The following is a 136,028-nucleotide window of genomic DNA, read 5'->3' as shown; positions in this document are numbered from 1 at the left end:
CGGCCACTCCTCCTCGGGGAGCCGGTGGCGCCGGCCCGGGGAACCGGGCCCGCGGTACCAGTCGAGAGGTACGCGGGGCCGGGCAAAGGCATTTTGCAGCCTCCCCTTCCCTTCCCAGCCAGTTGGCCTTGGCCGGCCTACTTCAGATAGAGAGTTTTCTTGGCTCTTGTCCACTCTGTGACTTTAGTCCGTTTCATCATCTGAGAGAGAGGCTGAAGCCAGGGACCAACAAGAACTGTAGAATTCTCTAAGAACAGCCGTCAGCCTGTGTTTCCCCCTCTGTCCTCGCTGAGCCAGGTTGGCGGAATGGGTAGCTTCACCGGTTACAGAGTAGGTGCTCAATAAATGTTGACTGAAGGAAGGGGTCTGCCCTGAGCCCCGAAGCAAGGGGCTCGGACTAGAAGTCTTGCTCTGACTTCTTCAGGTAGGACGGACTCCCTTGGCCTTCGTCCACGGACAGTTTTCCCTGTGGTCCTTGACCTCTGCTCCGTTCCCTCTCGTACCCCAGAGTTCAAGGAGGCCTTCTCCCTCTTCGACAAGGATGGAGACGGCACTATCACCACCAAGGAGTTGGGGACGGTGATGAGGTCCCTGGGACAGAACCCCACCGAAGCCGAGCTGCAGGACATGATCAACGAGGTGGACGCGGATGGTGAGCCCCGTGGCGCGGGCGGACGGCCCCACTCTGGGGCACCTTCCTAGGGGTGACGGATGAGCGGGTGCCGCCTCTGCCGGGGCTCTGGTGTGGCCTCCCAGGGTCCGGGCCAAGAGCACTCCCGACTCCCTTCTCCCCGCTTCCAGGGAATGGGACCATTGACTTCCCGGAGTTCCTGACCATGATGGCCAGAAAGATGAAGGACACAGACAGCGAGGAGGAGATCCGAGAGGCTTTCCGCGTCTTCGACAAGGTAAGCGGTCCTTTGCCGGAGTGGCTCTGGGATCCGGCGGAGAGACGGGTGGCTGGGGCCCCGGGTCACCGCTTCCACGAGGCACGGGTCCCGGTGCCGGCTTGCCGCGTGGCCTCGGGAGGCCCCCCTTCCCCTGCTGAGCGTGGGTGCCTGCCGGTCCCCGCCGTGCTGCCTCTCCCCCTGGGCCCACCCCCCCGTCGGAGCCTCAGGTTCGGAGCCCTTCCCCGTCCCCACACCCAGGACGGCAACGGCTACATCAGCGCTGCCGAGCTCCGTCACGTAATGACGAACCTGGGCGAGAAGCTGACCGACGAGGAGGTGGACGAGATGATCAGAGAGGCCGACATCGACGGGGACGGTCAGGTCAACTATGAAGGTGAGCTGACGCCAGGCGCTTGCTCCGGAGCGGCCGCGAGGCGCGGCTTCGGGAACAAGCCCCAGGCCCCTGGCGCCCGGGAGGGCCGCCGGCCCGGCCGCGCTCACCCGCTGACCCCCCGCTCTCCGTTTCACTCCACAGAGTTTGTACAGATGATGACGGCCAAGTGAAGGCCCCCGGGCAGCTGGTGATGCCCACTCTCGTGATCTCTCTCTTCTCGCGCGCGCGCTCTCTTCAACACTCCCCCGCGTTCCCCGGTTCTAGCAAACACCAGTCGATTGACTGAGAATCTGATAAAGCAACAAAAGATTTGTCCCAAGCTGCATGATTGCTCTTTCTCCCTCCTTGAGCCTCCTCCCTCCCGTGCCCACCGTCCCTTCCTTTCTCCCTCCCCCCTTCCATTCACATCTTCCGAGGCCTGATGCGTTCGTAAGACGAAGCCCCGTTCCCCTGAGGGGAGCCTCTGCCCTCCTCCTCCAGCCCGGGTGGCTCTCCTCCGTTTTGGTTTGTTTCCTTTCGTGCGTCATCTTCTTTTGGGTGCCGGGTGGCTGCCAGCCCCGTCCCGGGACCTGCTAGGGAGGGGACGAGGCCTCACCCGGACAGAAGAGCATGCCTTTTACTGTTGCATGCAACCAGCCCCGTGACTCCGTGTGCACATCCCGGCAGCCTTTTGGGGCAGGGGTGCCGAGAGAGGCGTTCCAGAAGGACTTGGGGGGAGTTGAGGAGTTGTGGTATTGACTGGCTGTGGCCCAGGAGGGGGTCGAGGGGCAAGGGAGTCCCGGAAGCCGGCGTTCTTTTACCAGTCGAGGGGGCCGACTCGCCCAAGGGGACGGACAGAGCGGACCACGCTCAGATCCCACCGGCCGCTGTTCTGAAACCGTCCGATCGACTTCCTGAGGTCGGGCTGGGTGGGGGCCGCTCGGCCGGGCCGCTCTGCAGGTTGTCCACACCGTGTTTCGAAAGCGATCTCCGGCTGTTCTGTAAATACCTGGTGCTAACGTCCCATGCCGCTCCGCCGTGAGGCGCCCGCCCGCCCGCACCGAGGTCCCCTCGCTGGAACGGATGTGGGGATGTTGCTTTGTAATGTACAGGTTATCCTTTGGGTTTGGTTTTCTTTTTTCTTTCTTTTTTTCTTTATGCCCCTTAAAACTAATTCTGTCAAAGACCCTGCCGGGCTAGCCGAAAGGTGGGGAGAGGGAAGGCGAGCCCCACCACGCTCTCGAGAGAACATACCTGCAATAAAACGGTGTTGGCGGCTAGCTGCCCGGAGGACTGGCCAGCCGGCCCCTCCCGCTTCTCCGTGGTGACTTGGTTGGCTCCTTAACATCTGTGCTGTCTCTGTGCCCTCTCTCCCTTCGCCCGCCTGCCTGCCCCCACACTCCCCCAGCGGAGAGCATGATCCGTGACCTTGCTTCTGATTTTCGCCTCTGGGACAAGTAAGTCAATGTGGGCAGTTCGGTCGTCTGGATTCTTCTTTTCCTTTTTCTGTTCAGTTCATCTTGCCCCCCCCACCCCCCACCCACACACACACACACACCCCGCCCCCAGGTCGTTCAAGTGGCTTTTCTTGGGACCTGCCCAGCTTTGAGAATCTCCTCACCCACCCTCTGGCTCCCAGCCTCTGGGGAGGGGAGGGGAGGGACGGGGCTTGGTGGGAGACCCAGCCAAGAGCTGAGGGTTAAGGGCAGGTAGGCGTGAGGCTGTGGACATTTTCGGAGTGTTTTGGTTTAGGTTTTGGTTTGTTTGTTTTGTTTTTTGTTGTTTTTTTTTTTTTTAAAACCGGGCAATATTGTGTTCAGTTCAAGCTGTGAAGAAAAATATATATCAATGTTTTCCAATAAAATACAGTGACTACCTGACTTGGGTCTTCCCCTCTCGCCTCTATTTCTGGGCCTGCTCCCTGCGTGGGCCCTGCAGCCCTGCCCTGGAAGAGCCTTTCCTCCACGCTCGCTCAAGAGCCTCGTCCTTGTCACTGGCTGCCGAGAGGGGACCTCTGAGCTGGAGTTCTGATCCCAGCCAGATTTCACGGGTCCGGGTCGTTGAGGGTGGGATACTGATCCCGCAGCGTGGCCCATCAACTTTGCGCGCTCACCATAGTGATGGGGGTGCACCGACCCCTGTCTCCGGCCGGCGAGGGAGCCCAAGATGAGGCCAGGGAAGGCCTGAGGCCAGTTCGGGCCATGAGAGCATCCCGTCCCGTCGAGCCGAGACCCAGACCCGAAGGATGAGCGCTCACACTGGGAGGGAGGCTGTCCCAGGGAACAGCAAGGAGGCAGACCCAAGCTGGCAACAGCAAGCCGGCTGAGGCCCAGCTGGGGGATTCTCAGGGTGCTCTGGGGAAGAGGTGACATTCACTGGGAGAGGGCACGAGGGCGCGGGACGAGATTTGAAACGAGCCCCAAACGACACAGGGGTACGAAGAAACAAGGGCTGGGGTCCGGTGGTTCCGTAGGGGAGGCGCGGAACCATCCTCTCCGCCAAACATGAGCCCCGCCCCCGACTGCAAATCCCACCTGCTCCCCGTTCCCCGGGGGTGCAGGGGAGGGGGTGCAGGGGATGAACCGTTAACGGACAGGGTCTAACTTCTGACCCGCCCACACTCCACCTCCTCCACCTGGCAGGAGGGAAACAGGGACTGAACCGAGTGGAATTTTAAAACAACTACTTTTCGCTGCCCCATCCCTGGCCTTGGAGGTTAGAGAAGGCCAGCAGCGGGGCCCAACCTCGGGGGCCTTCCTGGCGGCAGAGACATCAGGCCAGGGCTGGGCCTTCCCGCCGTGGGCCAGTCACCGGAGCCCAGCGCCGCGGGTGCGCAAGTCGGGAGCAGCAGGCCGTTCTTCCAGAGCCCCAGCTTCTGGGCCCCCTTTTTCTACCCTCTGGCTGTGGTTTGCCTTCCGGTGCAGCGGAGAAGGTGGAGTGTGATGGATGAGAGCCTGCCCCCCCCCACCCCTACCCCCGAGAGGGCAGCTGCCCTCTTAGCTGCCAGGACACCTGGGGAAAATTCTGGTCTCCCAGTTGAGAGGAAGACAAGTTTTGGTGACCCACGGAACTGGGCTCCAAGCCGTGTGAGCCCTCGCTACAGAGAGTCCGCGGGCTCGCCAAACCTCAAGGTCGGTCCGTCTGTGCCACTTCCTACCTGATAACCTGTGGACCTCAGTTTACCGTTCTGCAAAATGGAAAATAGTAATGATCCCATAAAAGGGAGATCATAAAAACATCCACTTCAGAGCGCCTGGGTGGCTCAGTCGGTTAAGCATCTGACTTCGGCTCAGGTCACGATCTCATGGTTCACGAGTTCGAGACCCGCTTCGAGTGAATCCCACTTCTCTCTCCCTCTTGCTCTCTCTCTCTCTGCCTCCCGCTCAGTTGTGCCCTCTCTCTCTCAAAAAAATAAATAAAACTGGTATTTAAAAAAAAAATAGGGGTGCGGGTGGCTCAGTCAGTTGAGCGTCCACCTTCAGCTCAGGTCATGATCTCACGGTTCAGGAGTTCGAGCCCCGCTTCGAGTGAGTCCACTTCTCTCTCCTTCTCCCTCTGCCCCTCCCCTGCTCATGCTCTCTCTCAAAAGTAAACATTAAACAAATATATTTAAAGGAAAAAAACCCACCGACCTCAGAGGGCTGTGCCAACCACTTTCTAGACACGTCTCATTTAATTGGCGCACGGACGAGATTGAGTCCGAACAAGACTCCGCACCCAGTTGGGGTGCACATGCTCTGCGCCGGGGCACCTGGCCCTAAAATAATGATCAAAATCTGGAGGGCCCCGGGCGGGTAAAGCCTCCCGCACCACACCTCTTGGACGTGGCCGAACCGGGTCCCCAAACCCCAGATCATTCGGATTCCCAAACACCCAATGCTTTTAACCACCGCCTCGCCTCGCACTGCCTGCCCTGCTCTACTGCCTGTCATCGTTTTTCCCCCTTGGGCCCTATGTTTTGAAAGACTTTTACTCCCAGACAGGCTGCGCTATTAAATAATCATGACTTCGCTTTCCCATTCTTTATTAATCAAAGACACGTAGACGGCACTCAGAGCTTCTAATGGACACAAGGCAGGCACTGAGGGAGCTGACTCCAGCCCCGAGTAGAGAGATGTTTGGAATGGGAATCATTTCCAGTTCAGACTCGCAGGTCTGCCAGGCCAGCTCAAACCTGTCCTTTGAAGGTGACTAGCCGAGGTGACCCAGCGGGGGGGGGGGAGGGGGGGGCGCCCACCCAGGGCCCCCTCACTTTCCCCCCTCCCCCCCCCCAGGGGTAGTGGCCACTGGGACCACTAAGTGTCATCCCCAGTGTGACCAGCAGGTGGGGCAATGGCTGTAGAAAGCCCCCGAGAGTTGCCCCTGGTGGAGACCAGTGTGTGTGTGTGTGTGTGTGTGTGTGTGTGTTTGTACGCGCGCACCAGTCCCATCTGTGGGCCAGGCCGAGTGCCTTCCCAGAGGAAGTCCAAAATGACTAAAATGAAGTTATAAATGAACAAAGTCTCCTTCGCTTCCTGACACCCACTCCATGCTAGGCAGGCCCCCTGGCTCTGCTCTCCCAGATGCCTGTGCTGTGCTCTCAGCACATCCCAGCTTGCAAGTTTGTATCTTTTCTGCTTATCGTGAGGCTTAGTTCTGTGACGTCGTCCAACTGGGCAGTGAGTGAGATGGGGCCAAGGTGGCGTCCGGTCACTGCCATATCCCCAGCAGGCACAGAGCAGCCTTGGGCCCCCTCCCCCCACCCAGGGGGCTCCAGGGAATCTGTTGAGTTAATGATGAGCAGGAGGCTGAGGCCAGAGACAGCACCTTGAGCACGACAGAAACATTCCTCTTTCCCGGGCTCACTTTCTGGCAATCCTCAGGTCCCACTCAGCCACCCCCTCCTCCAAGAAGCCCTCCCTGGTGTCCCCGTAGACTGCACCCCACCCCCCATCTCTCAGCCCCGCCCACTCTGGACTATGGGCCCCAGGAGAACAGGGCCAGGGCCGTCTCTGTCACTGCCGTGTCCCCAGCACCACAGTCTCGACCTGCCCAAAAAGTGCCGAGAGTGCTGAGATAGGAGTGAGTGAGTCTTCTGCGAAGAGGAGTGGGGCGCCTGGCTGGCTCGGTTGGTGGAACGTGCAACTCTTGATCTCAGGGTTGTGAGTTCAAACCCCACTTTGGGTGTAGGGATTACTTAAAAACAAAATTTTTAAGAAGGAAAAAAGAGAAGGAATAGTTTAAGCAGGACCTGAAGGGCCAGGGTGCTTTTGAGGGTTGGAAAAGGGGAAACACTGTTCCAGGAAGGGTGAGCTCAATAAACAAAGGGGTGGAGGCCACATAGGTCTTGCGCAGGCTCTCGGGGAAACCTTGGTTGTCTGCTGTGGCTGAGAAGACAGGGAGGGAGCTGTCCCTTGGCCGCCACCAGAGGGAGCCCTCGGAGCTTGGCAAGCAGGGGAATGACCGCTCAGCCGGGGACTGTGGAAGAGAATACACAGGCAGTCAGGGGTCAGGACACCAGCTTCAGGAGAGGAGTTTCCAAATCATCCCGGAGGGGCTGCTGGGAGCTGGGGCGAGGAATGCTTGAAAACCCCTGGCCTGGAAGATGAGGTGATGGGGTCGGCGATTAAACAGTGGGATGCAGAGTGGGGGGACAGACTCTTGAGAAGTCAGGCCTGGTGGTTAAAAACCAGCAGAAAACCAGCCCCAAGGGGCGCCGTCCGACTCTTGATTTTGGCTCAGATCATGATCTCACGGTTGGTGGGATCGAGCCCCACCTTGGGCTCTGCGATGACCGCCAGCTCGGAGCCTGCTTGGGATTCTCTCTCCGTCACTCTCTGCCCCTCCCCCACCTCAAAATGAACATTAAAAAAAAAAAAAGCCATCTGAAAAATGGGGATGACAATAACACCCACCTCAGGCTTGAAAGCTGTGGGTTCAACTGCCCAGCCCTGTGCTGCCATTGAGGGAGCCCTAAGAGGCCAGATAGAACTGACCCACTTTCCTAGACAGCACAGAGAGAGGAGACGGGCGCCCCCTGGGGGTCTTGCCTGGACAGGCAGGCCCCCTTTCCCTTGCCTCCAACCCAAAATGCGCCTCTGCAATCCCTCCACCCCCCCCACCCCCCATCCTTTCTCCACCGCCCTCCAAGGGCCCTTTGGGTGGGTTCTCACTGAGGCTGGGCCAGGTTTGGCGACAAAGGCCAGACCACCTGATGTCTCTTGGCCCCCCGTTTGGTTTTTGTACAAGTCAAGTTTTTGATTATTAAATTCAACCAAGAGGTCACTCTGGCAAGACTGTCATAAAAGTTTCTACACACGCTCGATTTTTTTTTAGCATTTTTTTAGCATCACGTTAGCATTTTGTTTAGCATTTTTTTTTATCGTGGTAAATGCCCATAACATAAAATGTACCATTTTAACGCGTACAATTCAGAGACATTTAGTATATTTTCAGTGTTGTACAACCATCGATGCTACCTAGTTCCAGAACGTTTTGATCACCCCGAAAGGAAGCCCATGGCCATTAAAGACGATCGTCTGGACCTATTTTTTAACTCTCCCAGACACCCCTCTTTCTCCGATAATGTGATTCAAATCATAGTGGCTGGGGAAAAAAAGAAAAAAGAAAAGAAATGGGGAAACAACGGAAGCAAAGTGTTGCTTTTTCTCAACCCACGTTTCAAGCCACAGACAACAATAGCAGCGGCAAGGACGGCAGTAACAGTAACGCGTCTTGGGGTATTTATTCCAGGAAAGCACTGTGCTACGCTGCTTTCCAGGGGGAACGGGGTAATCCTGAGCACAGCCCTGTGAACTGAATACTACGTTATCATCGCCCTTCTGCACAAAAGGAAACCAGGGCCCAGGGAGGCACCGCCACTAGCCAAGCGAGCTGGGTTCCGGAGATAGAAAGATCAACTGCGCCCTTAGACTGTGCTTCCTCCTCGCTGTGTGACCCAAGGCTGGCGATTGTCCTCTCTGGGCCTTGACTCCAGCTTCTGTGGAAAGGCTCCAATAAGATCAGGCTGGAGAGAGGGTGCACCCCCCCCGCCCCCGGCAGAGCAGAGGACTCAATGATGTCAGCTGCTGTTATCTCTATGGGAGGCCCATGCCTCCCTCTCCGGTCCCTCCCCAGGTACATGTTTATGGTTTAACCCTAGAGCAACTACAAAGGGGAACTGGGAGGGGCTGGGGGGAAAAGGCTGTCCCGGCTGTCCCTCTGTTCACCGCCTACCACCCCAAACACCACTTCCTTTCCTGTCAGTCAGCTCCCTCTCAAGCACCCTTGATCTCGGGCCTCTCGGTGGGCAGGCGACGGCCTTGAAGCCAGAAGCCAGAAGGCTGGCGATCACCCCAGCGGAGTCCCGGGGCGGGGCAGAGACTGGTCTAGGGTCTCCAATACCTGCAGAGTCAGTGCCCGCTATTTGTGGAATGAATCAATGACATTTTTGTGAGGGCTCCGAGGACACATGAGCTGAGGTCAGGCTTTGTAAGTAAGCGGGCGGCTGTTTACTCAGGGACAGGCACAGGGACTTGGGTCTGCGTCCCTGTGCCCGGGTGGTCCCTGGGATCCGTAACTCCCGTGCCTTTGTCCTCGGGCCGCCCTCGTCTCCGCCGGCACCCGGGCTCCCGCCCCCGCAGTCCACATCTCGCAGGCCACCAAGCCATGCAGCTTCCCAGGCACGTGTCCAGAGTGTCACCTAGCATATGACAATCTCTCCTTCCTCCGGTTCCCCCCCCCCCCGCCCCCCGCCCCATCTCTTCCACGTCTGATGGGAAATCAGGAGTGAGGGGAGGCAGGGAGCTTGTCCAAGAATCTCTGGTTCTCATGAGGCAGCAGAGAGGGTGGCTTTTGGAGTGGCCTGGGAGAGGGCAGGGATGTCCCCTGGGGTTTGGGGGCGGGCCAGCCAAGCACCCCGAAGGGATGAGGATCAGAGCCAGAACCTGAACCAGAGCAGACCTGACTGCACAGAAGCTTCTGGGAACTTTCCCGCCCTCTAAATATTTAGACAGTGAGATAGATGGGCAAGCGAGGACCAGAGCGGGCCGGCCAGGCCCCCAGTTATTTTGAGAGACCTGTTCTTTTTGTGTTCCAGGACAAACGTCCCCTCTGTCCCTCCCTCTTCTCCCAGAGCCTGCCGTGGCCACCCTGAAGAAGGAGACATAGGGGAATAGCAGCTGATCACCCCCCGCATTCAGGGGGTCGAGATTCCAGCAGACAAGGACCCCGAGACCCATCCCCGCTTGTCCACCAGCGGCCGTGCCGCCCCTGTGTGTCCGGTTCCTGCTTCCGGGACACAGGGCAGGAGATCGCGGCAGCCGGGTCAGCAGAGGGAGCAGGCGGCCGCCGACCCCTCTTTGGATGACGTTCCCGTGGTGCTGGCGGATCGCTGTGCCTGGGGTAAGCGTCCCCCCCGCCCCTCGCCCCAGGCTGACAGGGGCACCCATCTCTCCTCCTTCCCCCCAAGAGCAGTGGGGGCCCTTGAGTCCTTCCTCCCCGAGGCGGGCCGGGAGAGGGGTGTCTGCGAGTCGCCGTGGGCAGGCCTGGGGCAGAGGCAGCACAACCAGGTCCTGAGCCTCTGGAAGACAGCCTTGCGGAAGAGGATGAAGACCCAGGGGTCGAGGATGGGGTTGAAGGCGTTGAACCGGAAGGCCAGGAGGTCCCCCACCTCGCTGCTGTCCGGGGCGATGGCCTGGGTGAAGCCTCGGACCTGGGGACAGGGCGAGGGCATTAAGAAGCACCCGTGAACCCCCCACCCTCCCCCACACCCCCGCCCTCATGCCCCTCCTTCCACTTGGGTCGCTGGCAGGAATGAGGGAGGGGCGCCCTTTAGAAAAGGAAGGAAATAAGATAAGATGTAACCTAAGTGAGAAATGCATCCGGGGCGCGGAGGGAGAGAAAGTCCCAGGAAAGTACCAGCCTAGAGGGACAGAGCTGGGGTTGTGTGGGTGTGTCCCGGGGCCGTGGCCCCTGCGTGTGTGTGTGTGTGTGTGTGTGTGTGTGTGTGTGTGTGTGTCTCCACACCTTCCAGCCTCTGAGTTGTCCGTAACCCCCGCCCCCTAAGGTTGGATGGCCCCCAAATCTAGCCCAGCCGTCGCATTTTACAGAAAGAGAAGCCGAGGCCCAGAATACAGGGCCGGATGACCAGGTGGCCTTGCCACGTTCCAGTTCCCTGGAGAAGCAGGCAAGGGGCTCTGCAGGGAAGGGGCAAGGCTGGGAGAGTGGGGCAGGGGTGGGAAGGGCCGGGGGGGGGGGGGAAGCAGACCCTGGAATCTGGGGTCCAGACCTGGCTCTGTGCGAATGTGGGCAAGACACATGACCCTCCACCGGTAAAAATAGCGACGGGACAGGAACTTTGTTCCGTTCCTTGCTAAGTGCTTGTGGAATGGGTGCAACGGGTCATTTGAAGATTATTCCGGAGAGAATTTGTAAACCGCAGAGCACAGGGTGGACCCAGAGCAAGCGCGCAATGAACCGTGGACCTTGTCATCACCGCGGGGGTAGGGGAAGGTTGGGGCGTGTTTAGAGGGGTGCCGGAGATGTGCAAGGCTGGGAGACCAGGGGTCAGCAGGGGTCCAAGAGGGCAGAAGCACGGGAGGGGAGGTGGGGGAGACTTCTCCGGAAAGCTGGGAGTTGCTTGGCCACGGACAAAGCCTCCGGCCTCGTCGGCTGGGGGGGGGGGGGGTGGTCTCAGCGTCCCCATCCGTGAAACGGGCGCAACCGCCGGAGGACAGAGCCGGGTGCCGCCCTCCCCCTCCCCCTCCCCCTCCCCCTCCAGCTGCGGAGAGGACTCACCGTGAGAGGCAGGGAGCACACGGCCATGATGCCCGTCATGAGAGCCAGCAGAATCAGGTGGTCAACCTCGTCCTCTCCCGCCCGGGGCCCGGGCACCAGCGAGCCCTGGTGGCGCCTCTGCCGGCGATACATGCGGCAGAGGCTCAGGGTGACGGAGCTGTTGCAGAGGACGATGGCGGCCACCAGCAGGGCCACGAGGCTGGCGTAGGCCAGCGAGAAGGCGCAGCCGCCCGGCTCCGTGGCGCGCATCCGGATGAAGCACCAGCTCCCCGGGCAGTACTGCTGATGTTGGCCCAGGCCCAGCAGGGGCAGCGAACAGAAGAAGGTGCAGAAGGCGTAGACGGCAGGCAGGGCCAGGCGGGCGCAGCGCGGCCCGTCCAGCTGGGCGTAGACGTAGGGGTGGCTGAGCGCCAGGCAGCGCTCCACGGCCATGGCGAAGAGGATGAGCGTGGAGGCCAGGCCGAAGAAGGTCATGGCGAAGGCGAAGGTGTCGCAGAGCGTGGGGCGGCCCCGGGCCAGGCCCAGCAGCGAGCTGTTGCGGGCGTAGGTCACGAACACCGCGGGGCTCAGGAAGCAAGTGCCCAGCAGGTCGGTGACGGCCAGTCCGGTGACCAGCACGGTGAAGGCCGAGGGGCGTGACCGTCGCCGCGCCCCCAAGATGCCTAGTGCCAGCCCGTTGCCCACCACGCCCGCCACGAACATCAGGGTGCTGGTGGCTGGCCCCACCGAGTCCCGCACGTAGGTGAGGTTCCTGCACGAATCCGCCATCCCCCCTGCCTCCTGGACTAGAGGGGTCCCCAGGGGACAAGGGGGGGATGAGGGGGAGCCGGGTCTGCCCCCCCCGAGCCCCACTCAGATGCCCACCGCCCTCCCCATGGTCAACCCCAAGGTCCACCGGTCGGTCTGCCTCTCTCCTCTCTCTCCCTGTCTTTCCCCCTTCCCTCTCCCGGTTCTGTCCTCTCCCTTGCCCACCCCTTCTCTGCCTCTGCCTCTCCCTCTCCCTCCCCTCCTCACCGCACCTCTGTCTGCCTTCTCTCTCAGTGCCTCCTCTGTCCCCCGCTCTCCTGTCAGCCGAGGTCTGTGTCTGTCTGTGTTGGTCTGTGTGTGTCAGCTTCTCCCTGCTTCCCTCCTCCTCCCTCCCTCCCTCCCTCCTCGCCTGGCCCCGGCTTTTTCATTTCCTCCCTCTGCCCCGCCTTCCCCTCCCCTGCTTGCTCTAGAGGCACCCCTCCCCAACCTCAGGCTCTGTCCATCTCCCCTGCCCGGTCCAGGTGCCCTCACTGAGCCACCTGCCACTTCCTCGCAGGAGGGTCTCTCTCTGCTCTTCTCCCTTCCCCGGTGGCCCTGCGTGGGGACCACTGAATGTCACACTCGGGGGCACACCGGGACGAGACCTAAGGGGCACAGCTGACCGGTCCGAGAGGCCGTCTGGGGGTGGCCTCTGGGATCCATTCTGGGCTCCGGGCCCCGGGGTTAGGACACTGCCCAGGGATTGAGAAATGACCAGGAAATTCCTCCCCGATGTAGTGTTTTACAGGCATTACTGCGATCTCTGTTCCCCGGACACAATTCGCTCCTTCCAGAAGGCTGGAGAAGGAGGTGGCCGAGCCAGAGGAAAAAATGCCAGTCCCTGGAGCCCATCCCAACTTTCAAGCTCGCCCAGCCAGCTGAGTCTGGGAAGAGGGATTCGAGGGACTTGGGACTTGGTGTCCCCGCCGTCGGGTGTGGGGGGGAGTGGGGGGTTGGGGGGGGACCCAGGGCTTCCAAGAGCACCAAAGGGGAGCGCCCTCCCACCTTCCGGCTTCTTGCTCCAGCAATCCCAGGCCCTTAGGCCAAGCTCTGGTGACCTTGACTTCCAGGAATAATTCTGGCCACAGACGGCAGTCCAAGACTCCAACATCACTGTCACATGGTTCTCTCCCACACCCCAAACACACCCCCGGCCACCGCCACCCTCGGGCCAGTGTGGTCGGCCTGCGTGTCCCAGCTGCCAGCACAGCCTGTAACGGGTCCTGGTTCCCACTGAGTCAACGGCTCCCCATTCAGCCTCCCCGCCCCTAAGGGCCCGAGACCCTGTCGGATACCCCTTAGGGGAGGCCCGTTTGAGTTAGAGGGATGACAAACTCCATTTGCCCTGAGCTCCTGTCCCCATCCCACCACTAACTAACTAACTAACTGTCCTGTCCCCATCCCACCACTAACAGCAGCTTCACGGGCCTGGCGGCCAACCGCGGCCAGTGGCCCATCCCAGAGCCCCCCTTTGTCACAAGGAGAGAGCCTGTGTCCGTGTTGCCTCATGTCCAAGGCCAGGAGGGATTAGCTGCAGACTTCCCCTCTCTGTACCCAGGCCCCTCAGTGACCACAACCCCCGCACCCCTTCTCCCCCTCTCCCTATCGCCCGTGCCCAGCTGGCATCCCGGCTTCCGGCCTCAGCTCCAGCCATAGCAGAGGCTCTGAGAGGGGGGGCGCCCGTGTGTATGGGCCTCAGGCCTCCTAGCTATGTGGTCCCCCCCCCCACCAACCTGCCACCGCCCCATGCTCTGCGGTCCCCAGACAGACCAGAGGGAACTCAGGAAGTTGTATCATATTAATGAAAGATGACGCCTGGCAGGCTTCTGTCCTGTCGGAGCATCAGGGGAGTTGGGGGGGGGGGCGGGGGTAGCTCCGGTTCCTGGAGCCTCCCTCCCACTGGCTTCCTGTCCCCACTGGGGACGTGAAGCGTTCAGGAAGTCCACTCTGCTCCCATGCCCAGTGAGGCCTCACACACCCTGCCCCCCCTCCAGGCCTCAGTTTATCCACCTGTGCCACTGGGGGCCTGTTGTCCCGGGGCCAATGTCAGTGCTGGACACACTTCCACTTACTTTCCGGGAACCCTGACATCCTGCCCAGCTGGGGCCACGCCTGCAGCAAGGGCCACAAAGGGTTCCTCTTCCTGCAGGTGCCTTGGGGTGAAAGGTCACCCCAGCTGTGCTATGAGGGGGCAGGCGGCTTCCACGGGCGGGGGAACCGTGGGAAGGAGCCGCCCCGGGGGGGTGAGTCAGCCTCCTCCCTCTCGCACTGGTCGAACGCGACTCAGGCGTCCCCAGAAGGACCGCGGACAGAGGGGCAGAGGAGAGGACAGCCCAGGGACAGCTGGCGCCGGCCGGCACAGAACCTGGGCAGGGTGGGGCCGGGGGTGGGGTGGGGTGGGCACCGGGGGGCGGGGTGGGCACCCGGGGGCGGGGTGTGCCAGGGACCGTGGTGGACGTGTGACCTTCACGTGAGGGTCTGTGTGGGATTAGTGTCACCCGGGTGAGCCTTGGAAGAGCGCTGTGAGTGTGTGTGTGTGTGTGTGTGCACTCTGGTGTCCCTTTCCTCGAAGGTCCACTCGCCCATCGGTGTCCGCTGACGCGTCTTGTTGCGGGTGTCGGCGCCTGGGTACCGCGGGCCCATGGGCCTCTTCGTGGCTGTGTCTCCCGCGTCGGTTTGCAAGGGAAGGTTTGCTGCCTGGTGTCTTGGGAAGACACGGGTTCTGGAAGCCCCCCCCCCTCCGCCACCCGCCGGCCACTTGCTGTGTGACTCCGGACAACGACTTGGTCTAGCTCAGCCCTGATGTCCTCCTTCCTCGAGTGGCTGCCTCACGCTTGCTGGGGGCGTGGTGTGGACGGTGGGGGCAGAAGCCACCCCACCCGCCTCCAGGCAGCCCTCAGGTAGCTGCTGGCGGTCGTTATTCCTTCCACAGACTCCCACCCGCTTAACTGTGTGCCCAGGGGGAGGGCCCCAGAGGGGCTCCGAGGCACGGCCCCCCTCAGTGTGCGGCAAGGGGAGGGGGGAGGGAGAGGAAGGTCAGAGCTGGAGCCTGGACCGGCAGGCCCTCCCCTGAGTCATCTGCGCCCCCCAGGTCTCCCCCACCCCTGCTTGTTGGCCAAGGCCTCCGGCTGCCTGCCTGGGCCGCATCTGGCCTTGCGGCTGAACTCACGTCCCCCCCTTGCCCTGGGCCCAACCCTCTCTTGGCTCCCAGCCTCCTGACCTTGCCCCGGGAGAAGGGAGAAGGATGGACCCACCCTGTACCCCTCCCCGCCCCACGCACAGACAGGAGTGAGCACAGCCGCGTCAGCTCTGACACCTGCCAAGCCTACCTGTCCTCCTGTGCCCTCGGGCTGCTGCAAGGAGCCGCTGTGTGCCCATCCTGACCTGTCCCTCATCGGCAGGTCCCAACACCTTCAGTCAGAGGCCCTTTTCCTCTGCCCACCGCCCTTTCCTGCACCGCAAATGGGCCCTTGCCTACCCGCCAGACTCTGCCTCTCACCCCTGCTCCAGGGGGCTCTCCCCTGTCGTCCCTGCCCTGCCTTTGCGGGGGGGTGGGGGGTGCACCCCTCACTTCCGTCCTGCAAGCCCCCTCCCGACACCTCCAGTCGCTTCTGGAAGAGCTCATCCATCGGCCCCCACTCCCACCTCAAGCCCCCACTGGCCAGGTGATGTCACCGCCCTGTGCCTGATGCCACGTCTGAAACATGGGGATAAACCGGGTCTTTGGGGGGGGGGGGGAAGGGGTTATCCAACAATTAAGTGAGGTTGGGGCTTCAGAAACAGGACTCCAAGGAAGTGATGGTCACAGTTGTGGCTCGGGGCCACCCCGCCCCCAGACCCCTTCAGCAGAACCAAGCACTGCTCAGGGCCTGTGGGGTACAGAGGGAAGACAGCCTGGCAGGGGCAGCCCTCGGGGTTGGGGGTGAAGAGGGAGGGGACTGCTGACAGCAATCACTTCCCCAGGAGGTCACCTCTCTGCCTCCTGGCCTGGCTCTGACCGCAGAGCTGACCTCACAGCTGGGGCTGGCCGGATAGAGCAGCGGGTCACCAGAAGCCGGTGCTCCCGAGTCATACCCGCTAACAAGATTATCCAGATTTGCACGCACGGATGCTGGTCACCCGGGACCTGCTCTGTCCGGCTCATCCGGCCTCCCCCGCCTCCTCCAGGTAGACCTCCCTTCCTGCCCGCCCTCCCTTCCCCACACGGGGTCAGGAAGTCAGGAGAAGGGATCTCCGCTATACAGCCCCAAGATTTCGAAGCTGAAAGGGTCTAAAAATCCCAACAGTCTAGGCTCAAGAGATCCTCACGCTCGTGAGGTGCAGAGCTCTGGATCCTAGCCGGACAGGGGAAGAGGATTCTGGCCCCCCGGGGTTGAAAGACTCCAGCATGCCGGCCCTCTGAGGTCCTGCAATTGGAGATTCCTTCGCCTTTCAGGTTCTAAGAGGCAAGGAGGCCGGGTCTGAGAAATTCCAGAATCCTCTGGCAACTTCCCTCCCGGCATCCCTCCTCCCCAGCTCATCCTTGGCTCTCTCTGTCCCCAGTCTCCCCCGGGGCTCCCACAGACATGATGCAACCGGGGCTGGAGCCGGCTGAGAGGTGGGAGGCAGGAGGGAGATGTAATTACAGAAGCTTCTGCCTCGATCCAGCAGGAAGCTCAGAGTTGGGGCCCAGGGGACCCCAATCCGATGTGAATAATGGAGCGCTCGCCAGAAGCACGCATGGCCCCCTCTAGGGAGGGGAGGCCCAGTGAGGGGGCTCCATCCAGGTCCAGGGGTCCAGCAATCCCCCCCCCACCCCGGTAGCCCCAAGCTGAGGAGCACAGGTGTTACTCTGGAGAGAAGAGGAAGCATGTGAGGACCCTGGGGCAGGGCGGGGGGGGGGGGTGTCTCTAACTCAGTGGCCCTCCAGCCACCTCACCGGGTCTGCGGTCTGCGTCTCCTCATTTTCGACCTTCAAGACATTTCCCACTCTCTTCACGCCGCGGTAAGAACCCCCTGGGACCAGGAGACGGTAGGACAGGGGCGGAGACTCTGGTGAACCCCGAAGCCCGTGTCCCATCCCCCAGCCTCCGGGTCACCCCGAGGATTCAGGCAGGCCTGAGGTCACCAGAACTTCCGATTTGGGAGAAGCCAGAAATAAGGACTTTTATGTGAAGTACTCCTATTTTTCAATTTGGCAACCAAGTCAAGAACATTTTTAAACGTTATGTAGGCCAAAAGTAGAGAACCAAAAAAAAAAAAAAAAAAAAAAAAAAAAAAAAAAAAAATATATATATATATATATATATATATATATATATATATATAACTGCAGGCTATAAATGTCCTGTGGGCCACCAATGTGTGAAGTGAGAAACACAGGGCAGGAACTGTGACTGAGGCAGCCCTGTGTCCCCAGAACAAAGAAAATAACCACCGAAGGGAGGAACGTCACACCTCAATTTGTCTCCTCTCCCTCCAGCCACGCTTCTCTCTCCTCTGGGTCCCCAAGTGTTATTACCACCATGTCCCAGCTCAGATGTCCCCTCCTCCAGGAAGCCCTCCCCGACGCCCAACCTGAGTCAAGCGCTCCCTCGGAGCTCCCCGACCCCAGCCCTGCCCTGTCTGGGTCATCACTATCTGGGGACAGGTCTGGGTCTCCTATTGGATTCTGAGCCGCAAGAGGGCAAAGCCAAGGGCTGTCTCGGTCCCAACTATGTCCCCGGCTTCACCCAGAACAGGGCTGGTCACAGAGCAGGTAGGTAGGTCCTCAGGGAGGGCTTGGAAGAATGAACGGGACAAATGAATGAACAGAGGTCAGTGCTACGGACAGAGGTAAGCCCGTGGCAGGGGGTGGAGTCACTCAGGGAGAGGGAAAGGAGGGGTGGGCATGGGGGCTCCTGGAGAGGAGAGGGGCCAGCTCAGGGGTTCGGGGGTTCAGCGCTGGAGGCCACAGTCTACCCCTCATTACCTCCCAGCTGTGTAACTTGGAGTGAGGGAACCTCCTTTGGTTCCTGCAAAATGGATACTATGCAAGTAGCCAGCTGCCTTCTGGGGCTGTGGGGATGATTAAATAAATTCAGGGTCGCGGAGGGCCCAGTGCAGGTCAGAGTCCGGGGTGCTCACTTCCTCCGGTACACCCTTCCCATCCACAACGCCCCCCCCCCACGCCACACATCCTCACCCCCAACACACTCCAAACACACTCAGGAGGGCCGTGGAGGGACAGGGTCCCCCGTGATGGCCCCAAGCTCTGTGCGTGCCTCAGTTTCCCCAAAAGCACAGGTACCACCACAGCCGCCACGTTTATTGGATTCACTCTTTGGCGAGGGAGGGGGTAAGCTGTCGCGAAGACTCAGAGCAGGACGCAAAAGAGGCGCTTGTCGCGGAAGGGGTTCTCTGCGGCGGGGACCGGCGTCACCAGCGGGTCGTCTTTGGCGTGCGTCTCGCAGAAGGCCAGGAGCTCGGCCGCCGCCTGCGACACCTGCGGACGCCGGGGCGCGGTCCGTTCTCCGCCCAAGGCCCCGCCCCCGCCCGCCCCTTCCCGGCCCTGGCCCCGCCCCGCCCCTTCCCGGCCCCGCCCCCGGGTCCCGCCCAGTTCCGGAGAGGGTCTTCCCGCGGGCCCCGCCTCCAACAGCGCGGGGTCCGGCCCCCGGCCCCGCAGCTCCCTCCGGCCTCCCCAAGCCCACCCCGCACCTTCACGCGGTCGATGTTCACCTCCAGCTTCAGCTGTTCCACCGTCTTGCGGGCCTCCGCGATCTTGGCCATGTTGTTGGACATGGCTAAGGGCGGGGAAGAGTTTAGACGCCGGGCGGGAGTAGGGGCTGACGGGGTAGGCTAGGACAAGCCGGGGTCCCCAGGTAGGGGTGGCAGCGGCAGTGGGACCCGGCGACAGGGGTGTGGATGGAAGGGCGTACGGATGGGGCGCCCGGAGGTGGAGGGAGGGACAGGAAACCAGAGAAAAGAGGAGGAATGAAGGGACCTACAGATGGGCGACCGAGAGGCAGGCCAAGGGAGGGCCAGAGGGGCCAGAGGAGGGATGGAGGGGTGCAGAGACGGGGTACCTAGATGGAGGGAAGGACAAAGACGGGCGAGGGAAGGCCCGAGGGAAGTCCGGTGATAAGGCTGCCTGACAGGTGGAGGGAGGGACCAAAGAACAGGGCCACAGGTGCTGGGTCGGGATCCAGGTGTCCTCAGCCCCCGGGGACAGAGCATGAGCCAGGAGGGGGGCCCTCCCCAGGCCAATTAGCGGCGGCTCGGGGAGAACAAGGAATTAAGATCGCGGCGGGAAGGGCGCAGAGGGGGCCTCATTAGGGCCTTGGCAGCAGCTGCCCCCTCCGGCCCCCTTGGGGAGCTCCCCCACCCCCGGCCTGGCCACCTCAAAGGCGCCTCTGCTCATTAGCCGCCCGAGAGAGGGCTGGGGGTGGGGTGCGGCGGGCAACTCGGCCATGACTGGGAGAGGGGCAGAGAGGATGGAGAGAGGGACACATGGAGGGGCAGAGGGAGCCACAGGGTGACAGAAAGACCGAGGCACGGAAGAAATAAAGAGACTGGGGCGCGGGAGAGAGAGGTGGAGGGATGAAGCGATGTGGGGGGAGGGGGGGCAAGTAGGGGGGGTCAAAAAAAAAAAGACAGAGTGATCCAGGGGGGGACAGAGGGGATGAAGGGACAGGGCAGGGACAGAGAAGGGGAGGTGGAGGGTCCAGGAGGGGTGGAGAGAGGGGGTGGGAAAGGATAGAGGGAGGGGCACAGGGAAGGACAGAGGAAGGCACAATGATAGAGGGGCAGAGAGAGGCGTGGGGTGGGGGGGGTGGATAAAGGGACAGAGGAGAGAGGGGACAGGGGGACAGAGAGAGGGGGATGGAGGGGCTGGGGAGAGACAGGCTGGTGGAGACGCAGACGTAGGAAGTCATTCATTCACGCATTCATTCATTCCTAGGGGGACAGATGGCGGCTGCGATGGGGCAGAGGGATCCGCCGTGGGGTGAGACCGGAGCCTCCTACCTGTTGCTGCTCAGGGCCGGGATGGCAGGCAGGTGGCAGAGCCTGGGAGACCGAGTCTGGGCCCCCTCCCCCCCTCCCCCACGCTCCCTAGTCCGCCCCGCCCCCTCCCCCCGAGGCGCAGCCCCTGAGGGCCCGCCTCCTCCTTGCTGCCACCACCGCTGTCCCGCTCCCCCCCCCCCCACCGCCTTGGGTCTGTTTCTTTGGGTCCCCTCTCTCTGTCCGTCCCCCTCTCCATCTCTGCCTCTGTCCCTCTCAAACACGCACGCACACGCTCACTCGCAGGGAAAGACAGTCTTCAAGGGTGCCTGCCCCACGCTCTGCACTTGTCCCCATGTCCCCCGGACCTCGGATGCGGGTCCCGCGCGGCCCCTCCAGCACACGTGCTCTCCCACCCCGTCCCGCCGGCCACCTGCGTCGTCCGGTCACAGACCACCCCTCCCAGCACACAGGCTCACCCTCGCCGTCCCTCAGATCGACGTGCACGCTCTGTCCCGCGCGCGGCGGCGGGGGCCACACAGTCTCACGACTGACCCGCGCTCGCTCGTCACAGTCGCGGCCCCTCCCCCTCCCCCCAGCGCCACGCACGGGGGCTCTCCGTCTCTCCTGGTGTGGCCCAGCATCACCGATGCCGCCTCACGCGCCGCAGCCAGACACGCTGTCTCAGATGGGCACACACAGCTCGGCCGCGTCACACGCCATGTCTCAAGACGTCACACACCTTGACACGCAGTTAGAACTTCTCTCTGTCGTGTTCACAGCCGGTGGCAACTTCACCCGCGCTTTCACCGTCACCCAGTATGTTAGGGACACACACGCACAAGGTCTCTCTCGTATTGTCATCTCCGAGTGCCCCGCACAGTGGCGCGCTGCCTCACGCGCTGTCCCAACACCGTGACAGTCTCTCGCTGTCCCACCTGCCGTGTGTCGCACATCGTCAGTTTCTCACAGTTGACCAGCGTGGCGGACACACACGGTCACACTCACATGGTCCCTCTGTCACACCCATTGCCCCGGGGCCCGTCACGCTGCCTTCTCACGCCACCTCTGGGTGTGTCACACTCATTCACCCTGTCACCCTGTGACCCCCACAGCCCTCGTGTCCTCCCCATGTTGCACACTGTGCCTTACAACCTCTCGCTGTCACATCCGGCCTCCTGATGTCACAGTCCCCCAAATGGTGTCGCAGGCACATCCAGCCTCACGGCGTCCCCCACAGCCACCTGCGTGTCACGACCTCTCATGTCACACACTCAGTCGCACACAGCCTCTCTGCGTAACACACGGTTTCACAGACACACTATTTCTGGTTGTCACAAAATGTCACCAGGTCACACAGCCACACACACAACGTCACAAGCTCGCGGTAGTACACGCTCACACAGTCTCTTGGCGTCGCACGCTGTTCCCCGGGGTCACCAGGGGCACCCACAGGGTCTCTGTCTTGCACTGGTCACACCCCTGGGGGCGCCCATACCCAACCCTCGGGCCTCTCGTGACAGCCCCCGATGGCCACACGGGGGAGCCCGCGGCCCGCCGACACCAAAGCCGTAGGCGGAGGTGGAAATTGGGAGGGCAGGGCGTCCCCGCGGGGCCGCGGGGGACGCAGACCTGGGAGGGACGCCGGGACACAGCAGGGTGGCGGGGCTGCAGGCCAGAGGGAGAGAACTGAAGACGCACTGGGACAGGAGAAATTCAAAGAGGAGGGGAGAGAGATGCAGGGGGAGGCCGACAGAGACGGGGACGCAGAGACAAATTTGGAGAGATAGAGACCTAGGGACTAGGTGAGACAGACACAGGCCGAGGATCGCAAAGACAGAGAGACAGAGACATGCAGGATAGAGGAGAGACACACAGAAATGGAGAGGCCGAGACAGGGACCGAGAAACAGCGACACCCGAGAGACACGCACAGAAGCGCACGGAGACACCAACTCGCAGACCAAGCCTCCCGCCGGGGACGGTGGCGGAGGTGGGGCTTGCGGGGCGGGCCCCGGGGGCGTGGCCTAGGGGCGATGCTGGGGGGCGTGGCGAGGGGCGGGGTTCCCCCGAGGGGCGCGTCCGGGGGGGCGGGCCAGGAGGGGCGTGGGCTGGCAGAGGCGCGCCCCAAGGGGCGGGCGTTGGGGGGAGCAGGGGGAGGCCCTGGAGGGAGCTTCTCCTCGCCGTCAGCCCTTCTTCCCTACGCGGTTTTGGCCGACTGGATGGGGACGCGAGCCGAGCGGGGAGGGGACACCGCCCGGGTGCCGGTGATCTGAGGGTATCCGACCCTGACTCCCCGCTTCCCCCCGCCACGCCGCGGAAGCCACAGGGCCAGGTGGGGGAAGGGAACCGGGCTCACATCTGGAAAGCATCAGGCGCGCCGGACGTGCCAGGGCCCCGGGCCCGGCTGCGGAAGGGGGGAGGGGAGCCAGGGCGCCCTCGTCCTCCCCCCTCAGCGGGGTCTGCCGGCGCCGGGGAGGGGCCTGGGCGCGCGCCGAGCCTCTGCGCCTCCCGCAGCTGGTTTCCATCAGCGACTTTGGCCCCGGCCGCCCCCAAGGAGGAAACCCAGCTGAGAGTGGGGGAAGCCAGGGTGACGACCCAATCTCCTATCCTGCTTTCTGACGGCGGCCAGACGCCGGGGGGGTGGGGGGGGGGTGGGGGGGTTGGAGACGGACGGACGCTGCTCGAACCGTACCTAAATGCCCTCCCTTTCTCGCCGGAGCTGCAGCCCCCCGCCGTCTTTCCACCCGACGTGTAACTTCAGTTTTCAGACGTGCAATCCCGCCTTGTGCTGCCCAGGAGTCGCCCCGGCCTCGTGAGAGCCTAGCAGTCAGTGGTGCTATTGTGCCCATTTTCCGGAGGGGGAAACCGAGACCCTGGATTCGGCTTCCGCTTTGACTTTATTCAAGAAATGGGCCGTGAACGCCAGGAGTGGTTCGAGAGTCCCATACCCAATGGCCCACTGTGTATTCCCGGCTGGGTGTCCGCGGGTGTCTCACACTCGGCGCGTCCAACACTGAGCCCCATCCGCCAAACCCCCTCCTACTGCAGGCTCAGCTACGACTGCCATGAACTCCGGCTTGCAGTCACTTCTCGCCTCCTCTGCGGCTGGCACTCCGGTCCAGCCACAGTTCCTCGCTGGCTTCCCTCATCCGGGGCCCCACAGAGCAGCCAGAGGGACCCTGTTTGAAAGGGAGCCCCCAGATAATAGCCCGTGTTGGCGAGGAGGTGGGAAGGAAAACGGCACAGCCAGGGTAGGAGACAGCCTGGCAGTTTTTTAGCAGCTAAAGAGTCACCGTAGGACCCAGCAATTCTAGTCCCCAGGTATCTACATAAAAGAAATGAACACATACCTCCAGACAAACACTTGTACCTGAATGTTTCCCTGCGGCTTTGGTCATAATAGCCCCAAAGTGGAAACAACCCACATGTCCATCCGCCGAGGAGCGGAAAAGCTCAATGTGGTGTGTCCGTCCAGACAATGGACGATCATTCGGCGGGAAAAAGAAATCAAGCCGTGGTACGTGCTCCCATGTGGATGAACTTTGAAAACATCATGCGGAGTGAAAGAGGTCGGCCACAAAAGGTCACTTATTGCATGATTCCCTTTGTAGGAAATGTCCAGAATGGGCCAAAATACAGAGACAGAGAGAGTAGGTGAGTGGTTGTCAGGGCTGGAGATACTGGATGGAAATATTCTTATTGGGATGGAAATATTCTTCAATTGATTGTGGGGAGAGTTGTACAACTCTGTGAACGCACTAAAAGCCACTGAACTCGATTTGGGTGAATGTTATGGTCTGTGAATTGTATCTCAACGTTTTAAAAAATGTTTATTTATTTTGAGAGAGAGAGAGAGAGAAGAACCCCATGCAGGCTCCATGCCATCAGCCCAGAGCCCCACGCGGGGCTCGAACTCAAGAACTGAGAGATCATGACCTGAGCTGAAACCAAGAGTTGGGCCACCCAGGTGCCCCTTGACTTTTTTATTTGTTGAGTAGGATTCACGCCCAGCGTGGAGCCCAGCTGGGGGCTTGAACTCACAACCCTGAGATCAAGACCTGAGTTGAGATCAAGAGTCAGAAGCTTAACCGACTGAGATACCCAGGCACCCAGATATGTGACTTATATCTCAATAGAGCTGTTAACCCTTTCACCTCCCCCCCCCCCAAAAAAAAAACTCCTAAGTCCCTCTTGTGCTCAGAATTCTCCCATGGCTCCCACCTCCCTCGAAGTAAAAACCCAAATCCTCACCATGGCCCATGAGGCCCCACACAATGTGACAGACACTAGGATTCTCTGCCCCCCCCCTCCGGCTACTCCCACCCTTTTGTCCGTCACCCATGCTATTCACATGCCTCACTTCCCCCACCTCCTTCAGATCTCTGTTCAAATGTCCCCTTCTCAATGAGACCATCCTGATGACTCTACTGAAAATCACAAACATCTCTGCTCCCTCACCCCACCCAATTTCCTCGTAGCTCTGCTCAGTTCTCCCCATAATCCTTGTCACCTTTAGCAAATTACAGAATTTATTTGTTATGTCAACGCCCCTGCCCCGCCCCCCAGCTCCCATGCCTGTAAGCAGTTCCTTTTGTAGCCTTCTAGAGAGAATCCATATAAGCTATGTCGGACAGCGCTTAAGAGCCTAGACTCTTAGGCAACCTGAACTTACATTCTGGCTTTGCTACTTATCAGCCTCACGTAGGTTACTTAACATCTCTGTGCTTCGGTTTCCCCATCTGTGAAATGGGCCTATTAGTATCCATATATCGTCTCTCTAATATACCCTCGAGGCTGTGAGGCTTGAGTCACTGAGAATAGAGTCTGGCATGCAATAAATGCTCAATTTCACAGTTAGCTGTTATTTTTTGGTTTTGGTGGGGTTTTTTTTGTTTGTTTTTTGTTTTTTTTTAAGTAGGCTTCACATCCAATGTGGGCCTTGAACACAGGACTCTGAGATTACGAGCCACACGCTCTACAGACTGAGCCAGCCAGGCGCCCCCCTGCTATTTATTTATTATTATTCTTTTTTTAATGAGTTTGTACCAAAATCTTAAGCAAGAAGAAAGGTCATCCAGGTGTACTTCAACCATTTTGACCCCTGTGGCCAGTGTGACCTTGGACAAGTCCCTTTCCCTTTCTGAGTTGCCACTTTTATGGAATGGAGATGAGGCAAATATTCCCAAAGGAAGGCCTGACAAGCAGTGGCTTTTCCTGGCAATTTTTTAAAAATCTTTATTTATTTATTTTGAGAGAGAGAGAGAGAGAGAGAGAGAGAGCACAAGCAGGGGAGGGGTAGAGAGAAAGAGAGACAGAATCCTAAGGAGGCTCCACACCATCAGCGCAGAAGCCGATGCTGGGCTTGAACTCACGAACCGTGAGATCATGACCTGAACCAAGATCAAGAGTGAGACGCTTAACCGACTGCGCCCCCCCAGGCATCCCTTGGCAAACTTTTATTTTATTTAATTATTTATTAAAATTTTTTTCTTTAACGTTTATTCATTTTTTGATAGAGACAGAGTGCGAGTGGGGGAGGGGCAGAGACAGAGGGAGACACAGAATCCAAAGGAGGTTCCAGGCTCTGAACTGACAGCACAGAGCCCGACGCGGGACTCGAACCCACGGACCATGAGATCATGACCTGAGCCAAAGCCAGCCGCTTAACCGACTGCGCCACCCAGGCGCCCCTTGGCGAACTTTTAAAAATGACTTTTATTCATTGGTATGCAAAAAGAAATACTTGTCTATCCATACACACACACTGCCCACCCACCTTCTAGAATGGAAACTCCACAAGGAAGGAAACTTCTTTTTTCTGTTTTGTTCCTTGCTCTTTCCCCAGTGCCTCAGTGGGCAGTGGAGATGCAGGTGAGCACAGCTGGCCTGGTCTCCTGCTCTCTCAGAGTTCAAAGCTACCGAGAGGTGGACCCACCCATCTAGACCCAAAGTCAAAGCAGAACAAATACCATTCTCCACCTGACTGTGGGGTCAGGTGGGGGATGGGTTCTAGCCCTAACTCCCTCCTTCTTGCTGTGTGATCAGGGTAAGTAATGGCCCCTCCCCAAACTTCTAGTTATCCATCCATGAAATGGGTATGATTATTGAACTTATCCAATAGAAATATGGGCAAAGAGTATGAACAGGCAATTCACTGAATTACAAGTGGGCCAATGAATATACCAAAGCATGTGTTGCCTCAAGGGAATGGGAGAGAGACATGCTAATTAAAACAGAACATGGGAGGGGCGCCTGGGTGGCTCAGTCCATTGAACGTCCAACTTTGGCTCAGGTCATGATCTCACAGCTCATGAGTTCAAGCCCCACATCGGGCTCTGTGCTGACAGCTCAGAGCCTGGAGCCTGCTTCAGATTCTGTGTCTCCCTCTCTCTCTCCTTTCCTCCCCCACTCGCACTCTGTCTCTCTCTCTCAAAAAAAAAAAAAAATTAAAAAAAATTAAAAAAAAATCATAAACAAAATGTTAAAAAAAGAAATGAAAATATCAGCTGAGGGCGCTTTTAGTGGGAGGAAGTGTGGCAATGTCAATTAAAAGTTTTTAATTTTTTTTTTAATTCTTGAGAGAGAGAGAGACAGAGCATGAGCGAGAGAGGGACACAGAATCTGAAGCAGGCTGCAGGCTCTGAGCGGTCAGCACAGAGCCCGACCGACAAGGGGCTCGAACTCACAAACCATGAGATCGTGACCTGAGCCGAAGTCGGATGCTCAACCAGCTGAGCCACACAGGCGTCCCTCAATTAAAAGTTTTTAAATGAGTGTACATTAATGACCAAACAATTCTATTTCTAGGAGTGAAGCCAACAGAAATACATACATATATGCACATAGAGGTATGTACAAGGACATTCCTGCAGCAAGGTCCCTAACAGCAAAATAATTGGGAGAGCTGACAATCCCACAGTGGACTCTTATGCAGCTAATAATAATAATACAGTGAGGGGGGCACCTGGCTGCCTCAGTCAGTAGAGCATGCAACTCTTGGAGTTGTAAGTTCAAGCCTTACATCTTGGAGTTGTAAGTTCAAGCCTCACGTGGGGTGTAGAGATTAATTAAAAATAAAATCTTAGAGCGCCTGGGTGGTGCAGTGGGTTAAGCATCCGACTTCTGCTCAGGTCATGATCTCAGGGTTTGTGAGTTCCGGCCCCATTTTGGGTGAGCTCGAGCCCTGCTTCAGGTGACCTTGAGCCCCACTTCGGGCTCCACACTCTCTCTCTTTCCCTCTCTCTCTGCCCCTTGCTCACTCACACACTCTCTCTCAAAAAAAAAAAAAATTAAAAATAATAAAATAAATAAAATCTTTAAAAAACAATCATTATACAACGATAGGGAAGTGTCATCTAAATGGAGATGAAATGGACAATTTCCTAGAAGAATACAACTTAGTAAAACTGACACAGGAAGAAATAGAAAAGTTAAATAGTACTATAACCATCAAAGAAACCGATTTGTTTTTTGTTTTGTGTTTTTGTTTTTGTTTTTTTTTTGAGAGAGAGAGAAAGAGAGAGAGGGAGAGGGAGAGAATCCCAAGCAGGCTCCAGGCTCAGCATGAAGCCCAACGCAGGACTCTACCCAGGACCCTAGGATCATGACCTGAGCCAAAATTAAGAGTTGGACGCTCAACCGACTGAGCCACCCGGGTGCCCTCCCCCAATATCTAACTCTTAATTAAAATCCTTCCCATAAAGAAATCTTTGGACACAGATGACTTAACACCACCAAATGAAAATAGTAATAATAATAATAGAATAAAAGTGATAAATAATGCAAATATATGGTTCAATTTATATATGTATATATGTAAATATACATGGTATATATGTATAATATAGTTATATATTTATATAGTTACTTAAATTCACATATGTATGCAAACACATAAAGGAAAACATTCAAGGATACACATCAAACTGACTATGATGACTTTTGAGAAAAGAAATTTGGGTCGGCCCTTCACTTATATTTTTATGAAACCATGTTTGTGACCAAACACAACTCAATCAAAGGTCAGATTCATTGTGGTAAAACAGCCCCATGGTAGGAAAATCAGGTTGAGACCCACCCTGAGATCTGCCACCTGGCTCTAGACACCCTTGTGTTCAAAGCAAATAATAGTTGCTCACTAAACGTGAGTCCAAAGGAAAGCCGTTTTACCACAGAAGGAGAGTCCACCACGTATGGAACAGTGTGCATTTATTTACAAAGAGGTTAGAGAAACACAGAATCTGGCCCCCCTGTGCACTGGGGAGTCACCATCGTCATAATAAATACAGTAATTTTAAAAAAGAAAAAAAAATACTGGATTGGAACAGCTGAGGGTCATCCTGGGCTCTCCCCACTCCCTCTGGGAGGGGGGAGAAAAGGGGGGGCATGAGATAGAAACCATCTTCCTTCCCCTCTTCTACCTCCTAATCCTCCATAACTGTCCCGGGATAGAGGCGAAAGAGTCCTTCTTTCCAGGTGCTACCACCTCCTAACTGACCCTCAAAACCCCAAAGTCAGTGCTCCTTCCTTTCCCAGGGCACTCTGCAGGCACCACCTGGGTCAGACACAGCGTCTCTGACCGCGGTGCCAAGGGGATAGCTTAAGAATCCAGGGACATGGATGGGGGCACTTTGTGAATGGGGGGGGGGGGGAGACACCATATCTGGGCATGGAAAGGAGGAATAAGAGGGTTCAGTGACAGTGGTGAACGGGAACAAACGGACTAAGTGTCTAAACTAAAATGGGGAAATTCGAACTGAATTACCCCTTCCGCATACCATATTACACCCATAGTACAGATGAGGAAAAGTGAGGCCCAGACAAAGGGAACTTTCTTGCCCAAGGGCTGCAGAGCCAGCAGCTGAACTGGGTCAAACAGGGCTCCTCCCCCATTCCTCCCTATGGTGGAGGGGGAGCCTTTTCAACCAAGACTGCAGTGGATGGGGGCAGTGAGGAAGGGTCTTTGGAAGCAGAGAAAATGGTGGTCTTTGGAAGGGAGGTATGGAAGGGTCAGTGATTGGGAGCGTGGTGGTGCAGAGGCCATGAAGGGGGAGCCCGAGCAAACCCCCAAACTCACACTGTAGTCATGACCTTGAGAGAACCCGAACGGAAACGCAGTATCTTTTTCTTGAGTGCGTGGGAAGCCTTGATCTTCACAAACACTTTGGCGGGGCCCGCGGGTGCCCCTCCACCTGCACCACCCCCTGCCCCAGAGGCTGCGGTGGCTGCCACCAGCTGCTGCGGCCACACCAGGCCACCGCTGCCGTCTGAGTCGCTGGATGCGGAGCTGAAGGCAGGCGACTCCCCCTCGCTGGCGCTCGATTCACTCTCCCCATAGCCGCCGCCGACGCCGACGCCGCCGGTGGGACCCCGGCGTCCAAGGGGCCCCAGGCGCCCCGCAGAGCACTCAGAGTCGCTGCCCGCGCAGCCATAGAGAAGACGGCGCTGCGGAGCCGACGGGGATGGGCCGGGCCCCGGGCCGCGGGCTGTCGGGGCTCGGGGACGGCCGCGGCGTCCGTCCGCAGCGTCGATCTCCGCCGTGGAGCGCCAGCGGCGGCAGGACCCCGCGGCCTGCGCCGCGAGTGTGGGCGCAGGGCCGCGACGGGGCCTCGGCGGCCGGGGCTCTTCCCGTTCGGCCGTGGGATACTTGGGGGGCCCCGGAGGCACCGCGGCCGCGCGGCCCAGCAGGCTGGTCTCAGACTGGGAGCGCGCGGCCTTGCGAGCCCTGGGCGAGCCCCGGCGGCCCGAGGCCTCCGTCACGCGTCCGCGGCGGCCGGCGGCCCGGGGACGCTCCCGGGGTGGGGACTGCTCCACGCTGCGGCCACGGGTCAGCGGTGGCGCTTTGCGGCGCGCCGCGCGGCCGGGGAGGCCGCGGGTGGCGGCCTGCGCGCCCGGGATGTACTGCGCCTTCACCAGGCGACCCTCGGCCGGGCTGTCGGGGGGCGAGGGAGCGGCGGGCGGCGCGGCGGGCTCGGGCGCCGTCTCCGACTCCCACGGCGAGGCCCAGGCGCGCCCCAAAGGCGCCGGGCTGGCGGGACGGCCCCCCGCGCGCTCCACTGGGGGCTCGGGCGCGGGCCGCGCGCCTCCGGGGGGCGGGGACACGTCGGGCGGCCTCTGGCGCACGCTGTTCTGGCGCCGCGGGCCCCCGTCCGCGCCCCCGGGACTGGTCCGGGGCTGGCCCGCCCCCCGGCGGCGGCGCCTGCGCAGGAGCGCCGAGATGTAGCCATCCAGGGGCCGCCCCGTGCCGGGGGCATCCGGCGAGTCCGCAGGAGGCCGGACGCAGGGCCGCGGGCTGCGCAGCGCCACGGCGTGCAGGGGGCTGGGCGTCAGGAAGGGCCCCGCGCGGGCCCGCCGCTCCGCGGAGGAGCAGGCCTCCGGGCCCGCGGAGCCCGCTGCCGTCGGGTAGGGCGCCGAGTATGATCGCGGCACGGCTGCCCGAGCGCTCACCGCCTCTGGAGCGCTAGGACTGGCGTCTCCTGGGGAGGGAGGCAAAAAAAAAAAAAAAAAAAAAAGGAAGAGAGTGGAGAGACTCTCGAAGCCCCTTCTAAGGTGAGCCTAGGAGGGTCAAGTTGCCTACCCCTCCTCCTCCACTGTCATCAAAAACCCCGCTCTCCGCCCCCCCCCCTTCCCTCCTACCAGGTTCATAACCACATCTTCACAAGACCCTGAATGGTCTGTCCCGCCCCTGCCTCTCTGACCGCCATCTCTGACGCCTCTCCTCTGTAATTTTAGGTCTCCGGCTACATTGGCTTCCTGGTTGCACCTGCCAGTCACGTTCCAGCCTCACGGCCTTTGCACTTTCTGTTCCTGCTACCTGGAACACTGTTCCCTGAGGATATCTGTTTGGCCCACTGCCTCACTTATTTTAGGACGCCACTCAAATGTCACAGTCTCAGCGACATCTTCGCCGGGGGCCGCGTCTTCTAAAATGGCAACTTCCTCGCCGATTCCAAAGAGGACGCCCTCCCTGGTCCCCTTCCCCTAACTTTCTTCTCTGTCTGTCTATATCTGACTTATCTTGTTTATTATCTGTCTCTCCCACTGGAAAGTCAGCTTCTTGAGGACAGGGGTCTTCCCCCACCCCACCCCCCAACCCCCGCCACGACTGCGTCCCTCACCACTAGGATAGGGCTACCCCGGCACATAGTAGGGGCTCAGAAACTTACTTGTATAAATGGGCAACAGCAGTTCCTGTTTCCCGAGTGGCTACCGTGGGTGCCAAGTCTAATAGCAATTAGGGCTGAGGCTCCCTGAATATGCAAAACTTCCCTACGACGACGTAGGTGCTGTTATCAATCCCACTTTAACCGAGGGAGACACGGAGGCCCCGAAAGAAGCAACAGGCTCAAAATCACACGAAAGGGGAATGTCACAGCCACAATTCGAATCCAGGTCAGTCTGACTCAGAAGCTTGGGCTCAAAACCATTCTCCTACTGTCCATTCCCTGGTTCTCAGGGCCCCAACCCCACCCACCTTACCTAGGGACTTGGGCCTCTCGCTGGCATAGATGCCCCGGGGTTCAGCGGGACCCAGGCGTCCATAGGAGCCAGATCCAGAGAAGCCACTGTCCCCACAGAAGGTAGAGGGTGGTGAGTCTGGACCCCCCGTGGAACTGGGGTCTTCATAGAAGCCTGGATTCCAAGGAGAAGAGGAGAGATCATCAGGGGCCTGGGCGGGGAAGCCAGGGGTGGGGAAAGGAAGAGACCAAGAGGCAGCCTGAGAGGTAGGGGCAGGAGGAAAGATGGGGGTATCCCAGGCACGCCCTGCTTACCTGAGCTGCGCCCGCTCTCCTGTTCCAGGCCCCCAGACTCCAGGCTCAGGTCTCCCAGCTGCTGGCCCAGGTCCCAGATGAGCCCAGGCAAGGCCTCCTGAGGGCATGAGGAAAGCAGATTGGTCAGAATGCCCCCCCCAACCTCTGCCAATGAGCCCCCCACATCTTCCCAGACCACGGGTAGGGTTTCACTTTGACAATGAGGCTCTGATTTCGAAAGGGTAAAAGCACCCAAGCCCCAGGATCTCCCGCCTCAAGTTCTCTGTCCCTTCAGCCCAATAGAAGTCCTTCCGATGGTCTAACTCAAGTCCTTTGTGCTGCAGCGACATCACCGTCTCTTGGGTGTGCTAAGCTTCAGAAGGCCCCGCCCCTGCTCCCTCTCTATCAGGTGTTCCCTCCATTTGTGCTCGTGGCCCCTTAACACCTATTAGGATGTCCCTCTTCGAGCCTAAGCTCAGGTGGTCTAGCTGGAAGGGCAATTCGCTGCTACCTAGCAGATCCCTTAGCCATGGGGTCCACCTTCTCCAGTCCTTGACCTTCTCTTCTTGGATGCTCCCATCTCCCCCCACCGCCCCTTATCGGCAGCAGAAAGTCCTTCTGCAAGGCTTCCTTAAGTCCTTCCTGCTGCAGACCGGTTCTTTCCCTCATATGGATAAAATAGGCAGACCACGACTCATACTAAGTCCTTTGCTCCTTCTCTTGGGAAGAACCACTCCCCCGCCCCCCAACACCTACTGGAAAGTCCGTCTGTAAGTCTAGCCTTAGTGGGTACTACAGCAACAAGCCCCAGCAGGTTCGCTTGCCTGGGGGACGGCATCTTCCTCCTGCCCTTGCTTCATTCCTACCCAGAAGCCTCACCCCCCTCCTACCCCCCCCCCCCCATGTCTCCCATCGCCCCTCATCCCCATGAGAAATTTCTGTTGAGTCTATCCCGGATCCTTCTTGCTGCAGGAAATGACCATTTCTTATCAGGGATGAATGAATGAAGGTGAAAACCCTTTTAGCGGAGCGGCCGTCATTAGGGAAGGGGGTGGGGCTGAGGCTGAAACAACACAGATGGGGCCTCTGAGACACTAGGGCTTAACCCCATTTTGGAAAACAGATCCAGGAAGAGTCCCACATGGGTCCGGGTGAGGCCAGAGGTGGCGGCAGCCGCGGGCCGACGGTTGACCCTCAGACAAAAGCGGCTTGTCTGGACGGCGGGCCGGGCGGGAGGCAGGGAGGGGGGAGGAGCTGGGAGGCCAGGCGCCCAGCCCTGCCTATTTAGGGCAGAAAGACGGGCCGGCTCCCCCGCAGACGCCCCCCCTCCCTCCCCCAGCTTCCTACTTCAGCGGCGGCTCTCCTGGGCCCCCCGTCCTCACCCCTCCCTCCCCCGCCCCCAGAACAGAAGCCCCCTTCTGGGCTTGTTTATAGGAGCAAAGTCAACAAATCGGTCCACTTTGGGCTCCTGCCCTGGGCCGTGCAGAGATGCTCAGGGTGGCGTCATCTTTGAGCAGAACCCAAGAGGCCGGCCCAACTGTGTCGTATCAGGGGTGGCTAGAAGCGTTCCCGGAGCGCCCACGTACCCCACGTCGTCATGTCCCCCCTACTAATCGCCCCCTTGCTCACTCTGCCGTAGCCTCGAAGCCACACTGGCCTCTTTGCTGTCCCCCCCCCCCCCCACCCCAGCACGCCTTGCGCCTGGCGAGCTCCTACCTCTGTAAGATGTGTTTCCCCTGAATTTCCCCCTGGCTCCCTCCCTTGCTCGGTTCAGATCTTCGCTTTACATGATCCCTCCTCTGACCAGTCTTTCCAAAATAGCTCCCCAGTCATTCTGCACCCTGTTGCCCTGCTTTCATTCCCCACCCCCACCCCCACATGACCTCCTGGCTCAGAATGATACATTGGGTTGTCATTTGTTTTTTGTCTGCTCACTAAATGTCGTTCCTGGAAGGCAGAGCGTTTTGTCTGCTTTGTTGGCTGCTGCGTCCTTCCCCCACTTCCCCCCCCCAACACACACACACACCCACCCCAAGCCCAGTGCATAGCACACTGCCTGGCACAGAGTAGGCGCTCAGGAGATGTTTGCTGAAGGGATGAACGTATACAGCAGAATACTATGCAGCTGTCAAAACGGAAGGAGGCCATATGTGTATACAGTCATCACTCACATAGAGCTTCCAGGCAGAAAAGGAAAGGGCATAGCACCAGCGTGAGTCAGAATTACCTGAAGGGCATTGTTCGCGCCTAAATTACTGGGTCCCACCTCCAGAGCTTCCAGGCTGGAGCCCAATTTGCATATCTTGCAAGTCCCCCCCCCCCATCTTGCTAGTCCAGCGGCCACACCTTGAGAACCACTGGCATTGTCCCCCCAAGGACCTCACCCAAGAGACCTGGAATTTGTGAGAAAGCAAAGCATCGGGCGCCTGGGTGGCCCAGTCGGTTAAGCATCCGACTCTTGATCTTGGCCCAGGTCATGATCTTACGGTTTGTGAGCTCGAGCCCTGTGCCGGGATCTCCGGCTGACAGCGCAGAGCCGGCTTGAGATTGTTTCTCCTTCTCTCTCTGCCCCTAACCCGTGCGCGCGCTCTCTCTCTGTAAATATCTCTGTAAATAAATTTAAAAAAAAATTTTAGTACAATAAAAATTAAAAAGCAAAGCAAAACACTACACTTCTTGGTATGTAAGCTGTGGAAGAGGTCTGGAGGGACCCACACCAAGGTGACAACAGTGTCGATTCCGAGGAGACCTGGGACAAGTTACTTCCCCTCTCTGGGCCCTGGTTTCCTCCTCTGCAACATGGCATTCAACTCTCTCTCTTATGGGGTGTCATAAGGATTTAATGAACTAAAATAGCAGTTCCTTTTAAGCTCTTAATAAATGCTAGCTTTATTACACGAAAGCTCTACATTTCTTTCTTTTTTTACTATTTACTTATTTTTGAGAGAGAGAGAGAGAGAGAGAGAGCATGAGCAGGGGAGGGGCAGACAGAGAGGGAGACAGACACAATCCGAAGCAGGCTCCAGGCTCTGAGCTGTTCAGCACAGAGCCCGACGCTGGGATCGAACTCACGAACGTGGAGATCGTGACCTGGGCCGAAGTCGGGCACTCAACCGGCTGAGCCACCCAGGCGCCCCCAAAGTGCTGACTGTCTCAACAAGGAAAATAGAAAGTCATGTTTCACTCGTGTAATTAAAAATAAAGATGAAAGGATCGATTTGGGAGCTGGGGGGGGGGGGGGGAGTGAAGTTCTGCCCGTGTCACGTCGGTTCCCAGAAGGAGTTAAGGGGGACAGACAGGAGAGGCCTCCCCTTCCCCCGCACCTGGACCCTCCAACACCACCCTAGTCTACACACTGTCACTGTTTGTAAGTTTGACCCCCATCCCTTCCGGGTGCGAAGCAATGATAACTCTTTAAAAGACCAGAAGGATGTTGGCCTGAATCTAGCTCCCTGTGTACCCACAATGCCCCTCATCTTTTTTTTTTTTTTTTTTTTTTTTTTGCAAACCCTTCTGCCAGGGGACCGTCCACCATCCAGGGAGGGTTAACATGCATGGGGTTACGACCCCTGGAGACCCCTTTGCCCAAACGTTTCCAGACCTTTGTCCCCACCCCACCCCCCCACTGCTCGTCCAATTCCCTTCATCTCTATTAGGAAGTCCTTCTGCGAGTCTAACTTAAGTCCTTCTTGCTGGAAGGGGCCCCTCTCTCTTGGTGGGAGAGAACAGAACCCCCACCCCACCCCCATCCAGGATTCTTGCCTCTTTTCTCTGAATATCCCTCGTCGTCACCTGCACCCCCCACCATTCCTATTAGAAACTAATCAAGTCTGGCTTCAATCTTTGTTGCTTCAAAGGGAGTGTATTCCTGGGGCAGGGGAGGGGGGCACAAGGGGGGGGTGGGAGGGGGAAGTATCCTAAGACAGAGGCTCAGGGATCAGAGGAGGTACCCACACCCTCCTCAGAAGGACCCAGGAACCCCCAACGGCAGAGGAGTTTATATTTAGCGTTTCTCTGTTCCTCCCTCGGTGCCGCTGTCTCTCTCCCGCTGCCTGCCACCGCCTCCTCCCTGACGCTGGGACGGAGCTTTGCCTGGAGAGTGTGGGGGGAAAGAGGCCTCTCCACTACCACCTCGGTGGGGGGGGGGGGGGGTAGGCAGAGGGGCGGAGAAGGGGGGAGACTTAGGGGCAGGGATGGGGAAGCTGAAGGACAGAGAGGAGACTGAGGCAGAGAGAGGGCGAGACCGGGGGACAGGAAGGAAGGACACAGCCTGCCCATCCCTGTGCTTTCTCCCTCTCCTCGTAGGGTGGGAGGTGCCTTCCCAAGCCCAGCCAGCTTGGGGGGGGGGGGGGAGCGGGGTGAAGGCCCCCACAAGGCGTCTCCAACTTTGGGAGGGGGTGGGGCCTCCCACAGCTGTTTCTGTTTCCAGAGAAGAATGTGCAGGGTCCCGCTCCCAGTCGGGGGAGGGGCTGTGCGTGCAGCCCCGGAGTCTGGCTGCAGACCCCCTCCCCATTCCCCATCTGGGGCGGGGGCAATGGAGGTCAGCAGCAGGGAGAGCCCCCTCCCCCGCCACCCCGGCTCAGGTTTCCCCAAACGGGAAGCTCTGACCACACACAGGCTTGGGGATGGGATCTGCAAGGGGAGAGCCAGGGTCTGGGGCCTGGCAGGCTGGGGGGGGGGGGGGGGGGGGGGCGGGGGAGGGGAAGAGAGAGGTGGGGACAGGGACTTGGGGCCGGAACAGAGAGGTGTGCAGAAATGCAAGGGAAGCCTGGGGAGACAGAGATAGACACAGAGGGTTAAGAAAGAAACAGACACTGAAAGTCACAGGGATGTGGCAATAGGGAGAGAGAGTGAGGGGAATCCAGGAAGAGGTCAGGAGAATGAACAAATGACAGAGAAGGAGAGAGGGGTGGTGCTCCTTAAGTCCTTCTGGAGACCTCTGCCTCATTTTCCACCATGAGAGCACTCGGGGAGTTCAGAAGTCGGGCCCCCACGCTGCCTCAACCTGCCTCTTCTGGGGTTAACCAAGGCTGGGACCAGGTAGGAAAGGAGGGAAAGTGTCACCAGAGAGTAAAGATGACCGCGGGGTCCTCAGGGACTGCAAGCTTCCTCTCAGCAGTGGTCCCTCCCTCAGGAGGCCCGAGGATCCCCTCCCCCCCCCCCCCCGCCCCGCCCCGCCCCCTCCGGAGATCTCCAAGCACATCGGGACTTAGGGAAGATGGAGCCCTGGTAGCGGGGCCAGAGCGGGGCACGTTTGGATCCCGGCTGTGTGACCTTGGGTGAGTCACTTGCCATCTCTGAACCTCAGCTTCTTTCTCTGCAAAATGAGGACTATCACCCTCCTCTCCCCCAAGCTTCAAGAAGACAACGCATACCAAATACTCGGCCCAGGCTTGACACATACTTAGCGCCTAGAAGAATTTTCTTTGGGGAAAGGGTCTGTGCATTTCACGAGGCCCCAGCGGAGGCGATGCAGTTCCCCCCCCCCCCCCCCGCCACCTTCCCCAGTTTGGGGTCGAGGAGGCCAGATCCCGCCCGCCGCCCATACTCCTGGGTCTCCAGCCCCACCCCCTGTCCTCTCCCCCTCCCCCACCGCAACGGGTGTCTGAGCATCCAACCGAGACAGACAGACAGATAGACACACACGGGGGCGGAGGGATGGACGGACAGGCGGCCCCTCACCAGCTGCTCCTCCAGGGCCGCTGCGGCCCGGCGCGCCGCCGCCGCATCTTCGTCCTCATCGGCGTCCTCCTCGTCCTCGGCCTCGGCGCCCCCCATTCCGGGCTGGGCCAGCCGCAGCGCCTGCTGCACGCGGTACTCCTGCCTCTCCCGGAGCCAGTGCAACTCGCAGAGCCCGGCCAGGCTGCCCTCCAGCCAGCCCCGCAGCCGGCCCCGCTCGGGGCTCACCGGGAACGAGAAGGCCCGGATCATGGCTGCGGCCCCCCACCCCAGCCCGGCCGGGCCCCACGGCCACCCCTCTCCGGGTCCCACCTCCCCGCCCCAACAGCCCGCCTGCCCGCCCGCCCGCTGGCCCGGCTGTCACCGTCTCATCTGCATAGGCGCCCGCCCATTGGGCCGCCCACCCGCGCCTTATCTGCATGGCCACGCCCCCGGCGACAGAGCAACCGTCGCCTATTGGCTGCTACCCTCCTTTACGAAGCTGCTCGGCGGTGCACCCGCGCCCCCCGACGCGACGCATGCTCGCAGCTTCCTACTCGCTTTGCTTCTGGGCGGCCTCGCCACGCCCCACCGCTTGCCAGCCTTTGGGGCCTGGTCACGCCCCCTCGCGCGTCACAATGAAACAAGTCCGCCCTTGCTTCAATGTCATTGGTCCGTGCCTCCCGGGTCCCGCAGCTGGTTCCGCCCCCTTGCGGGCGAGCTCAGGCTACCATTGGACTGTCCCGCGAGAGGGGAAGGGGTGATCTATAAATAGGGAATGGGTCCACGTGACAGTTTGGCAGCTGTTCCTCTCCCCACCCCCACCCCCCCCACCCCTAGCAACCCTAAGCTGCTGAGGCTGTGCAGGGGGCGGAGAGGGTTATTGAGTCGAGCCCTGATTTGGCCTCCTCTTCCAGGAAGCCTTCCCAGACACTCAGCTGTATAACCAGAGGACCAGCCTGGCTAAGACCGGCATCCTCCCATAAAATGATGCTTCTAAGCGGGACCGGCTTCACCGGCGTGTGACCAGCTTAGGAGGGCCCTGTGCTTGGTTTAATATTCGGCTGTTCCTGTCTTGAAATTCTTATTTTTTGAACCAGGGGCTCCGCATTTTCATCTTGCAGCAGGCTTCCCAAATTATGTAGACAGTCTTAACTTCTAACTAAGAGTCTGAGATCGATGACATCCCAAATTCTGGAATTAGAAGACCAGCTTGGGTGGAAGATCCTATAATTCGACCAGAACAGAATCTAAGCGTCTTTTGTCTCCCAGATCGTATGGGATATTGCGTTCACCATTCTACGATTCCAGGAGCCTTTGTTCTACGTTCTAAGAGGCTTTGTTCTCAGCATTCTAAGATGCTCTGTTCTCGACGTTCTGTGGTCCTAAGAGTCTGAGCCTGACTTTCGTTTCCAAGGTTCCCTCTGGCTCCCCTGGCTCCGCGAGCCGGGCTGGCGCCCCCTCAGGCGGCCAGCCTGTGTCACTACGCCGAGTGTGTCCCCCTACAACCTTCAAGATCTAGCTCCAGTGTTCATACCCATTTCTCAGACAGACCTCGACTCCCTAAAGGCCAGGGCCCAGAAGATCATATGAGAACCTCCCTCTTCTGGGACCCTCCTGCACCAGAATGCATTCTGGTCGTAAGCTGGAGAGGCGGTGGTACTCTTGAGAGCTAAGACTCTGGAACCAGACTAGGGGGAGGGGAAGGGCGTGTGAGCCCCAGCCCTGCCCCTTTCTAGCTGTGTGACTTTGAGAAACTTGGTTAACATCTGTGCCTCGGTCTCCTCATCTGTATGATGGGGGTCATAACATTATCTACCAGATAGAGTCGTTCTGAGGATTGAGCGAGATACTTGTCTAGAGCCTTCTATGTAGAAAGAGCCACAGAAGGGTCTGATAAATAAGTACGAAATAATCTCGTGAGTCCCAATGAGCTTGGACTTCAGTAGAGACAGACTATAGTCAATCCCCCTCTTGTTTAAGACAGACCTAGAGTGTCCTTTAACTGCCTTAATTTTCCAACAGTGGGGAGATGACTGAGATTCATGATAGGTGGATCTAGGGAGCTCAGTCGCAAACAAGATTTTCTCAGTAGTTAGTGTCTGGGGTGATGTCAGGATTGGTTTTCCATCCCTGCTGTTTGTGCAAAGCCAGTTGAACCATTTCTTGCATAAAATGCTGGATCTGAAACTGATTTAGGATTTGGTCACTGGGCATTCAAAGATGGGTATTCCTAGGAAAATAAATAAAAAAAGAGAATGATTAATGGTTGAATAAGGGAGTAAAACCAAGAGTGGAGGCCCGAGGGCAGCCAGCTGACAGGGTTGCAAGAAGGAGGTACAGAGAGATCCTTGGTTGATGGAGTCAGGACAGCGGTCACAATTCTTCAGATAACCTCATTGCCCCTCCACCTTTTTAAATCTGTTTATCTAGAGAGCAGGGGGCATGCACGTGTAGGTAAAGGAGGGGCAGAGAGAGAGAGGGAGGGAGAGAGAGAATCCCAGTCAGGCTCCGCACTATCAACGTAGAGCCCGACCCAGGGCTCGATCTCATGAACCATGAGATCATGAGTTGAGCTGAAATCAAGAGTCAGAGGCTCAACCAACTGAGCCACCCAGGCGTCCCCACCTGGTTGGCCTCTTGATGTTCCCATTGATGATGAGATGTCCGAGGAGTCCCTGGAAATGAACATGCAGCAGAAACTTCCAACTGTAACATACAAGTCCCTCCCTCGGAAGCCCCGGGCCTGGGTGCAAAAGTTGCCCACACGTGGGTGGAGGCCATATTAAATCCTCGGGGCTTACTGCTAAGCACTTGGCTCCTCTGATGCTAATGAAAAAGGGGGTCGCAGTCATCCTAGACCCTGTGTCTGTAGGGTGACTTTCGGCCTTGGCAGGATGTGGCTGGTCTCCTACGTTTGTGGGGAATTCGGTGAGGGGTGGAGAGAAGAAAGAGTGAAGGTTAGACATGAATAGACTGAAGGGGGATCGAAACTCTGAAAAGGACTCACAGGATTGGCAAGATAACAGGAGCCAGTCCGGCTGGCAGGTAGGTACCAGTCTGCAAAATCCTCACACACAAGACACGCCTGACGGGGGGGTGGGGCAATGCAAGACTCATGGAAATAATTGTCTCATTCAGCTGAGGGGCTCAGCCAATAAATGCTGATTGAAGATGGGACAGCAAGGAGATGTAGGGATGGGACCGGGGCCATGAAATGAGTCACAAGAGGGGTGATGCCGCTTGTTGCCAAGAGAAATTACGAGTCGCCCCGGGTGACTCGGGGTCGGTAGTGTTTTGATAGCTGGAAAATCTGGGTGAGTGCAGTGGGGAGGTGGTTCCTGCTGTGAGGGCTGTTATGGTCTGAGACTGAGTCCCGTGAAGGGGCAGGATGCGAAGGAGCCCAGAAATCCTGAGTCATCGATGCCAGGGATAGGGCGAGGTTACTGTCACAACCGGGCGGTGAGTTAGAAGGAGTCTTTGAGGGGTACGTGAGACAAGGCTCAATCTGCCTGCAACCCATCCTATTTCCAAATCAGGTTACATGCTGACGGACTGGGGGGGGAGGGGTGAGACGTCAACCTATCTTTTTGGGGTCGGGGGAGGGGACACACTTCAACCCATCGCAGCCTCAGAAACCACTGGAGTTGCGTTTTAGTCTTGGGTCGAGATGCCACGAACGATGGGATAACTTCCTCCTGTGGCTACCGTTAGCCTTCGGGTGTGGAAGTCGGGTCCTCAATGGGGTGCTTGTGGCTTAACGTCACGGCAATGCGTCCCTAGACCCCTCGTGTCTCTGGGGGGTACGTGTTGAGTGTCAGTGAGTGAGCCGAGTGGGGGGATCATCCACATATTGGATTTGGGGGGGGGGTGGGTATGGCAAGGGGAACCACACCCCTCAAATGAGCATTCAGGGTCCCCGGAAAGGAAGAGGGGGTTTCCGTGACCTCTTGAGGCCCTCCTGTCCCTGTGCATTGTGGACTTTCCCGGGTGAGAAGAAGAAGATGGAGAATCTGGACGTAGAGGGAAATGAAAGAATGTGTGGACAGACGAGGCGTTCGTAAGGTAAGCTGGGTGGTTCCGGAAGGTACAGAGAGGCAGAGACAGTGTTCGGATTGGGAACTCGCAGCGACCCAGGTTTGACTCTTTTATTCATGGCCTACAGGTCTTGGCCCAGCCATATGCCAAAGGCTTGAGGGGTGTTTATGGACATGGAGAAAGCCTTTCAGAAGGGGATCCTTGGGGAGACTAAATCTTAAGCCTCGAATTTGGTGTCCCTTTTCTTTATTGTCCCTACAAACACCTCTGTCAAGATCAGGGTTGGTAGGGGCGCCTGGGTGGCTCAGTCGGTTAAGCGTCCGACTTCGGCTCAGGTCACGATCTCGCGGTCCGTGAGTTCGAGCCCCGCGTCGGGCTCTGGGCTGATGGCTCAGATCCTGGAGCCTGCTTCCGATTCTGTGTCTCCCTCTCTCTCTGCCCCTCCCCTGTTCACGCTCTGTCTCTCTCTGTCTCAAAAATAAATAAACGTTAAAAAAAAAAATAAAAAAAAAATCAGGGTTGGTAGTATCCAATGGCCCTGACAGAATGGGCTTTTCTTTTCTTTTTTTTTTTTTCAAATTCAAGGTGTGGGGCCTTAACGTGACACTGTGTGGCTTTGCTTTGATGTGCCCCGGCATCCTCATGATTGATGTTGGACTAACCTCATGGAATTTTGCAATCAAGGTATTTCTCCAGCTCATGTTACGGGGTTTGTTTTTTTTTTTTTTTAAGTTTTTATTTCTTTATTCATTTAAGTAATCTCTACGCCCAACGTGGGCCTTGAACTCACAACCCTGAGATCAAGAATTGCTCTCGATGCTCTTTGGACTGAGCCAGCCAGGCGTCCCTCACGTCATGTTTTTGATCGTCTCTCTCATTTCTGGCCTCAAAGTGTTAACAAAACGAGTGGCCAAGATCGAAGCAGTGGGATTATCCAGGATCAGGCCTGAGTAGGCATTCTGTATATTTCCCAATGTGGGTCTGTCATTGGGGATGGATTGGTCTATCTGTTGTCTACCCTCCTGGACCTTGGACCAATCAGTTTTATTTTTATTTAAAAAAATTTTTTTAACATTTATTTATTTTTGAGACAGAGAGAGACAGAGCATGAACGGGGGAGGGTCAGAGAGAGGGAGACACAGAATCCGAAGCAGGCTCCAGGCTCCGAGCTGTCAGCACAGAGCCCAACGCGGGGCTCGAACTCACAGACTGCGAGATCGTGACCTGAGCCGAAGTCGGCCGCTTAACCGACTGAGCCACCCAGGCGCCCCGGACCAGTCAGTTTTAGAGGGAGAAGCATTCGAGATGGAATCCAAGAGACACTCTCCAATATTATCAGCTCGAATTATGCCTCAAAGGTATTCTCATTTATCTGGAGATCCTCATTGAGATTCGTCTGAACTTCTTTTTTTTTTTTTTTTTAAGTTTCTATTTATTTTGAGAGAAAGTGTGTGTGAGTGGGGGAGGGGTGGAGACAGAAGGAGAGAATCCCAAGCAGACTTCATGCTGTCAGCACGGAGCCTGCGGCGGGGCTCGAACCTACGAGCCATGAGATCATGACCTGAGCCAAAATCAAGAGTCAGGCACTTAGCCAGCTGAGCCACCCAGGTGCCCCCCTCATCTGAGCTTTTTTTTTTTAAATTTTTTAAATGTTTCATTTATTTTTGAGAAAGAGACAGAGTACGAGTGGGGGAGGGACAGAGAGAGAAAGAGAGAGACACAGAATCCGAAGCAGGCTCCAGGCTCTGAGCTGTCGGCACGGAGCCCGACGTGGGGGCTCGAACTTGTGAACTGCGAGATCATGACCTGAGCTGAAGCCGGACGCTTAACTGACTGAACCACCCAGGTGCCCAATGAACTTCTTCAAATCAAAGAGCCGTCGCTCTGGATTATCAACAGTAGCCAAACTATGGAAAGAGTCCAAATGTCCATTGATGGATGAAGAGAAGAGAGGGAAACAAACCACAAGAGACTCTTAGCTGTAGAGAACAAATCACGAGTTGACAGAGGGAGGTGGGTGGGAGATGGGCCAGATGGGTGATGGGTACTAATGAGGGCATTTGTGCTGAGCACTGGGTGTTTTATGTAAGGGATGAGTCACTGAATTTCTACTCCTGAAACCAATATCGCACTCTATGCTAGCTAAAATTTAAATTAAACAAACAAACAAACAAACTGAGCCTGGATGGCTCAGTCGGTTAAGTGTCTGATTCTTGACTTCGGCTCAGGTCATGATCTCACAGTTCATGAGTTCGAGCCCTCATTTGGCTCTATGCTGTCACTGTGGAGTCGCTTCGGATCCTGTCACCTGGCTCTCTGCCCCTCTCCCACTGGCGCGCTCTCTCTCTCTCTCTCTCTCTCTCTCTCAAAAATAAATAAACATTAAAAACATAGTCTGGGTGACAATGAGGAGCTGGAGGGCAGGGGTCAAAGGTGGAGCGATCCCTCTGCCTACAATCTCAGGACCGGGATGAAGCTTGAGAAGTTAGCTCAGAAGACCGGCCTTCCCGACCCCGAGGCTCGCTTGAGACTCACCCAGCCATACCCACTCTGGGTCTTCACTGTCCTGGGACGGGTCTCTCTCTCCGCTGGATGGCGAACCCCCTGAGGGCAGAGCCTGGGCGGTCTCAGTCACCACTGTGTCCCCAGCATCACCCACCACAGTGTGACAGATGGATGACCCAGTGAATGAACACATTCTGTGCGTAGAGAAGTCACCGCATCGGTTTAAAAGAAAATACTAAATATTGCGCATCAGGTTTCTACCCCGGACCAGACTTGCGCTAACTGCATTGTTCCTACCAGTGGTTGTGATTAGTAGTAATGTCCCCAACCAAAACAGTGGATCAAACGGGACTACTTTGCTCCAAACCCTCCGAGCCTCCAGTCGGGCTCCTGCATCCGTCCTCCCCTCCGGGCTTACTCCTTCCTTTTCGAACTCTTCCTGCTTTTCGCTTCCCCATCCTCCTTCTGCTCCCCTCTGTACCTTCCCCCTTCCAGACTTCCCTCCTGGCAGTCCTCCCTCCAGGTTTCCCATCCCTGTGGCTCCTTCTTCCAAAAGTCCTCCTGCTTCCAGCCCCCTCGCCGCCACCTCTCCCATCCCTCCCCCACCCCACCCCCTTTTAGGAAATATCCTCTTTCCGGGTGAACTCCATCTCCGTGAACAACAGACTCATGATACGAGAGTGCGGTGTGGCCAGAGACTCAGGCCATGGGGCCAGAGATGAGTTCGTTTTAATTGCTGGGGAGTTCACGTTGCAAATAACTACACCCCTCCACGGACACCCGCCGTGCTCCTCCCCCGGGGCGTGCGCCATCCGGTTTGGGCAGGAAGCCGCTTCTCCTTAGATGGAACAGTTCCACGAGATGGTGCGGGAGGGCAGCTCTCCGGGGACGGGAGCACAGCATCATGGGGCAGCCAGGGCGGGGGGCACGGGGCCTCAGAGGACGCTGATGCGCTCGGCCAGCCCCTGCATCTCGTGGTCCTGCGGCGGCAGGGCCCCACCGAAGTCCCCATCGGCGGGCAGGCCGGGCCCGGGCAGCGGGTGCTCGGCCACGAACTGCTCCCAGCGCGCGTCGTCACTCTCGTGCGTGATGTACCGCTCGCCCATCTTCCCCTCCAGCTCTCGGAGGTCCAGCCACGTCTGGTACTCCTGGGCCCCGGAGACCAAAGGTTAGCAGGCACAGAGCACACAGCGCCCGCACCTTATCCACCCCGCGGGGGACCGGCCGCGTACCAGGGAAGGTGAAGCCACGCCCTTCACCACCCGCCCAGCCAATAGAAATTCAGCTCCACCTCCTTCTACAGCCCAGCCAATGGGAACCTCAGCCACGTTCGCGAGCCACGGAAAAAGTACCTGCATCCTTCACCACCCGCACAGCCAATAAGCCATCTGGTTCCTCCCCTTACCCCAACCCAGCCAATAGGACCTCCCGCCCCCTTCGCTCTCAGCCCCGCCCCCTGCATCACCTGTAACCAGGGGTGACTGAGAGATTTGTCCACGCTGTAGCGCTTGCGCATCTTCACCTGCAGCAGGTTGTTGATGAGGTCAATGGCTGCACGGGAAGGAGACAGTTCAAGTCCTGCGCGCTGAGGGGCCGCCCCTCCCCTCCAACAGGCCACTCCAGCCCGCGTGCCTACCATCCGGGGCCTTCCCTCTGCATGGCCCCGGTGGCTTTGAAGCCTCACCTGCACCACTCGCTCACCCACCCGTTTCCTCATTAAATTACCATTTTGCCCACCCCTCCTCCGACGTTGCACACACACTAGCTCCTACTTCTCTTCACCAAGACTCTCCCTCAGTTTCCCCATTTCTAGGTCACCTTCGTAAGCTTTGTCATACAGAGGTGCATCCAGGAACACCTGTACTACTCCTCGCTTAATATTTTTCTTTAAGCATATACAATGGCATGAAATCTGGTCATTTGCAACAACTGGGTGGAAGACTGTATTATGCTAAGTGAAATAAGTTGGAGAAAGATAAATATATGATTTCACTCACATGTGGAATTTAAGAAGCAAAACAGATGAACAGAGGGGAAGGGAAGGAAAAATAAGATAAAAACACAGAGCGAGGGGGGCGCCTGGGTGGCTCCGTCGGTTAAGCATCCGGCTTTGGCTCAGGTCGTATCTCCCCCGGCTTGTGAGTTCGAGCCCCGCGTCGGGCTCTGTGCTGAGGGCTCAGAGCCTGGAGCCTGCTTCCGATTCTGTGTCTCCCTCTCTCTGCCCTTCCCCCACTCGCACTCTGTCTCTCTTTCTCAAATAAAACATTAAAAAGAGAGAGAAAGAGAGAGAGAGAGAGAGAGAGAGAGAGGGAGGCAGATTATAAGAGACTCCTAAACACAGAGAACAAACTGAGGGTTGCTGGAGGGGAGCGGGTGGGGCGGTGGGCTAAATGGGCGATGGGCATTAAGGAGGGCACTTGTTGGGATGAGCCCTGGGTGTTCTATGTAAGTGATGAATCACTAAATTTTACTCCTGAGACCATTATTATACTATATGCTAACTAACTTGGATTGAAACAAAATTTTTAAAAATATATATTTTTGTTTAAGCCACACCATTTGTCCAAGATATACCGTGAAGTGGACAATGCAAACTGAAAAACAGTAAGCTGCCATCTGCGTAAAAGGGGGAAATAAAAGAATATAGATCCACATATTTTTTGCACTATTTTTTATAACTTTTTTAAAAATAAAAGTTTGTATTTATCTATTTTGAGAGAGAGAGGCAAGGTAAGAGAGGGAAAGAGAGAGGATCCCAAGCAGGCTCTGCACTCTCAGCATCGGGCCTGACTCAGGGCTCAAACTCACGAACCGTGAGATCCTGACTTGAGCCAAAATCAAGAGTTGGACGCTTAACCAACTGCGCCACCCAGGTGCCCCTATAACTTTTTAAAAAATGTTTGTGTATTTATTTTGAGAGGGGGAAAGAGAGTGTGAGCAGGGGAGGGGCAGAGAGATGAAGAGAGAGAATCCCAAGCAGCCTCCACACTGTCAGCACAGAGCCCAACGAGGGGCTCGATCCCACGAACGAGGAGATCATGACCTGAGCCCAAATCAAGAGTCGACGCTTAACTGACTGAGCCACCCAGACTTGTAAAAAGACCTGTAATAGCCATTGTCTTTGGGAAGAATAACAAAGGACTGAGAATTTTCACTATAGATCCTTCTGTATATTTAATATTTATTTTTGAGAGGGGGGAGGAGCAGAGAGAGAGGAAGACACAGAATCCGAAGCAGGCTCCAGGCTCTGAGCTGTCAGCACAGAGCCCGACCGTGGGGTTCGAACTCACGAACCGCGAGATCATGACCTGAGCCAAAGTCAGAGCTGGCTGAGCCACCCAGGCGCCCCCCTCCCATTCTGTATATTTAAAATTTTGAGCCATGGGAGTATTTAAACAAAAATCGACAGCATTCTGTTTCACATCACTTCCCTTTTTAAAAATTCATTTTTCAAGGTGAAAATGAAAATATTACATCACCCTGGTCAACGAAAATCCAAAGATCACTTGCCAGGCACACAAAAATAAAATGAAAATAAAACAAACTTATTCGACGGTAGTCAGCCAGTGGTTTCCTGCAGAAGGCCCAGAGACCGGCCTGTCTTTTAGGAAAAGGAGAATTGGCGAGTGTCAGGCATTCAAGACAAGCCATCACTCGTCCAAGGCTGTCTCCTTGATCAGAAGCCTTGAAGAACAAGGCCTCACTGTGTGAACCCCTCTGAGTACAGGCCTTACCCACACGGCCTCCCTCACACACGGCCATCCACACCAGATTCTGAGGACCCCCCAGGATTACTCTAGCGCTCGAGGATGCATATTCTTATCACTTCGTGCTTACCTGCCTCAGGCCCACCACTGCCACCTTTTTCTGCACTAACCCCCACGGCACCCCTCCCCGCCCCCCGCCCTGCCTGCTCCATGAGGCCACATCCCTCTAGGGCCCTTCCTTCCTCGACAACCTTCTCTTCGCAACCTTCTCCTCACGTGATCCCTTCTCTCCTATTCATCCCAGTATTCCCAGAGCCTAGGACAGTCAGTGCTGGGCACATAGTAGGCACTCAGCAGGTAGTTGTTCCGTAAACTGTTCTGAATAGTGATTGTCTTCTTAGCCCCCCTCGCATACTCTGTCTTCCTGAGCTCCCCCGGCTCCGGGACCTGCCCCCTTGTTCTTACAGCCCCCTCACGTGCCCCAGTATCTTAGCCCTGCGGTAGGCGCGTCCCCACACCTGGCTGGGGCCCCAAAGTTACAAGCCTCCTGGGGCCCAAGTCACAAGATCCAGTGTCACTACCCGGCCACAACGCCGAAGCCCCTGAATCCCAGTGTCCATCTCGGGCCTGGCTCCCCTCACTATGCGCCCCCCATTCCCACCCGCTTCTAGGTTCAGGTGACTTTGGTCCCAGGACAGGTCCTTCTGGACGGCTTCCGAAACCCTCCATGGCCCTGCCCCTCCTCTCGCCACGCCCCTAAACCAGTCCCCTCCATCGCTGGACCTGCCCCCTTGGCCCCAGGCCCAAGTCTGCCCGGCACCCAGCAAATGAGCTGCCCTCCGGAGCCACTGCTTTTGCAAGGCTAACCCTTCCGGGGTCATAACCCCAAAGCCTCCAGGCCCCAGCCAATGCCATGGGAGGAAGGATCTGCCTCTTCTGGCCACCCCAGCTGTTTGGTTTCCTCAGGTCCAGCGGTCCCTCTCCTGGTCCCGCCCTAGACCAGCCAAACCTCGCTCAGGCCCCAAGGCGCCGTCTGTCCCCTGCTTCTGGAACACTTCGTCTCCTGTGAACTAGGAACCAGGCCTGACTGGTTCCACACAAACCCCTGAGTCCCCGCCCCAGGGTTCCAGGTCCAGGGCGCCTCACCTTTTAAAGGACCGCCCTCCCCGTGGCCCCACCCGTCGCTAGGCTCCACCCCCATAGTTGTTTCAGGGCTCCACCTCTTCTGCGGCCCCGCCCCCTCCGGCCCCGCCCCCTCCGCGCCCCCCGCCCCTCGCCTCCGCCCACCTCCGGAGGAGATGCAGCTCCAGGGGCAGGCTGGGTACATGAAGGCGGCGTTCTGGATCTGGTCTTTGATGTCCTCATCCTCGTTGAAGGGGAACGTGCCACTGAGGCTGACGTACATGATCACGCCCACCGACCACATGTCCAGTGAGCGGTTGTAGCCCTGGTTGAGCAGCACCTCGGGCGCCAGGTAGGCAGGCGTGCCCACCACCGAGCGCCGGAACGACTTCTCGCCGATGATGCGCGCGAAGCCGAAGTCGCACAGCTTCACCTGCAGAGGGCGTGGGGTGGAGGGTCTGAAGGAGTGTTAAGGCTGCACCCCACCCAGGGTCCCCACCACCACGCCCCTCCGTGGCATTCCAGACAAAACTGAATGCTGGTTCAGATCCAAGCCTCTCCTCCCACTAGTCAAGTGACCTTGGGCAAGTGACTTCCTCTCTCTGTGCTTCAGTGTCCTCATCTGTAGGAGGAGGGGGATCAAACCCGCCGACCTCAAAGGGCCGCCATGAGGATCACGTGAGTGTATCCATCTAAGGCGCATAGGGTAATAAATGCCCCGTATGCCGTGAGCGCCTAATAAATGCCACCTGCTCCTAGGCTTCCGCCACACTGAGCAGGTCTCTTAACCACCTCGTGCCTCTGTTTCCTCTTTTGCACAACGGGGATCCTAAAAATCCCCACCTTAAAGGGTGGTTGTATGGATTGAAAGAATAAATACATGCAAAGTGCTGGGAGCAGCGTCTAGCTCAATGTGAGTTTCAAGATCTCAGGGGCAGGACCCAACTCGTCCCAGCCCCAGCGATGTCATGTGTATCGAGGATGTTAACAGCAGCTTCCTCTCCAGCTGCCCTGGGGATTCAATGGGACACCCGCACGTGAACTGCTGACCGTCAAAGCCAGCAGACAGCAACAGGTGTTCCCCCAACTTTCCCTTGATGGTGGAGGCAGTCTAGGGTCACGGACAGGCTGTGGAGCCAGCCACACCTGGGTTCAAGGTCCTGCCCTCCTTCCCATCAGTTCATAGGCAGCACCCTTTCTGTGCTGCCATCTCTGTTCATGTATTGTTCCTCCCCTGCTCAAAATCTTTTCTATGGCTCACTATGGCTCTCCAGAGTCCAAGACCCTTGGAGCCCCAAGCCTCTGTTGCCTGCCCTCGGAATCAGCCACAGCCCAACCACTGACTCGATGTGACAGCCAGGCCACCCTGTCCTAAGATCCTTTTCCTTTTCAAAGATCCAGCCTTTTCTGCAGATGTTACAATGGAATATTGATTGGGAGTAGCGAGCCATGTGACGATATAAATGAGCTCGGAAAACATCTAAGTGAGAGAAGCCAGACACAAAGGGCCTATCTAGCGTTGGATATTCTGTTTATGCAAAACGCCCAGAATAGGCAAATCTACAGAAAGTAGATTCATGGTTGGGATGAAGGGTGGTGGGATTGGGGGATGATGGCTAAGGGGTACGGGGTCTGTTTTGGGGGTGATGAAATGTTCTAAAATGGGTTGCACAACTCTGTGAATACACTAAAACCCACTGAATTGTATACTTTGGGTTTTTTTTTTTTTTACGTTTATTTCAGAGAGCGAGAGAGAAGGAGGGAGGGGCAGAGAGAGGGAGGGAGGGAGGGAGGGAGAGAGAGAGAGAGAGAGAGAGAGAGAGAGAGAGAATCTCAAGCAGGCTCCACACTGTCAGCACAGAGCCTGATGTGGGGCTCAAACTCACGAACCATGAGATCGTGACCTGAGCTGAAATCAAGAGTCAGACACTTGGGGTGCCTGGGTGGCTCAGTCGGTTAAGCATCCGACTTTGGCTCAGGTCACGATCTCGTGGTCCGTGAGTTCGAGCCCCGCATCGGGCTCTGTGCTGACCGCTCAGAGCCTGGAGCCTGTTTCAGATTCTGTGTCTCCCTCTCTCTCTGACCCTCCCCGTTCATGCTCTGTCTCTCTCTGTCTCAAAAATAAATAAATGTTAAAAAAAATTTTTAAAAAAAGTTACTTTAAAGAGTCAGACACTTAACCAACTGAGCCACCCAGCCACCCCCAAATTGTATATCTGAATCAGTGAATTGTATCATGTGTAAATTGTATCTTGATAAAGCTGTTTAAAAAAAAAAAAAAAAACTCGCTACAGGGCCTTTGCACCGACTGTTCCCCCTGCCTGGAATACTTGTCCATCCAAAAAAAAAAAAAAATAGACTCTTACTCTTTCTTCAGAGAGTTTTTCTCTGACCCTCCAGTGGGCTACCTAGTTATGTGAGCTCACAGAACCATGTCCGAGAACTCATTACAGATATGACATTATCGTGACAATATGATCAACATTTGTTCTTCTCTCTGTGACTTGCACTGACCCATACGGTGGCCACTGGCTACTTGTGGCTACCGAGCCCTTGGATATGGCAAGTGCAATTGACAAACTAGCTTTTATTTAATTTCCACTAAATTTCCTACAGTTTTACGTGTAAAAACTGATCCTGTGTTACATCCCGGGCTGCCACTAACACTGAACTTCTGGAAGCAGAAGGAAACTATGGGGTTGACGTAAGTTGTTTCCACTGGGAGTCAAAATCTTTTACCCTTCCAAAATAAATGTTATAATAATATAGAGAATAATATGTTATAATAATGTTATAATATGTTATAATAATATAAGAGAATAATATCCTCTTTTACTATTAGAAGAAAAGATTCTAGACTTAGTTATTGGACAGCTTTTAAATATGCTTGGAACCACTTGGATAGGTCAATCTACTTTTCCAACCGCTTTTATGAAATCTAAGCGCAAAATCAAATATTTATTGTTTTCCCAAATCAAATATCTCTGATAAAAATTTCGTATCTGAATTGAGATGTGCTCTAGGTGTTAAACACACACCAGATTTTGAGACTTGGTATGGAAAGAAAGAGTATTTCATTAATAATTTTTATGTTGATTACACATTGAAATGATAATATTTGAATATACTGGGATAAAGTGTATTATTAAAGTCAAGATCACCAGGGGCGCCTGGCTGGCTCAGTCAGTGGAGCATGTGACTCTTGATCTCAGGGTTGTGGGTTCGAGCCCCATTTTGGGAGTAGAGATAACTCGGGGCACCTGGGTAGCTCAGTTGGGTGAGCATCCGACTCTTGATCTCAGCGCAGGTCACGATCTCACGGTTCGTGAGTTCAAGGCTCCTGTTGGGCTCTGCACTGGCAGTGGATAGCCTGCTTGGGGTTCTCTCTCTCCCTCTCTCTCTGTCCCCCACCTCCTGCTTGCACACTCTATAAGTAAGTAAGTAAGTAAGTAAGTAAGTAAGTAAATAAATAAATAAATAAATAAATAAAATCTTTAAAGTTAATGTCACCAGTGCCTGGGTGGCTCAGTCGTTTAAGTGCCCGACTTCGGCTCAGATCATGATCTCGCGTGTCGTGAGTTTGAGCCTCACCTCGGGCTCTGTGCTGACAGCTCAGAGCCTGGAGCCTGCTTTGGATTCTGTCTGTCTCTCTGCCCCTCCCCTGCTCAAACTCTCTCTCTTTCTCTCTCGCTCTCAAATATAAAGTAAAACATAAAAGTAAAATAAAAATCTTGAATGTAATTGGCCACAGAGTCGTGCAGAATAAAGACTACATTTCCCAGCCTCCCTTGCAGCCAGCCATGACCACATGATCAAGACCTGGCCAATGGGATGCCAGAAGGCTCCAAAAGGAAGGGGGTGTGTCCATTTCCTCCACCCTGTTTCTTTCCTCCTTCTCCCTATTATCTTTTCACATGATAGGGACCATGATGACCCTTGAAGACTAACAACATCACAGAACAAGACAGCCGGAGCCGAATACCTGACACTAAGAAACTGCTGTTTCAGCCTCAAAATGCTTATGCTGGACGCTACATGAGTGAGAAACATCCTCTATTTTATTTAAGCCACTGTTATCTTGAGTCTCTGTGTCCAGCTGGCCTATTCATACAACCCCCACCAGCCTCCAGTGTTAGCTGGACTTCCCCAAATCAAGCTGGGACGTAACTGACCTGAGGAAATGGGTCAGCGGATGCCAGCAACACGTTTTCTGGTTTCAAATCACAGTGGACGATGTTCTTGAAGTGAAGGTGTCTCAAGGCCACCAGGATCTGAGGGGAGGAGATGGGGCCAGTAAGGAAGATAGAAAGGTCCCTGCCTCAGATTCTGACTTCAGCGGCCAGCCCTCCAAACCCCATCCGTGCCTCTCTCTGCACCCCTGAAGATGTCTCCCCAGGACCGGGGGCAGGGGGCATTGGAGCTCCACATGAGAATCTCAGAACCCCAAAACCATTACATCCAAGCTAGGAGTTGGATAATTCTAGAAAGGCTCAGCGGAGCAGTGGGTTTAGGAAGATCCTGAGATCCTCTGGCATGTGATAAGCTCCTGACAAAAAAGAACTATTAATGAGGCTCCTGGCTGGCTCAGCCAGTAGAGCACATGACTTGTGATCTCTGAGGTCATGAGCTCAAGCCTTCCTTTGGGCCTGGAGTTTACTTATAAAAGGTGGGGGGGGGGGGGGGGGATGCTATTAATAAAGTAGCAGCCTTTAAGGAAGTACTATTATGTGACCCCATTTTTTAAAAAGTATTTTTCATCCACTATAGATATATTATATATATGATATATAATATATATCATATATATAATATGTTATATATAATATATTATATAATATATATAATATATATAATTACATATAATATAATATAATATATATACACATAATATTGGGGTGCCTGGGTGGCTCTGTTGGTTGAGCCTCTGACTTCGGCTCAGGTCATGATCTCATGGGTTGTTGAGTTCAAGCCCCGCGTCAGGCTCTGTGCAGACAGCTCAGAGCCTGGAGCCTGCTTCAGATTTTATATCCCCCTCTCTGTCCACCCCCCCACCCCAACTCGCACTCTGTCTCTCAAAAATAAACAAATATTAAAAAAAAAAAAAAATATATATATATATATATATATATATATATATATATATATATAATGAAACAATACAAATACCAATATGATCTACATTTTATATCAAATGCTAGAGCCAGCCTACCTAGGTGGAAAATCTGGCTCTACACTTATTAGCTTGTGGCCTTGGGCAAGCCACTTTAACTCTCTGGGTCTCAGTTTTCCCATCTGTAAAATGGGGGCAATAAAAGTACCCATCCTCAGGGGTTGCTATTGAAGTTTAAATGCGTTGACGCATGAAAGGTGCTTAGGACAGGGGTGCCTGGCTGGCTCAGTTAGTGGAGGGCAACTTTTTTTTTTTAATGTTTGGTTATTTTTGAGAGAGAGACACACACAGAGCATGAGCGGGGGAGGGGCAGAGAGAGAGGGAGACGCAGAATCTGAAACAGGCTCCAGGCCCCGAGCTGTCAGCACAGAGCCCGACGCGGGGCTCGAACTCGCGGACCGTGAGATCACGACCTGAGCCGAAGTCGGAAGCTTAACCGACTGAGCCACCCAGACACCCCTGGAGTGAGTGACTCGATCTCAGGGTTGTGAGTTTGAGCCTCACGCTGGTTGTGGAGATTACATAAAAGTAAAATCTCAAAAAAAAATAAAATAAAAAGTCCCTAGGGCAGTATGTGGCACAGAGCAAGCACTATGTTAGCTATTGCTGTTGTTACAGGCAGGACATGGGCCCTCTCTCCACCTCAGTTTCCTCATCTGTAAGATGGGGATTAGAGTAATACCTACCTTGGAAGGCAGTTGTGAAGCCTAAGCAAGCCTGTGAGTAAAGGACTTAGCACAGGACTTGGGGTAGAGCAGACAAGAGGCGGAAGGCAGACATCTGCAGAGAGAGAGAGACAGAGAGAGAGAAGCACAGACAAAGAGAAGAAAAGATGGGAGACCAGAAAGAGAAAGCAACCAGTTGCTGAGGGCAGGCAGTTCCCTCTCTCCACATGGAGTCTGGACAAGCCCGCCCTAGTAGGCTTCTGTCCACACCCCACAAGCCACCCTAACAAAGACACAGTGCTGGGGAGAGCGAGGGTGCTGGGTCTGTATAAAGGAAGCACAGCACAGGGGATTTTGCAACCAAGAGAAGAAGTCCTAGAATCAGGTGAGGGACCAGCCCGTGAGCAGGCTTTTCTAGGAAGGCTGTAAAACCCAGCAACCTTGAAAGGCAACATTTAACATTGCAAAAGTTAAACTCTTAATGGCAAATAAAAGCCATGAACGAAAGGGAAAGGAAAACAAATACTGGGATTAAAAAAAAAAAATTGAACGACACAAGTGACAAAGATCCAGTGTCCGTCATATGCAAAGAGCTCTTACAATTCAATAAGATCAATCCAACTGAAAAATGGGCAAAGGGTATATAAAACACAGGCCAATAAACATAGGAAAGTATGCTCCACCTGACCCATAATTTTTAAACTGCCAAATGAAGCTACATGAAGTGTTTTTCCACCTATGAGAGTGGTGATTATTTTATCCAGAGTTAGCAAGGAGAACGTAGACACCCTCAAATTGTTGTTGAGAGCAAAGACTGAAAGGGAGTTTAGAGAGTAACTGGGCAGCATGTTAAAAAAAATTCTAAAGCACATTCCCCTGGACTCAGGAGTCCATTATCTGAAGCGCATTCTATGGAAATTCTCCCACCAGAGCCCAGCAACGTTTGTAGACAAATATTCACAGGAGGTTATTTGTAATAGTGGAAAAGTGAAAAAAACCTAAGTGGTTAGCAATTAGGGATTTTGGCGATATCCGCCACGGGATACAGCTCAGAAAAAAAAGGCAGTTCGGCTAACTACGTACTGAAATAAAATAGCCTTCCAGAAGTACTATTATAGTGAAGAAAGTGAGAGGCAGAGAGGCACAGATAACACCAAGTAGTTGGACATTACTAGTTAAAAGCATAGACCCTACATTCAAATCCCACCAGCTGTGTGACCCCGGGCAAGTTACTTCAAGTCTCTGTGCCTCACGTTTCTCAACTGGAAAACGGGCGTGACAACAGCCATTGCCACAAAGGTCGCTATGGAGGTAAAATGAGTTAAAAAACACTGCCTGGCACACAGTAAGTGCTCAATAAAGGTTAGCGACTGCATTATTTATCACCGTTATTAGCGTCCCCCATCCCAGCCCTGCCCATTCTGGGTGATCACTGTCCAGGGCTGGGCTATCTTGATCGTAGCTGTGTGGCCAGCACTGTCCCCTCCGCGGGGCGGGAACAGAGCTGAGGCACAGGGAGTGTCTGTTGAACAATGTAATGAATGAATGAGCTCCCCACCGAAAGGACTCTCTCCCGTTCCCTTTTTCTACATGAATATTGTCAGGCCTGGGGAGCCGCATTATATAAAGTAATCCAAAATATAAACATTATTTATCATTTGTCTACACTAATAACTAGTATGACTACTAGTCTATTATTTTTACCTCTGTTCTATTATGACTCTATTATTATTTTAAAAGTATCATTCTGGGGCGCCTGGGTGGCTCAGTCGGTTAAGCGTCCGACTCCGCTCAGGTCATGATCTCAGTGTTCGGGAGTTCGAGCCCCGGATCGGGTTCTGGGCTGACAGCTCAGAGCCTGGGACCTGCTTCGGATTCTGTGTCTCCTTCTCTCTCTGCCCCTCACCCGCTCACCCGCTCACAATCTCTCTCTCTCTCTCAAAAACAAATAAAACACTTAAAAATTTTTAAAAATAACTAAATAAAAATAAAACTATCATTCTGGGGCACCTGGGTGGCTCAGTTGGTTTTTTTTTTTTTTTTTTCTATTGTTGCTATTATTACTCTATTAGTATTTTTTTTTTTATTATCCGCGATCGCGACTCCCACGCAGCGTCTGCGGGGCCTGAGCGCAGGGCGGGTGGGGAGCCGGGCAGAGGGGGGCAGGGGCAGGGGAGGGGGCGCACCTGGGTGATGAGGAACTTGGTGAGGCGCTCGGGCAGCCGGCCCTTCTCACTGGAGAGGATCATCTCGAGCATGTCCCCATGCAGCTTCTCCATTACCACGAACACCTTCTCAGGCGTCTCGAACATACAGTCCAGGTTCACGATCCCCGGGTGCCGCAGACTCTGGGGGTGGGGTGGGGGGTAGGGTGGTAGTCAGGGTCTCGGTGGCCCACGGACTTGGGACCCGAGAGGCAAGCCATGCTTCCATGGCTTCCAGACAAGACGACAAATAAGAAGGATGTCCCCGGGGGGGCCGGGGGGGGGGGGGCTCCGTCCGTCTAGCGTCCGACTTTTGATTTCAGCTCAGGTTGTGATCTCATGGTTCGTGGGTTCAAGCCCCGCGTGGTGCCCCACGTCCAGCTAGCCGTGTGGAGCCTGCTTGGGATTCTCTCTCTCTCCCTCTCTCTCTCTGCCCCTCCCCCCCACCTTGCTCTCTCTCTCTCTCTCTCTCAAAATAAATATTTTTTTTCAATTTTTTTTGATGTTTATTTATTTTTGAGACAGAGAGAGACAGAGCATGAACAGGGGAGGGGCAGAGAGAGAGGGAGACACAGAATCTGAAATGGGCTCCAGGCTCTGAGCTGTCAGCACAGAGCCCGACGTGGGGCTCGAACTCACGGACCGTGAGATCGTGACCTGAGCCGAAGTCGGATGCTTAACCGACTGAGCCACCCAGGCGCCCCAATAAATATTTTTTAAAAATGTCCCTGGGGGGTGAGCAGCTCCTTTCCGGGGGGTGGGGGAAGGGGCTTCCCACAGGCCCAGACAGAAGCACATCCCCGCACCGCCAGGTATCTAGAAGGATCTAAATCTTGAAGTTCTGTTGAAGGTCCAGGGTTGGGGAGGGAAGGTGGGAGGGACCAGGAATATGGAACAATGGGAAGAACCTTTGTACACCTCTGTCTTTTAAATCCTTTGCCCTCTCAGGGCACCTGGGCGGCTCAGTTGGTTAAGCATCCGACTTTGGCTCAGGTCATGATCTCATGGTCCGTGAGTTCGAGCCCGGCGTCGGGCTCTGTGCTGACAGCTCGGAGCCTGGAGCCTGCTTTGGATTCTGTGTCTCCCTCACTCTCTGCCCCTCCCCCGCTCACACTCTGTCTCTGTCTCTCTGTCTCTCACAAATAAATAAACATTAAAAAAATTTTTTTTAAATCCTTTGCCCTCTCCCCCCCAGCCCTGCCTGGCCTAACCTCATTTCTCCCACCGAGGTCTCCACCCAGCCTCCTCCCGGAGCTCCAGACTCTGGTCCCATCCTCCAGCAGCAGCCAGAGGGAACTTCCCAAAGTATACACTCACCCATGCCCCTTCCTTGCTCAAAATCTTTCCACGGTTCCCCAGTACCCTCAGGAGAAAATCCACAGGGTGTGGCCCCACCCTCTTCCCTGGCCTCACCTCCCACACATAAACCATCTAGTAACCTTGGACTTCAAATTCCTAGAGGACTTCTGCTCAGAACACCTTCCCACCCCTTCAGTCTCCATACGCATATTCCCTCCTCCAGTAAGCCTTCCCCGACCACCCCCGCAGCCTGGGTTAGCCCCTGAAAGGAGGAAGTAGGAAGGGAAGGTCCCTCCTAGGTGGGGGCAGAGCTGGGCCCCGGAGCCCGGCGGTCACCTGCAGAATGGCCACTTCGTTCCGCAGCTGGCTTTCCTGCTTGGTGGGGAAACGCAGTTTGTCGATGACCTTTACTGCCACGTCCCGGCCTGTCTTCCGGTGCTTTCCTGGGGGTAGGGGAGGTGGGGGGTGAGGGGAGCAAGACCTTCCAGTCCTGGCAAGACGCACCCCCGCCCTGCCCCAGCCACAGAGGCACAGGCATAGTTGAACAAAGGTGAACAGAAGGTCATCAAGGTGGCTCTGAGGGGTCCCCAGGAGAGATGTGAGGGGTGGGGGGCCTTGGGGGACAAAGGCATAATGAAGAAGGTAAAAGACAGAGTTCTGAGGCGGCAAATTAGATTTATAACCAATCAGAATCTCGGAACTAGCTCTGTGGCCGAAGGGCAGAATTTGCTCTCCTTAGTAATAACAGGAAGAAGTCCATTGGCTTTTCCCAGTAAGAAAAGGAGAGTCTGTGACCATCCGCCAAGAGGATCTAGCCTTCTTTTTTCTTTTTTTTTTTTTAACGTTTATTTATTTTTGAGACAGAGAGAGACAGAGCATGAACGGGGGAGGGTCAGAGAGAGAGGGAGACACAGAATCCGAAACAGGCTCCAGGCTCTGAGCTGTCAGCACAGAGCCCGACGCGGGGCTCAAACTCATGGACCGTGAAATCATGACCTGAGCCGAAGTCGGCCACTTAACCGACTGAGCCACCCAGGCGCCCCGAGGATCTAGCCTTCTAAAGTCAACCAGAACAGGAGGTGAGCATGTGGTCAATCAGATAGGAAGGTCTGGAGCCCAGAACCCCCCCAGGATCCCCTCTGGATGAGCTCGGAAGCATCCTTACCTCCATAGACCACTCCAAACTGCCCTGAGCCCAGCACCTCATCAGGGAAAATCTGGTAGACGGTGGCGATGTCCTGTAAGGTGGGGACGGGGAGGGTCAGGAGTGCCAATGGAGACAGGGCATCGAAGAGACTGGGAAGGGCAAGAGGGCTGGGAGGCTGTGTGGGAGGCAGAGGCCATCCTTGGGACCATGGGGTGGGGGCAGGGTCTCACCACATTCTCTTGGATCTGGCTGTTAGACACGGAGATGCTCAGAGAAGCTTGTCCTATGGAGAGGGGAGAGGGGAGAGGGGAGAGGTGGAGGTGGGTTGACCCCGGGCTGAAGAATATCTTCACCCACAACTCCACCCGGGTTTGAATCCAGTGCAGCTGCAGGCTGCTGACTTGTCCGTTATGAACCTCAGTTTCCACATCTAGAGAATGGGGATAACATCAGGTGCTCCCTCACAGGGCTGGGGGAGAAGTAAACGAGATATATACTGGGGTGGGGGGCTCAAGAGGTGACGTCATGGATGATTTCGCCGAGCACTGCACCCCATGAGCTCAGTGCCCAGGGAAGCGTGCCGATCCCACCTTACAGAGGAGGAAACTGAGGCTCGGCGGGAAGGCACACACTGATTCCAACATCTTCCCCCTAAGCTCGCCACCCGACCACCCAATCAGAGCCAGATATTTCTGATCCTTCTGCCATTTGAACATCTATCCCCTCCCCATTCCAGGCCTGGCCCTTCATCCTCCTCCACGGTCTCTCTGCCCCTGTTCTGCTCTCTCCTCTCCAGCCTCCGGAGGGAGCTTGCTGAAGCACCAACCTGAGCCTGCCCTTCCCCTGCTCAAAACCCCGCCATGGCTCCCCAGGGCCCTCAGGAGCAAGCCCAAGACACTTCAATGGCCTAACAGGCACCGGGCCATCGTTTATTTCTTTGACTTCAACCCCCACCATGATGTGTGCTCCCGACACCCTGGCCTCCTTGCTGGGCCTTGGATACAGCAGGTTCCCTCCTAGCTCCTGCCTTGCATTTTCTGTCCCCTCTGCCAGGAACGCGTGTCCCTGCCTCTGGACTTAGTTCAATCCTCCTCGACACTCAGTCTCAGCTCAGATGCCTCCTGAGGCCATGTCACATTACCCCGGAACACATTCTACATCACACTGGTCATTCACACAGGATGATCTGATCGGTGTCTGTCACTCACTCTGGATTGAGCTCCAGAAGGCAGGGGCCTTGGACTTTCTGATCATCTTTTCCCTCTGCTTGAAGTATTTCCCATTTGCTTGCCCCTCTTTCACCCCTCCTCAGCTTCCATGGCTCAACTCAGATGTTGCCACCTCCAGGAAGCCCTCCTAGATACCCAGGCTGGATTAACCATCCCCCCTGAGCTCCTAACAGCCCTCTGGCTCCCCTGTCCGGGCCCTGCCCACTCTGGGTCGTCACTGTCTGGGGACAAGTCTGTCTCCCTTACTGGACTCTGAGCAGGTGAGGGCAGGCCCTGGGCTGTTTTGGTCACAGCTATGTCCCCAGTACTGTCCAGCACAGGATGGGCACAGAGAAGACACTCAGCAAATTCATGAATTAAATAGTCTGAACGCACAATCTGGAGGAGTTGTCACCACCTGGGACAAGATTCAGACAAGGGAAGTGACCTGTCCAAGGCCACACGCTGGGTCCGGGCTTAATGGAGATTTGGACCCAGGCCAGCTGAGTCCAGAAGCCACATTCTCCACTGTGCCATCCCCTGCCTTCTTCCTCGCTCTTCCCTTCCCTGGGACCCCACACCAGCCCCCCCCCCCAGATCCATCCGCTCAGGGCCCAGGGTGGGGACTTACTGTGGGGTGTGTGGCCCGGGGTGCTGGGTGCATCCTGGAGGATGACGGGCATCAAGGCCTGGCGGATGGCCGTTTCCCAGCCCCGGGCGGCCTCGGCCCCCTGCCCACTGGGGCCCCCTGGGGCCCCACCGGGCGTCTCGCCCACAAAGTAGGTGACATTGGCAGTGACAATCTCGAAGCAGTGGGGGTTGGTGCCCGGTGGCACAAGGCTGAAGTTCTGGGCGGGCTCCACGGTGAGGATTTCTGACAGTGGGATTTCCTGGCAGGACACACAACCGGCACCAGTGAGGAGGCCAGGCGGACCCTGGGGCCCCGCACTTACTCAGAAGAGCACACAGAACCCAGGGTCAGTGGGAAGGGCCTGGACTGCAGAGGAGTCAGGAAAAGCCTCCCGGCAGAAGTTACATGAAGCAGAGATCAGAAAGGTAAGAAGAGGCCAGCCGGTGGCGGATGGTGTAAAGAGCATGTGCAAAGGCCCTGAGGTGGGAAAAAGGCTTGTTTTCAAGGGACGTATTCGATTCCCATCACATGCATGGTGCACGGCACACAGTAGTTGTAAATGAGAGTAAATGAAGCACATCAGGCTATGGCTAGGCCATGAGAGGCCTCAAGGGCCACAGGGAGGAACCCGGGTTTTGTCTCCAGGGCTCTGGGGAGCCATGGAAGGGTTTAGAGCAAGGGAGCACCAAGACTGTGGGGGCAAGGGCAGAAGCAAGGACGCAGCGAGGAGACAGCCTGGAGCCCAAGGCAGCCACGGGAGGTGGTGAGCAATACTACTAAATAATCCACTAATTCCTTATAAAGTAATGATGATAACGGGGACCTCAACACATGCCAGGCCCTGCGACGAGGACTAGTCTTTGAGGTGCGCGACGTGAGGCGCAGAGAGGTGAGGTAAGCCACCCGGGGTCCCCCGCTGGAAAGTGGTGGGGCCGAGCGGGGCCCATTTGCTGATGACAAGCAAGCCGGCAGGCAACGGGGAGAGGAGTGGAGGAGGTCTGGGGGAGCTGGGCCACCTTGTAGTATCTGTTGGTCGTGTTGTTCTGGAAGAGCGTGATGCACTTGCAGTCCAGGCGCCAATAATGCCGCTTCCTCTGTTGGGAGAGGTGCCCCAGAGGGTGAGGTGGGGCGCCCTGGGCGCGCCTGGGGCTCCAGCCCTTCCCGGGGCCAACCCCCGCCCCTAGCCCTAGCCCCGCCCCCGCAGGCCCCACCCCTTCCGCCTCTGGGGACGCACTCTGACTCTAGCTCCGCCTCCCGCAAGGCCCCGCCCATTTCTAACTCCAGCCCCACCCCCACCTCATCCCCTTCTCAGATTGATCTCTCCTCTCCCTCCTTAGCTTCGGCTTCACCCCGCTTTGCCCCGCCCCATAACCCCTCTCTAACTTTAGGTCAGCCTCCAGCCTGGCTCCTCTGCCCCTAACCCTGCCCCACCCCTGTCTCCTGCCTGCCCCCCACTATAAGCCCTCCCGTTCCCTCCCTTCCAACTTCGCCCTACCTGGTACCACCCTATTATCCCACCCCCCCCCCTTAATTACCTCTAGTTATGCTTCTAGCCCGGCCCAGCACCCCCTACCCCCCATCCCCTCCTCTATAACCTTAACCCTTCTCGCCCCCGCCCCAAACTCCAGCTTCCCGGTTCCCGATCCCATGCCCGCCCCCCAACCTTGTCCTTAGCCCCGCCTCTTCCCTGACTCCCAGGGCCCCTCCTCCCTCCCTCAGAACCATCCCTCCGGTTCAGCCCCGCCTCCACCTTGCCCCCGCCCACCACAACCCATCCAGCCCCGCCCCCTCAAGCGAATCTTGCCCCGCCCCCAACTCTAGCTCCGCCCCGCCCCGCCCACTCACCAGCGTGTCCTTGTTGCTGTAATGAACCACCCAACCCTCGCGCAGGGTGGTGCTAGATTTCCGTGTCGTGTGTCGCACCGACTGCACTACCCTCATTAGAGGGATGTACCCCAAGGAGCTGAGGGGGAGGGGGGAGGAAGAGGCGAGATGTTACCAGTGGAAAATACCCATGAGCACCTGGGGCGGCGGGGCACATCTCTGGGCCGGCAGGAGTTGGGAGTTGGGGGCCACGCTTCGGTGGTTTCCAGGTTTCCCTTAAGGAGGAAGGGAACTCTTGAGAGGGCCACATTAAAAGGCTGGCTTCGGAAGTCAGGCTGCCCGGCGTATCACCCAAGCTCTATGTGCCTCAGTTTCTCCGCCCGAAGGGGTTGTTGTGAGAAGTGAAAACCCTTTTAAGGGGTTGAGCACAGTGCTCGGCCCACAGTGAGCCTCCAAAAAGTGCTAATCAGTATTGAGCCCGGTGATTGGGGAGCCAGCTGTGTAACACTGGGCAAGTGACTCAACCTCTCTGTGCCTCATTTGCCCTCATCTGTGCCCATGTTATTACTACAGAGGGAAAACGAAGGCCGAGAGAGATTAAGGGACACGGTCGACTCCAGAACCAACAACCCCTTGAGCCCTGCACTAAATCAGGATTCGGGTGGCCCTGGCACTTCCCTTTGCCTGAGACTTGGTTTCCTCATCTGTGAAACGGGCTGCCTCTCCCGACACCCCCACGCGGCCCAAGTCCATCAAGATCCAGCTCTGACGCCCTGTTATTCTGTTGGTCAACACTCCCAGGAAACCCCTGGCAGAAAGAGAATTTGAGCTTCCAGGCAGCTTGGGTCAGGTGGCACCAGTGAGAAACTCTCTTCAGCCATTGTGACCTGCATACCAATCCCCCCGCCCCTCTGGCCTGGTCTCCCACCCCATCCCTGCTCCAGCCACACCAAGCTCCGTGCTGTTCCTGGAACATGCTTGACGCTACCTCAGGGCCTTTGCACTTGCTGTTCCCTTTGCTTGGTAGGCTCTTCCACCAACTATCATCCACATGGCTCCCTTCCTCCCCTCCTTCAGATCTCTTCAAATGGCACCTCCTCAGAGAGGCCTCCTTTAGTGACCCAAACTAAAACAACATGTCTTCACTCTCTGCCCCCTCTCATTGCTTTATTTTTTATTTCCTTTTGATAGCAGTTATCGATACCTGAGGCTACGGATGTGTCTGTTTATTACCGGTCTCCCCAACTAGAGTGTCTGCTCTATGAGGCTGGAGAGTTTTACAGGCTTGGTTCACTGCTGTCATGCTTGGGAGTCCAGAACCCAGTAGGTGCTCATTAAATGTTTACCGACGCACCGTGGAAGTGGCTGACCACCTTCACTACCTTTATGCCGCCCCAGCCCTGTGGGGTGACGTCACAGCTCCTTTCCCTTACTCATTATTGGCCAAAGCCACTGAGGCTCAACCTTCTAGCCTAGAAGTGGGGACGGTGATCCTCGTGGTCCTTCTGGGAAGGATTTAGTTCAGGAACAAATGCTTCCCTCGCTGACGGTTTCAATCCACAGGTTACTCCTATTTATATGCGCATTACCGTATGAATGCAACGCATTAGTGATAGCATATAAATATTATTCTAAAACATATGCAAAAGACTGAAAACATTTAAAAGATGAGACTAGGGGCGCCTGGGTGGCTCAGTCGGTTGAGCATCTGACTTTGGCTCAGGTCATGATCTCCTAGTCTGTGAGTTCAAGCCCCGCTTGACAGCTCAGAGCCTTGAGTCTGCTTTGAATTCTGTGTGTGTGTGTGTGTGTGTGTGTGTGTGTGTGTGTGTGTGCGCGCGCGCGCGCCCCTCCCCCGCTCACGCTGTCTCTCTCAAAAATAAACATTGAAAAAAAATGTTTAAGATGAGATTAAAAGTAAAGAGACACGGAAATGCAAATATCTTTCCCCAGGCTCCGGAAGGGATCACCACCCCCCCACCCCCACCCTCTCTCAACCCCAGAGAAAATTCTTTAAAACCCCGTTTAAAAGCCAGCAAGAATCCGAAAATCACCCCGCGAGACAGGTGCCTTCATCGCCCCAGGAGGAAACGAAGGCACAGTCACAGACGTGACTGGCAGCGTAAGTGGTGGACCTCCGACCTAGCCCTGGCGCTCGCAGCCTCTGGCGCCCTGTGCTTCCGGAACCCCGCCGCCTTCCTGCCCTCCTAGGCCCACAGGGGTTCCACACCCATGTATGAAGCCAGGCCCCGGCCTAGGCACCTGGAAAACGCACAAATATCCTTGCCCTCAAGCGCCCAGCGTAGAGTCCAATATATATATGAATAGATATAGATAGTCCATGGGGCGCCTGGGTGGCTCAGTCGGTTAGGCGTCCGACTTGGGCTCAGGTCATGAATCTGCAGTTCGTGGGTTCAAGCCCCGCGTCGGGCTCTGTGCTGACAGCTCAGAGCCTGGAGCCTGCTTCCGATTCTGTGTTTCCCTCTCTCTCTGCCCCTCCCTGGCTCACCCTCTGTCTCTCTCTCAAAAGTAAATAAACATTAACAAAATTAAAAATAAATAAATAAATAAATAAATAAATAACGTCCAGGATAAATATGAATTTCTTTTATAATTTTAAAATGTATAATTAGGGGCGCCTCGGTGGCTCAGTTGGTTAAGCCTCTGCCTCTTGATTTTTGGGTCAGGTCACGATCTCACGGTTCGTGGGTTCGAGCCCCGCATCGGGCTCTGCCACCGTCTGGGCGGAGCCTGCTTGAAATTTTCTCTCTCCCTCTCTCTCTGCCCCTCCCCCACTCGCGCTTTTTTTTTCTCTCTCTCACAATCTCTCTCTCAGAATAAATAAATACATTTATTAATTAAAATTTTTAAAAATGTATAATCGAGGGGCGCCTGGGTGGCGCAGTCGGTTGGGCGTCCGACTTCAGCCAGGTCACGATCTCGCGGTCCGTGGGTTCGAGCCCCGCGTCAGGCTCTGGGCTGATGGCTCGGAGCCTGGAGCCTGTTTCAGATTCTGTGTCTCCCTCTCTCTCTCTGCCCCTCCCCCGTTCATGCTCTGTCTCTCTCTGTCCCAAAAATAAATTAAAAACGTTGAAAAAAAATTAAAAAAAAAAAAAGTATAATCGAGCAATTTACTATTATTTTTTAGAGCTCCCATGCCAGAAGAAAGCCACTGCCTGTCGGGTCCCTGGGGATGGTTCTCCCCCTCCCCATTTTACAGATGGGAAGACTGAGGCACCAAAAGGGGAAGGGGCTTGTGCAGGCCGTACCAGTCAATCTGAGGCCAAAGTGGTTAAAAGCAAATGGGTAGTTTTCTCTCTGAGAAGAGCTAACTTTAAAGTTTATTTATTTTGAGAGAGAGAGAGAGAGAGCACGTGAGCAGAGGAAGGGGAAGAGAGAGAGAATCCCAAGCCAGTTCCCACACTGTGAGCACAGAGCCCGACGTGCGGCTTCGGGGCTCAAACCCATGAACAGTGAGATGGTGACCTGAAACCAACTAAGCCACCCCGGCGCCCCAAGAAGAGCCAACATTTTTAACCCTTACTGCGTGCCAGGCACTATTTTAGGCACTTTGTTTGTATCCGTTGATTTTCTCCTTACGACAGTCCCCAAAGGTACGTACTAATTTATCCCCATCTTACTGGTGGGGAAACTGAGGCCCTAGGGAGGGTCGTCTCCTGCCTAAGGGTCACACAGCAGTCTGGTTCCAGACCCCCATGTTCTCATTCTTTGCACTGTCCCTTTGCAACACAGACTGTTTCTGGAAGGACCCGCCAGCGGCCGATCCCAGGGGCAATCCCCAGGGAGCGGGGCTAAGCAGCTGGGAGGCGGGAGTGTTTGACACTCTGCCTTTTGAACGGAAATGCAACCTGAATGAAAAGACGTGTCTGTGAAAACTTTTTTTTCAATACACATTATTCAAGAGAAAAGGTAACGTTGAAAAATAAAGGTGTGGGTGCCTAGCAGATTTACAGGGCGATGCCAACCCATTCTAGCGAGAGGAAGGGCCTTCCCCCGAGGGTGCGCTGGGTACCTCTGGGCCTCGCCTCCCTCGCCTTCCTCCTCCTCGCTGGCGTGGAGGGCATTTTCCGAGTGGGAGCCCGGGATGACCCCGGAGTCGTCGGATTCATCCATGAGGGAGCTCTTGTCAGCCTCGCTGTAGTCGCTGGCCTCATCCATCGGCACATCTAGGGGCACAGGGGCATCAGAGGGGCCTCCGCCCAGCCCTGCCCCCACCCCCTTCCCGCCCAGCCCACAGCCTCTCACCTCCGTTGATGAGTGCCTCCCCCAAACAGTCGTTAGGGACGCGGGTGGCGCAGCGTTTGTGACAGTTAAACTTGCAGTCTGGTATCAGGACAGGGAACAAGCAGACAGGTGGCAGGGGAAAGAGAGGTCACCTGTAAGGGCTGAATCTTGACTCCTATCCCCCAGCCCCAAAAGATGCTCCGCTCGCTGTTTGGGGCAGGAAACGCAGCCGAACCTTCTCTGGCTATCCCTCTTTGAGCCGGTTTCCTTCTGAAATTCTAGAATGTAATAGGGTCTACCATTCCATGATTCTGGGCTTTGAACACTCAGGAAAGGGTTTCCCAACCTCTGGCACTAAGGATATTTTGGGCTGGATGATCCTTCCTTCCTTCCTCCCTCCCTTCCTTCCTTCCTTCCTTCCTCCCTTCCTCTCTCCCTCCCTTTCTTTCTTTCCTTCCTTCTTTCAATTCTAGATTTCTAAGACTCCAGATTTTGACATGCAAGTTTCTAGAACTTGACACATCTACAATTCTACAGTTCTATGATTCTAGACTGCTGAGACTCCTTGATGTCCAAGGTTTTAGGGTTTTCTATACATAAATTCTAGAATTCAGTGACTCTACAGTTCTGGACTGCGAAGACTCCAGAATCTGATGATTCCAAGGTTCCAGGATCCCATACACCTAAGATTCTAAACCTTAATGTTCTTATTGTTCTTTAGCTGTGTGCAGCTAAGATTCTGTAATTTTTTCGTTCCAATGAATCCTAGAATTGGACAGCTCTAAGTTTTTATGGATCTAGATTTCTGATTTTCTAGATTTTAGAATTCAAAGTTCCGTGTTCTAGATTTCTAGGACTCTAGGATCCCATGGTTCCCATGCGATGCTTCTAGGCTTCCATTATTCTCAAATCCGATGGTTGTAAAGTTCCAGTATTCTGAGAATCTATAATTTGGTAGTTCTAGGCTTTACGAACCTAAAGTTTCTGTGGTTCTTTTCGCTGAGTCCTACAGCCCAGAATTCCTGAAGCCTATGCTTCCAACATTCCATGGTTCTAGAATTCTCAAGATCTGCGATTTGAGAATTCCATGCGGGGCACCTGGGTGGCTCAGTCAGTTAAGCGGCCAACTTTCAGCTCAAGTCATGATCTCAAGGTTGATGAATTCCAGCCCCATGTCGGGCTCTGTGTTGACAGCTCAGAGTCTGGAGCCTGCTTCGGATTCTGTGTGTGTGTGTGTCTCTCTCTCTCTGCCCCTCCCCGACTCTTGCTGTCTCTCAAAAATAAATAAACATTAAAAAAAATTGTTTTAATTCCATGCTAAGTGGCTTTATAAAGCTAAATTTCCAGGCTCTGAGCTATCAGCACAGAGCCTGACTCAGGGCTCGAACTTACCAGCTGTGAGATCAGGACCTGAGCTGAAGTCAGGAGCTTAACCGGCTGAGCCACCTAGCTGCCCCATTTTTTTTTTTTTTTTTTTTTTTTTTAAGATTTTAAGTAATCTCCACACCCAACACGGGCCCCCAACTCACAACCCTGAGGTCAAGAGTCATGCGCCCTACCGCCTGAGCCAGCCAGGCACCCCCAGAATAGTGGGATTCTTATGGCCTGCTGGGAGCCCAGGGGAGAGAACCCCTAAGCTGCTAAGCCAGTGTATGTATGTGCCGAATGGGAGGTGGGGCGGGAGGGGGGCGTCTGACCCCTGACCCCGTCTGTCTCCCCGCGGGGGCCCCGCTGACCTTTGCACTGCAGGCCCTGGCGAAAGAGGCCTTTGAGGAGCTTCTTGCAAGCCTGGCAGACGGTGGGCCGGGTGTAGCTGTGGATGAGGAATGTGTGCGGCACCTTGACCTTGGAGAGCAGCATCTTGTCTAGCTCGATCGGGCGTCCCGTGTAGGAGGAGGCAGAAGAGGAGGAGGAGGAGGACGGGGGCCGGCGAGGCAGGAGCTCGGTGGTGCTCCGGCTCTATCGGTCAGCAAGACGGGAGGGACGCATTAGTGCCTGGGCCCTGTCACCCGCCCGGGCCACCGCCACCGGCCCGCCCACTCCCCAGCCCCTCACCAGCTCATCGGCCATGCAGGGCAGGGACTCAGAGGTGCTGAGGCGCACGGAATGGCCACTGGCCAGAGACGTGGACGACAGGCGGCGCTTGCGGGCCCCGCTGCAGTTGTTGGGGATGCTGAAGGCGCAGCGCTTGTGGTAGTTCAGTCCGCAGCCTGCGGGGGGCGCCAGACGATCAGAGACACGTTTCCACCAGGCCTGGGCTCTAACGCTCTGTTCCCCCCCCCCCCCCCCCCCCCGCCCTTCCTTTTCCGTGGATAGGAAATACAGTAGATCTCTCCGGAGGGCCCCCTGGTAGTGCCATTAAAGCCAATGAAAAGTTACAAGGACTCAATTCAGGTGGAACTGCTCCTGGCCTAGAAGGTTCTGGACCAGGCAAAGAACCGGGAGCGGGTGAGGTGCTCGCTGAGGGCCCAGGGCATGTGGATTGGGTCGTGGAAGAAGGGGGCCACAACCACGTGACCAGCGGCACAAACGAAGAGTGCACGAGCAAGGACTGTGTGTCTTCCTTATTCCGACATATGCGGACGCCAATATTTTGTTCTCTTCCTTCTATCCCCTCATCCCTTTTTTCATACGGAACGTTTACGAATGTGCCTGTCATCCTCGCGCGGGGACCATGCTCCTCGTGTCCGTATCGCTCCAATTCGCGGATGCTCGTTGCCAGAGCAAGCACTGTATTGGATGTAAGTTACAGTGTATTGGATGTAAGTTACAGGATAAGAAAGCAGAAGACTGAACAGCAGGAGGGCCTGGGGGGCTCAGGTCCGTCAAGCTCGGGGCTTCGGCTCAGGTCGTGATCTGGAGGTTCTGGAGGTTCATGGGTTCAAGCCCCGAGGGGGGGGGGGGGGCTCTGGGCTGATAGCCCAGAGCCTGGAGCCTGATCCGGATTCTGTGTCTCTCCCTCTGCCTCTCCCCCCCCCCCCCCCCGCCCCGACTCTCTCAAAGAAAAAAAATTTTAATAAAAATAAATAAATAAAAATCCTCGTCCATGAAAGCCTGGACAGACTCAGCTTGTTTTCCTAAGAGGCTTCCCGAAGCCTTACTCTAGTACACCTCCAGTGACTCCAAATGATTCCAAGACGGCGCTCTGTTCTGGAGTGGAGAATGTTCCTCCCGCCTTTGGAAGCTCCTTGGGGAATGCTTCGTGAAGCCTGTCTTCTGGCAGCCCGGCGGTCATGGGCTTTCTCAAAGGTGGTGCTACCAGAAAAGCTTCAGGATGGCAAATGGCCGTTGTGCACAGGGAAACACTTTCCAGTGTTGACCTTTATTCACTCATGTCCTTCATTGGAATTTCAGAGTTTCATCCATGATTCCGTGTGTGAGTATCAAGGTAGAATCAAACCCTCATCGGAAGGTGTCAAGTCTGACAGGAGCGCCTCACCTGCTCCTGGTTCTTTACCTGGCCCAGAACCTTCTAGGCCAGTAGCTGAGCTGATCTCATGGTTTGTGGGATCGAGCCCCGCGTCGATTGGGATTCTCTCTCTCCTTCCCCACACACGACTGTGTGTGTGAGCGCCCGCGTGGGCACTCTCTCTCAAAAATAAACGTTAAAGAAACCTTCCAGATGCCAGGACGTCAAGAGTTGGATATGGTGTCCTCAAAATAAATAAAAAAGCTTAAAAAAAAAAAAAAAAGGGTTGGATACGGTGTGTGCATGAGAGCAATATTGACAGCAGCTCTGAACGCACAGAATCGGTTTTCCGCAGGCCTGAGATGGCTCTTATCCGAAGAGTCCTTAAACGCCACAAGTCTATTTAGGGCTGCATGGTAACAACTCTGGTCCATTCGGTAGGTCATCTGGTGTTCCAGACTCTAGATTTCCATTTGAGCATGACAGCCGCAAAGCTGGAGATCCTTGGATGACGGAATATCGGAAAACATGCCTCTAATAGAGGCTCACGTTGAACAAACAATGGCGGGGCAGACAGTCTTCGAACAACGGATGGTCTTCCGCTGCTGTGTGTAGAGTCAAGGCGGGTATGTGACCTTCCTCTGCAGGCGGGGTGAGATCTCAACGCTCTCCCTCAGAAGCATCAAAGATAGGAAGAGTGGACCCGTGGAACTTGACACTCGGGCTTAACCTTGAGACATTTGGGCTAAAGGAACACTGTGTGTTCCTTTATTTATTTATTTTTTTAAGTATGATAAAATTAAAGACATGTGCATGGGTGCTTGTTGTAGACTGAACATGTGTCCACCCCTCCAATCTCATAGGATGATGCCCTAACCCGCAATGTGACTGTATTTGGAGATGGGCCTTTAAGGAGATAACTAACATTAAATGAGGCCATAAAGGTGGGGCCCTGATCCGAGGCAATTGGGGTCTTTTATAAAAGGAAGACCTTTCAGAAGTTGTGAGCACACGGCAAGATAGCAGCCATCTGCAAGCCAGGAAAAGGTCCTCACCAGGCACCAAACCCTGTCCGAAGCTTGATCTTAAACTTCCCCGCCTCTGGAACTCTGAGTTATAAATACGTGTTGTTTAAGCCAGTCGGCCTGTGGTATTTGGTTATGACAGCCCTGGCCCACTGAGGCGCCAAGTCAATAAGGACTGGACTGTGATGGTCAGGTGCCTGTGTCAAATTGGCTAGGTTAGCATCCTCGGTAATTCCGACACGAATGTAGGGACTCCTGGTAAAGGTGTTTGGTGGATGTGAATCAAGTCGGCAATCGGATGACTTGAAGTGAGGGAGAGTGTCCTAGTTAGGCTGGGTGGGCCCGTTTCCCTCCGTAGAAAGGTTTGAAAAGCAGAAGTGAGATCTCTCAGATGAAGAAATTCTGCCAGTGAACAGCAGTTTCAGCTTCTGCCTGCCCTTCCTGACCGGCTGCCCTATGGATTTCAGGGTTGCTTAGCCAGCCTCCCCCTGACAGGGGCTTACAATTCCCTTACAGGAATTCCTTCCAAATATCCCTTAATATGTACCTCCTACTGGCGGTTTCTCTGGTCGATCCCAGTTGCAGGCTCCGCCTTCTTCCCCCCCCCCCCCCCCGCGCCCATTCCCCTTTTCCTCTCCCACGCTCCTCCCCCTTTTACCTCTCCCTCGGAGCTCCACCTCTCAGGCTCCTCCTCCGGAGCTGAGCCCCACCCCAGACCCCGCCCCTCGCCCAAGCCCCGCCTCCCACCCCACCTCCTGTTCCTCCCCCATGCGGTGCCTCCCGGCCCTTGCCTCTGCCCCCCGAGCCCCGCCTCCTACACCTGAACCCCACCCCAGCCCCACCCTCCTGCCCGCCCCCTACCCCTTGGCCCCGCCTCCAGCCCCTCTCCCCTCACCATCACACTTGAGGCCCTGGCGCACAAGGCCGAAGAGCATCTCCCCGCAGTGATCGCAGAAGGCAGGCGCTCGGTAGGAGTGAACGGTGAGGGCGTGGGGGCGGATCTGGAAGTCCTCGAAGGTGGCCGAAGCTGCAGGCAGCAGGGGGAGGCGGAAGATTGAGCCGGGGCAGCGGAGGCTGTAGGGTCCTGGGTTTCTCACAGTCCTCCCGGCTGCAAGGCTTCATCTTGCCTGCCTTCATTCATTTACTCGCATACTACACTCTACCTGGGTTCAAATCCCAGTTTCACCACCGGGGCACACACCTATGCCAGGGACTGGGGAGGCGTTGAGCGGATACAGAGATTCAGTTTTGCAAGATGAAAACACTCCTGGAGACTGTTGCAGGGAAGCGTGAATGTAACTAACACTACTGAACAGGAGACGCACAAATGGTTAACACAGTAAATTTATGTTACGAATATTTCACAGTTAAACATTTTTAAATCAAATTTAAAAGTACAGATGCCTAAGTCTCATCCTCAGAGTCTGCGATCTACTTGGTCTAGGATAGAGCTCGAGCCTCAAGAGAAAAAACAAATACCTATGTATCTCAATGTCCTCATCTTTAAAAGGGAAATCCAACAGGAGCGCCCAGGTGGCTCAGTTGTTTAAGCTTCGGACTCTTCGATTTCCGGTCAGGTCGCGATATCACAGTTCGTGAGTTAGAGCCCCGCATTGGGACTCTGGGCTGAGAGCCCCCCGGCCTGTTTGGGATGCTGTCTCCCTCTCTCTCTCTGCCCCTTCCCCGCTTGCTCTCTCTCTCTCAAAATAAATTAAAATAAATAAATAAACTTTAAAATGGAAATCCAACAAACATTCACCGAGTATTGTCCTAGGTGCTAGGGACACCACATAGAACAAAACAAACTCCCTTCCTGGCCTCTAGTAAGCGGGGGCAGACCCCCAAAATAAAGAAAATATAAATATTCCTATTTAACAATCACCCAATCTAGCAGTTACCTTGTGCCAGGCACTGCGCCAAGTATTTTAAAATACTAACAAATTCAGGGGCACCTGGGGGGGCTCGGTCGGTTGAGACTCTTGACTTTGGCTCAGGTCATGATCTCACCGCGTCGTGCCTAGGGCTCTGTGCTGACAGTGGGGAGCCTGCTTGGGATTCTCTCTCCCTCTCTCTCTGCCCTCTCCTGCTGGTACTCTCTCCCTCTCTATCAAATAAATAAACAAACTTAAAAAATAAAATAAAAGAATGAATTCAGTTGTCTCAAGAGCCCTGGAGATACATCCTGCCATTGTCCCCATTTTCCAGATGAGAAGATGGCAGCACAGAGAGGTCAACAACCTGCCCAAGGTCACACAGCTTGCAAACTGTGGAACTTGAAATCGAACGCAGGCCAGTGCAGCTCCAAAGTTCATGCTTTTAGCACTGTGCTTACTTCCTCGCTGAACTGTGTAACTAATAGAGTATACAGCTTGTGCCAACTATGCTCAAATAATTAAAAAAACAAACTGTCAAGCAATTGTTTCCTATCTCAATAACGGGACAAATATTTATTGAGGACCAACATAAGTTGTGGGCTCTGGTTTTCCCTAGCATAAAATTACATATAAATACACACACACACACACACACACACACACACATATATATATACACACATATACATGTATATGTGTGTATATATATATATAGCAAATTATGTATATATGTTTATACAATATCTATATCCCAGAAATAAGTTACAACTACTCTCTCTCTCTTTCTATATATATATATATATATATGTACACACACACACACACACACACACACACACACACACATACAGCAGGCCAGAAGTCAATAAGGGCTTAGGAGAAAAATTAAGCAGGGAAGGGAGATAGGGAAGGTGTAAGTGTTACAATGTTAAACAGGTGATTGAGGAAGGCCTCCTTCAGAAGGTGTCATTAGGGCAAAAAGGAGGCAAGGGTAGGAACCACGCAGGTGTCTAGGAAAGAACATGCCCAGTATCATAATAGTATTCTCTATAGATTCATTTTTAAATAATTTTTTGTTTATTTATTTCTTTTGAGAGAGACAGAGAGAGAGAGCGTGAGCTGGGAGGGGGAGGAGAGGGAGAGGGAGAATCCCAAGGAGGCTCTGCAGAGTCGGCCCAGAGCCCAACCTGGGGCTCGAACTCACTAAACCGTGAGATCATGACCTAAGGCAAAATCAAGAGTTTTACACTTAACCCACTGAGCCACCCAGGTGCCCTGTTTATAAATTCTTTCTTAAGGGCTAAATGAATATATGGAAAGCATTGAAAACACTGTTCTTTTATTATTATTATTTAAGATTTTGTTTTTAAGTAATCTCTACACCCAATGTGGGGCTTGAACCCACAACCCTGAGATCAAGAGTCACATGTTTTACTGACTGAGTCAGTCAAGCACACCGTATTTTTTTTTTTTTTACGTTAACAAAATTTTTTCTTTTTTTTTAAGTAGGGGCTTGAACTCACAACCCTGAGATTAAGACCTGAGCTGAGATCAAGAGTTGGACGCTTAACTGACTGAGCCACCCAGGGGCCCCTTAAGTTTTTTAAATTAAAAAAAAAAAATTTTTTTTAATTTTTTTTTTAACGTTTATTTTATTTTTGAGACAGAGAGAGACAGAGCATGAACGGGGGAGGGTCAGAGAGAGGGAGACACAGAATCCGAAACAGGCTCCAGGCTCTGAGCCGTCAGCACAGAGCCCAACGTGGGGCTTGAACTCACGGAGCGCGAGATCGTGACCTGAGCCGAAGTCGGCCGCTTAACCGACCGAGCCACCCAGGCGCCCCTAAAGGTTCATTTTTAAAATAACTCTCATTCTCTTTCCTACCCCTGCCCCACTCCCGAAATTCAGTCTAATATTGAGCTATTTTCCTTGTTATTGTGTGACAGAAAGGGGACTCTCTTCTGTGTGCCAAGCACCGTTTACATACTCCGGGTAAAGCTATGAACAAGACAGATTTACACCCCACTCTCGGGGAGCTGACATTTTTCGGGGAGACAGGCAAAAAACATGCACACACAAATAAACAAGGGAATTTCAGACACTGGAAGAAATGGCACTTAAGCTCAGATCCAAATAACAAGAAGGAGGTAGCTGTGAGAAGACAGGGCAGGGAGGGAGGCACAGAGGACAAGTGCACAGACCCAGAGACGGGGGACAGCTTGGCTTGCTCAAGGGACAGAGAACAGGCCAGCTCCGCCAGATCAAAGAAAAGTGAGGACAGTGTAACAGATGAATTTGGGAAATTGGCAGGGGCCAGATCATGGACACCCTTAAGACCATTTTAGGAGAGTACACATTTTATTCCAAGGGTAATGGGGAGCCATGGGAGGATTCTGAGCAGCCAAGTGTCATGATCTGACTTATGAGCTACTCCAACAGTCTGGGCAGGAGGTGACGGCCTCATGGACTAGAGGAGGTAGTAAGAAATGGACTCAGGATGGGGCGCCTGGGTGGCTCAGTGGGTTAAGGGTATGACTTCGGCACAGGTCACGATCTCAAGGTTCGTGAGTTCGAGCCCCGCGTCGGGAGCCCCGAGCCTACTTCGGATTCTGTGTCTCCCTCTCTCCCTGCCCCTCTCCGCTCATGCTCTGTCTCTCTCAAAAATAAATAAACATTAAAAAAATTCGTTTTTTAATGCGAACGGCTAGTGGGTAGCTAAGTTCCGGCTGAAAATACAGGTGACCACACTACATCTAACCCCGCAGAGTCTGATTCCATTTAGCATTTCACGGGGGTTGGGCGGGGGGAGGCATGGATAGACAAGGACACATCTCAAGTGCGCGGCTCAGTGAATGGTCAGACTGCACACACCCCGTCACCAACATCTTGATAAATAATGGAAGTTGGAAACAGTCCCCAGAAATCTCCCTCCTGGCCCACACTCTATCTTCTCCGGAGGCACCCACGTTCCTCCCTCCTAACACCATATAGCGATCGCATCCGTCTCGGTGCTTCCTCGAGGAAATGATAACATACGTAGTCTGATGTCTAGCGTCTTTCAGCTTTCGGCATTAGGAAGTGCGAGATTCACTGATGTTGCTGGGGTACCCGCACAATATATTTACTCCTTCCCAGGCCGCACAATATATTTACTCCTTCCCAGGCCGTGGTTTGTAAAAGCTCCAGAGGGGACTCTAATTTGCAACCAGGGCTTGGAACCACTGGCCCCCGACTTTAAGAAGCAGGTTTCTGGGCCCACCTCTCCCTTTCCCTCCTGCAGATGTCCCGTCTCACCTCTATCCGTTCCCCGCTCTACACACACACACACACACACACACACACACACACACACACACTGCGCCCCGTCCCCACCCCCAGCTACAGGCTGCGCCCATAGGGGGGCCTCCACCGCTCACCCGACAGCACCACCTCCACCAGGTCGCCCTCCTGGATGTCTCCAACTGAGCGCACCAGCTGCAAGAGGTTGGCCGACGTGGGGTCATGTTTGAAGAGAAGGATCTTGTCGTAAAGGCCGTAGAAGCCACACTCGGGGAACTGAGGGGCGGGAGAGGGAGGCGGTGACCGAGAAAGGCTCCCCGAGCTGCCTTCAGCGGCGGTCTGGAACGCTCCCAGGGCAGGGCCGGCTGCTTCCCCCGGAAACAGAGACCCCGCAGCCCTGGCTTCCTGCCTGCTCCCTCCCCGATGCAGCTCTATGCAGCTCGAGGCTCAGGCGGGCGGGGTGCCAGGGCCCCAGGTGTGCTGGGAGACAGCACCGCCGACAGAGTTTGGTGGCCGGACAGAGAAACTAGGGTGGGAGGGAGAGTGGCTCTGGGAGGGTGGGCATCTAGAGTTTTCCAGGGGGGCGGGTGGGTGTGTGCGGTGAGGGGCTAAGCGAACACCCGCTCCTTTACTCTCCCCGCCTCCCCAGCTTCCTTCCTGGATCTATTGTCCCTGTTACCTGGCTCCAAGCCCAGCACTAGGGTGGGGCCAGCTGGAAGAAGGGGATTTAGGACATCTGGGGGGTGCGGGGGTGGCGGCAGGAAGGCTAGGGCTCAAGGGAGCTGGAGGTAGGGAGGGTGCCCCCCCCACCCAACGCCCAAAGGACCCAGGTGTCCCAGTCCCTAGCTTGGGCTGGTTGGTTGCTGGGGTGGGGGGGGGGGGGACAGGAAATGAAACCTGGTAGAACAGAAAGTGAAACAGCCCAGGTGGGGCAGCTGGAAAGAAGGGAAGGGACGTGCCACACCTGGACAGAGAAGGCACAACAAAACGGGGGTGAGGCCTGAGGGAGTAGGCAGAAGATGTGAGCGCCCCCCCCCCCCCCCCCCCGACAAATCACCCCCAGGGGGCAATCTGCCCTCCAACCTATCCCACCCCCACCCAGTTTTCTCACAGAGCCGCTGAGTTGGGTGTGAAAACTAGGCCTCTGGGTTTGGGGATTGGGTGGGGGGTGAAGGAAGCCCCATGTGTTCTTGTCTGCTGGGAGAGGGTTCAGGTGACAGGGCCTAGGCCCTGGCTGCTTGGTCGGGTAGGTGGGGGGGGGGGGGGGAGAGGGGGCTTTCTCTAGGTGTCAGTTGCCTTGTCTGTAAAATGGGGGAGTTGGCTCAGTTCCTGAGGTTTCTCGGAAGCCCAAAGAATTCATTATCAGGGGTCTGAGAAGATTCTGGAACGTGGACATTTTGGGATTCCAACATGCTCACATGATAGTATTATATACATCTATCTCAGGTTCGAACATATTCTATGTTTGAGGATTTCACCACCCCAGAGTAGCACGGTCTGGTATTTTCATGTTCTAGGAATCTAATACACGAGGATTCTAGTGTTTGAATATTTTACCATTAGGATTGCAACAACCCAGCATTCCAAAAGTCTAACATGTTCACAGTCTAGGATTCCAGCAGCCCAGGAATCTAATATTCTAACATTTTTACAGTCTCGAACTCCAACAACAGAGAATCCCACTATCCTAACTTTTGACGTTCTAGAATTCACGCATTGAGTGCCACCTGATTCCCTCTCGGCCCGTGATCCCCAGCTTCTCACCGAGGTAAGGCTGGGGTTGGGGAAGGCCTGTTTTAATAGGCCAGTATCAGACCTGAGGAGTGGGGACAGAGTCCCCAGAGCTTCTGGGGCTTCCAAAGAGGTGCTGGCCCCACCACACACATCTCAGGCCTGGGGGAGGGCAGCGATTGGGCTCTGAGACCTCACTTACCCCACAGCAGCTAGTGCAAGAGCCCACACCCACACGTGTCACCCGATAGCCACAGCCAGTGCGGCTTGGATTTCTACTGTTTCCACCAAATGGGAGGTCGGGGATGGGCTTGAATGCGGAGGTCCCCCATCTGCTCACCCCACCGGCCCCTTCCTTCCCACTCTACACCCAGCTGGCCTCTCCCTTCCTCCCTGCTGGCTGCAGAAAACAACAACATACAGGGACACGCAACTTGGGGAGACCTTTGGAGCACCCCACCCCTGCCCTGGCCTCCCTCAAAAGGAGAGTGGGGTGAGGAGGCAACTGGGGGCTAAATGCCCCACCCCCACCTCCCAGTCGCCCAAGGTTCAATCGTCCTTCTTCTCCCTCCCCTATGCCGGGCTCCAGGCCACCTCTGGCAGCGCCCCGCCCCCTGCAGACCTCTCCCCAAGGTGGATGAGAAACGCTGCACCCTCACCTTCTGGTCCACGATGGAGCAAGCCAGCTGCTTCACGTGGGCCAGCTCGGAGGCGGTGGGCAGCAGCACAAACTCGCGGGTCAGCCCGATCTGGATGTGGAAGGAGACCCCGGAGCTCGGAGCTGGGATCTGGGCCAGCTGCGGTGGCGGCGACTGCAACTCCAAGCCGCCGGGGGGCGGAGGAGACCCAGGCCCGGGAGAGCCTGGGAGCCCGGCGAGATGGGAGGGGGGGGCGGCCATAGGGGAGAGGCCCGGGACCGGCCGCCCGGCGCCCACCCGGGATCCGGCTGAAGGAGTCCGGGGACCCCGGGTCACTGGATCCAAGGGAGCTCGTAAGCTGGTAGCGGGAGTGCGGGGATCCCGGGGCTACGAGAAAAGAAACCTAGCAGGTTGAGGGCACTCGAGGATGGCGGGACCCTGGGAAATTAGAGAAGGGTGATCCAGTGGATCAGACGCCCGGGAATCATAAAGGAGAGATCTAATGGTTTGAGGCACCCAGAGATTGAGAGATTCTAAGAAATCAAGAAAACCTAGCAGGTCGGGATCTCAGGGATCAGGAGAGCCCAGGATCCAGAGGCCCCTTGGGGAGAGAAAGGCTTGAGAAGAGAGCGGGCGGAGGGGGTGGGGGGGGAGTAGGATCGCAGAATCCAATGGCTCTAAGAAGAGGATCCAATTAAGAAGGGGGCCCGAGGGGATTCACCAGACCCTGGGGGTGGAGGACAGGAGTCTCTGAGTCGGGGATCGATCGAGTGGATCCCAGGGATCCGACGGGCCCAGGGATGGGCAAAGGGATCCTGAGGGCCGGGGTACTAAGGAGGGAATCTCACGGGTCTCAGAAGTTGGAGAAAAGTTCGGTCGGGGGCCGTGGAGAAGGGGGCGTTCCCAGCGGCGGTGGAGGGGGCGGGGGGGGGGCAAGGGAGGGTCGCCCGGCGCCGGGCGCCGGTGGCTCTTTTTCCCCCTCCAAAGTTTAACTCCGCGGCTGCGGCCCAGGAGGAAGTGTCCGGAGCGATGGCGCAGTCGGCCAATCCGCGCGGGCCTCGGTGACGTCGAGATGGGCGGAGCCTGTCGAGGGGCCGGGGGCGGAAGGAGAGGGCGGGCCCCGCACCTCCGAGTGGGGGCGTCACCTGCCCCTCCTGCCCCTGTCCGGGAGTCTGGGGTGCGAGATGCAGGGCAGGGCAGGGATCCGGGACCGATTCCTACCCCCCAACACACCCGAGTCTAGAAAGTTAACTATTCCCAGAGTTGGAGAGGAGGGGCGAGCCACCCTCATCCCCGCCACAGGTCGCGGGGGCCCGGGCTGAGGAGGCGCCTGGCCCTTTAAGGAAGGGGGCCCGTCTAGCCTGGTCGGCATCCGGCGCCCACCGCAGGGGAAAGGGTGGGAAACTGGTGTCAGGTCCAGCCCGCTCCGGGATCTCTGAACTCGGTCCGCCTCTTCTCAGATCGTCGTCCTCCCCACCCCTACCCCACCCCGCCCAGGAGAGGGTGTGCTGTAGAGACCCCCCCCCCCCCCCCCACAAGCCCGCTACACAAGTGGGAAGGCAGAGGTCTCCAGATGGGCAGAAGGACCCTGACTCATGTCTGTCTCTGGCAATCTTGGCAAGGTGCATGGAGAAACCTGGAGGGGCTGGAGCTGGATTATCTGTGCAGGAAGAGTCAGACCCAGGGGCGACAGAGAAGGGATGTAGTTTCCTTTAATCAGCTCGCCACTCCGCCCCAGCCCTCAGGAGTGGAGAGCCACAGACCGGGAGTTGGGGGGGGGGGTTGCCTGAAAGGGCCATAGCAACCTGGGAAGACAACACCCCCACCCCCACCTCATAGAGGGAGAACAGTTTGTTCTCCTGGGGGAACTGTGCATGTGTCTGTGTGCCTTTAGGTGAGTGGCTTCCCCTCTCTGGGCCTGTTTCTCCATCTGTTAGGTGGGACAGTGATAGGACTGACCCCAGAGGGTCTTTGTGGGGATTAATGAGGTTGTATGATGGCCCTGGCACACAGCTGAGGTTCAGTAGGTGGTGGCCATCACTGTAATTTGCACAAATAAAGGGGTAGGCATCTCGAGCACTCAGGGGTTGAGTATGTTCATTCAGTCAGTCGTCTCGGGAAGCATTGAATGCTGGCCTACTATGTGCCAAGCTTGTCCTAAAACAGTTCCTCCAGCCTGTTTAGGAGCGATTCAGACTCGATTTCTCTTCCCCAGCTAAGAAGAAGAGTGGCTGCCATTAGTTTACGTTCAGGAAACAGAACCCCCCATGGGGCATTAAGACTCGTCCGAGATCACCACTGAAGCTGCTACCGCCCCCATCCCCTTCACCGAAGGTTCAAGGCCTGGCTTTGAGCTCCAAGACATCCCAGTAGAGATGGGCCACCTGCCCGCCTGCGTTCCAGACCAGCAGGGCTGGCTGGGGCTGGGGGCCTCGAGACGGGCCCCCCTTCCTGGTGAAGGGCTGCCAGGGGCAGCTGAGGTCGCCGGTACAGTAGCAACTGCCACCACATCCGGGGGCTGGGCCGGCTGGGGCTGGGGAAGGAAGGAAGTCTGAGGCTGGAGTGAAAACCCAAACCACCACCTGGGGAAGCTGCTCAGAGCCCAGAGGGATGAGGGGTGAACAAGGCCACGTGGAGCTCACAGTTAGGCTCCTGTCAGTGTCACCTGATGGCCATCTGCCAACCTGCATCCTTCTTCAAGCGTTCCCAGGGCCCCGACAGGAGCCAGGTCCTACTGTGGGCACTGGGGCACAGCCCTTGACCACCCAGGGGGTGGGCGTTAGCGTTGGGCGCGTTGTACAGACCGTGCCGAGGGCCAGGGGTGTGCAGAGGGAGTCCCACAGGACTGGGTACAAATTCTGATGGCCTTCTGGAGGCCCTGAGCAGCCCCCCGCCCGCACCCCGTTTTCTGTAACTTGGTCTAACGATCCCACTTTTGGAGGGTGTCGTGAGGACCCAGTGAAATAGCACGTGAGGAACTTGGCGTGGCATCTGGTTCCCACTGGGTGCGTAACCGACCACTTGGGTCTGACCACCTTGGTGAGGGGAAGGGACTCCTCAGGGCTCCTCCCCGCATGGCGGGAGCTCTCCCTTCACCCTCCATGGTGGCTGAGGCTCCAGTAAGCCCAGGCCCACGTGGGGAGGACAGGCGAGGTGGGGAGTTAAGTACTCAGGATGAGCCCTCTGGCCTCCTACCACCCATCACACATGGGGGCTGGGGGTGGGGAGGGGGAGTCTCAAGCTGTCACATCATGTCATGTTTCTCAGGGCTCTGCCCCCAGGCTGCTGCTGAGGCCCCTGGGGAAGGAGTGTGCTCAGGAACAGAAAGGAGGGGCCCGGGGAGATTCGGTCCTGTGCCCCCATTTCCGGCCCTCCACCCACAACCCGCCCAAACCCTGGGCCCCTCTCTGGCACCCCCCCCAACCCTACCACAAAACCCCAACCCATCATCCCCTCCCTGAGCTCCACCCAGCCCAGGCAGAACCCATTACCCCTCTCCTGAAGTCCCCGGTCCCCTGAGCCCCCTCAACAGTCAGCACCGCCACCCATCTTACTCCAAAGGGTTTATTGAGACAAGTTTCACATCCAAGTCCAGGGCAGAGGGGACGGGGCTTATAAACAGGAACCTTGAAGGGGGCCCGAGGGCTCAGGGTGGAACCCAAAAAAAGAGTGAAATAAATAGAGGAAGAGAGTGGAGGGCCAGGAGAGGAGACACAGACTATCACACAGTGATAACAACATGGGTGGGGGCGGGGCTCCATTAAAATCCCATTTATTTATACAGATATACAGGGAGTTGTGGGGGACCAGGGGGACCCCCTCCAGCCTCCATGCCCCAGGGAGGGGTGAGAGAAGGCCATCTCTCCCCATGGGTGACCCCGTGGGGGCTGGGGGGTTGCCCTTGGAAGAGTGCTGGGGGAGGGAGGGGAGAGGGGTGGGCGCCTCCCCCGAGGGCATCACCTGATCCCCAGGCAGTTACTGGCCCTGGAGGCGCTGGGTAGTGTCTGGAAAGCTGTGTTGAGGGAACTGGAGGAGAGGGTGGTGGACTGGGGCTAGCTTCTGGAGTGGACCAGGCCGGGCGCTCCCCGCTGAGGAGGACCAGGTGGTCCAGCTGGTGCCATGGCTTCCCAGGGGACCCAGAGCGGGGGCGCCTGGGGCTCTTCCCGGCACAGCTACCACCCAGGTCTGGGAAGAAGGAGGGGGGTATCGGGGGTTCAAAGAGAGAACCTGGCACCTTCTGGCGTCTTGGAAAAGCTGATCCCCAAGGACACCCAGCCCTGGCTGTGCTGCACCCAAGAAAGCAGTTCAGATACCAGGACTGGGTGTCCGGGTGCAGAGAGGAAACTCCTCGAGGACGTCCGGGAGGGGAAGTCCTGAAGGAGGCTGCCCCCCAGGCTGGATGCTTGGGGAAGGGGAGGCTGTGGGGGATGGCCTCCCAGGGAAAGGGGCATTAGCACCACCAGGTTCCAAGGCAGGCGGGAAGAGGCCGGGCCTCCGGGCCTCCGGGCCTCCGCCGAGGCTGGGAGTCGCCTGAGGGAGACAGAAGGGAGGGGGGACTGGAGCATGACACCCCGGGTACGAGCGGTCGGGCCGCCTCCGTCCCCTCTCTCGACGCCCAGGGCTTTCCACCTTGGGAACGTGGCCCCCTCCCGAAGTGCCAGGCAAAGGGATACATCTGAGGTCCCTCCCGTCAGGGGTGAGGACGCAGAGGGTTTCTAGAAGCCCTCCCAGACCAAGCCTCCCTCCTGTCCGGCCTCTCACCTCAGTCCCACCTGCCTGGCCCCGCTCCCCAGCCGAGGTGGAGGCCGGGGCGGGGCCAGGTGGGCATCATACGAAGACCTTGGCCAGGGCGTCGGCGCCTGCGCTGGCAATGAGGGCCTTGCTGGGGTGGCACGCGACGGCGTGGATGGCCTCCTCGTGCTTCTTGCGGTGGGCCGTGATCTCCTGCACGCATGTTTTGTTGTCCAGGCTCCACAGACGCAGGGAGCAGTCATGGCCTGCGCAGGTGTGGGACCAGAGAGCACTGTCCCCCAGCAGGTACCCCGGCTTCCCCGAACCTCCCCCACTGGAGGAGCCTCAACAATGAGGGGGGGGGGGTCTCCATCCTCTCGTCCCCCACCTCTGCCGGCCGCCTCCTGATGCCCAGCCCAAAGGAGAATGCTTTTATCCCAGCTGGCCGTCCACCCATTAGTTACCAAGTGCTCACCGGGCACCTGCGTACCAGGCCCCGGGGACACGGTGAACGTCCTGGGCAAAGCTGCCCACCCAGTGCTGTTGACCTTCCAACGTGGCCCCCGGTAAATGAGAAAACAGGAGGAGCAATGCCAGGCGGACAGCAGCACCGGCACAAGCTGGTCACCGTGATGACAGAAGGGCCACGGGGGCATGCGGAGGAACAGCAGGGGTGGCCAGGGGAAGGTTCTGAGGACGGGCAGGAGGCGGGTACGGCTGCAGCAGCCTGAGCAGGAGCATGGAGAGGAGGCCAGAGAGGGTGGAGCGGACAGGGCCGGGCCCTGGGGCAAGAGCCCCCTTCAGAGACGGCCCGACTTATGCGTCCGAAGGACCGGGCTGGCTGTGGCGGAGGCTGGCTCGATGTGTCCCTTATATACGGAGGACCTGGGCCCTGTCCCAAATCCTCTCTGCCCTGGGCTTGACCTCCCTGACCACCCCCTCTACCGGCACCTGCAGGCACAGCTGCTACCGTCACCAGGCAAAGACCCAGCCACAATGGGACCAGGCCCGTCCACGTGCTCTCCCACGCCCTGTGTGTGCTCGCTTGCAACCTCCCACATACTCTGACAGTGGGGAGCAGAGGTGAGCGGAAGGAGACCCCTCGCCCATGGCACTCCTGATGGCCCGGCACACGCGTCACCTCCCTTCCCCGTCTGCCCACGTCGCACCTCATCCTTCTGAGGCACGGCCCCGTGGTGGCCGGGCCCCAGTGCCCTTATCCACGGAGCGCGTGGCTCCAAATGCTAACAATCCTGTGGGGACTGAGAGCCAGACACACTCGGACTTGTTCCTGCAGCCAACCCACCACGCTCGACCAAATCACGGAACCTCCACGAGCCCGTTTCCGCATCTGCACGACGGGTATAACATACCCTGCCGACAGCGTGATCTGGATGAAGCGGGAAGACGCACGCAAAAGCTTCCAGTGGGCTGAGCGTGCGCGGTCTCTGCCGGGAGGCTCCCTGCCCCTGCCCCGCTGCGGGAGGGGGCCCCAGAATACGCCCTCGTGACCAGTGCCCGCGTCTCTTCCTCTTCGGTCCCACACACCCTTGCTCCTTAGGAGCCAGGAGAGTCCCCACTTACTTCCCGACATCAGGAACACGCCATTGGGGTCCACGGCTAGGCAGGTGACCGCGTCCAGGTGGGCAACCATAGAGTGCACGGATTTCCCTGAGAGGAGAGAGGGTGGGCGGCAGGTTACTTTCCCTTGGCGGGGAAGGTCAAGGGCCCGACGGGACACCGTGAGCACGAGTGAGCGGGGACCAGGAAGGCTGGGCCTCACCTGTCCGGCTGTCCAGGAAGCGGATGCCTCTGTCGTCGTGGGCGGTGATGGTGAGGGGCTGGTTTGGGTGACTCACCACCTGGTTGATTTGGGTTGGGCCTGGAAGGAGAGGAGGAGAGGGAAGGATGTCGGGGAAATCAGGGAGACCAGGACAAAGACCAGAGGAAGAGAACCACGGCTCCACGGCCCTGCTGTCTGCTCAGCTGGCCGGGGGCCTGGGCTCCCAGGCCTCTCCCTTCCCCGGGCCACAGTGCTTCATCCGTAAGACGCCTGGGGTGCCACAGGACGGGTACGAGCCACCCATAAGGGCCATGCATTCTGCCAAGAGGCTTGACGGGCAAGTTCCTGATGATCTCTGTCCCCTCAGCCCTCCCGGGAGCCAGGCAGCTGCTGGGACCTTATCTCCTTCCTACCCAGAGCCCACGAGGGGGTAGGGGAGACATCTTCTGCTGATGAGACACCGGCTCAGCAGAGCCACAGGAGGAACCGGGGCCCTGGAGGCATTCAGATACCAGCCCCTGTCCCTGAGGCCCCCCTTACCACTGTTCCCCCGGGACTCCAACGAGAGGAGGGCACTGCCAGCCTCCAGATCGTACAAGACCGTGTCGCCAGAGCGGAAGGAGGCCACGATGTGGGCGGGCTCGGTGCTGGTGAAGGCCACTGAGGTGGGGATCCCATGATCTGAGGGCACAGGGAAGGGAGGGCTGCTTAACAGACCTGGTCCTGCCCTGGGGCTGCGGGACGGGACTTGGGAAGCCTGGGCCCCTCGTGGGGAGTCATGTTCCTCTGTGACGTGTTCCCACGCCCACCCCGCGCCCAGCCCTGCTCCCCCGACTCACCGCTGGCTGTGAGGAAGGTACAGAGGCAGGTTGGGCTGCTGCTGCTCGGGTCCCAGATGCGGATGGTGCCGTCAGCAGAGCAGGAGGCCAGGCGCTGGGAGGTGGGGCTGAAGGCTAGGCCCCATACAGCGTCCCCGTGGCCCTCCAGCACGTGGCTCAGCACACTCGGGTCTAGACCCAGCGGAGGGAGGAAACAAGCTAGGTCAGGGCCAGCGGCCCCACCCCAGACAGCTCCAGGGCACCGACCCCTGCTGAGAGCCAGGCTGCCCGGCTTAGCCGCCCATTCACCCAGCTCTACCCAGACTCCTCCTGCCCTCGGCGCTGTCACCGCTGGAACCCGCCGCAGCGGCCGCGCACACTCTGACCACTAGCTCGGAACAGAAGCTCCAGAGGGCAGGGATTCCCTTGCCACGCCCACAGGGCCCACCATTGTGCCCGGCACAGAATGAGCGCTCAATACACAAGTTTTAGGACTTGGTGAAGGGGAACAATGATGAAGGAGCATTGGTCCTCCTTGGTGAAGGAACAATGGTGGCTCTGTGGCCCCAAGACCCTCTCCAGCTTGGGACTCGGGTCGTGCCCCACTCTGCCTGCCTTGGCTCCTCGCCCCCAGGGCACAAGCCCTGCCCAGTCTCTCTAAAGCCCTCTGATCCTTCCCACCTCTGCCTCCCCCGTCACTCAAGTCCACACGGCGTGCTCCGGTCAGGCCCTGCTGACCCCCAACGCGTGGCAGCTCGCATGGCCCAGAGCACAGACTACCTGGGACTGACCCTTGACCTTTTACAGGGTGGGACTGTTCTTGGGAAGACACAGACCTCTAAACTCTACCACCACAATGCAGTAAAGAGCCACGCGTGTGACCAAGAAAGTTATCGGAAGAGGCACCACAAGAAGGGGGACGTACAAGAAATAGCAGTGCGGTCACTTTTCCACTTAACTCTTAAAGGGGTGCCAAGGATCAAGTGCAGACTTCCTACAGCCCGGCCCAACTAACTTGTCCCCTGTCACCCGCTCCACTTCTCCTCACCGACTGCCTGCACTCGGCCACAGGAAGACACCGGCAGGGCCTACCAAGCCCCCGCGTGGGCCGGTCCCCGGCCCCGGTGTGGATTCCGAGTCCGCTCACCTGCCAGCTCCTCTAGGAAGCGGCCCCCCAACGCCCCCGCCTTCCTGCCTCGGCCCATCTGACCCCCGTCACAGGCTGAACACGAGGCTCCAGGCTCACCCGGGCTGGGGGCACACGGTGCGACCCCCGCCGCCCCCCGGGCGCTGCATTGCTAGGCACGGGTGGGCACTGAGGGAACGAAGAGGCCCCGGTGGACAAGGGGGGGTGGGAGCCAGAGGAGGGAGCCGTCCTCACCGTAGCCGTCATAGGGGTCCACGTTGAGGTCCGGAATCTTCCAGCTGTGGATGCGGGCGTCGGCCCCGCCGCTGTAGCAGTACTCGCTGTTGCTGCCCATGGCTACTGCCAACACAGGGCCCCTGAAAGGTACAAAAGTGGCGAAGGAGAAATGAGAAGCTCAGCCTCAGCCCTCCTCCGGCCCCCTCCGTGGGATCTTGAGGTCCTCTGCTAGATTTTTCGAGGACGGCCAAAAGGAATCCGGCCTCCGGGGCGCCGGTGGTGCCCCCGGACCGGCCTGCCCCTAGCTCCCCACACCCATCTCCTCCTCCGAAGGCTGCGCCCAGAACCGGCCGTGGGAGCGCCGTGTCTGCAGAGCACCGGGAGCAAGGGGGCGTGCGTGCAGAGGGCCGGGGCCAGACCCGCCTGTGGGGGCGCTTCCCCACCTGTGAGCCCGGAAGGCGTGGATAGGCTCCACATCCAGCGCGGCGTTCCTGGGGGAGGCAGAGGAGCCGGATGTCACCGAGAGCCCCTCCCCTCCGCTCCCCCCAACCCGGGGTTGCCGCCCTCACTTCTTGGCCGTGACGGCTTTCTGCAGGTTCCAGAGCTTGAGCGTGCCGTCCTCAGAGGCGGTGAGCAGGGCGGCCTGGCTGTGGTGGAAAGCCAGGGAGCGCACGCCGTCGTAGTGTGAGCGCAGGGTGAATTTGGGGTTCCACGTCTTCTTAAAGGCATCTTTGCTGTCAGAGAGCTGGGGTAGGGGGAGGTGCCTCAGCGTCCCCACGGTCCCGCAGACACGGACTGACATCCAGGAGGCCAAGGACCGGTCCCTTCCCCACCCAGACCCACAGCGGGGGCTGCGGGAAAGCAGTCAAGTCAGTTTGCCCCGCGGTGCCAGGTCCCTGAACTCTGAGTACCCGAGCAGCCTGACCGCCTCTGTGGGGGTCGGTGTGGCTTTCCTAAGGTGTCAAGAGAGCAGGACTTAACCAGATCAGGGGAGGGGACTGAGGGAGGACACTGCATGAACAAAGTCCCTGAGGCTGCAGGCCAGATCTAGAGCCTGAGGGGAGGCCTGGGTTGTAGAAAGCAAGGGAGAGAGTGGCAGGAGCTGGGGCTGGAGCCACTTCTAGGAACCCGTATCGCATCCTAAGTGAAACAGGGAGCCATGGAAGGGTTCAGAGCAGGGAAATGACACGGATCGGATGTAGGAACATACGAGTGGCTGCAGGGGCCAAGGGGCCCTGAGAGAAGCCTCTCAGGCAAAGAGAGGGCACAGAGACCACATGCTGGGGAGCGGAAATGGGGACAGGTATGCACAGAAGGGAGAGACTGGGGAGCAGAATCAATATAGGTCGCTGGGGGAGTCCCAGAGACCCTGCAGGTGCCCTGGTGGATGGTGGTGTCACTCTCCGAGCGGGGGACCCAGGGGCAGCCCATCGGGAAGGAGGATGAGCAGACTGTCAGGCAAGATGCCATGTCCTGCCCCAACACGGGCTCCACAGCTGATAAAGCCCTCGGTCTGGGCTCTATCCCCAAAGGTCCCCACTGCAGCTGTCACCAATGCCCTCGTTCTTTAGGGCCAGAGGCTCCGCCGCTGTGTGGTTACCCCCTCACAGGCACACACGCCTGCTCGAAGCCTCTACTTCGGCCCCCCTTCCTGGCATCTCACAGCAGGGCCCACAACCCTGCTGGGGAACCAACCGCTCGAGATCCCGCTAAAAGCCGTGGTGAACGTTCCTGGGGGAAATGTGCACGTGCACCCGATGCAGAGACCAGAGGGCCAGAGGCCCATCTGTGGATCTGGGGCTCAGAACACCGGCCCTAAAGGCCTCCCTGTCACCCCGGCCCGCCTGCCTACCAGGCCCCATCCACGCCTGGTTTTTTGGTTTCTGGCTGCCAAGTTCAGCTCAATTCCTATCTCCTGCACAAGTCCGCTTCCCCACGCTGTGCCAACCCAGAGCGCCCTTCCCCTTCTGATGCCGTCCTGCCCTGCCACCGGCCCACCCGGGGCCTGGGTGTGAGGGGCACGTAGGCCAGGGGTGGGAGGGAGCACTGCCTACAGGAGATGGCAGGGGCCGTGGTGTCTTCCAGACCCTGTGCCTCGGCGACCCTGTCAAGCCCCGTGCCGAGTACATGTCCGCACCCCTCTGTACAACAGGTGAGCTGCCGAATGACCTCACAGCGTCCTCCCGCTAAGGGACCCAGCGCAGGCCAGGCACCGGGTCAGAGCTCAGCAAGAGTGGGCACAGTGCGGGATGCCCAATGAGGGCCCGTGGGGGGTAGGGCACCCCAAGAACTTACATCACAGCTGAGGTCGTTGTCGTTGGTGACGGTGAGATCCGCCAAGTCCCCCAGGCTCACCTCCCCGCCCCCGATAGTGTCCATGATGAAAACGTCTGAGGAGAAGCCAAAGGAACCTGGTAGGGGGAGGGGAGGGAAGGGGCGGAGAGGGGCAGGGAGAGAGAAAGAAAGACAGAAAGAGGCAGAGGGGGAGATAAGGAGTCAGAAAGAGACAGGGAGAGGACGAGATCAAGAATCACAGCTGGAAAGAAAGAGACAGGGAGAGACAGACAGACAGGGCAGGACAGACAAAAAAAGAGGGAGACAGACAGACAGACAAACTTTTGGGACAGGGAGGCTGCAGACTAGAGGCCAGGCTTCGACCCTGAGGACACAGAAGCCCTGGGCTTAGCTCTGCAGCCCCCCTCTGCTATGAGCCCCAGGGGACTGGGCCGGGGGGGAGGGGCCGCTTACCTTCGTGTGGCCGGGGCTGGGGTGTGCCAGGAGGGGGACCCGTCACTTTAGGGGGCAGCCCATCCACATCCCGAAGGTCGGCCAAAATTCCCTGCAGTTTGACCCGCCGGCTTTCTGCAGGGACAAAGCACGGGGCTGGAGCCCGTGTTCCGGTTCACCTTAGCCACCGGAGGCCTCTCCTGCCAACGTGAGGTAGCCGGAAAGTCCTGACCAGGGAGCGCCAGGGCTCGAAGCGGGAGTGGGGTCAGGCAGAGGAGGCGCACTGAGCTAGGATGCTCTGTGGTGCCAGCCTTGCAGGGAACTCAGTCCCCGGCCATCCTGTGTGACGGCCGAGGGCCCCGTGGCTCGGGGTCACAGAACAGGAGAATGCAGCCCTGCCCTGCCTGCCTCTGCCTGCCAGGTCCTCGTCCTGTTCCCTCCCCGAGGTCCAAGAACTAGACGCTTGCGCGGAGGGCCAGAGGCCCCGTTCCGGGAAGAGCTGGGCCCGCCTGCGTCCCCACAGGGATTTTCCAGGGAAGGGGTGAGGGCCCGGCCGCCACGGTGTGGGGCTCCTGCTCTCCCCGGCCACCCTCCTCTCAGGAAGCGTATCCGTCCGGTGGAGACCCTGGGGCAGGAAGCAGCTGTGGGCGGCCGCGTGTGCCCCTACCTCGCCTGGTGAGGACGGCTGGCCAGAAAACCCTCAGCTTACCCAACTCGTGGTGGGTCCCCTCTGCGGCACATCGTCGAGGGTCCGGAGAGCCCTCCCCATCCTCTCCCGAGCCCAAGAAATCGAACTCGTTGATGGCATCTTCAGAGTCATCCTCCTCGTCCTCGTCCTCCATTTCAGGCACCAGGGCCTTGGAGGGCAGCTGGGCATGGAGGAAACCAGACGGGTCAGGAGGCTCCCGCCCGCGGCGCGAGCCCAAGCCCAGGCCCGCCGCGCCTCCAGGAACCACCTGGCCCTGCCTGGAAGCGTCCCACACCGGACACCAGCTCCACCTCCCTCCCCTCGTGCCCTTCCCAGGGGCCGGGACGCGCTTTGGTGGCAGCGCTCCCCCTGCTGGCAGCCTTCAGGGGCCGAGGCGGCCCCACAGCTCGGAAGTCTCTTCGCCTCCCGGCCACCCCACCCCTGCCCCCGCCTGTGATCCCCTCACAGGCCCCACCCTCCCCTTCCGCAAGCCTGTACGGAGGGGGTGGGGAGAGGCAGACAGCAAAGGCCGCCGCAGGGCAGAGGGGAGAGACGTGTGTGCCTACGTGTGTAAGCGAGCGTGCGGAGATGCACGATTCGAGTGGCACGGACGCGCGGGGGTGACGGTGGCAAACGCTTATCGAACTCCGTGCCAGCCTCTACGCGTTCTTCAGCGCACCAAGCGAGCTTCACCCGTGTGACTTCACAACCTTGTGAAGAGTTGGCATCGCTGTGCTTATTCCCATACTACAGACGAGGAAACCGAGGCTGAGCAGCGAAGCCCCGCATCCCAGGTCCCCGGTCCAAGCCGTTCTCGAGACGCTGAGGCGGCTCTGGACCGGAAGATCACCGAGGGTCCTCCGCGTCTCCCTTCCATCTTGCTGGGTGGGCTGAGGCTCCGTAGCGCGCGCCACCTTGGACCGAGAGCGCACAGCACCGTCCCCCCGCCCGGAGGAGCAGGAGGCCAGGCAGGCGAGGTCTTCCGCAGGGTCACGACCAAACCCTCTCGTGTTCCTCCCTCCGCAAGCTCGGACCCCATCCCAGACGTGGGGCTTCGGAGCAGCACGGCGCCCGCGTTTCCCCACGCGGCCCGGCCTTCCGCCGGGACACCCGCATCCGATCCTTCACCCTCCTGCGGCGCCCGCGTCACCACGTCGTACACAAAGTGCCGTCCGGGGGCTGTGTGCGCGCCACCCCCACGGCTGCCTGAGACGACTCAGGGGGGTTCCAGGATTTTCAGCAACAGTTCGGGTCTCTCTCTGACTTCTGCTCTAGGCGCTGGTGTCAGAGCACACCCCGGCCCGGCACTGGGACTCTGGCGACCACCGGCCTCCAACACCGCCCCTTTCGGGGAATCTTCTCCCTCCCAACTGTCCCCGGACTGCACCAAGTCCCGGCACTCACAAGGCCAGCCTCAGTCAGACCGCAGGCTCCTGGAGGGTGTGGCTGACCCCCCCCCCCCCCGCCCCCACGCAGGCCCAGCACTCCAAGCCGGCACAGCAGGCTATGCGTCCGTGGAGTCAAAGTCGCTCAGGCGTCCGTGAGGCGCCAGCCACTGGCCCGTGTGGGAGGACCAGAGGGACGGGACGCGGCGACCTCCTCCTCCTTCCCTCAAGGATTGGCCGGCGTGCCCAGAGAGGCCCTGGTGGGGCCAGGGCTCTGCAGAAGCCTGAAGCGTAAACAGGCGTTCTCCAGGGCCCACGACAGAGGTGTCCCGTGCCGTTCCGTTCTGCCCACCGTGCCCAGCGCTGCGAACACTGCCACCACCGAGCACCGGGTGCGGCCAGCCCCAGCGTAGCCAAGGACTCCACAGGCACGAATTCACGTTAAAGAAATCCTCAACAACCCAGAGACAGAGACGGTGAGCCCCTGAAACTGCCGCTAAGACAAAGAGGATCACATGCCCGAAGGCACACAGCCAGGCCAGTGGCCACTGCGGGAGCCTTAGAGGTCTTTGGAAGAACAGTCTGGTCACTAAAGGTCTCCCGGGTGAGAGAGCGGGCCCGGGGAGGCGCGAGACCCCTGTCTGATGAGCCTCCCCCGCAGGGCCCGCGGGACAAGTGCGGGGACAGACACAAAAGCCTGAGGGAGTGTAAGTCAGCGATGATCTCTGCTGGGAGGAGCGGGCAGGCCTCCCAGAGGAGGATGAGGTAAGAGCTGAAAAAGGAGTGAAAATCCCAAGAGGCACGGGAGAGACCACGAACAGGATCAGAGGCCCCAGCCTCGGACACATCCTGATTCTCCTGGAACCCAGCTCCAGAGTCCTGGCTCTGTGCGTTCCCCAAGCGCCTACGCTAGGCGGGACCCTATGCTGGGCCGCACCGGGGACCCTGGAGACAGAGCTGTGGCAAGGACAGACGTGGTCCCACACAGACGTGGGGACACCAGACAGGGAGCACCCAGAGCGGTCCGGGTCCAGATGGCTCCGACCCTGCCGAGGGAAGGGGAGGAAGGGCCGGTGAGAGGTCAGAGAAGGTGGCGTGGAGGGGCGGCGGAGGAGGGGCGCTAAGGTGAGGCTGAAGGAGGCAGAGAAGGGCTCTGATGGGAAGGCCCCACACAGGCCCCCTTCGCGCAGCCCGCATGGCAGCACGTCCCTTGGCACAGGACTGCTTACCAGCCCCCTCCGGCTGCCGGCTCCCCATGCCAGGGACCGGACCTCTCTCTCCATGTCGCCGCTGCTAGAGCAGAGCTAGGTCCGCACAGGCCCAAAGCGAGGTTTTTTTTTACTGGACAGGTGACGTGAGCCCACGTCATGCCTGGGGACGGTGCCACTGAAACGGCAGGAACACGGTGGCTCTGGCAGTCGAGGTGCAGGGGTCAAATGGGGCGAGGGCCATTATGTTGAAGCCAAGCTGAGATCTGGACTCTTGGCCTGCGGGGAGTGCCCCTGGGCCTCGGTCTCGACACAAGGGCAGGATGGACGCTCAAAACTACCAAGGCCCCCGCGGATGCCCCAACCTGGCCCCGGGCTGACCGCAGCGGCCATCCACGCCGGGGGCTGGGTGCTGGGAAGAGAAGAGCGGGAGGACACACGCTTGTGAGCACACTAAGTCCCCGCCTGGCAGAGCTCACAGTCTATCGAGGGAGAAGACAGAGAGCCACGTGGTGTGGGTGATGGAGGTCAGACTAGCCCAAGGGACAGAGCGCGCGGAGAGGGCAGGGTGTGGCTGGCCCAGTCTGGAGAGCTGAAGCCTCTCGGAGCTGAAGAAAGGATGGGAGGAGACGGGTGGGGGAAGACGAGGCCCCGACTGGTCACCGAGGCAGGGGCGTGGCCAGAGACACGGCCCCAAGAGCACCCACGGGGGCACTGTGCCACCGGCACACAAAGCAGGGGGCCCTCCCGGGGGAGGGGATGGGGCGGGGAGCGCACCTTCACCCGCTGTTTCTTGTGCTGCACACTGTCCAACTCGTCGTCCTCGTCACTGTCCTCGTCCTCACAGCTCTGCAGGAAGGGGATCTGCTCCAGCACCGAGCCGCCCAGGCGCTCTTTGCCATCTTTGCCTGCCGCGTTCCTGCCCACGACAGGGGGGCAGGGGGGGCATTAGTCCCGCCAGGTGGCGAAGCTCAGAGGCGGCCAGAGCCTGGCCCCGGCGCTCAAGGGGGCTGAAACCACCATGATCACACGCGGGGCTCCAATCGCAGCCTCTGACCAACAGACACTCACCCCACCCCGACACCTTCAAGTGCCGGGTCAGGAGAGTGGGCCGAGGGAGTGTCGCTGACTCAGCAGCCCCTGTTCCCACGGCCCGGGCAAACCACAGGCGCGGATCAGGCAAGCGGCAGACGCGCCCGGCGGGAAAGAGGAACCGGTCACTCTGAAAACGCCCGGGGCCCCGTGGGCGGCCCAGCCGTCAACGCACCTGCACCCTCCCGACTGACAGATGGCCTCCCATTTCCACTCCTGGCCAACCGTCGGATGCCTCCAAGCGGATAACGGGTTTTAACAAAAGGGTTATTTGCCCAAACCTGACTCCAGGGTAGAAAAGTGGGTGGAATTCAAAGTTCAGATGAACACAAACATCCTCCTTTATGGCCACGGGGCCAATGCTCCGGAGAGTTCCTGTCAACTGCCCAGGTCTACGGTCACTGCCCGGAGGACAGATCTTTCCTCCGGGCTGCCAAATCCGGCACCGCGTCCTGGCCGCATGGTGTGCGGCCTCCCAGCAGAGCACCTCTGGGGTTTCCTTGGGCAACACGGCTGCACCGGCCCAGCCTCCTCGGCTGCTGCCTCTAGCCTGCCAACCCCGCCCGCATGCTGGTGAACTAGAGGGGAGTTCGGAGTCCAGCCCCCACCACCCCCACCCGAGCTCCAGGCTGGCCACGCGTCACCTGCACTGGGGGCCGCCCGGCCGCGGACCCCGCCCGCCCTCGATGGACCCCCCGACGCTCCTTCCACTCGTCTCCCCTGTCGCAGCCAACGCGGCTCCCGTTGCTTGGCCCGAACCCCAGAGCCACCCCCCGGTTTCCCTCCTCTCCCCACATCCACTCCTTCCAAAAGAAAACCCACGGAGAGGCTGGCCGCTTGGCGCGCCCTCCGCTTCTCGCCAGGACACCGCAGGAGGCTCCCAGCCGCGCTCCGGCTCCTGCCCTCCAGCCCTTCCTCCTCGAAGCCGGCCAGCACACCGGATTGTGTCACACCCACGCTCGAAACCACGGGCTTCCCACAACCCGTAGAGAAGAATCCAAACTCCCTATCGTGGCCGGTACAGCCCCATTTCATCTCACTCCTGAGATTTCAACCTCACCACAGACCACAGCCCCACATGCTCACTCCCTGCAGCCACACAGGCCCGGCCGCAGGTTCCTCAACGTGCCAAGTCTCGGGACCCTGACGGTCGCTGTTCCCGTGGGCGGCTTACTCCATGTCCTGCGGTTCTCTGCCCAGATGTCACCCCGTGAAGAGGCCCCCCGCCACCCATTCAAAGCAGGGCCACTGCCTATCACTCTTCCTTCTTCCCCTTCTGCACAGCACCGAACGTCACCAAATGTTAAGTCACTGATGCTGAGGAACAACTACCAGTGAGACGACGAACAAGTGAGAGCTCCCCAGGGCGGTGGCCGTGTATTTTGCTCCCCACCGGGGGCTGGGGGTGCCACCCAGGCTCTGCCTTCAGCTGCTGCCCCACGTGCTGAGCGGTTTAAGGCCTGAGCCTCAGAAGAAGCGCCGTGCCGGACGGGAGCCGTGACGCGAATCGGCACGAAGATGACACCACGGGAGTATGTGCAGGGGGACCCAGAAGAGAATCCAGGGATCCCACAACGAAGGCACTGAAGGCTCTGGAGCAAAGGGACCCACAATACCCTCCAGGAAGGAAGCGGCCACCAGAGCACAAGGGAGTACCGTTGGCTTTTCTGACATGGGCCTTCATCAGGAGGAGGGGACACAGAGGAACAGACCTGCCAGGCCTCACCAAAGGCTCACCTTTTGATCTGCTCTTCGATCTGTTTCACCAGCAGCGACTCACCGCCACTGAGCCCCCCGGGGCCTGGCGTGGCCCTGGAGCCACCTTCGCTGGGCTCCACGGCCCCGTTGAGCTCCAACGAGCGACCCAGTAGGGACCGCACGCGTTTGGACCGCATGTCCAGGATGGTGTCCGTGTAGCCCACCTCCTCCAGGTACCTGCAGGGAGACAGCACTGGCGTGGGTCAGGGGTCTCCTGGCTTCTCTGGGGGCTGCTGCAAACTGGGACAGCCTTTTTGGAGAAGCAACTTAAGACCACACATCAGGGGTGCCTGAGTGGCTCATTCGGTTAAGCGCCCAACTTCAGATCAGGTCACGATCTCACGGTTCGTGGGTTCGAGCCCGGCCTTGGGCTCTGTGCTGACAGCCCGGAGCCGGGGGCCTGCTTCGGATTCTGTGTCTCCCTCTCTCTCTCTCTGCCCCTCTCCCACTCTGTCTCTCAAAAATAAATAAATGTTAAGGAAAAAATAATAAAGACTACACACCGGTATTTTTTTAATTAACAAAATTTTTAACGTCTGTTTATTTTTGAGAGAGGCAGAGTGGGAGTGGGGGAGGGCAGAGAGAGGGAGACACAGGATCCAAAGCAGGTTCATTCTGAGCTGTCAGCACAGAGTCCGACGTGGGGCTCCAAACCCATGGACCGGGAGATCGTGACCTGGGCCGAAGTCGGGTGCTCAACCGACTGAGCCCCCCAGGCACCTCTACACCAGTATTTTAGATTTCCTTTTTTTTAGGCTTATTTTGAGAGAGAGGGAGAGAGAGAGAGAGATGGAACACACACATACAAGCAGGGGAGGGGCAGAGAGGGAGAGACAGAATCCCAAGCAGGCTCCACACCATCAGTGCAGAACCCGATGTGGGGCTCAAACTCAAGAACCGTGAGATCATGACCTGAGCCGAGATCAAGTGTCGGATGCTCAACATACTGCACCACACAGGCGCCCCGGCACACCAGTATTTTAAATAAGCATACCCTGGCCCCGCTGTTTCACTTTCAAGTCTATTTCCAGGAGAAGCCTTTATACACAGGCATAATGCGGCCACACAGATGCTTGCCAGGATGTTGTACGTAAGAGCCAAAACGCAGGGGCCAAGCAACATGTCCGCTGCAGAGGACCAGGGCCGCAAATGACTGATGGGGACGCTAGGCAGAAAATAAAGGAGGCAGAGTGCCAAGACGGCCACAGGAAACGGTTTCACGAAATAAGTTACGTGACCCGTATAATTCAGTTTAAAAAAAAAAAAAAGTGTTGGGGCGCCCGGGTGGCTCAGTTAAGTGTCCCGACTTTGGCTCAGGCCAGGACCTCACGGTTCACGAGATCAAGCCATGAGTCAGGCTCTGAACTGACAGTGTGGAGCCTGCTTGGGATTCTCGGGCTCCCTCTGCCTGGGCCCCTCCGCTGCTCCATCTCTATCTCTCCCTCTCTCCAAATAAATAAATAAACGTTTTTTTAAAAAGTGTTAGGGGCGTCTGGGTGGCTCAGTCAGTTGAGCGTCCGACTTCGGCTCAGGTCACAATCTCACAGTTCGTTTGAGTTCGAGTCCCGTGTCGGGCTCTGGGCTGACAGCTCGGAGCCTGGAGCCTGCTTCGGAGTCTGTGTCTCCCTCTCTCTGCCCTTCCCCTGCTCACGCTCTGTGTCTCTCTCTCAAAAATAAACGAACAACAACAAAAGCGTCGATGGGTGCAAGAGTATGAGATCACACACAAACGTATCTGAAGTATGCCCCCCACAAGGCCTGGAAAGAGACAGACACACTAAACTCAACAGCAGTGACTTTCAATCTTCAGAACAAGGGATTCGAGATGTGAAATAAACCTTTACAACTTACTCTACTCACTTTGACAAATTAGTTTTTATTACTTCTGTAATTAAAAAAAATGGAAACTAGCTGGGACTAGTCTAAAAGTTAAAAATAGGGGGAAAAATCAATTGTGGGTATCTGTGGCTTTAAAAGATACGAGACGAGTCCCTCGCTGGTCCTCTGGTGGCTCCTCAAGAAGTCTTTTACGTTCACCATGACCTTGTCCCTCGGGGACCCCTGAGACTGCCCCTCACACACTGGAGCACACCTGCCTTCACCTGCCGTGTCATCTAGAGTGCCTGCCTATGTCCGAGGTCCCCCTACCCCCGCAGGGGAGAGGCAGGGAAGCACAGTGGTGAAGAAGCTGGGCTCTGGGGGTGGACCCCCAAGATCACCTCTCGGACCCTCCATTTGATGGCGCTGTCGTCTTATGCAAACACACGCCCTCTCCGCACCCATGCTGTTAGGGGAACGCTAGGAGCTTACCGCACAGGAAGTCTCGCGAGGAATCAACGTGAGCGCGACATTCAGCACAGCGCCAGGCACATAACAGGCGCCTGGCAGGTGCTGCGTGTTACAACCATTCTTCTGTGACTGCACACACCGGAAGCTAGCAATGTGCTTCCAGATATTTAGCTTAAGGAAATCAGGGACATGGGGTGCCTGGGTGGCGCGGTCGGTTGGGCATCCGACTCTGTTTCGGCTCAGGTCATGATCTCACAGTTCATGAGTTCGAGCCCTGCATCGGGTTCTGCTCTGACAGATTGGGATCCTCTCTCTCCTCCTCTTTGTCTCTCCTATGCTCTCTTTCTCTCTCTCTCAAAATAAAGAAGCCTAAAAAAAAGTCACTTCTTCAAAAAACAAAAATAAAAAAACACAAACCTCTTTAATAATAAAATACCCCCTTTTTTAAAAACCAGAGGCCTCTGGGGTCACTTCTCAAGAGCAAAGGTCCCCCATGTCTGCCTCCTGCAACCAAGTCTTCCCTCCAGGCCAGCCTCCGCCCACAGCACGACAGGCCAGCAAGGATCCAGCAAGGACAGTTCGATGTCCTCCAACCGCCCAGCGGGGACAGGAAGGACTGTGGAGTCTTCAAGTTTATCTCCCAAGCCAAACACGTCCCTCTGCCTACCCCAGCCCGGCACCCCTGCCGTGCACACTCACTGTCGGAGAAGCTGGCGCCCCTCCTTCCACACCAGCGGGCTGTTCTCCAGGGTGACCGACTCCATGGGGCCATTGGAAACTGGAGAGTGGAGACAAAGGAGACAGGCTGTCTTGGGGTGCTGTCACGTACCCATCACCTCCTCCCCCTTCCTCATCCTCAAGCCCTAATGAGTCACTATCGGGTCACTGTCACAGGTCCTATTGAGTCCCTACCTGACGGCGTCTGAAACCTACTACCCTCTCCCCTCCACGCCCTCTACTCTCCTTGTTATTTTCCTACATGGGAATCCGATCCTGTTCGGAGAGCGTATATAGAGCAGGCTCTGTACTTCAAATCCGGTTCTGCCATGTTCCGGCTGTGTGCCACTGAGCAGGCTGCTTTACATCTCTGAGCCTCAGTTTCCTCTTCTGAGAAAATCAGTTAATAACGGTAGCACCTACCTCTCGGGATCCTCGTGAGGATTAAATGAGACCGTCTGTTTATTTTATTAACTACTCACTCGGCATCAACCAGGCTCCTGACTGGGCACCTGGGTGACATCAGTGACCAAGACCCCTGCCCTGTGGAGCTCCTGTCCTGGTAGGCGGGGTCTGACATAAATAACAGCATCGCTGTTCACGCGGCACCGAAGGCCTTGCTGGGTCGCCCAGCTGGTCGCCTCCACTACCCCCACACCACTTGTGCCAGTCTCACCCAGTAACTCCCTGTCCCCTAACACACCCTCCTCCACATCGTCGTGCTTCTGTACACGCGTCCCTCTACCTGGCACACCTGCCCTCCTTACCTGTTGGTGAACAGAGCCCTCTTCCAGGGAGCTTAGAACATTAGGGACACTGTCTGTCGGTTTCACGGAGGGATGGCAGGCAGGACAGGCCTTCCTCACTCTCCACCTCGCTATCCACCACCCTCCCCACTCTGGGGCCCTGCAGAGCAGCCCACGAAGAGGGGCGCTGAGAGTGAGGTTCAAGCCCTCCCCAGCCCCCCACTCGGCCAAGTCTGCTTCCTGTGGAGCGAAGTAAGAAAGAGGCGACCCCACTCTGCGCCACAACGTCACGTTCAGGGTTGTTGGGAACGGGGGGCGCAAGTAGGGTGGATCTGACGGTGGGTACCTTGTTCTGCCAGTTCTGGCTTCTTCTCCCCCTGGTTCAGGTCCGTCCCGAACTTCAACTTGTGATACTTGGCCCTAAAAGAGCAAAATGATTACTGGAGGACAGATGCAGAAGAGCGGACTGGGCCAGCACTCACCTCAGGCGCCCCAGATTCCAGGGTCCCCCCAGCCCACTCTCCTACCGCCCCCACCCCGGCCTTCAGGAAGCAGCGCTGGTGGGAGAGGCACCACACGCGGCGTTGAGAGGGACCCACTCTTCGGAGTCAGGCAGACGGGGGAGCCACCCCGGCTCCAGGAGACCCCGAAGAAGTCCTCACCCTCTGGAAGCCTCACCTGGACCCATTAGGCGGGAGGAAGGGGAACGAGGCGGTGAGCATCGGGCAGGGGCCGCCGCCACTATGAAAACCGTTAGCAGCCGTTATCCTGAACTCCACCTACGGCGCCCTCTTCTGTCCCCCCCACTGGAACCACACGGCGGTGGGCGATGGGGAAGAGAATGCCAGGCTCCAAACCTCCCTCAGCCGGAAGGCAAGCGGCCGGCCTCCTGAGCCTCCATCCGGGCCTGACTTCAGAAGGCAGGATTCCAGGGCAGCAGGGCTCACCTTTCCTGCTTCAGCGCATACTCCAACATCTTGATCCGTCGCACCAGGTCTGTCTTGAGGTTCTCTTGCCCTTTCCTTTCTCCCTGGAGGAAGGCTACCTGAGCCTGGGGGGATAGGAGGGAACGGGAAGGCAGCAGGGCTCAGGCTCACTGATGTGCGTCCCTCGCTCACACAGGGACAGTCAGCGCCAGCCCCTACCCCCACAATGACATGCAGCAGCCACTTCCTCAGGCGTGAAGGCCCCGAGCCAGGGTTCAATGGAGCAGCGACAGGGCATGCTGGATCTGTTTCCAGAGTCCCCTGCCATGTGACCCACCGTGAAAGAGCTGAGGAGGAGTCTTTAACCCTTGCAATTAAAATGGGGCCAGCTCGGGCCTAACGTGGCCCCTGCCTTTGGGGGAGAAGCCGGACCGGGGACGAAGGCGGGGGAGGTAGGCATGAGGAGCCCCGGGCTCCTTCTCCCCCACCCTAAGGCAGGTGCTGTCCCCTACAGTGCTGGTGGAGGTGGCGTCTCACTATTTCTACCAGAGCATCTGTCTCTGGGAGGCGTAGGAAGCTACTTCTGGAGCTTAGGGACAAGAGTGGGTGGCTCAGCTCAGCTCCCGCTCCAATGCAAAAGCTTTACCACCCAACCCCCACCGTGGGGACCACGCGTCCCACCGGAGTCTGCCCAGGGTGAGCGAGACATGCCACAGACATGACCCAGGGCCCCTGCCAACCACTTCACACCGTCTGCTGGCATGGGCTACCCCAGTCTGCTCTGGTCTGTCAACAGGTCTTTTGGAGACACTGGGCCAACGGCCTTCGAGGCAGGATCCTGGCCCCTGACCATGTTCCAGAAGTCCTGTGCCAAAGCCCTGAGAGCAGGGCTCAACCCTGGCTTCTCCCCAAGTGCTCCACTGTGACAGGCTGGGACAGCCTGAGCTCCAGGCCGGGCTCGGCCACTTACTTGCTGCATGATCTTAGGCAGGTCACCGGCCTTCTCTGAGCCTCCATTTCCCCTTCTAGAAAATGGGGCTCACGAGAGTGCCTGCCCCTCATGTGTTAAGTTCTTCTCAGTCCGAGGCCTAGCACAGAAGAAGGGCTAATAAATGCCAGCTCCTACCTATTATTTTTATTCTCCCTGTCCGTTCTTCCGCAACGCTGAAATGGGCCCAGCTCCTTAAGGGAGTGAAAAGCCCTCTGAGACCCAAGCCCCACTGAGCGGAGAGGTCTGTGGCTTACAGGCCTCCTGCCCCACAGGCGGCTGCGTCGTCTTCGCAGCCGTTCCCCAAACACCACGTGCTTGCTGGAGGACGTCAGTGACTCCACCAGAAGCCCCGGGTCTGGCCACAGACCCCTCTTCCAGGCCATGACCGTTCTCAAAGCCCTGCTCCAGGACTGTAAGTTTCAGTAGCCTCTCGGACGCCCGCCCCCCACGGCTCTCCCTCTCCTTGGGGCTCCAAGGGCCATGACCTATCTGCCCTGTGCACTTGGCAGTGCAGCACAGCCCATGCCCACAAGCCAACTATCGCCTCTGTCGGGCTCCAGGGACCAGGTCTTTCCCTCAGGTTAGCTGAGAACTGAGCAGGTGCTAAGTAATGCCCGGCACTGGCTGAGAACCAGGGAAACAGGCACGCTCATATTCCGCTGGTGGGGTCATAAATCGACGCACCCTTCCTGGAGGGCAATTTGGCCATGTTTATACAAATGTCAAACGCACATTCCCTTTGTCCCGACAGGTCCACTTCCAGGGATGTAGCTAGCCTACAGCTGTAAGTGCAACGTAGGCTTCTTTCTGAGAGAATAAAAAAGGATGTATGTGCATTGACATAAAACAAGGGTTTCACGTGCTCACCCGTTGACACCAATACCTACTGAGCTCCAACCAAGTATCAGATACAGCTACAGACAGAGAACAGCACTAAACACGAGGAGACGTGTGTTACAGAGGGGAGGGGACAAATAACAAACAGATCGCTATATGTCACCAGACACACTATGGGGGGAAAAAATCCTCCGTCCATTGAAGGAATGGGACTCCCCACCCCGCCCTTGTGAACACTGTTTTCGCTCTACGTTTTAAATTAACACAGGGGCGCCTGGGTGGCTCAGTCTATTGAGCATCCAACTCCGGCTCAGGTCGTGATCTCACGGTTCACGGGTTCGGGCCCCACATCAGGCTCTGTGCTGACAGCTCAGAGCCCGGAGCCTGCTTCAGATTCTGTGTCTCCCTCTCTCCACCCCTCTCCTGCTCACACTCTGTCTCTCTCAAAAGTAAACAAACGTTAAATCAACACATACATACGTAAATATCTAAGGCTAGACAGGCGGACTCTCGTGGGATCACCATCTTGGAAGTCTGAAATGTCTGTCCTTTGTGTATCTTCTCGGTCACCCAAGTCTGCCCTGTCCCGTCTATTTTAGAAGGTGGGGGAGAGAGGTGGAGAAGAAAAGGTCGATCACCAAACACAAGCCCTGAGTTACCTCCTCACCGTCCTCCCTACCCTCTGTGGCCTCCACAGCGAGTGTTCTGGTTCCCAGGGCCAGTACAGCCTGCTGAGAGCCTCCATTCATTCCAACATCCAGCACCTGTGACAGCCTGTGACAGCCAGGTCCTGCATGAGGCATTCGTCTGAGTGGTTCCTGGCCCCACAGAGCTCCCAGTGCAGCACAGGAGACAGGCAGGAGCATCGACAACCGACACACGATTTGACTGGGGCCACGGTGAGGAAGCAAAGGGTGTTATGGGACAAGGGACGCCCAACCCGTTTCTGGGGTCAAGATGCACAGTTCAGCCAAGACCCGAAGGCTGTCAGAAGTCAGCCAGGGGAGTAGAGTGGCTGCTGGAAGAGGGCAGAGACAAGATCTGTGCCCACAAGCCAACTGTCACCTCTGTCCTGCTCTAGGGACCAGGTCTCGCCCTCAGGTTAGCTGAGAACTGAGCACGTACATGCTAAGTAATGCCTGGACTGGCCAAGAACCGGGGACACAGGCACACTTGTATCCCGCTGGTGGGGTCATAAATTGAGGCCAGTGTGGCCACATCAGAATGTGCAACGGGGTTCGTGAAGAAAGGCAGAGAGGCTTGTAGGCCCGAGAAAGGACCGCAGACCAAGCTAGGGTTCGTAGGTTGTCCTAAGAGCACAGGGGAAGCCATGGAAAGGTTTCAAACAAAGGAGAGATGGGATCAGTGCATGTTACAAAGGTAATTCCAGCTATACTGTGGAGAACTGAACTGATGGTCTGGGGGGAGGGGCATGCCCACACAACTGAAGGCCAGTCACAGGAGGCAGTCCCAGAAACGCCAGGGAGAAATGACAGTGGCTCAGACTAGATGGGGGTGCTGGGTTAGTGGATCTGAGGTGCTAAGGAGGCAGGACTGATGACACAGGTGACCTCAGTCTGTGGGGGGAGAAAGGGAAGTCAAGAACGTGCCAGACCCTCACACGTGCTCAGCCTGGCCCCTGTATCTCCTTGTTACCACCACGTCAAGTCCTAATTATGGTGTAAGAACCTGGCTCAGCCCACTCTGCTCCGCTGTCCCTTCCCCAGTTCCTCTGGCAAAGGGAGGAGAGAGAGAACCACAAACATGTGGTTGAAGCCCCGAACCAACTCAACGGAATCCCATGGAAAGGGGAAGTGTCAGGGGCCAGTCCCTCCTACCTCTGAAAATGCCGGCAGCCAGTGCTGTCTGTCCTACCCGAGTGCCGTGGTAGGCCGGCAGGTAAGCCCAGGATCTGGAAGTTTCTCTACCCACCACATCCACCCACTGCCACTCCCTCTGGCCCGACTGTTAGAACACCCCCTCCCCCACCCCAGATCCGTGCCCAAACTCGGCTGCCACCTCTCCTGCGGCTGCTCCCCCTTTCCAGCCAGGCAGCGCGGAAAAGGCTTCCCGGGAGCCTCAGCATCTCAATCCTCCCAGGAGCTGGTGCCCGGCTTCCTGTCCCAGCCCCCCGTCCTGTGTGCTCCCCTTCTGGACCCACCTAGCCCTGTGTCTCCTGCACTCCTCCTTCCCAAGCTGCACGGGCTCCTCGCAGGGAGGACACGCCCCCCCCCCCATCCGTCGGAGCCCCTAGTGAGGCTGGAAGTGGGGAGCGGCCAGTTCCACACCTTCCCTGCTGCCACACTCCCCACTTCTCCCCCTCGCTGCTCCTAAGTGGGCATCCAGCTGAGAGTCCCCTGAGAGGTTCCTCCTGTCCTCAAGCAGCTCCCCTCCCCAGAGGTGCCATGGGTCGATAAGCGATAGGGTTTGTATGTGACCACTCGTGCTTACTTTACCCTGAGTCGACTTACCCTAAATTCGCAACACACGTTATCTACAAAACACAAATATTTGCGACTTCAACTTACGTTTTCATTAAAATATTTTATGCTTTCTTGAAACGATCACTGTGCTTCAAGCAGAGGCACCCCATCAAGTACCCAGCTTGCGTGTGAACGTGTACACGGTTCTCTGCAGCCTCCTGTGCACACCCGCCTCCTCTGTTAGCCTGGAAGTTTCTGAAGGGCAGGAACCGCGCTGCCTGCCTCTCAGAATCCCCCACCTGACAAAGTCCTGCGTCTCGTCAGACCACATCCGTGCCACCTCCCTGCTCCAATCCTTGGGTGCCTCCTGGCAGGACCACACGAGGGGCTGCCTCGTCTAGCGCACACTGATGCTCAGCAGGTCCTGTGCCAGGAGCAGCTGTAGCTCAGCTATCTGGAGAAAAGGCATTCAGGGCTCCTCGCAAAAGTCTGACACAGCACAGGCCTTAAAGGACCTCACGGGAGGGAGAAGTCACACTTCTGTAAGCAAGCGGTAAGTGTTCCGGGCACAGGTATGCAAAAAAAAGGTGCTGCTATTGGGGGTGTGACCGCGGGGTAACCTGGCAGAACCCATCACCGTCTCATAAGCGTATCTATTCTATCATCCCATCCACCTGCCCTGCAAAGATAGTCACCGCCGCCATTTCTGAAGGAAAAACTGGAAACAGGCTAAAACCTGTCCACAAGGTCATCTAAAGGAGGAATGGTGCAAACATCCAGCCCAACGTAGTTATCAAAAGTAACAAGAGCGCTCTCTGTGCTGATAGGAAAGGAACATCAAGACACAGAGACTGTGAAAAAAGTCACAAAACGATACGTGTAATAGACCTTGCATATCACACAGGGCAGAGCTGAACTACTTTCACAGCAGTAACAGTTTCAGGGGAGAGCAGGGAAAGGACAAGAGGGGGACTTTCCCCTCTCACTCGTAAGTACACACTTATATACGTGCATATACACACACGCAAACACTCCTGAGATCTGTGCGCTTTTACTAACGGGATGGAACAAACAGCAAACAAAAGTACAAAGTAAGTTAACGCCGCAGCCTAGACCTGGGAGAGCCTAAATGGGTCCTGTCCGTGAGTTCCTGCCAAGAGCCACTGAGGGAGGGAATAAACAGAACTCTTCTCTCGTTTGTCACAAATACGGGACAGTGGTAGGGTGGGTGCCGTAGGGTGCACCCGCATGCGGTCCCAGAGACCAAAATGCAATCCCAGGTCTGCCTATGACTGTTTGGATGATCCCGAGGAGGCCACTGGGCTTCCTGGGAACAGTTTCCTCATCTGTACTGGACAGCAGAGAGGTACAGAGCATGTGCTTTTAAAAGCCCATAGACCAGCCCTTCCACCCACAGGCTGTGATCCTAGATCAATCACTGAGTGTCCTAGAGCCTCCCTTTCCTTTTGGGATTCTTTTCTCAAATAGGGTGGTGGGGGTAATGCTATTACCTACCCTTGCTGAATGCTGCAAGGATTAAAAGATACCATGTCTCCAGCTAAAGTGCTTCATACAGGCCTGGCACCTCCTATGTGCTCACTAAACAGCAGCTGGCATCAGTTTCGCAGTAAGCTGAATGAGGGCAATGACCCTGGCCCTGTCTACATAATGGGGTATTGAGATCTGATGAGAGATGTAGGCTGGGGAAGAGCTCCGGAAACTGAGAATCAAACCCAAAAGTGAGGGGTGCTTACATAAGGATTCCTCTCCCACCTCAGTGCCGAGCCCCAGCTACCACACAGCTAAGATCCCTCCCTAGGGGTGGGAGAATTGCGGAACGCTCTCTTTATTCATCCTCTGGACAGAATTCCAATCAGTTATTTGGGTCCCCACAGCCACTGGACGGGAAAACAGTGAGCCGGAAGGAGAGAGATGGGCGGCCAGAAGTAGGCACCGGCTCCTGCTAATTCTACCCCAGCCCAGGAACCCTCAGAATCCTTGCTGCCCATCCCCGGATTCCTTCATATCCCCACAACTCTGCCGCCCCAGCTCCGCTCTGCGGAGCGCTCAGCGAGCGGACCCGCACTTCTCAAGGTCACGTAACCCGGGCCAATTCCTCAAGCTCTCCCAAACATCATCCCTGGGCACATCCCTCTCCCAAACGACTCCACAAACCATGGGGTCCTCTCCCTGGAAACTTCCACAAACATACCTCCACCCGGGGTCCTTCTGAGATGCTTCTTCTATGCTGTCTACCCGCTGTGCAAAAATGCGCCCCCTGCCATCTTCCAGGTGCCCCTGGACTCCTCCCCCCTGTCCCCGTCCCAGGTCCCCTTATCTCCACGTTGGACGCCAGCGCCCTCCAGTCCAGGGTTCTCCGCCGGACATCTGCACACACCTCCCGTCTCAAACCCCCCCTCCTCCCGCCCCCTCCCCCACACCCACTCACTCCCAAAACTAGAGTTTCCGCTCCGCAGCTCTTCCATACAGGCTCCCAGGGCAAGTCCTGGCCCTGTCCATGCTTCTGTCCCCGGGGACGCCTCCCTGCACTGTTCAGCCACACAGGCCAGGCCTCCCCAAAGTTCCCTCCTGAGAGGGAAGGGCACACATCTTCCTCCTGGACCCCTCGAGGCTCTCCTCTCATCCCGAGTCCGCATACAGCCGTCTTTTCGTTTCGCCTCCACCGTCCAAACAATCCGAAACACACCCCGTCCCAGGCTCCCTGACTTCCTCTTCCTACGCAGGCCGGTTCCCCGCTCGTTCCACTCTGGCCCTCGGCGGCTCCCACGTCCCCCCCCCCCCCCCCCCCGACCTCCGCTCTCTCCCCTCCAAACCCCATCAGGCTCCACCTCCAACCCTCACCTGGTCGGGGACGGAGGTGGGAACCCCGGGGCACCCTTCGGGCTTCCGCCCACTCCCAACAAGAACCCCCCCCCCCAACTCCTCCCACCACCCTCCGCTCAGTTCTCCTGGGCTCCCCTCAGGGCCCGAGGCCCCTCTCCCGGGAACCCGTCTGCCGGTCCGCTCGCTCCCACTCCCGCTCGCAGCCGGGTCCGATGCCCTGCGCGCCTCCTCTCGGCCGGCCCCGGTCGGGCTCTCCCGCCCCCTCCCGCCTCGAGCCGCCGGGTGCCTCAGGAGCCCCCTCGGACGGCCCCTCTCTCGGTCTCCGGGCCGGTCGCGGTCCCCTCCCGCCCCCCCGGCCGTCCCGGCGGCCATTGCTCCAAGATGGCGGCGGCGGCGGCGGCGGGTGAGGCCGGGCCGGGCCGGGCGGGGGGTCGGGGGTCCCGGGGCGGCGCTCACCTGCAGCTCGGCGCGCTCGGCCTCCCAGCGGGCCTTCTCCGCTTCGAAGCGCGCCCACTCGTGCTGGATAAAGTGCAGGATCCCGGGCAGGCTCAGGGGCTCGGGCCCCGCTGAAGGCCCCGGGCTGCCTCCGCCGCCGCCTCCCTTACCGGCCGGGCCGGGCCCCGGGGCAGCGGCAGAGGCCGGGGCCGCCCCCGTCGGGCCGGGGCCCGCGCCGGAGCCGAGCGGGCGGCAGGAGGAGGCGGCGGCGGCGACCGCGGCGGCCGCTCGCTCCTCCATCATGGAGGCCCCGGGGCCGGCCCGCGCGCCCGCTGTGCCTCGCGCGCCTGCGCGGCCGGACCCCCCCCCCCCCACCCCCCGCGCGCGCACCGCCCGCGCGCGCGCTTGGCGGGGGCCGGGGGGGCCGGTGATGGGAACGAGGCCCGGCGCGCGCCTCGCCCACCCGGGTCGACCCCGAAAGCGCGCGCGCGCGCGCGGGTGGGCGGGAGGGGGCGGGACGGAAGCGCGCACCTCGAGGAAAGCTCGAGAGACCCAGGCCCAGCGCGAGGGGCGCCCCTAGGAAAAGCAGGACTTTGGGAGGGGCCGTTTCCTGCCCCTTCGCCCCAAAGAAAGATTCTAACCCCCTCCAGACCCAAATGCCACTCTCCTGGACAAACAGTGTCAGAGAGAAAGGGCGACCACCAAGGGTGATTTCTGCGATGGCCCCAACCTCTCTGATTCCTGGCCGGGGTCGGTAGTCATGGTAACCCTTCCGCGGTCTGGAACCCTCCCCCTTTGTAGTTATGAATTCCCAAACCTGCCCTGTCACTGGACTTGGGGAAGGTTGCTAAGGTAACCTAAGCCCCTGGTGGTCCTTCTGCCCCCACCCTCATTCGGTTACTATGGCAACCTCACCTAGCACTCAGGTAGCAAGGACCCCAGCCCCAAGGACACTGCTGAGAGAACACCTCTTTCCCAACCCCTCCCCCTAGCCGCCCAGCTGGCATTACCATGGTAACCGGCTCCCCCCCTCTTTCTCGTCGTGGGAGGCCTGTGGCCCAAACCAACCAGGTGTTTTTATTTAGAGGAGAAGATGCTCTGCGGAGGACTAGTTGCTATGGTTACAGGGCCTGGACCAGGAGGTGGAGACGGGCAAGGTCAAGCCCTGGTTACTATGGTAACAAGAGCAGCCCCACCTCCCACCCCCCCCACCCCCCCCTTCCAGGGACCCTAGGAACCAGGCCCACCAAGGCAGGGGATGTTTTAGGATTGTGTCTCAGGATGGAGTGTGTCTAGGGAAGGCGTTGTCACGGTAACAGCTCTGGTCACTTCTAGCCCCACCTCTCTGGACACATTCATAAGAAAGGGATGGTTATAGGTCGCTGTGGTAAGTGACATGCTTCCCACCCACTCCTGAGACACTCCAGGCGGTGCCTGAGCTTATGGAACTTCAAGAAAAAGGATTCTCTGACCTTCTCGCTGCCACTTCTGTAGGTAAGATGAAGCCGTACTCTCTTGTGCAAAATTGGCTGATTTGGGGTTTTCTGGTCCTTGTTCCCTCAGTGGTGCATTTGAGCTGGTCTGGAACCGCCCACCGGGAGCTCCCACCGCAGCCTAGGAGGTAAGAAGTCCCACAGTGTCACCAGCACTCAGGTGGAAATCGCCCTTCTCCCCAAAGCCGTTCCTACATATCGCTCATTTTCTTCGCCTGCCACATTCGCACCCCGCAGATGCAGCAGCTAAGACTCAGTCCAGATCAGAGCTCAGGCCGGGTGAACCTAGGCCTGAAGGGAATCTGGATCCACGGACACTTGTTTGATGGGCACGGAGAGACACAAAGTCTCCTCTTCACTGTCCTCTCCTTCCCTGACCCCCTTTCCTCTGCCACACCCCCTGCTGGTCTCCTGACCTATCTGTAAGTTGTGAGTGTGGTTTTTGTCTGCTTACCTCTGGAGGGCCTGCCCAGTGACTGCCTTGATCTTTCCGAGTCCCCAGAAGAGTTAATGGGTTAAAGTACGGAATATGCCATATTCAGCTTTGAAAGCACCTGCAGAATGTTCGCTGAGGGTGGACAGAGAGCTGGGCTGTCTTGAGTGGACCCGAGAGGGATAGCAGAGTTTATTGGTTGAAAACAATAAACTGGACAAAGACCCTGGACAAAACTCGCCAGGCTTGGGAGTCACATCTGGGTCCACCATCTCCCAGCTGTGTGACCTTGAACGAGTGACTTCGCTTCTCTGTGCTGCAGTTTTCCTCATCTCTAAATGTGATCAGAACTTGAAGAGCAAACAAGTTCCTATGTGTAAAGTGCTTAGAAAGGGGCCTGGCGAATCACGATTGGCTAGAATCGTTGATAGTATCATCCTGATGGGACTCAGAGAAAGAACATTCGCACCTTCAAAATCATCATTTCATCCACTTTGCCTCGATAAAGGAGATTTGAGCCCTCATAGTTGGGGAAGCCAAGAGCAACCTAGTCAGGGGGCTGGATGATTCCTTTCTCTTTCTTCTCTGGTGCCTTCGCTTGCTCGTCTGTCATACTCACTGGTCTCTGAGGACCCCATTTCTGTCCTCTGTCCGGCTGGGCACCTTGGGGCCTAGAGTCAGCCAGACAGAGCATTCCAAGAGCCAGGGCCTGAGAAGTAGAGACCTGAGTTCTCCATGGTTTCTATCTCTGAGCCCCACGTTCCCCATCTGAACACCTAGACTCAGTCATTGGTGCCACACAAACTTCTTAAGCACCTGCTATGTGTCAGGCACCGAGCTGTGCCCTGAGTATACATCAGGGAACAAAATAATAAGTGAAATCTACGTGATAACGATGAGGGGAGAAAACGCAGGGATGGGTGGGGCGCACGAAATACGTGGGTGACGGGGAGATGCATTTTGAGAAAGAAAAGCCAAAGAGAGGGCTCACTGGACAGGTGACATTTGAGGAGAGGCCCGAAGGCCAGGAGGGAGGAGCCATGTGGAGACCTGGGGATGAGCTTCCGGGCAGAAGGAGCAGCTGATCTTTGGCCGTGGTGTCCCGGATGTATTTGAACGCCGGTGTTCGGCGGCGAGCGCGGCTGGAGCTAAGAGTGGGAGGGGGTGCAGGATTAGACAGAGCCCAGGGGGCCCCGGTAAAGACTCGGCTTTTCCCTTGAGTGAGTTGTGGGCCACAGAAGGGTCTGAGCAGACGCAGGACGGGATCTAATTTGAGTTTTAACAGGATGCCTCTGGGCGCTGAGTGGGGAACAGACTGTTGGGAGATGCGGGCAGAGCAGGATGATGGTCTCTTTTTAGAATCTTCAGAAGGTTCCGAAACTATCCGTGGTCTCTCCTGTGCTTCTATGTACATAAGCTCTAAGCGTCTAAGATTTTTTTTTTTTTTTTAATTTTTTTTTTTTTTTTTCAACGTTTATTTTATTTTTGGGACAGAGAGAGACAGAGCATGAACGGGGGAGGGACAGAGAGAGAGGGAGACACAGAATCGGAAACAGGCTCCAGGCTCCGAGCCATCAGCCCAGAGCCCGACGCGGGGCTCGAACTCACGGACCGTGAGATCGTGACCTGGCTGAAGTCGGACGCTTAACTGACTGCGCCACCCAGGTGCCCCTAAGCGTCTAAGATTTTTAAGACCCCGAAGATTCTGTGGTTCCAAAGTCTCCTCCCCCACCCCCCCACCCCCCCCCAGTAATGTGAGGTCAGGGTTGCTGTCTGTCTTTGTGTGCCATGTGTCCACTGCTGTGTCCCCAGTGCCTCAGACAGTGCCTGGCACGTTGTAGGAGTTCCACAAACAGAGGGAGGGACTGAAGGAAGGAAGAATCAATCTAAGATCCAGAAGGCAATTCCAAGGTTCTAAAACTTAAGTTGTTAGGGCGCCTCGGTGGCTCAGTCAATTAAGTGTCCGACTTTGGCTCAGGTCACGATCTCAGAGTTTGTGAGTTCAAGCCCCGCATCAGGTTCTCTGCCATCAGTGCAGAGCGCACTTTAGATCCCCTCTCTCTCTCTCTCTATCAAAAAATAAACACAAAAATAAAAGTTGCTCTCAAAGTGCAACTTGGATTCTTAAGTGTCAGCCGAGATGGGTCAGAGAAGGGGAAACCGGCCTGGGATGGGTGAAGAGAGATAGGAGCCTATTCCCGGTAGGAGATAGAGAGGGAAGAGGCAGAAAGACTCAGGCCACATAGTGCAGAGTTTGGCTTCAGGAACCTGAGGCATGGGGGGCCCAGGGAGGACTTCTGACCCAGCCTGGGGTTCGGGGAGGGCTTCCTGGGGGAGGAGCCATCAGAGCTGAGGCCTAAAGCTTAAGTAGGCGTTCTCCAGGAGAAAAGAGGCATGGGGAGGAGGGGTGTTTGGGAGGAGAAGCAGAAGGAACAGAATGTCCAAAGGCTTAGAAATAAGATCTGTTTGAGACGAAGGCCAAGGTGGCTTAGGCACAGAGTCTGACACATGGCAGGAGACGGGGCTGGACCCGGTGGGCCAGCAAGGGACAGGTCACCCAAGAGCTCGTGGAACGTTGTAAGAAACTTAAACTTTCTCCTCGGGTTACGGAAGAGCCATGGCAGGTTCGGACCAGGGAGGGAGAGGTCAGGTTTGTGCTTTATGAAAACCTCTCTGGCTGCCACGAGGAGGGGATTTAGTCAGGAGACCAGGGAAGGGGGCCTGGGTGGCTCAGTCGGTTGAGTTCACGTCATGATCTTGCATTTGAGGGTTCAAGGCCCACATCAGGCTCTCTGCTGTCAGTACAGAGCCCGCTTCAGATCCTCAGTCTCCCTCTCTCTGCCCCTCCTCCGCTTCACACATGCTCGCTCCGTCTCAAAAATAAATAAAAACATTAAAAAAAAAAAAAAAAAAAAAGGAGACCGGGGAGGCTGAGGGGAGATCTGGGTGGACCCGGGCCCAAGGGGGAGCTTTGGTCAGAAGTATTTAGGTGGGTGGGAAGATTAGCTGAGTCTCTGATGTCACCCTTCCCGGGAGGAGTAGAAACCCATGGAAATCCCTCGTGGAAAAACATTCTGAGTATTTACTCCTGTGCCGGAGACCAGCCAGAGCTTCAAAGTTGTGCGGGGCACAGGGAGACAGCGCCACCTGGAGGTTGCCTAGGAGTGCGGCCAATGAATGAAGAGTGGGCGTGCCCTACCTCCCCAGCCTCTTTTGGGCTGTCCCACTCCCCTTAAAAAAAAAAAAAAAAAAAAAAAAAAAAAAATTCTAGGGGGACCTGGGTGACTCCGTCTGTTAAGTGGCTGACTCTTGATTTCGGCTCAGGTCGTGATCTCATGCTTCGTGAGTTCAAGCCCCCTGTCAGGCTCTGTGCTGACAGCAAGAGCCTGCTTGGGATTGCCTGTCTCTGTCTCTGTCCCTCCCCTGCTCATGCTCTCTCAACAAACAAACATTTAAAAAATTTTTAGTTGTGGGGGCCCCTGGGTGGCTCAGTCGGTGAAGCATCCGACTTCAGCTCAGGTCGCGATCTCACAGTTCCTGAGTTGGAACCCCACGTCGGGCTCTGTGCAGACAGCTCAGAGCCCGGAGCCTGATTCAGATTCTATGTCTCCCTCTCTCTCTGCCCCTGCCCTGTTCGCGCTCTCTCTCAAAAGTAAACATTAAAAAAAAATTTTGAGTTGTAATAAAATACACAAAGCAAAATTTATCATCTAAACAATTTTTTTTCATTTTTTACATTTATTTGTTTTTGAGAGACAGAGAGAGACAGAGCATGAGCAAGGGAGGGGCAGAGAGAGAGGGAGACACAGAATCCGAAGCAGGCTCTGGGCTCTGAGCTGTCAGCACAGAGCTCGACACCTGAGCCGAAGTCGGACGCTTAACCGACTGAGCCACCCAGGCACCCTTCATCTAAACAATTCTTAAGCGCATAGTTCAGTAGTGTTGTATATATTCGACATTATTGTGCAGTTTCCAGAACTTTCTCAATCTTGCAAAACTGGAAATCTATACCCATTAAACAACTCCATTTCACCCTCCTCACGGCCCCTGGCAACCACCTTTCTACTTTCTGGCTCTAGGAATTTGTTTGTTAAGTTTATTTATTTTGAGAGAGAGCGAGCACGGAGGAGGGGCAGAGAGAGAGAAGAGACAGAACACCAAGCAGGCTCTGTGCTGACAGCACAGAGCCGGATGTGGGACTCGAGCCCATGAACCGTGAGATCATGACCTGAGCCGAAATCAAGAGTCTGATGCTTAATGGACCGAGCCAGGCAGGCGCCCCTATGTTTCTAGGAGTGTGATCCAGTCCGTGGTGGTTGTTTAATTTAATGAGTAGGCAGTATTAAAAATTGGGATAATTCTGATTTAAGAAAACATTTCTAGCTTTTCTTGCAAAACCAAACCAATCTGGCCGACCATCAGATGACCAGATGGCACAGGAGTTGAGGAAGTGAGAAGGGGACGGTGGGGGAGGGGCTCGGTGCCCATGCTGCAGCCTCCCCCTGCAGCCCGGACAGGGTGTGAGAGGGACAGGAGAGAGAGATCAGGAGGGGCTTCCTGGGTGGAGCAGAAGGTGCAGCCTGGGCTCGGGGATGGAGTTGGGCATTTCTAATCGAACCCAAAACAGAATGAGAGGTCGACAAAGAAAAGGATAAGGAATAGGTGGGATTGAACAAGGAAGAAGGGAAGGTGAATCACTTGATAAAAACTTGCTAAGCACCAGGTCCCGTGCTGGGTGGAACGTGGGACCCAGCAGTGATCGAGACCAGCTCAGGGCGGGCCCTCATGGGTCTCACGATCCAGTGGGAGGATGCAGACCTGTCCCCACGCAGTAATGACGTAGAGTGGTGGACTAGGGTGGGAGAACCCAAGGAGCTGAAGGAGCCCAGAGGGGGGTGGATGGGAAGTCAGAGAGGGCTTCCTGGAGGAGGGCAAGTCAGAGCTGACACTACACAGAGAAAGGGCTGGGAGAGAAGGGCAATGCTGAGGATTAAGGAGGTCTGGTGAGGAGGTTTCTGACAACCAGCTCCAGCCTCCCCTTTCATTCTCCCTCCCCAGGATGCCCTGGAGGCCCAGCTAGGGCCCGACTTTGGCCCCATGCGGCTCACCCGCTGCCAGGCTGTCCTGGCAGCCGCCATCACGCTCAACCTCCTGGTCCTCTTCTATGTCTCGTGGCTACAGCACCAGCCCAGGAACTCCCGGGCCCGGGGTCCCCGCCGTGGAGCTGCCGCCGGCCCCCGCGTCACCGTCCTGGTGCGCGAGTTCGAGGCCTTCGACAACGCGGTGCCAGAGCTGGTGGACTCCTTCCTGCAACAGGACGCAGCCCAGCCGGTGGTGGTGGCCGCCGACACGCTCCCCTACCCACCCCTGGCCCTGCCCCGGGTTCCCAACGTTCGTCTGGCGCTACTCCAGCCCGCCCTGGACCGGCCCGCCGCCGCCTCGCGCCCCGAGACCTATGTAGCCACCGAGTTCGTGGCCCTGGTGCCCGACGGGGCTAGGGCCGAGGTGCCGGGCCAGCTGGAGCACATGGTGGAGGTGCTCCGGGCCGGAGGCGCACGCCTGGTGGCCGCCCCCGTCGCCTCCGCCAACCCCGCCCGCTGCCTGGCCCTGAACGTCAGCCTGCGCGAGTGGACCGCCCGCTACGGCCCCGCCCCGTCCGCGCCCCGCTGCGACGCCCTGGACGGAGACGCCGTGGTGCTCCTGCGCGCCCGCGACCTCTTCAACCTGTCGGCGCCCCTGGCCCGGCCGGTGGGCACCGGCCTCTTCCTGCAGACGGCGCTCCGCGGCTGGGCCGTGCGGCTGCTGGACCTGCCGTTCGGCGCGGCGCGCCTGCCCCCGCTGGCCACGGCCCACGCGCGCTGGAAGGCGGAGCGCGAGGGGCGCGCGCGGCGGGCGGCGCTGCTGCGCGCGCTGGGCATCCGCCTGGTGAGCGGGGAGGGCGGGCGGCTCGAGTGGTTCGGCTGCGGCAAGGAGACGCCGCGCTGCTTCGGGACGGTGGTGGGCGACACGCCGGCCTACCTGTACGAGCAGCGCTGGACGCCGCCGTGCTGCCTGCGCGCGCTGCGCGAGACCGCCCGCTACGTGGTGGGCGTGCTGGAGGCGGCGGGCGTGCGCTACTGGCTGGAGGGCGGCTCGCTGCTGGGGGCCGCCCGCCACGGGGACATCATCCCGTGGGACTACGACGTGGACCTGGGCATCTACCTGGAGGACGTGGGCAACTGCGAGCAGCTGCGCGGCGCCGAGGCGGGCTCGGTGGTGGACGAGCGCGGCTTCGTGTGGGAGAAGGCCGTGGAGGGCGACTTCTTCCGCGTGCAGTACAGCGAGAGCAACCATCTGCACGTGGACCTGTGGCCTTTCTACCCCCGCAACGGGGTCATGACCAAGGACACGTGGCTGGACCACCGGCAGGATGTCGAGTTCCCCGAACACTTCCTGCAGCCTCTCGTGCCCCTGCCCTTCGCTGGCTTCGTGGCGCAGGCGCCTAACAACTACCGTCGCTTCCTGGAGCTCAAGTTCGGCCCCGGGGTCATCGAGAACCCCGAGTACCCCAACCCGTCACTCCTGAGTTTGGCGGGAAGCGGCTGAGGCTCCAGCGGCCGCTCCTGGGGTCGGGAGAAGAACGCTCAGGCGCGGGGAGCTGGCCTTTGCTTTGGCGCCGCTGGCGTTTGGTGGGCGGGCCGGCGATGCCCAGCTGCCCTGCAGGGCCCAGCACAGGCCCGGACGTCGAGGACCTACGCTGCCCAAGATTTCCGAGAGCGTGGGCTTTATTCAGAGCACGGACAGTTTTTGTAAAGAGGAAAGCGTGTGGGTTCTGGGCTGGACTGCCGCGACCAAAACCCCAGCTCTACCACTTGCGACTTAGGTGGGCCCGGGCGACTGTCCCAGCTTCTCTGTGCCTCAGTTTCTTCCGGGATTCAATGAGCGCCCTCTGTCCAGCTCACAGTCCGTGGGGCACTTGGTTGCTGGGGCTGCTTCCGCCACCAGAGGGCGCCGTTGTCCTGCTGTGGGGCCAAGGCGCCGGTAAGCCTGTCCCCTCCGTGGTTCTGTAGCTTTCCTGACTCTTGAGTCTTAGGCCTCTCTAGTCCCCTGTGTCTTGCAGCACCGGAGAACTATCGCCCTTCGGGAGCCCCGGGAGGTGCATGCTGCTCTTGACCTCCTCTTCCAGAGGAGGGAACAGGCTCAGAGCCCTGAGCTGCAGCTATGGTTAAGAACCGGGTCCTGGATGCCGGCCCCACTCCATGTTAACGGTGTTACCTCATGATTTCAGCTCTCTGCACCTGTTAGCCCACGGCAAGGCCGGATTAACAGTCGTCATAACTCACATTACCCAGCACATACCGTGTGCCAGGCATCCTTCTCAGTATTTCACACAGATTCACTGATTTATGTCTCACCCCCAGGTCCTGAGGTGAGAGCTGCTATTATTTCCATTTTACGGGAGAGCAAACTGAGGCTAGAATGGTAAAGCCATTTGCCCAAGGTCAGACAGCTTGGGAAGTGACCGAGCAGGGACTTGAACCCAGGCAGTCAGTCTGGAGCCCACACAGAAGTTGGATACTATGCCCCTCTCTGTGGTACCGCTCTGCCTCTCCGAAACTCTGCTTTGCACCTAAGAAATGGAGGTGACTGGGTGCTGGGTGGCACTTGAGTGGTAAAGGGGTCAGGAATCAAGGCTGGGGTTGGCTCCTGGCTTGGCCACTGATTTTCCTGGTCATCTTAGGCAAGTCACGGCCTCCCTGAACCTATAGGTCGGGTGTGGGGGATCGATGTCATTGCAGACACATGAAGCCCTTGGAGGAGGAGACCTCACAGGCCAGCAAGAGGGAAGACGAATGCGAATTTGTCCCAGTCTCCTGAGACTCAGATGTCCAAAGCCTGACTTCTTAGAACACAGCCTCTGTTTTTAGCCACTGAACCCGCAAATGGCCCCGAGACTGTTGGGTTTCCGTGGAGCGTTTGGGAAACATACGGGGATGATTTGGGGTGATCACGGGGTGCTCCTGGCTCTCCAGAGCCACGGCCCAGGGATGGAGACGTCCCATAATATGCAGGGCGTCTCCACCTAATAAAACATCGTCTCTTGTCACATGCGGTTTTGAAATGCGCCACAGGGCATTCGTGAAGGATGTGTGATGTCTAAAACCTTTTGTAACAGGCACAGTAATATAAATTAATATATAAGTTAATGTATGCATCCGTCTATTTAAATATTTCTTTTTGATTCTCTAAAGAATGGAAACGATCCCTCTCTATATACATATTTCTTTAAGTTGTTTGCCAGGAACATAAGCTGAAGCTCACATCGTTCTTAATCGTTGCAATGATTTTGTTTTATTTAGAAACTTATTTAGAAATTGTTGGTGTGATTTCTTGACACAGCTATATATATATATATATATATATATTCGTATATATTTATGAATATATATATCGCTTATTTATTTATTATATAAAATATATATAAAATGACCCTGCCTTAGCTGTGATTTGATAAGGGAACCCCATCAAGTGCTTCTGGCAACTTCCCACCGAACTCAGTTTCATCAGGCGACTTGGAGTCTCAATAGATCATTTCTCTTGGCATTATCCACGGCGTTTTGGTGTTTTCTCCTCTCCTCACTGTTCTTGAACTATCAGCAATTACACTAAAATCTTTTGTAGCCTCTCTAATACTGTGTGACAGCTTTGTGCATTCACGATCTTTATTATCGATTAAGTAATAATATGGCAGAAAACCCTACCGCAGCAATTAGCTTGAATTAATGAGTTTATATGAGGATGTGTATTACTGGGTTTAGTGCTCTCGCTTTTAGCTAGAACAGAGACATTTCGGTATTGTAAAAACCAGCACTTTCATACCAATGTCTACTAACCAAATTTTAGCCTCACTCAGAAAACCCTGGGTAAGAATCATCGGAGCCCAGGGTGGTCCAGCTGCCTCAGCCAGAAGAGCATGCGACTCTTGATCTCTGGATCGTGAGTTCAAGCCCCACCTTGGGTGCAGGGATTACTTAAATAAATAAAAAGTAAATAAAGTTTAGAAATCAAAAGGGGCGGCTGGGTGGCTCAGTCGGTTAAGCATCCAGCTTAGGCTCAGGTCATGATCTCGCCGTCTGTGAGTTCGAGCCCCGCGTCGGGCTCCGTGCTGACAGCTCAGAGCCTGGAGCCTGTTTCGGATTCTGTGTCTCCCTCTCTCTCTGCCCGTACCCCACTCCCACTCTTGTCTCTCTCTCTCAAAAATAAGCATTAAAATTTAATTAAAAAAATTATCTGAGCCCAGAACCGAACTCTCTATTCATGCAAACACAAAGTCCTTTGTGTAAGGTTTTAATAGGTCCTAAATGAGGCAAGTTTGTATGGTGTTTTGTTCAAAACCCGGCCAAGGATTGTCAACAATTTCTGAAAATCATGTTCTACGTGGCTCTTGATAATCAAACACCAATAGCATGGAGCTGCCTACATTACCCATGTAAATAAATATCTAGCTACCTCCTTGGGTTCTCGGTTCTGCCCCACAGATTTTCGTATTAAAATTCCTGTTATAAATTACTGTTTTATTTCTTTTTTGTTACATTTAGGGCAATAGAGAGATGGGGGGGGAGGTTGTGTGGGTTTTTTTTTTTAAGTTTGAGAGTGCAAGCACAAGTGGGGGGGAGGCAGAGAGGGAGAGAGAGAATCCCGAGCAGACTCTGTGCTGACCAAGTGGGGCTCGAACCCATGAACTGTGAGATCAGGACCTGAGCCGAAAATCAAGAGTCAGATGCTTAACTGACTGAGCCACCCAGGCGCCCCTAAGAGATTGTTTTTAAAATCATGTGCAGGGGGGCGCCTGGCGGGCTCCATCAAAAGAGCATGTGACGCTCTCAGGGTCATGAGATTGAGCCCCACACTGGGTATAGAGGTAACTAAAATAAGTAAACTTAAATAAAGTCATGTGCAGATGAGTTACATTATCTATTTCATTTCATTCCATTTCAGCAGAGCCAAGAGGGTTTTCCCAGAGCTGATAGTCAAGCCATCACATGCGCTGGTGTGGCCATCAGGGTGGTTCAAACATGAAAATATCAGATTATAGATTCAACCTGTTGCTAAACGACCACTGCCATGAGCTGCCCCCCCCCCGCCCCCGTATTATCACTCCCCCGGCTGGACGTGGGGAGTCCCTGGATCTCCCCCACCCTAGCAACCAAGGGGTTAACACTGGGCATAGATGGAGGGAATGCCCCCCCCCCCCCCCCCCCCCCCCCCCCCCCCCGTCTTAAATGCTGTTGGATGGTCTGCTCCCTTTACGGAGCAGCAAATATTTGTGTACCCTTCGTGGGCATTGCAAAATATTTGCTATGGAAAGTGGAGGGCAGGCAAAGAGCCATGTACAAATGCACCTTTATATACATTAGCCCCAAGCTGGAAAGCGCCCAGTGTCCATTACAGGTGAACGGATAAACAAACGTGAAGGGTGGAGAGCAGAATACTCTTTGGTGATTAAACACAAAAAGGAATAAACTGGTCTGTGCAAAAACATGCCTAAAAGCTCAAAGGCACGATACAAAGTAAGAGAAGCAGGGTGCAAAAGGCAACATACTATATATCTCCACCCATGCGAAATTCTAGAAGAGACAAACTAATCCTTAGTGACCCAAAGCAGATCAGTGGTTGTCGGGCTGGAGAGGGATAGACTGCAAAGAAGCAGCAGGAAATCTGGGGGCGGTGGGAATATGGTGTATCTTGAATGCGGTGGGTTTCACTAACGTATGCATCTTGCCAAAACTCATCCAATTACTTACTTTATTCTTTAAATTCTCTAGCGTTTATTCATTTTTGAGACAGAGCGAGTGGGGGAGGGGCAGAGAGAGAGACACAGAAGCTGAAGCAGGCTCCAGGCTCAGAGCCGTCAGCACAGAGCCCGACGCGGGGCTCGAACTCACAGACTGCGAGATCATGACCTGAGCTGGAGTCAAGTGGGCCGCCCCAACGACTGAGCCACGCAGGCGCCCCCCCCCCCCATCCAATTACCTACTTTAGCAGATGCACTTTATGGCATGCAAGTTATACCTTAATAAGGTCGACCCCTCCCCCCCTACAAAAGTCCAACCGCCATAGAAACGTTGTTGCGCTAAGAGAGACAAAGCTGTCATCACCCTGTGTCTGCCAGTCCCCCACCCCCATCCTGTGACTAAGAGCTTAGGACGCAGGTCCAAGCCTAAATGCTGGGCTAGCCTGAGCACTTCCTCCCAAGCCAGGCTTCTTCAAAGGAGCAAGAGGGGTGTCCCCAAAAACAGGGGTGGATCTGGCAATGGAGGAAGGGAGCGGGAGGTGGGAGCCAGGCCCGGAAGGTGGCCTCACCTGCGCTTTGCCATCTGCTCTTACGTAAACTTCACTAGTGGCCTTTGGGGGAGGCACACACATAACAGAGCCATTGTCACCAGAGGGTGAGACTCCCTAGGGCTTACACAAGGTCACACAACTGGCAGGTAGCAAAAAGCAGGATCTGACCTAGCCTAACAGCCTCTTCTAGCCAGGCGGCTCTGTAGCTGGAGCCCAATCCATTCATTCTGCAAATGTTTATTGAGTACCTACTATGTGCCAGTCCCCACGCTGTGCCGAGCATACAGTGGTGAACAGGACTAAGGTGGTGGGCACGTTGTAGTGGGAAAACAGGTCTGGAGCACCTGTCCACACTGAGGAGGCCTGAAATGGTTCCAGACTTTTTATGTGACTCAGATCAGCAAAGTAGTGGCATGTGCCCAGCAAATCTTAAAAAAAAATGGAATAGAAAGAGGTGCCCGGGTGGCTCAGTTGGTTAAGCGTCCGACTTCCGCTCGGGTCATGATCTCATGGTTCGTGAGTTCGAGCCTCGCATCGGGCTGGCTGCTGTCAGCATGGAGCCCGCTTCGGATCCTCTGTCCCCGCTCCCTCTCTATGCTCCTCCCCCACTCACACTCTCTCAAAAATAATTAAAAAAAAAAAATGGAATAGAGGAAACGGGAAATACTATTCGGTTGGGCTTGTCTGGGTTACGTGTTCCTTGTATATACACATATTGTATATACAGTATATATATTACCTATGCATGTGTGTATCTCTTTAAACAGGCATAATCTAAACACATAATAGATAAATCAAATGGAAAAACTGAGGACAATTATTTTAAGTGGGGAAAACCGTGCCCTCCCAGCTCCTTCCAGCAACCCCAACCACCTTCCCCAAATACCATTAAAACCCTTCAACACTTTTATAACCACCCACCAAGGATTTGAGCATAATAGAAAGCACTGAAGGTGGCAACTGCTTAACTATTCAGCACTTAATGAGCTCATTAGTGGTTATGTTTGTGTGTGATACACAACAGTTTTGCACAGAATCAGATAGGAATTAGACTCTCCTTTCACACTGCAATGATCATGCCACGGAACTAAATACACAAAAACAAACCAACGAAAAGATGCAAAAGATACCCCAAGATACCATCTACAATTGGACTTGGGTTGGTGGTGCCCCCCGGGGAACCTGGCAGGAGCCTGCACAGGGCCCCAGGAAGGGGGAAGATAATTATTAGTAACGTATGACACGTTTCAGCAGCATACCAGACAGGATCGTTATCACGGGAGCCACGACTGGGCATCATCCACATCCTGGACTCAAAACACGACTTAAAAACACTTGCACGGCAGGTTTTTTATTCAAACAGCAAATTCTGGTTTAAATAAAAAAGGGGGCGGGGGGGGGGAGCAGGTCATTACTGCCACTATTGGATAGAGTTCAAGTATCAGGGAAGTACCCGTAAGTGGCTACAGCAGAAAGTCAGTCTCTTGCCAGGAGTTAGTTGTACATTTTCAGCTGCATTTTCAGCTGCAGGGTTTTACGTGGGGTAAAATCACACGCATCTTAAGCGTGCAGGCGAACTTCCCCAAATGTATACGTCTGTGCGAGCATCACCCGCGTCGAGACACGGAACATTTACGAGATCACTTCACCGACTGAGCCACCCGGGCGCCCCTTCAGTGGTGTTTTTTTGACAAACAGATTCTGATTTGTCATGTTTGATTTTTTTCTGTGTGGCTCATGCTTTTGGTCTTAAAAACATCTGAGGAGATACACTTGATAGTTTTATTGCTACAGAATGTCCTTTGGAGTGACAGCAGTATTTGTCCTCAGTCTCCCCCACCCTGGCAGGGTCCCCAGGAGTGTTTGTTACAGCGGAGGGAACAGAGGGCCTGAGGACAGGGTGGGATGTACCATGGAGCCGCAAAACACACACACACACACACACACACACACACACACACAGCTACAGCCACCAAAATAGCCATCAACCCACTGGAATGTCCTACCTCTCGATGAGGGCAGAAATCCACATGGTGACCTGTGCCTTAAGATGAGGGGGCCAGAACAACACTATTTCTCCATCATGTTTCCTAACTTTGGGTGGAAACAGGAATTGAGGACTGGGGAAGATCTGGGGAGATAGATACACACACATACACACACACACACACACACACACACACACACACACACACACACCTATACCCCAGCATCGAGGCCTCCCAGATCTGATGTCAGGGAGACAGGCTGGGACCCTGGATCCCTTAAGTGTGCAGCAGGAAGGGCCTCCAGAATCCCGGCTCACAATCCCAATGTCCAGAGTGCCCCCATCAGCGCAGGGAAAGTCCCCATGGGGTTTACATAACCGACTCCTTCTCACAGGAGTCTGTATCCCCAGCAGATCCCAGGCGGTGTTTGAGGAGGGGGTTCCCCTCCTCAGTGGGGGCGGGCAGTGGAGCCAGGGGCATCTCACTCTTCACTTGGATCAACTCTGGCACTGAACTCCGCATCTCTGTACGATCCATGTAATTTTGGAGGAGTCCCGCCCCAAAGGCATCACCTTCCACATTGAGGACTGTGCAGGACCGGTCCCTGAAGAACAGGATAGGGAAGTGAGTGGGAGGGGGGAGGGGGGAGGAGTGAGGGGAGGGGGTGGGCCCAACCCTCCCACCTCTCCTCCCGATTCTTTTTTTTTTTTTTTAATTTTTTTTTTCAACGTTTTTAATTTATTTTTTTGGGGACAGAGAGAGACAAAGCATGAACGGGGGAGGGGCAGAGAGAGAGGGAGACACAGAATCGGAAACAGGCTCCAGGCTCCGAGCCATCAGCCCAGAGCCTGACGCGGGGCTCGAACTCACGGACCGCGAGAGCGTGACCTGGCTGAAGTCGGACGCTTAACCGACTGCGCCACCCAGGCGCCCCTCTTTTTTTTTTTTTTTTTTTTTTTTTTTTTTTGAGATAGAGAATCCCAAGCAGGTTCCGCACTATCAGAGTGGAGCCTGAAACAGAGCTCAAACCCACGAACCAGGAGACCACGACTTGAGCCGACATCAAGAGTCGGATGCTCAACCAACTGAGCCACCCAGGCACCCCCCCTCCCCCAAGATCTTGAGGTCCTTGCCACACCCTCCTTCATGGAACCCCGTTCTGCTTCTAGATCCAACTCATCGCTCTATCCTCCCAAATATCCCTTCCTCCTAGAGCCTCCAAGATCTTTTCATCTGGAATCCAAGAAGCCCCCTACTTCTCTTCTTTTCCATGAAATCTAAGCGCCCCATCACACTTTCTTTGCCTTAGGACCCCAAAGATCTCCTCCTCCATCCTCTCGGGACCCCAAATGATACTTCTTCCAACAAAGCACAAGATTTGCTCCTCCTAGAACCTCAAAAAGTTCATCCCTCCCTTTTCTTGGGGCCTCAAAAGACCCATCCACCTCTCCTCTTCCCACTGAAATACTATGCTCTCCCTCAGGCCTTTCTCATAATCCTAAAGATCTCTTTTGGCCTCCTTATACTTTGTGGGGGTGTGTGCCATTTTCAAACATGGGGCTGTAATTCACATATGGTAAAATTCACCCTTCGAAAGTATACAATCCCGTGGCTTTTCGCATATTCAGAGTTGTACGACCATCACGTCTATTTCATTCCAGACCGTTTCCATCATTCTAAAGACACTCTTATACCCATTAAACAGTTATTCCCCATTCCCTCCTCCCTCTAGCCCCTGGCAACTGCTAAACCACAGTCTACAGATTGGCCTATTCCCACATGGGGCTCAGCACCGACAACATGGGGCCTGCCTGGGATTCTCTCTCTCTCTCTCTCTCAAGTAAATAAATAAATAACCATGAAAAAAAAAAAAAGAACCTCAAAGATCCCTTCTTTCCCTCTGATTAGAACGCTCAAGATGCCATCCCCTTTCCTCTGGAACTCCTTCCTTCCTCTCCTCTCCTCCTCGGAGGCTCTCGATGACCCTCTTGTTCATCTCCTTTCCCAGGGTACCCCTTGGGCCCCTGAAGCCCCAAACCCACACTTACACTAGCCAGTCCACAGCCAGGATCAAGGAGATGTCGTGAACTGGCAGGTTGACTGCCTCCAGGATGATGGCCAGAGTGAGGACACCTCCAGCCGGAATGCCCGCGGCCCCCACGCTGGACGCTGTGGCGGTGACCCTGGGGGAAGAGAAGGGCGGTCAGTGAAAGATCTCGGTAGGGGGAGAAGCTGCCACGGGAGCCCTGCCCCCCTCCGGCCTCTGTCCATTCTCGGGGGAGGGGCCAAGTGGGTCCGGGGTCCTAGCTGCAGCCACCCCACACTCACAGGATGGTGATGATCTTCACAAAGTCCAGGGGTTGCTGGTTGAGCTGTGCGATGAACACTGCGGCCACACACTGGAAGAGCGCCGCCCCATCCATGTTGACGGTGGCACCGATGGGTAGGATGAAGCGGCTGATGTGTTTGGCGACACCATTCCTCTCCTCCACGCACTTCATCATCAGCGGCAGCGTGGCAGAGCTGAGCGGCGGCGGCAGGTCAGTTAGCGCACTTGACCCACCCCCTGCCGAAGCCCCGCCCAGACCGCGCTGGCCAATCAGCACAAGCCCATGCTCCGCCCGCCAGCCTAGACCCCGCCCCCGCCAGCCCCGCGCCTCGCCACCCCCAGCCTTCTGCAGTTCTCGGCCCTTCTCTTCCCGGAGCCAGAGGCAGGGGCGGGGCGGGGGGATCCTGTAGAATGTCAGGATTCCAACCTGTGTGAGGCCTGGACCCCCTGGGAGGGTATGGACGGCTCTCCTTCACAATACACACAAAAATTGAAACCTAAATTCTATCATATCTAGCACACTCCCTCCCCCACTCCACCAATAATAGACCTTGGCTAAGAATTACTACTCCCTTGGGGCTGCTGCTGTGGGGACAGCCAGGTTCTGAGGGGACAGGTGGACAAAATACCTAGAAAAGGGTGGAAAGAGCTCCCAGAGGTTGGATCCAGGGGGCAGCACTAGACCACTGTCCCCTAGGGCCAGGCCTTGTGGAGGAGGAGAGGTTTTCAGGAAGGGAAGAAGAAATCTCTAAGCAGTCAGTGGTTTTCCAAATGCGGGGGGGTGGGGGGGGGGGGTGGAGGGGGACGGTTCCAGGACCTTATGAGAAACTTTACTAAAGTATGGCCCCTGTACCCAGATCCAACGTCCCCAGATACGAAATTTCAAGTGTCTCCAGAAACCTGATGTCCACTTAGGGCCCCTTAGCTTAAAAATCTTGCATTGGTCTGCCCCAAGGCCATACCTAGAAGAGGTCCCGAAGGCAGTGGCCAACGGTGTCACGATACCCCACAGGAAGCGGTAGGGGTTTTTTGCGGGTGAAGAGGAAGTAGATGAGGGGCAGCACCAGGAGCCCGTGGATGGCGTGGCCCAGCAGGCAGCACAGGATGTATTTGCCGAGACTGGTGAAGAGCAGCCCCACGTCCTCCACTGCCACGATCTTGCCAGCCACCAGGAACAAGATGCCCACGGGGGCATACCTAATTACACAGGAGACCCACTGCAGCCTCTGACTACGTGCCCGCCCAGGGCCGGGCTTTGCGCTCAGTGCGCAGCCCGACCACAGCCTCCCTCGCCGGCAGGAGACACCCAGATCCATGTGTGATTGAGTTCTGGCACCCTCCCTGCCTGCCATCCTCCCAAGCTCCATCCCCTTAAAAATAGGGCAGGGGCGCCTGGGTGGCGCAGTCGGTTAAGCGTCCGACTTCAGCCAGGTCACGATCTCGCGGTCCGTGAGTTCGAGCCCCGCGTCCGGCTCTGGGCTGATGGCTCGAAGCCTGGAGCCTGTTTCCGATTCTGTGTCTCCCTCTCTCTCTGCCCCTCCCCCGTTCATGCTCTGTCTCTCTCTGTCCCAAAAATAAATTAAAAAACGTTGAAAAAAAAATTAAAAAAAAAAAAAAAATAGGGCAGAGGGGGAAAAAAAAAAATTGGGCAGAGGGGAGGGGCGCCTGGCAGGGGGCAGGGGGCTCAGTCAGTTACACGCCCAACTTCCGCTCAGGTCATGATCTCACAGTTCATGAGTTCGAGCCCCACATCGGGCTCGCGGCTGACAGCTCAGGGCCTGGAGCCCGCTTCAGAGACTGGTGTTTCCCTCCTTCTCTGCCTCTCCCCCCTCACGTTTTTTCTCTCCTAAAAATAAACATTAAAAAAAAAAAAAAAAAGGAAGAGAATAGAGCAGAGGGAGATCAAAGAAGCCTGGGAGCCTCTATTGCCAGCCGAAGTACAATCGCCAACCAGATTTGGACTTAACACGTATCCCCCCCCCCCCCCACCCCATGCGTGAGGCATTTACGTTTTCCGGGTTCATGGTTATAGTAGCTAGGATGATTTAAACCGATTCAATCTCTCCCCACGTCCATGCAATATAAACAGTCCGCGGTTCACGTCTTAATAACAACCCATAGATATAAAGTGGTTGAATCTTTACCGCAATCCCACGAGGGAGCCCCTCTTTTAGTCTTTTGAAGCTACGGTTGAATTAAAATCTCACAGGTCCGTCAAACAGGGACATTAATGCTACCAGCCTCATAGGAATGTCGGACGTTAATGAGGTGCTAGGTGAAAGGACTTGAAAGCTTTTTGTACACAATAAGTGATCTATGAACTTCTGCTGGAATTATTATCGCCCTTTCCTGGAGCAAAGATCCCAGGGGCGCTCGTGCCTCCCAGCCAGGAAGCCTCCCAAGACTGCCTCTCTGTTTGATCACTGCGGCTTGTTGTCCCTCAAACCCCTTCCCCTCTTTGGTAACAGAAGAAAGGCGGCACTTCCCAGCCACCTGTAAAGCTAGGTTTGGCCAAATGCCCAAGCTCTGGCCTGTGGGATGTGCCCACAAGTTATACAAGTGACGTACTTGCTAAAGATTAGTGTTGATCAGAGGCACGCTATAGGTCAGGCAGTGCCCCAAGGACTTTACACGTTTTTCTTTTGTTTTGTTTACCGTTTATTTATTTTTGAGAGCGAGGGAGACAGAGCACGAGCAAGAGAGGGGCAGAGAGAGAGGGAGACACAGAATCGGAAGCAGGCTCCGGGCTGTCAGCACAGAGCCTGACGCGGGGCTCGAACTCACGGACCGTGAGATCCTGACCTGAGCCGAAGTCGGACGCTCAACCCACGGAGCCGCCCAGGCGCCCCAGGACTTTACACGTTTTAACTCATTTGTGCCTAGAACTGTCAATCCCGTTGGCCAGACGGGGAAACTGAGACACAGCGAGGTAAGTAACTTGTTAGAGGGCACGCGGGCGGGAAGCCGCTTAGAGCCTGCTCTTACCCACCCACCACCCTGACTCTCTGGCAAGGAGCCTTTACGAGGTTGTGCAGCCTCTTAAATGTCGCCTGCGCCAGAATCAGGATGGGGCGGGGCGGGGCGGGGCGGGGAGCGGAGGGATTTGTTAAAAATGCAGCAATCCTGCTCCCTCTCCTGACTTCCCACCTTCTCGATCTCGAGATCCTGGATCTCGATCCAGGGAAGGTAGAAGCCAGAGGCCTCTGCACATGTGAGATCATTTAATAAAACTGATAATAATAATAATCATAGCTAACATTAAGTAAATGCTCAGCAGGTGTTAGGCCTTTAAAACATTTGCGGGGGGGGGGGGGGGGGGGGGGGGGGGGGCGCCTGGGTGGCTCAGTCGGTTAAGCATCCGGCTCTTGATTTCGGCTCAGGTCATGGTCTCACCGTTCGTGGGATCGAGCCCCGAGTCAGGCTGTGTGCTGTCAGCACAGGACCTGCTTGGGATTCTCGCTCTCCCTCTCTCTGCCCCTGTCTCACTCTTGTGCTAGCACGTGTATGCAGACACGCAAGCTCACTCTCTCTCTCTCAAAATAATTTAAAAAAAAAAACCTGCTTTGTAAGCGCTTTACTTTTACCTCATGCCACTTGTCTCCTGTACATTCGATCACATTTAATTCTCTGCAACTGAGATGCACTAGCTAAACCGGGGCCACGGCTTGGCCGTCCTTTTGTCACTTTCCAGGAGGGTCCGGAAGGTGCCCCCGTCAGTCTTAGCTCCCATGGGATACAGCACTGTCCTCACGTTATCGTGAGGGAACTGAGGCACAGAGAGGGTAAGTCACTTGCCCAAAGTCACACAGCCAGGGGACGGTCAACGCTGGGTGCGGGTCCAGGCCAGGCGGCTCCAAGCAGCAGAGGGAGGGTTGCCCGATCCCACATCCCCAGCCCCCACTCCCCCCACCTACCACATGATCCAGGAGACCAGCACCATGGTGGCGTCATTGAAGGAGTTGAAGAAGCGGATAAGCAGCTCTCCCTCGGGCCCCAGCTTCTGCAGGGCCACGCCAAAGATAATGGCAAATACCACCAGGCCCAGGATGTTCATACTATCTACCTCATCCCCAACGGGCACCTTTGGGTGAGGAACAGATCAGAAAGGGAGGAGGAAACTCAGTCAACCTGCACAGTCACTAAGGGCCTGTTCTGGGCACTGCTGGGACCCAGCACAGACAAGATGGCTCCTTGGGTCCCTTCCTCCCAAGGCTCACGGTCCAGGTCCTGGGGAAACAGACCTGTCATCAGGGACCACCCACGATGGTTGGAATAGGGAAACCCAAGGTAGTGTGGGAATTGAAGGGGTTGCCGGCTTGGTTGGGGGGAGGGGGATCAGGGAGGGCTTCGTGGAGGAAGGGGCAGAGATCTGGAGAATAGGAGGATGAACCAGGTAAAGAGCGGCGGTAGAAGGTTCTAGAGAGAGGAAACAATGCGCAACAGTCTGGAAAGGGCAGCAGCTCGGGCATTCAAAGAGCAGAAAGAAACTGGGGCTGGAATAGGCCGGGCAGAGCCCGAACAGGAAGCTGGGTGGGCGGCCGGGCAGAAGCCCGATTCTGAAGGGTCTCCGGGATTGTGGCCAGAAGCCTGGGCTTTCTTCTGAGGGCACTAGGGAGCCCAAAGGGGCTCCAGGCAGGGGAGAGACAGCATCAGGTTTGCGCTTTGGAAAGACCACTCTGGCTGCCAAGCGGAGGAGGGTAGGTAGGAGAGGGGCGCTCTGGGGGCAGATCATCCCAGGGCAGGATGGGATTCGGGCAAAAGAGAAGCCCGGACCAGGGAAGGAGAAGAGGGGGCCAAACGAAGGTACCAGAAGAGACAAACGGGGGAGAGGCTGCAGAGAGTGTAAAACAAATACCACCAGATGTCTGAAGACAGGGGACAAACAAAGGCCGGGGTGGGAGCAAAATGGAAAACCCACAACAACGGGCCAAGGGATGCACCCCTTCCTCCCCCCATCCCTTCCCCTGCTCTCACCTTCACCTTGGTTCCGTTGATCCATCTGCTTTCATAGACGGTACTGTACTGCAGGTGGGGTTGGGAACAGTCAGTATCCACGGCCATGGAGGCTCCCCCACCCTGTCCTGCCCTAAGCGCCCCCTAAACATCATCGCCTTTCATCCCCGCCAGCAACCGCCCCGAGGCAGGGTTTTCTTATCAGGCGCCCATTTTCCAGAGGCGGAAACCGAGGCTCGGAGAGGAAAAGGCAGTTGCCCGGGGTCACGCCGCTGGAATTAGAACCCAGAAGGGGCTCAGAACCCGCATGCTCCTTTCTCGAGGAGGGGCACGGGATGGGTTTCGGAGGTTCCCCAAGGACCCTGCGAGATCGTTCAGAAATACGCGGGCATGTGCCCTTGGCCAGGCAGCACCGTAGAGCTGGCACCAAGGGGCTCCAACTGGCTCTCCCCCTCCTTGCCCGCCCCCCACCCCTCGGGACACACCCCCAAGGACTCACTGAGCTGAAGGCTGCGGACACCAGGTTGGAGGGGAAGAGATTTCTGCAGAGACAGACACGGTGGGGGGGGGGGGGGTGTTATTAAATACCACAGGGGGGGGTTACGGGGCGGGGGGGGGGGTCTGAGGAGCTGGGTTGGCCTCTTGCGATGGGAAAAAACTCAGGAGGCCCCACTGGCCCCCAGGCCCCAGCCGGGCTTGGTCAGGCAGAGTTGAGCCCTGGCCTGCACACTTTTCCAGGGTGTGGGGAGTCTGAGCTGGCCTCCCAGGGCCCCCGTGGGGTGGCCGGCCAGCCCCGAGGGATTGTGGACTGGCCGTAAGGAATGCTGGCTTCCCAAGGCAGGGTCACCTGGGCCTCAGCTCCACCCCGGGCAGCAAACTTAATACCCTGGGCGTGTTGCATCAGCCAACTTCCTCCTGGAGGGCCGAGAAACGCTGCAGCCCTGGGGCCGGGCTGAGAAAGGCAGGGGACGGGGGTGCATTGGAAAAGGGGTAATGAGAGAGGGTGACAAGGGATGGCGGTGTGTGCGCGGCAGCCCGCATTCAACCCCACTGGGCGTGTCAGGGGATCAGCGGGACCCTGACCCTCTTGCGTCTCTCGGAGAGGGAAGAAAAGAAGGGCTGAAGTGTCCACAGTCCCTGCAATGCTTGATCTAAAGCCACTCGTGTGATCCTGGCTCAGGGATCCGCACCGTCATCCCCATTTTCTAGAAAAGGGAACCGTGGGGCGCCTGGGTGGCTCAATCGGTTGAGCATCCGACTCTCGATTTCCGTTCAGGTCTGGATCTCATGGTTTGTGAGACTGAGCCGACCCTGAGACTCCGCACTAAGCTTGAGATTCTCTCTCTCTCTCAATCGCTCTCCCTCTGTCCCTCTCCCCCACCCTTGCGCGCTCTCTCTCTAAAAATAAAAAATAAAAAAAAAAGTAGGGGCGCCTGGATGGCTCAAGTCACTTGAGCGGCCAACTTCGGCTCAGGTCATGATCTCGTGGTTCGGGAGTTCGAGACCCGCATTGCCGGGCTCTGTGCTGCCAGCTCGGAGCCCGGAGCCTGCTTCGGATTCTGTGTCTTCCTCTCTCTCTGCCCCTCCCCTGCTCGCGCTCTGTCTCTCTCTCTCTCTCAAAAATATATAAACATAAAGAACAAGAGTACTTAAACATAAAAACAGTAAAGGGAACCCAGACAGCTGGCTGGAAGGTCCCAACCACTCCTCGCCACGTGAGTGGGGGAACGGCGGTTGCTGTGGGTCCCTAGACAGTTTCTCATGTCAACACGTGAGAAACTCGGGGGCACGGGTGAGGGTTCGGACTCGCGGGACAAGGTCGGTGCGCACGTGCTCTTGAGTATGTGCCTAGGTGACGCTCGATGTGCCGCTGTGGTCAGTGGCATCCGCGGGCGGCCGTGTAAAGGGATGTTAGGACACCGTGGGTGAGCACACGTGTGACAGCCGGTGTAAGGCCACGCGTCAGTGTGAGAGAGGCCACAGCTGTGGCTGGGTGTCCGAGGGCCTGTGTCCAGCTCCGCATCAATTGGCCAGAAAGCTGTGTGGTTCTGAGACGTTCCAGAAAAGTCTCTGAGGGGCTGGCCAAGTGTGAGTGACTTCTATTTTGGCACACAGGGGGAGCCTGGACACATACACATCAACAGCCCTCGAGTGGGTGTGCCCTTGGCCCGGGAGGCCCGTATCCACCCAGGCCTGGCAGGGCTGGGCCAGGACCCAGCTAATCTCGCCCGGCCAGGAGACGACCATCCACTGCAGCTTTGGGACACCAAGCCGGCCCCAGAGTCTCATCTCAGCCTGCGCTGATACCCGCCCCCCTCCCGAGAGGCTGGGAGAACCCAGTTCTGCGACTCGTCATTTCCTCCCCCCCCTACTTCCTGGAAGTCCCCAACCCACCTGGAGACACTGAATCAGGAGGTCCCAAAGGCAAGGCCATGTGGACCCAGGGGTCTGCCCTCCTCAAAAGGGAAGAACTATTCTTGGGATGGGGCGGGGGGCGGGGGTGGGGGGAGCAGAGATCAGAAGGCAAAGAGCCTGCTCTCTTTCTAGCCAGTCCCGCTGGCCCCCGCTTCTGGGCCGCCTGGTGTTGGTTGGGGGGGGAGGGGGGGGGGCGAGAAATGGAATGGAAAGTCTTTGGAGGTGGCAGGATTTAGCAGGAAGATGTAAAAAGGGAAGTTGCCAGGGCCCAGCCCCGGGCGGGGAAGGGAGGCTGAGAAAAAAACCTGGCTGTGTCCGGGTAACAGGGATGACACATAATATGGGGGAGCCCTGGGACCGGGAAGAGGGCCTGGCAGAGGTCACTCAGATCTCCTCAGGTCCCCTATGAACTCCTCGGGGGTCACAAGCTCTCTGACTCTGGACTCAAATCCTGAGGCCCTGAGCGCCCCCAAATCCCCTCCCAAGTCCCCCCAGAATCCTCTCCCCTCACAGAAGAGCCTCTGTATCCCTTCCCTCCCCCACAAACTCCCCAAGCATTACTTTCTTCCCTCTACGAGACTTCCTTGTCTTATCACCGTCTTGCAGCGTCCCCACTTACGTCCCCAGGCGCCCCCATTCGAAGCCTCCTTCCCCAGGGGTCTGTCCTCACTCGCTGGACTCTGACCCTCAAAGGGCCACACCATCACCATCCAGCCCTGGGGCCGGGGCCGGGGGGGGGGGGGGGGGGGTCCGGGCTCTAGAGGACTCAAAACCCTCTAGCGTTCGCGTGGTCGCTCTGGCCACCCCTAACACGGGTCCCCTCCCCACGTGGCTTCCCCGCCCCCGCCCCCCCCCCCTTCGACGACTTCCACCGGGCGGGCGGGGTCTGACCTCACAAGATCCAGGAAGGAATCGAGGACCTCCTTGCTGGGGGCCTCTTCCTCTTCCACGGCGCCCGTGGCGCCGACCGAGGCGTTGATGGCGGCGAAGGTGGCGCCCGGCCGCAGGGCCAGCGCCAAGCCCACGCCGAGCGCGGACGCCAGCAGCGTGGTGACCAGGAAAAAGAGCAGCGCCCAGGCGCCCAGGCGGCCGAGCGCGCTCGAGTCCAGGCTGGAGGCGCCGCCGATCAGGCTGCACACCACCAGCGGCAGGATGATCATCTTCAGCAGGCGCAGCAGCAGCTCGCCGGGGAAGGCGAAGGCCGCCAGGCGCGCGGGACCCAGCGCTAGCGCGCCACCGGCCCCCGAGACCCCCAGCCCCAGCGCCACGCCTGCCACCACGGCCGCCACCGTCAGCAGCACCAGCAGGTTGGCGCGAAGGCAGCGGCGCACCCGCTCCCGGGAACCGCAGCAGCGGCCTCCTGCCGGGTCGGGGTCCTCTTTAGGGAGCAACGTCGGGGCACCGTTCCCGGTGGGCTCGGCCGCCTCGAACCCCTTGGGCTCTCCGCGCGGGGGATCGGCCACCATGTTGGAACGCCCCCCGGAGTTCTGCGGCGTCTGGAAGCTGCGAGCGCTTGGGGGGCTCCTTCCCGGAACGCCGACGTTCCTTAGAACGGAGAGTTTTGTAACACAGCCTGGAGGCTGGAACTTTGGAGGGTTCCTTGGAGTTGGGAGTTCACGGCGCCGAGGTTCCTTGGCTCGTGGAAGCTGGAGTGTCTGAGATCCCGAAGCTGGGCGCCGAGGCTCCTCTGCTCTCCCACGTTGTGTCCTGCGCCCGAAACCCCTGGGTTTCTCGGCCCTAGGGATGGGAATACAGGAGTGTATCAGGCTGGGACAGGGGGTCTTGGGCTCTGGAAGGCTGAAGGCGTCCAAGTGGCAGAGGTCCTCAAGAGGCCACGTCCCGGTAGCGCCGATCCGGGAGGCAGGGATCCGGGGCGCCGGGGTCCTGGAAACGGAGGCTGGGAAGCTTGAACCTGGGGGACGGGAGACAAGAGCTCCAGGAAGAGGGGAGCTAGGCTTTTGCGTCTGGGAGGGGAGATCCGAGCCCCTGAGTGCGGAAGGCTGCGGTCCGGGACCCCGGGAGGTAACGGCCACCGATCCCGGGGGCAGCTCGCGGGCGCGCCGCGTGGCTCTGAGCCCGCACGGCGGAAGCTGCGAGAATTAAGGGCAGGGGCGAGGCTTGAGAAGGCGGGCAGCGAACGGCGGGCGCCGATTGGCGGCAGTGTTTAATGAGCCATTCTGCGAGCGAGAGGTGGGGCTGAGGCCAGAGTGGGGCCAATCAACCGTAGAAGGCAGACTAACAAACTCTCTATCGAGGGGCGGGGACACTGGGGGGACGGGGGCGGGGCCCTGTTGGGGCGGGGCCTAACGAGCGAGGCTTTTTTTTTTTTTTTTTTTTTTTTTTTTCCCGCCAAAGGAATCGCGATGCAGGTAGGGGCCGTTAACCTACAGCAGTTCCCTGGCTTGAGGGTCTCT

At 56.8% G+C, this 136,028-nt stretch overlaps 9 protein-coding genes across 19 annotated transcripts in view; 2 read left to right on the top strand and 7 right to left on the bottom strand.

Moving 5' to 3' along the window:
- CALM3 (calmodulin 3) overlaps window positions 1–1,603 on the top strand; it is a 7,958-nt gene extending 6,355 nt beyond the window's left edge. For both annotated transcript variants that reach the window (XM_042919261.1, XM_042919260.1), the window contains exons 3-6: window positions 509–652; window positions 802–908; window positions 1,149–1,284; window positions 1,426–1,603. In XM_042919261.1, the coding sequence (XP_042775195.1) occupies window positions 509–652; window positions 802–908; window positions 1,149–1,284; window positions 1,426–1,454 (416 nt within the window). In that variant the 3' untranslated portion in view covers window positions 1,455–1,603. The remainder of the gene's footprint in view (window positions 1–508; window positions 653–801; window positions 909–1,148; window positions 1,285–1,425) is intronic.
- Window positions 1,604–7,589: 5,986 nt separating this feature from the next.
- PTGIR (prostaglandin I2 receptor) lies at window positions 7,590–12,004 on the bottom strand. Its single transcript, XM_042920207.1, has 2 exons — window positions 11,041–12,004; window positions 7,590–9,955 (listed from the first exon to the last, which is right to left on the bottom strand). The coding sequence occupies exons 1-2, from the start codon at window positions 11,806–11,808 to the stop codon at window positions 9,569–9,571; spliced, it is 1,155 nt and encodes a 384-aa protein (XP_042776141.1). The 5' UTR covers window positions 11,809–12,004; the 3' UTR covers window positions 7,590–9,568.
- Window positions 12,005–18,091: 6,087 nt separating this feature from the next.
- Window positions 18,092–21,764, bottom strand: GNG8 (G protein subunit gamma 8). 5 transcript variants are annotated; one of them, XM_042919883.1, is made up of 3 exons: window positions 21,719–21,764; window positions 18,502–18,587; window positions 18,092–18,289 (listed from the first exon to the last, which is right to left on the bottom strand). In XM_042919883.1, the coding sequence occupies exons 2-3, from the start codon at window positions 18,583–18,585 to the stop codon at window positions 18,161–18,163; spliced, it is 213 nt and encodes a 70-aa protein (XP_042775817.1). In that variant the 5' UTR covers window positions 18,586–18,587; window positions 21,719–21,764; the 3' UTR covers window positions 18,092–18,160. The 5 variants fall into 5 exon arrangements, with proteins under 5 accessions (XP_042775817.1, XP_042775816.1, XP_042775814.1 ...); XM_042919882.1 differs by lacking the exon at window positions 21,719–21,764 and adding an exon at window positions 20,528–20,902; XM_042919880.1 differs by lacking the exon at window positions 21,719–21,764 and adding an exon at window positions 20,265–20,468.
- A 6,214-nt stretch (window positions 21,765–27,978) lies between these two features.
- On the bottom strand, window positions 27,979–37,517 carry DACT3 (dishevelled binding antagonist of beta catenin 3). Its single transcript, XM_042919879.1, has 4 exons — window positions 37,220–37,517; window positions 31,559–31,655; window positions 31,266–31,418; window positions 27,979–30,262 (listed from the first exon to the last, which is right to left on the bottom strand). The coding sequence occupies exons 1-4, from the start codon at window positions 37,466–37,468 to the stop codon at window positions 28,860–28,862; spliced, it is 1,902 nt and encodes a 633-aa protein (XP_042775813.1). The 5' UTR covers window positions 37,469–37,517; the 3' UTR covers window positions 27,979–28,859.
- A 6,848-nt stretch (window positions 37,518–44,365) lies between these two features.
- Window positions 44,366–79,836, bottom strand: PRKD2 (protein kinase D2). Its single transcript, XM_042918741.1, has 18 exons — window positions 78,939–79,836; window positions 76,686–76,824; window positions 72,290–72,421; window positions 69,016–69,170; window positions 68,697–68,919; window positions 66,982–67,059; window positions 66,749–66,902; window positions 62,737–62,854; window positions 61,908–61,985; window positions 60,892–61,150; window positions 59,283–59,335; window positions 59,071–59,143; window positions 58,242–58,348; window positions 56,589–56,750; window positions 52,740–52,838; window positions 48,733–49,000; window positions 45,204–45,289; window positions 44,366–44,886 (listed from the first exon to the last, which is right to left on the bottom strand). The coding sequence occupies exons 1-18, from the start codon at window positions 79,176–79,178 to the stop codon at window positions 44,674–44,676; spliced, it is 2,637 nt and encodes an 878-aa protein (XP_042774675.1). The 5' UTR covers window positions 79,179–79,836; the 3' UTR covers window positions 44,366–44,673.
- Window positions 79,837–82,465: 2,629 nt separating this feature from the next.
- On the bottom strand, window positions 82,466–108,981 carry STRN4 (striatin 4). Of its 4 annotated transcripts, none has more exons than XM_042917891.1 (18): window positions 108,700–108,981; window positions 101,170–101,273; window positions 100,569–100,642; window positions 99,459–99,537; window positions 96,450–96,647; window positions 94,398–94,539; window positions 91,049–91,208; window positions 90,361–90,495; window positions 89,908–90,023; window positions 88,182–88,357; window positions 88,056–88,103; window positions 87,631–87,752; window positions 86,271–86,441; window positions 85,972–86,112; window positions 85,432–85,530; window positions 85,233–85,319; window positions 83,679–83,914; window positions 82,466–83,447 (listed from the first exon to the last, which is right to left on the bottom strand). In XM_042917891.1, exons 1-17 carry the CDS (start codon window positions 108,979–108,981, stop codon window positions 83,745–83,747), a joined length of 2,304 nt encoding a protein of 767 aa, XP_042773825.1. In that variant the 3' UTR covers window positions 82,466–83,447; window positions 83,679–83,744. The 4 variants fall into 4 exon arrangements, with proteins under 4 accessions (XP_042773825.1, XP_042773826.1, XP_042773827.1 ...); XM_042917892.1 differs by having other exon boundaries at window positions 90,361–90,474; XM_042917893.1 differs by having other exon boundaries at window positions 89,908–90,002; window positions 90,361–90,474.
- LOC122207712 lies at window positions 91,596–94,383 on the bottom strand. 2 transcript variants are annotated; one of them, XM_042917897.1, is made up of 2 exons: window positions 92,805–94,383; window positions 91,596–92,755 (listed from the first exon to the last, which is right to left on the bottom strand). In XM_042917897.1, the coding sequence occupies exons 1-2, from the start codon at window positions 93,693–93,695 to the stop codon at window positions 92,639–92,641; spliced, it is 1,008 nt and encodes a 335-aa protein (XP_042773831.1). In that variant the 5' UTR covers window positions 93,696–94,383; the 3' UTR covers window positions 91,596–92,638. The 2 variants fall into 2 exon arrangements, with proteins under 2 accessions (XP_042773831.1, XP_042773832.1); XM_042917898.1 differs by having other exon boundaries at window positions 91,596–93,458; window positions 93,642–94,383.
- On the top strand, window positions 108,613–118,973 carry LOC122207710 (fukutin related protein). 2 transcript variants are annotated; one of them, XM_042917895.1, is made up of 3 exons: window positions 108,613–108,646; window positions 110,242–110,299; window positions 115,663–118,973. In XM_042917895.1, exon 3 carries the CDS (start codon window positions 115,702–115,704, stop codon window positions 117,187–117,189), a length of 1,488 nt encoding a protein of 495 aa, XP_042773829.1. In that variant the 5' UTR covers window positions 108,613–108,646; window positions 110,242–110,299; window positions 115,663–115,701; the 3' UTR covers window positions 117,190–118,973. The 2 variants fall into 2 exon arrangements, with proteins under 2 accessions (XP_042773829.1, XP_042773830.1); XM_042917896.1 differs by lacking the exon at window positions 108,613–108,646 and adding an exon at window positions 109,222–109,428.
- A 4,213-nt stretch (window positions 118,974–123,186) lies between these two features.
- SLC1A5 (solute carrier family 1 member 5) lies at window positions 123,187–135,795 on the bottom strand. The gene is given in 9 exon segments (XM_042919506.1): window positions 123,187–124,521; window positions 125,966–126,100; window positions 126,246–126,440; window positions 127,209–127,276; window positions 127,278–127,443; window positions 130,161–130,327; window positions 131,221–131,268; window positions 131,699–131,741; window positions 134,506–135,795. Coding segments are annotated over 9 exon segments (1,632 nt in total). The 5' UTR covers window positions 135,081–135,795; the 3' UTR covers window positions 123,187–124,286.
- Window positions 135,796–136,028: the final 233 nt, after the last annotated feature.

Source organism: Panthera leo, chromosome E2 (genome assembly GCF_018350215.1).
Source record: "Panthera leo isolate Ple1 chromosome E2, P.leo_Ple1_pat1.1, whole genome shotgun sequence".
NCBI lineage: Eukaryota > Metazoa > Chordata > Mammalia > Carnivora > Felidae > Panthera > Panthera leo.
This window is presented reverse-complemented; position numbering and strand designations above follow the sequence as displayed.

Bases quoted from the DNA above. Each gene is read 5' to 3' on its own strand.
- PTGIR (XM_042920207.1), bottom strand. From the start codon at position 11,808: ATGGCGGATTCGTGCAGGAACCTCACCTACGTGCGGGACTCGGTGGGG. The intron at 9,956-11,040 runs GTGAGTCCTCTC...CCCTGTCCCCAG, and splicing joins TGTGCTCCCTGCCTCTCACG to GTCCGAGGCTTCACCCAGGC.
- GNG8 (XM_042919883.1), bottom strand. From the start codon at position 18,585: ATGTCCAACAACATGGCCAAGATCGCGGAGGCCCGCAAGACGGTGGAA. The intron at 18,290-18,501 runs GTGCGGGGTGGG...CGGCGTCCGCAG, and splicing joins TGAACATCGACCGCGTGAAG to GTGTCGCAGGCGGCGGCCGA.
- DACT3 (XM_042919879.1), bottom strand. From the start codon at position 37,468: ATGATCCGGGCCTTCTCGTTCCCGGTGAGCCCCGAGCGGGGCCGGCTG. The intron at 31,419-31,558 runs GTAAGCAGGGCG...CTTGGAATCCAG, and splicing joins GGAGAGCGGGCGCAGCTCAG to GCTTCTATGAAGACCCCAGT. The intron at 30,263-31,265 runs GTAAGGTGGGTG...CTCCCTCCCCAG, and splicing joins CGAGAGGCCCAAGTCCCTAG to GAGACGCCAGTCCTAGCGCT.
- PRKD2 (XM_042918741.1), bottom strand. From the start codon at position 79,178: ATGGCCGCCCCCCCCTCCCATCTCGCCGGGCTCCCAGGCTCTCCCGGG. The intron at 66,903-66,981 runs GTGAGAGGCTGT...CTGTGCCCCTAG, and splicing joins GGAGGCACTCATCAACGGAG to ATGTGCCGATGGATGAGGCC. The intron at 58,349-59,070 runs GTAAGGATGCTT...CCCTACCCCCAG, and splicing joins GTTTGGAGTGGTCTATGGAG to GAAAGCACCGGAAGACAGGC.
- LOC122207712 (XM_042917897.1), bottom strand. From the start codon at position 93,695: ATGGAGAGAGAGGTCCGGTCCCTGGCATGGGGAGCCGGCAGCCGGAGG. The intron at 92,756-92,804 runs CCGGTGCTCGGT...ACGGTGGGCAGA, and splicing joins TACGCTGGGGCTGGCCGCAC to ACGGAACGGCACGGGACACC.
- STRN4 (XM_042917891.1), bottom strand. From the start codon at position 108,981: ATGATGGAGGAGCGAGCGGCCGCCGCGGTCGCCGCCGCCGCCTCCTCC. The intron at 99,538-100,568 runs GTACCCACCGTC...TCCACTCTCCAG, and splicing joins GCCAGAACTGGCAGAACAAG to TTTCCAATGGCCCCATGGAG. The intron at 83,915-85,232 runs GTAAGTGGGGAC...ACACCTGCGCAG, and splicing joins CGTGTTCCTGATGTCGGGAA to GCCATGACTGCTCCCTGCGT.
- LOC122207710 (XM_042917895.1), top strand. From the start codon at position 115,702: ATGCGGCTCACCCGCTGCCAGGCTGTCCTGGCAGCCGCCATCACGCTC.